General features: G+C 40.7%; 3 protein-coding genes across 3 annotated transcripts; all 3 read right to left on the minus strand.

Moving 5' to 3' along the window:
* Positions 1–17,328: 17,328 nt before the first annotated feature.
* LOC308676333 (uncharacterized protein F54H12.2-like) lies at positions 17,329–18,639 on the minus strand (the record flags this gene model as incomplete). Its single annotated transcript, XM_081342144.1, has 1 exon — positions 17,329–18,639. The coding sequence occupies one exon, from the start codon at positions 18,637–18,639 to the stop codon at positions 17,329–17,331; it is 1,311 nt and encodes a 436-aa protein (XP_081198270.1).
* Positions 18,640–20,889: 2,250 nt separating this feature from the next.
* On the minus strand, positions 20,890–21,991 carry LOC308676334 (uncharacterized protein; the record flags this gene model as incomplete). The annotated part of the gene is made up of 3 exons (XM_081342145.1): positions 21,413–21,991; positions 21,234–21,320; positions 20,890–21,128 (listed from the first exon to the last, which is right to left on the minus strand). The coding sequence occupies exons 1-3, from the start codon at positions 21,618–21,620 to the stop codon at positions 20,890–20,892; spliced, it is 534 nt and encodes a 177-aa protein (XP_081198271.1). The 5' UTR covers positions 21,621–21,991.
* A 3,760-nt stretch (positions 21,992–25,751) lies between these two features.
* On the minus strand, positions 25,752–119,454 carry LOC308676335 (vomeronasal type-2 receptor 26-like; the record flags this gene model as incomplete). The annotated part of the gene is made up of 10 exons (XM_081342146.1): positions 25,752–25,883; positions 27,481–27,600; positions 35,077–35,978; positions 37,445–37,571; positions 74,753–74,980; positions 91,272–91,499; positions 113,627–113,769; positions 117,051–117,120; positions 118,177–118,465; positions 119,300–119,454. The coding sequence occupies 10 exons, from the start codon at positions 119,452–119,454 to the stop codon at positions 25,752–25,754; spliced, it is 2,394 nt and encodes a 797-aa protein (XP_081198272.1).
* Positions 119,455–144,179: the final 24,725 nt, after the last annotated feature.

Here is a 144,179-nt window from a genome sequence, read left to right on the forward strand (position 1 = left end):
TCCTCTCCACCATGTGACAGGGCCGGAGAGGAGAACACAGCACTATATGGTGAATGGGGAGACAGGAGCACAGGGTGTCACAAGCTAAGCATTGGCAGGGGTTGACTCTGGATCATCCTATCTGCTGTGTGAATGGACTAAAGAGGGGAATGCAGCATTCATGATGGATGGGGAGACAGGATCATGTGGCAGCATGAGCCATCTGTGGAGAAGGATGGCCTGAGCAGAGAGGAGGATGGGTGTGAACCTGTCCAGAGGAGAATCCAGGTGCCTGGTTTGTGCTGATGGTCCCTGGGCTGCCTAGAACCCTGGGCAGTGGAGGGCAAGTGCCCAGTCTGACCCTCAAACTCCCAGGGCACTGGAACCCTGCAGCCCAGCCCAACCCCACTTCCCTGAGGGAGCACCCATTTACACTTACCTCCTCCTCAACCTGCTACTGCTGGTGGTACCAGTGCCACTGTGGGACGAGGCAAGGTGACACCATCTGAAACCAGGCAAGGCAAGGCCAGGCAAGGCAATGATGGGCACAATGAGGCAAGGCCAGGAGAGGCCAGGCTAGGAGAGGTGAGGCCGGTTAAGGTGGGGCATGGAGAGGAGAGATGAGGCAAGGTGAGGAGAGGAGAGGCTGGGCAAGGCAAGGCCAGATGTGGTGAGGTGAGGCTGGGCAAGGTGAGGCCAGGTGTAGCGAGGTGAGGCCCATCAAAATGGAGCTAGGTGAGGAGAGGAGAGACCAAGCAACGTGGGGCCAGGAGAGGAGTGGCAAGGCTGGGTGTGGCGAGGTGAGGCCAGTTAAGAAGAGGCAAGGCTGGGCGAGGAGAGGCAAGGCTGGGCAAGGTAGGGCTGGGAGAGAAAAGGTGAGGCGAGACTGGGTGTGGCGAGGCAAGTCCCGGAAAAGTGGAGCCAAGCAAGGAGATGAGGATGCATCATCTAATTTGAATATATAGTGTTGTCATGGGGTTAATTTGCTTTATTTATTTATCTATTCTATTATCTATCTATCTATCTATCTATCTATCTATCTATCTATCTATCTATCTATCTATCTATCTATCTATCTATCATAAATTATAAACCACCCATCTCTCTCAAAGATATCAGAATAGTGTACAATAAAACATCAAAATATAAAACAGTATATAAAAAATAAAATGTTAAAATTAAATTTTTGAGTTAGTTTTTTTTAAGGAGGTAAGAATACTTAACTTTAAAGATTGCTTGATCAAGCAAAGGGAGGGCTTTCATGATACTAACCAAACTCGTGTCTGTGAGTTCCTTTAGGCATCACATACAAGCCCACAGAGCCATGTTTAAACTCCTTTTTGAAAGGCCAGGAGAATGGGATTCTGTTGCAGGTGCTCACCGCCCCACTCGCATGAGCACTCACAGCCCTACTGATGTGAACAATCAACGTTCATACATGTGCATGCGCAGCCACCTGCCTTTAATTCACCCACAAAACCATCCCTTCTTTCCCCCCTCCCCCTGCTCTGGGCCGCTAACCACAAAAGGATGGAAAACTCTGGTATAGAAGGGCCCACCCATAGCTACTCCATCTTACCATGGTTTAGTTAAAATTTATTGTTCTCCAAAAGCCTCCAGGTATCACAAAAGAACTCACTTCACCCAGGACATACATTTTTGTTGTTGTTAGTTGCGAAGTCGTGTCCGACCCATCGCGACGCTATGGACAATGTTCCTCCAGGCTTTCCTGTCCTCTACCATCTTCTGGAGTCCATTTAAGCTCACGCCTACTGCTTCAGTAACTCCATCCAGCCACCTCATTCTCTGTCGTCCCCTTCTTCTATTGCCCTCAATCTTTCCCAGCATTAGGCTCTTCTCCAGTGAGTCCTTCCTCCTCATTAGGTGGCCAAAGTATTTGAGTTTTAGCTTCAGGATCTGGCCTTCTAAAGAGCAGTCAGGGTTGATCTCCTCTAGGACTGACCGGTTTGATCGCCTTGCAGTCCAAGGGACTCGCAGGAGTCTTCTCCAGCACCAGAGTTCAAAGGCCTCAATTCTTTTGCGCTCAGCCTTTCTTATGGTCCAACTTTCACTGCCATACATTGCAACTGGGAAGACCATAGCCTTGACTATACGCACTTTTGTTGACAGGGTGATGTCTCTGCTTTTTAGTGTGCTGTCTAGATTTGACATGGCTTTCCTCCCGAGGAGCAAGCGTCTTTTAATTTCTTGACTACAGTCCCCATCTGCAGTGATCTTGGAGCCCAGGAAAATAAAATCTGTCACTACCTCCATTTCTTCCCCATCTATTTGCCAGAAATTGAGAGGGCCAGATGCCATGGTCTTGGTTTTCTTAATGTTTAGTTTCAACCCAAGTTTTGCACTCTCCTTCACCCGCAACAAGAGACTCTTCAGTTCCTCTTCACTTTCTGCCATTAGAGTGGTATCATCTGCATATCTTAGGTTGTTGATATTTCTTCCAGCAATCTTAATTCCAAATTTGGATTCATCTAGCCCTGCCTTTCTCATGATGTGCTCTGCATATAAGTTAAATAGGCAAGGCGACAGTATACAGCCTTGCCGGACTCCTTTCCCAATTTTGAACCAATCAGTGGTTCCGTGTCCAGTTCTCACTGTTGCTTCTTGGCTCGCATATAGGTTTCTCAAGAGACAAATAAGATGTTCTGGTACTCCCATCTCTTTAAGGACTTGCCAGAGTTTGTTATGATCCACACAATCAAAGGCTTTAGCATAGTCAATGAAGCAGAAGTAGATGTTTTTCTGGAACTCTCTAGCTTTCTCCATGATCCAGTGTATGTTAGCAATTTGATCTCTAGTTCCTCTGCCTCTTCGAAATCCTGCCTGTACTTCTGGTAGTTCTTGATCCACATACTGCTGGAGTCTAGCTTGTAGAATTTTAAGCATAACTTTACTATCATGAGAAATGAGTGCAATGGTGCGATAGTTTGAACATTCTTTGGCACTGCCTTTCTTTGGAATTGGAATGTAAACTGATCTTTTCCAATCCTGTGGCCACTGTTGAGTTTTCCAAATTTGCTGGCAAATTGAGTGTAGCACTTTTACTGCATTGTCTTTTAAGATTTTGAATAGCTCAGCTGGAATACTATCACCTCCACTAGCTTTGTTGTTGCTCAGCTTTTCTAAGGCCCACTTCACTTCACATTCTAGGATGTCTGGCTCAAGGTCAGTGACCACCTCATTGTGATTATCAGGGACGTAAAGCTCATTCTTGTATAGTTCTTCTGTGTAATTTTGCCATCTCTTCTTAATCTCTTCTGCCTCAGTTAGGTCCCTGCCATTTTGGTCCTTTATCATGCCCATTTTTGCATTGAACGTTCCCTTCATCTCTCCAATTCTCTTGAAAAGATCTCTGGTCCTCCCTATTCTATTGTTTTCTTCTATTTCTTTGCACTGTTCATTTAAGAAGACATTCTTATCTCTTCTAGCTATTCTCTGGAATTCTGCATTCAATTGGGCGTATCTTTCTTTTTCTCCCTTGCCTTTCGCTTCCCTCCTTTCCTCAGCTATTTGGAAAGCTTCCTCAGACAGCCATTTTGCTTTCTTGCATTTCTTTTTCTTTGGGATGGTTTTGGTTGCTACCTCTTGTACAATGTTGCGAACCTCTGTCCATAGTTCTTCAGGCACCCTGTCTATCAGATCTAATTCCTTAAATCTATTTGTCACCTCTACTGTATATTCAACAGGGATATGATTTAATTCATACCTGACTGGCCTAGTGCTTTTCCCTACTTTCTTCAGTTTAAGCCTAAACTTTGCAACAAGAAGCTCATGGTCTGAGCCACAGTCAGCTCCTGGTCTTGTTTTTACTGACTGTATAGAGCTTCTCCATCTTTGGCTGAAGAGCATATAGCCAATCTGATTTCTGTGTTGACCGTCTGGTGATGTCCATGTGTAGAGCCGTCTCTTGGGTTGTTGGAAAAGAGTGTTTGCTATCACCATCGTATTCTCTTGACAAAATTCTAACAGCCTGTGCCCTGCTTCATTTTGTACTCCAAGGCCAAACTTGCCTGTTATTCCGGTTATCTTTTGGCTTCCTACTTTAGCATTCCAATCCCCCATGATGATAAGGACATCATTTTTTGGTGTTAGTTCTATAAGGTGCTGTAGGGCTTCATAGAACTGGTCAATTTCATCTTCTTCAGCACCGGTGGTTGGGGCATAGACTTGGACTACTGTAATATTGAATGGTTTGCCTTGGATTCGAACTGAGATCATTCTGTCATTTTGCAGATTGTATCCCAGTATTGCTTTTCCTACTCTTTTATTGACTATGAAGGCTACTCCATTTCTTCTGAGGGATTCTTGCCCGCAGTAGTATACCTGATGGTCATCTGAATTAAGTTCACCCATTCCTGTCCATTTTAGTTCGCTGATACCTAAGATGTCGATGTTCAGTCTTGTCATCTCTTGTTTGACCACGTCCAGCTTTCCTTGATTCATGGATCTTACATTCCAGGTTCCTATGGAGAGAAAATCTTTACAGCATCGGACTTTCCTTTCACCACCAGACATATCCACAGCTGAGCGTCCTTTCGGCTTTGGCCCAGTCGCTTCATTCTTTCTGGCGCTACTAGTACTAGCCCTCTGCTCTTCCTCAGTAGCATATTGGACGCCTTCCGACCTGAGGGGCTCATCTTCCAGCGTCATATCGTTTTGCCTTTTGGTACTGTCCATAGGGTTTTCATGGCAAAGATACTGGAGTGGGTTGCCATTTCCTTCTCCAGTGGATCACGTTTTGTCAGAACTCTCTGCTATGATCTGTCCGTCTTGGGTGGCCCTGCACGGCATAGCTCATAGCTTCATTGAATTACGCAAGCCCCTTCGCCACGACAAGGCAGTAATCCATGAAGGGGAGGACATACATACCTACATGTAAATGTTCAAAAGTTGTGGAGCAAGCCCTAAGCCATGTGGCAGTCCACAAAGAAAGTGCTGTAAGCCGAACCTCTTGTTCTCTATCATCACTGATTTGGCCCAGCCTTGGAGAAAGAAGACGAACAGGCACAACACTGTATCACTCATCTCCAACTCCATAAGCAGTCCAAAAGGACGGATATATTGTGTCCATCTTACTCCCACCAGAGATCAACCATTAGTGTGACCACTGCTGTTTTAGTACCATATCCAGGGAAAAGCGGAATGAAAAGGGTTCAGATAATTCATTTCTTCCAGGATCTTCTGGAGTTGCACCACCACCACCTTCTCAACCATCTTTCCCAAGAGGGGGAGGTGAAAGTTTGGATGAAAATTGTCCAGAATGGTAAGGTCCAGTGATTTTTAGTATACTCTGAGTCACAAAGTATTATATTGTATAAGACAGGTGGGCAAATAAGTTTCTAAAAAAAACCCCACCGTAAAATAAAATAAAGAGATCATAGCATAAAATCAAATGAGAGTTCATATTTGAAAGATTATAATGGATAATTTGATACACAGTTAAAGAAACCAAAATCATTAGCGATGTTTTGATCAATCTCTTGATTGCTTGAATTATTTTTTAAACCAGCTAAATAATTGTTTTATAGAAAGAGTTATACTATAGTCTAAATACATCAATAAACAAATAAATCTTTCCTACTGTGCTATGCAGGCTAAATAGTGGATAGTGCTGTGCTATCCAGGCTAAATTCTGGTGTAAATTTACAATCTTAAGATGAACTATGCTCATTTCACATCTTACCCTTCTGACTTGAAATTTTCTCTTCAGGACATGGAAAACAATCATAACAGCAAAATGGCTTCCACTCTTGCTTTCGTTTGAAATAACCAGGAAGGCAGCTCTCAGTACATACGGAAACAGGTAGGGTCTGCCCAATAAGGAAAGTAAGAAGGAAAATGTTAGCATTTAATTCGAAAAAAAGGGATGAAAAAACATGATTTGATTGATATTTAGCAAATCAAGAATGCAAATTGTAATGATTTTTTTCTCATTCATATTATCATCAAAGCTAATCAAGAATGAATATGTTTCCTGTTCTACTAATATTATAACTATAGGCATAAATATAAATGTATTTTTTTTTCTAAATATGGAAATATTTTGGGTTCAAAAAATAAATCAGTGGCACTCATCAAAACCTAAGTGGTTTTTTTAGTCACTTAACATATTTTATAAGTTTATTTTAAAAAATAAAATGCAATGCAAAGGACTGGGTTATAATAAAAACTTTCTTAAAGAGGCAAGTACATAGGTGAAGATAATAGAGTTAAAAGAGGGTATATTGAAAAGATATCACATACTTTGAAATGTAGTGCAGTGGAAGCCTTTCCCATTAGTGCAACTTCAAAAACAAAGCATCACAACCAAATATGTGGAACAGTGTCTCTGGTCTCAAACAGAATTTTCCATATTATTCTTTCTTTTCCCCCTACACTGAGTTTTCAACTAATGGCAAAATCCAAAACTTGGATGAGTACTTTTCCATGAGAAACATCTGTACTCTTGTCCATCCAGGTCAGGACTGTCCTCTCCGGCCAGGTTAAACATGGAGTTGTTACAGGGCATTGTTATTCATGTAGGGATTATTATTGTAGGACAATCTGGCTGTCATGAACAACAGTCAAAAAGTGAAGCTTCTGAAAAGCTTTTCTCAGGATATTATGATGCTTCAATCCAACTTTAGTTAGAAGTCAAATAGAAGAAAGAGAGAACCAATACTAGAGGCAACCTTATGGGAACAGCCATTGGGTTCATCTCTCCTGCTGACAGACATATACTGGATCTATCGACTCAGGAAGCAATGTACCAAGCCTACATAGACAAGCCAGGAGCATACATCTGTTATATGCACCTTCTTAATTATGGAATAAATAATCATATTTTTAATTACAGGATATATATTTTATTCAGTTTATTAGCAATTGTTTTAATGTGGCTTACTTAAAAATCTTAATTTATATTTTTTGATTATATCCAGTAACATTGATCATTATCAGAATACAAAACTAAAATACAGTATTTACCAATGATCTTATCTTACAAGCGGCTTTGTCAACCATGTTCAACACTGAATTTGGACCAACTCATTTTGGCAGACTGTCAACTCTTTTTTGAATTATTATTATATTTTGTTCTTCTAAACTTTTAATTGTTGTTCAGATAAATCATCAATAACTATTTCCTGTTAAACTTTATTTTAAATATCAATATACTTTATTCCTAAAATATCTCTCTCTGAACATTATTTCTAATAGCTTGTGTCATAACTAAAAACTGTATTTGTTTAAAAAGTCTATAACATTATTTTAATGAAATATTTTCATTAGTTTAATGAAAAGAAGGACTAGTTTGGTTTAATGAGAAGAAGGACTAGGGGTGACATGATAGAAATGTTCCAAGATCTCAGGGGTTGCCATAAAGAAGAGGGAGTCAAGCTATTCTCCAAAACAGCTGAGGGCAGGACAAGAAGCAATGGATGGAAACTAATCAAAGAGAGAAGCAACCTAGAAGTGAGGATAAATTTCTTGACAGTGAGAACAATTAATCAGTGGAACTACCTGGGTCCAGAAGTTGTGAATTCTCCAACACTGGGAGTTTTTAAGAAGAGATTGGACAACCATTTGTCTGAAATGGTATAGGGTTACCTGCCTGAGCAGGGGATTGGAGTAGAATACCTCCAAGGTCCCTTCCAACACTTCTATTCTATTCTATTCTATTCTATTCTATTCTATTCTATTCTATTCTATTCTATTCTATTCTATTCTATTCTATTCTATTCTATTCTATTCTATTCTATTCTATTCTATTCTATTCTATTCTATTCTATTCTATTCATTTCCATGTTAAATGATTTTTTGGTTATTGTCACAGTCATGCAAGCAAAAAATTAAGAACCTACTTAGTTGAAAGTGTTTTCTGTGTTCATTGACATTGAGTTCTTTTTGGACATCATTAATTAAGAACTTACTTGGTTGAAACTGCTGTGCCAGGTGATGGCTTCATCACAAATGGTGAATTTTTCCTCTTCAACCCAGGGATTCAGCTTCCCAACTTTCACTCGATTGAAGGATTGATTTGGGAATGTGACCCAGTTTATAATATCAAATCCAACTATCAATTCCCTCCTCTGATTGAACAGAATCCTATCCCCAGCACTGTTATTAAATGAGACTCTTTTCAGGAATTGGTGAAGCTTAATGTCAATGAAGATCCAAAAATTGGTAAGGAAACAGAATTAGTAATGGATATATATATAATTTTTCATATCAACTGCAAGTAGTAGTATAAGTACATACAAACTTTTAATGGAACTTATCAGTAGTTTTGATCAGTGACGTCATCAAAGTAAACAAAGCCACGTGCTGATTACGTCACCAGGCCATGACCATAAACGGAAGTGACGTTCGCACCCCTCCTCCCCAGAAGTGACGTGCATAATCCACACCCCACCCCTCATGGTACAGGACTCACAAGGCCATAACCCTAGCCGGATATGACGTGTCGGCCCAACCCCATCAAAATAAGCATGGGTAACCCTAACAGATAAGGTGTGATATAAGGTGATAGCCCTATTTCCAGATGGTGCTTGCCGAACCTAATCCCGTCAACAAACATGTGGCTGTCAAGCTTCTGTGTACTTGATTACATTAACCCTAGACTAATTCCATGGACGTGCAAATCCAAAAGAAACACAGAGACCTGTGTTTTTGGGAAACAAAACCCTGCTTTTGGGGGGGTGATAATTAAAAAAAAGCTTTTTATTTCTAATCATTCTAGCCTAATGATGCTTTTAATTTTTGTGGAGTTTTAAAAATCAATACCTCAAAAGCTGGGGGTGGGGGGGGGAAAGGATCACCTAAAAGGCTTCCAGGGTTTGCATTTAAACCAGGCAGTTTTAAAAACATTTTCCCTGAATGTAGGGGGGAAAAACCACAGACCTTTTAAAGCCCACAGCTGGTTTTTTACCTTTGTAAAAATCTAAAGACGTATATTTTGGCATTTGCGACTCCCTCGAATTCATATGTACGCGTAACCGTTCATAGCAGAGATTTAATAAAATTTATTCTAACCTTACAGCAAAAGCGAAGCGTTTCTGACTGGCCAGAACAGATTGAGTTTTAGGTATGTGTATTGTGGGCATGTCTGGACATGTCATTCCCCGTGATTCTGGACAGGCACAAGGCTCAAGGACGTGTCATAGCATGCGTGGGGGGTGTTGTACAGGCAGGTCTGAACAGCTAGCAAATTAATTCCAGCAGTCTTTTGAAGATGGCAAATATTGATGGTGATTTGTTTGATGTAAATTTGACCCCCAAACCTCCCAAGCGTAGACGTAGAATAAGAAAAGGACCTGACCTATGCGGCAACGTAGAAGACAACAAATTTATAAAGCCTTGTTGTTGCAGATTCTGCAAAACATCAAATGATAAGTAAATATAAAAATTAAGAAAACAGTATTTTGATTAGTTGAAACAGCTAGACTAATTCTACCTTATTTCCTGTTTTAGAATCGGTGGAATCTCAAAATGCCAGCATGCCTCAGATTCTGAAAGCGTGTATCATTAAAATATTACACCATTGTTTAATGGGGTGCCTACAATCAGATGAAGACCATACGGATGGAACCAGTGAAACAGAACCTATTAGCAGCATATGCTTTAGACTTTCTATGCCTCATGTTCTCTGGGTCATCATCAGTATTTCTGACAAAGTGAATAACTTATATTTCACCAGAGATTCCCTTGGGGAGCTCAAGAAATTTATATATCGTATAGCTCTTATGCATGATCCGCTGTCATTAATGTCAAAGATTGAAGCCAAATTGCCATTGTCTCTGAAGAGGATCATATGTCAGAATGTAACAGAAATAGATTACAAGAAACTGTTAACGCTATGAAATTTATAATAAAAGGTGTTTTACAAATCACATGAAAGTTGTATTATATTTTTTTCTTGATATGAGGGTGGACTGGTCAAAAGGGGTGAAGAACTCAGCAGAATTAATTACAAGAAACTATTAACACTATGAAGTTTACATTTGCTGGTCTCATGTTTAAGCCTATCAGGTGCTAGACACAGATATATAATCTAATCATTCGGCTGGGGGTTACCTGATTGGTGGGGCGATGTGATTTTTGACATAGCCAGAGTGTACAAAAAGTAGGATTCATACTGACCCTAGACACGTTTGTCAGTTTCTGGCATATTCATACCTCTGGACCCCTGTGATCTGCTAAGAAGACCCTCTTTACAGAATGGATGCTACAAATGTAAGTAATTTTATTGCTAATTTTTGAAACATTGTTCCTCTTAGCTATAAAAAATGTGCTTATAATATTCATGGCCTGTTTGTTTTCTTTTACTAGATGGAATTAACTGATTCTGAATGTGTAAGGGGTGCTGATCTTGTAAGTAGTTTTATTGCTAAAATTTTGAAACACGGCCCCTCTTAGATATAAAAAAAAGAATGTATTTATAATATTCATGGCCTGTTTGTTTTCTTTTACTAGATGGAATTAACTGATTCTGAATGTGTAAGGGGTGCGGATCTTGTAAGTAGTTTTATTGCTAAAATTTTGAAACACTGCCGCTCTTAGATATAAAAAAGAATGTATTTATAATATTCATGGCCTGTTTGTTTTCTTTTACTAGATGGAATTAACTGATTTTGAATGTGTAAGGGGTTCGGATCTTGTAAGTAGTTTTATTGCTAAATTTTGAAACACTGTCCATCTTAGATATAAAAAAAAATGTGATTATAATATTCTTGGCATGTTTGTTTTCTTTTACTAGATGGAACTGACTGATTCCGAATGTCTGAGGTTTTATAATGGTATTTGTTTTTTATTCCTACATACATTCAGATTCTTACAAAAATTTCTGCAACATTTCTGACCATTGGGTTTTTCTTTTCCTTCAGAATGGGAAGATGATCAACCATTTGTGGATCTCACTATACCCACAGAGCAGGAAGGACCCCGGCATGGCATGACCCCTCAACCATGCACAAGCCACACAGCACAAGAGTTAGTAGGTATAACATCTAGCATTTTATCCAACTACAAATCCAATCGTATTATTTTATAATCTAAAAAAGGGGGTGTGTGTTTGTATTACATTATTAGGAATGTAGGTGATAACGTTTTGTTTGTTTGATTAACCAGGGCCGCCCTGCAAAAAAGCAAAAATGCATGGAGGCGAACTCCCCGCACCCTCAGCAGACAGTGATAGTAGTGAACCTACGGCTGAATCTCAACAAGAAGAGGAGATAAATCATTCTATGCCCCAGCTACAAAGCACTAACTCTGCAAACTCTCAGAATACGAACAATGTTTATCTGGATTTGGTGCAAGAGTGGGAGCATCCTATCCGAAATTTCATGGCTGTGGAATACTATCAGTGATATAGATTCGTTAATGTTGACCAAATTCGGTCTTTTGTACATGCTATAGATGCTATTCATAATGCTATACAGCATGTTTTGAATAATGTTGCTAGAGACATAGGTGCAAATGATTTTGTTCAACTCCGGTTGGATGCAGATGGGTTAAATCATCCTCTCTTTTCTCTGAGGAGGAATATGGATGGTTTAAATGCTGATGATTTTCTGACCAGTATTGAAAATCTGCTTCAAAGTAAAGCAGAGATATTGTGGGGGGGAGATTTACAATTAGTGGTTACCATTGTGAGGAACAATGAGGGGGGAGGGCTTAGGAAGTTAAGCACTGTGCTGCTCACCAAAGTACTGGAGAAAAAAAGACGTCACCTAGTAGATTTCAATGTGGAAGGTGCATTTCTGTGTTTTGCTAGCTGCTTGCTCTGGCTCATTGGCGGGGGTGTTAGTAATGAAGAAATTATTACCAGGGCCAGGGAACTTCACATCAGACTGGGTATTTCCACAGAAAACATGGTTAACTTTTCACAGATACACCTCTTTGAAAAAGCTTTAGGGGTTACTATAAAGATCTTGTTTTATCTGCAGGACGGATGGAGGTTTTTTGTTACAGGCCTCCCACAGCAAGAAAAAATAGTGTTTATATTGTTACACGACAATCATTACTATGCCATCAAAAATATAAAGGGTTTCCTGGGTGAACGCTATTTCTGTAAATTTTGCCACACTCACTATCACCATAAATTTAGTCATGGTTGTCAATATATCTGCAGATCATGTCTCAAGCAAGAATGCAAGCAGGTAGAGAAGGAAAAGATGCGCTGCTATAGGTGCAAAGTGGTTTGTCATTCTAAGGTATGTTTTGAAACTCACACACAGCTAGCTACGGAGGGAAAAGTTGACTGTAAGAGTAAAGAATATTGTGAAAAGTGTGGGGTTTACGTCTTTACTCCCCACATGAAATGCAAGGAACCCAAGTGTGGGCAGTGTTCCGAGAAGGTTGAAAGTTTGGAATATCATTTATGTTTTCTAAAAGAGCTGGTCCGGCCACGAATTGGCCAAAGGTACATTATTTATGATTTTGAATGCTGCCAAGAAACTGGCACACATATACCTAATTATGCATGTGCCAGGGATATGTTGAAGGATGATGATGACGAAGATGTTGTGATGTGGGGTTGTTACGGTGTTAGATGTCTGGATCAGTTTGTAAAGACATTTATAAATGATAAGTTTAAAGGATGCACTTTTATCGCTCACAATGCCAAAGGTTATGACGGGTACCTAATACTGAGGCAGTTGATCCGGGAAAAGGTTAGGGTTCAGCTTATAAGCCTGGGAGGGAAACTTCTGTGTATCACCCTGCCGGCTTACAAGATCCGTTTTATTGATAGCCTCTCATTTTTGCCCCTTAAATTAAGTAAATTACCCAAAGCTATGGGGTTTCAAGGCTGCAAAGGATATTTCCCCCATTTGTTCAATACAATGGCCAATCAGGACTACGTTGGTCCGCTCCCTGAAGCCAAGTATTATAGCCCTGAAACCATGATGCCCGGGGAGAGAGAAGAATTCCTGAAATGGCACGCTGCTAATAGAGGTACTGTATTTAAACTAAAGAAGGCTCTGGCTTACTATTGCAGGCAGGATGTTGATATACTAAGAGAAGCATGTATTCGATTTAGGGAACAGGTAATGGAAATGACTGAGTGTGAGTTCGTCAAGAGGGGCGGTGGGGATATTGTTGAGGAGATAGTGATTCGTTGCATTGACCCCTTCCAATATATCACATTGGCTTCTGTCTGTATGGCACAGTACCGGTTCATGTATTTGAACAACAACTCCATTGCTTTGGCTCTTATGGATAATTATCACAAGACACAGAAAAGATATTCAGCACCTGCGATACAATGGTTGATGTACATAGAGCACACTGAGAACGTCAATATCCAGCATGCCCTGAAGGGGGGTGAAAAACAAGTAGGCAAATATTTTTGGATGGTTTTGCTGTCATAAATGACACCCCCACAGCTTTTGAATTTTATGGTTGTTTTTTTCATGGGTGCCCTGTCTGCTACTCTGAAAGAGACTTCAACAACTTACTTGGTTCAACATATGGCACCCTTCACAGCCGTACTAGGATTAAAGAAGAGGCCCTCAGGAGCCAGGGTTATGTTGTGCGCTGCATCTGGGAACACGAATGGAGGGCCTTGGTGGAGGCTGACACCTCTTTGAAGCAGTTTCTGGTTGAGAATAAGCTCCCAATACCTTTGATACCTCGAGATGCTTTTTTTGGTGGTAGAACAAATGCTACATGTCTTTACTACAAACCCAAACCTGGTGAACAAATCTTATATTACGATTTCACCAGTTTGTACCCCTTTGTGAATAAGACCAAGGAGTACCCAATTGGCCATCCACAAATTATCTACCAAGATTTTGGGGACATAAAACAATATTTTGGGTTAGCCAAAGTCAAAGTGTACCCGCCAAGGAATCTCTATTTTCCTGTACTACCCCACAAATCAGGGGGCAAATTAATGTTTAGTTTGTGTGCAACCTGCACAGAAAAACTGCAAACTACCCCCTGTAAACACAGTGATGAGGAAAGAGCTCTGACTGGAACATGGTGTACTGTTGAATTGAATGTAGCTTTAGAAAAAGGTTACAGAATTGTTGAAATCTATGAGATCTGGCATTTTGAAAGTACATCAAAGGGGCTATTTTCAGATTATATTAACGCACATCTCAGACAGAAACAGGAGGCCAGCGGTTACCCTGACTGGTGCAAAACAGAACAGGATAAAGAGCAATATATTCGTGATTATGAAAAGATGGAAGGTGTCCGCTTACGCCGTGAACACATTGAGGTAAATCCTGCTAAAAGGCAGATTGCCAAACTTTTTTTAAACTCGCTGTGGGGCAAGTTTGGTCAGAGCACCAATCACCTGACAACATCTGTTGTGACAAACCCTGAAGAATTATTCAAATACCTTTTTGTGCCCTATTATGATGTTTCCTCCTGTGAGTTTGTGGATAGTGAGACAGCCGTTGTGACGTGGAAAACTGCCAAGAACCATCCCACCAAAGCCTCATGTACTAACGTATTCATTGCCAGCTTTACAACAGCGTATGCACGACTGGAATTATACAGGCTGCTGGATGGGCTGGGCGATAGATGCCTGTATCATGACACCGATTCAGTCATTTTTGTAAGTAGAGAGGGGGCGTGGACTCCACCTTTGGGTGATTATTTAGGACAGCTGACAAGTGAGATTCCTCCAAACACTACGATAACAGAGTTTGTTGCGGCCGGCCCCAAAACGTATGCCTATGCTTTGTCCAACGGTGAAGCGGTGCTAAAGGTGAAGGGAATCACACTAAACTGCGGTAACAGCAAAAAGGTTAATTTTGACAGCTTGAAAGATTTGGTAGATGTTTATTGTCTGTCTGGTGCAGAGAGAAAAAAAGAGATCAGGGTAGAACAGTTGGGGATTGTTAGGGTTAAGAAACAGTGGTCCCTTGAAACGCGGGTCCTCCGAAAAACTCTAAAAGTAGTGTATAATAAAAGGTTATTAAAGAGCGAAGATTACTGTACGCTACCTTACGGTTATTAAGGATGGCAGAAAATATTGCACAATTTGTACACCCTTTCTCGTGTATTATAAGTGGTCTGTCCAATTCTTGCAAATCTTTTTTTATCAAACAAATGTTAGAACATGGTGATGTTGTGTTGTCTCAATTGCCTCAAAATATTGTATGGTTTTATAGCTGTTGGCAACCTCTGTACAAAGAACTGCTTAATAAATTCCCTTATATTAAGTTTATTGAGGGGCTTCCGTCTTCTTTTGAAGATGATGATTTGTTTCCGCCAAATCAAATTACTCTAGCTGTGATAGATGATCTCATGACATCGGCCAGTGAGAACGATCAAATAGAGAAGGCATTTACACAGTATGTTCATCACAGAAACCTGAGCATTATTCTCATACTACAAAACCTGTTTTTTCAAGGCAAGAAAATGAGAACAATAGCTCTGAATTCCAAATATTTGGTTTTATTCAGCAACCCCCGTGATCAGATGCAAATTGTCACACTGGCCAGGCAGATGTACCCCACTAACACAAAGTATTTTTAGAAGTATTCCAAGATGCCACTCGCAAACCACACGGGTACCTTTTGGTAGATTTGGCAGCCACCACTCCAGAATCCTACAGGTTGAGAACAGGTCTCTTTCCACCTGATTGGCCTGCTGTTTACACAATGAAAAAGAAGTGTAAAAAGCAGTAGCCTGACTGCCTTAGCACTAGTTCATTTAAGATGTCAGAGAGGGTACGTAGAAATTGGGGGCTTTTAAAAATCTTAGTAAAGGCCGGACCAAGACAGAGAAAAGCCATCTTATGCAATGCTAATAATGACCTGGTGGGGGCTATAGCAGAAATAGCTTTGAACACCCTAAAAGGAACCCTTCCTCTGAAACCTTCACAATTCCGGTCTCTGAAGAGAAAGAAAGGTGTCATTAAAAAGTTGAGCGATAGAAAGGTCTCACTCAAAAAGAAGAAGCAGGCCATACTTCAGTCGGGTGGTTTTATCGGTCCCTTACTAGGGGCAGCTATTCCGCTGTTGACTAGCCTGTTAGCTGGATAAACCATGGATCATGCCGAGAAAATGTATCTGGTATCGCGTCATCAGATGGAGCAACTACAGGGCAGGCCCACTACTATGGGGGCTACAGCCACTAACCGGTTGGATGCTGAGATGCGTTCCATTCTTCAGAGAGCTGATTTGTCTGAGGATGACAAGATTAAGCTCTACAGTTCTGCATTGCAGAGGTATCTAAGACTAACCAGGCAAAATGAGTCTGAAAAGGACAGACTGAATCTCATTTACCCACCGGAAGAACCTCGGCCACTTCCAACATTACCAGAGCAGCCACCACAGCCATCTCCGCAGGACACAGCGATGGACGAAATCCTAAGCGGTGTGAGCACCCGTTACAGGAAAAATGTGGAACCTTTGCTGAACAAAATGAAACAGCATCAGGACGTCTCAACCTGGGATGATTGCGGTACCTTTTTATACAAAGGGGTCCCTATTCCTGGGACTAATATTTTAGACTTGGTGAAAGGAGCTTCGCAGCACCGAGCCCCTACTGAGAAGCGGAAACCTAAAGGCTGGGATGACTTTATGAATGCTATGGCTGAGGTGAATGTCCCGACATCTGTGTTGGGGTCTACAGCTGTTAAAGAGCAAGTAGAAAAGTTGAAAGATTCTCTGGTTGTTAAGGATGAAACTGCTACTAGCCCCGACTCTGTTATGACAGCCCCTTTTGGGGCTCAGAAGCCTCTGTTTTCCAGTGCCCCTTCTAGCCCTTGGACATTAAACCCTAGAAGTAGGTTCAGGTTTGGTGACTGGCTCAATTTGTAAAATGAATAAAAACACAGTGAAACAAGTAAAAACGTTTAAGTCTTTTTCTTTATTTTACAGTAAGGCAGGCATGTCTGCATGCACTGGTGACGGTTACAGGTTCCAAGCCCCCTTCCCACCTTTATAGTTTTTACAAACAGCTTTACCATTTGATCATTTTTAATATCAACATTGGAGTACATCTTTAAAATATTTTCATAGTCTACTCCTTTAGTCCGGTTCAGTAGAAAAAATGCACAGTGTTGCCCGCAGGTCACAGCGCTGGGGTGCTGCAGTTGGCGTTGGTGAAATGTGTACTTCTCAGCTTGCTGCTCTAAAAACGTCGCTATGGAGCCAGGAAAGTCAGGGCTATCCGGCGGTCTTCCATAAGAATCAAAAAATTCGCCATATCCGGGAGATGGGAAGTAGAGGGCCAGCCAGTGTTCACCAGGCAGAGTGTGAGGGTGGGTATTTACAATTAATCCAAAAGGTCTTTTGGAGATCTGTCTCTGGGGTAACAGGTCACAAGGGTAGACCCCTAGAAAGGCTTTATTTCCAGAGAACAAGTGGCGGAGTTGCAGTGTGTCCATACTCACATATAATCAAAGAGCACATTCCTTGTGTGACTTATTTCAATAAGGTTTTCGAAGATTGCATAGAGAATCATGTTGACGGTGTTGGGGAGGGGTTGCGCAAATCTAATTTCGGCTCTGAGGTTACCGTTCCTGATCAAAGAATAGTGCTCAGAGCACCCCTGATCAGGACTCAAGTCAAAACAATACAAAGTATACCCTCGGTTAAACTCTTCCCTACTGATTAACAGCGGCCTGTCTTTCATGCCTTTGCCTGTGGCCTGCACCATCTGCATGTACTCTCTCACAAAAAGACCGTGCTCATAATCAGGCTGAAGAGGCTTTGCAGGGATCTGCTCGCCATCACAATGCAAGGCGCAAAAATTGACATTGCAGTGTAGAAAATTGAACGGATTTCTTTCATAATCCCCACTAAAAGATGCATTGTCCACAAACCCAATCACTAATTGTTTAGGTAGCTGGCCCAGAAATAGATTTTCCTGATTACACACAAGGCTACCTGCAGGAATGCTGTAAACCTTCATTCCCACTCGATCAATGGGGTATTTGGCATTGGAGGAGAGTAAAGCTTCTGCATGGCCAAGGCGCACTCCCGGGGCTACTTTTACACGTTTTACAAAGAGAGATGCCGCCAAGAGTTGCACTTTGTAATTCTTGTTGCCATCCTTCATCACGCAAAATTCATTTCTGCTTCTTGTGAGTTTGACTTTCACATCAACACCGTTAATTAGCAGTCTGTCTTGAAAAAACAGATCGCTATGCAGAGGCCCTAACAGGTCCCATTTACGGCTACCGGCCGTCTGTCTTGCTCTCGCTTTGAAACCGGAGTTCCCAGCGGCTGTCAGTAGAGTACTCTCCATGAGGTCCGAGTCATCTTTGTAAAAACCACCAGCTGTAAATTGGGTGCCCAGCGCATCACCACCGAAGTTCAGAATCAGTTCAATCATGGCCCGGTAAGAATAGCAATGATGGCTCTGTGTAATGAGCCGATCTCCCAAGGTAACATCCAGCTGATTAAACAGTGATGCTATGGGGTAGTTGGTCAGGGCCACCCTAGCCCCGTCGTCAATATCCGAACCGTCAGCCTTTACAATCTTGCAACTCACATACAGCAGGGTGTTGTTTAAATCCGTGTAATGTTCACCATGCCCCGTGATAAAAAATTCCAGGGGTGCATTGGGTGTCAGCGCTGATAAAGGTGGGATCTCAACATAAGTACTGTTTTCAATACTGGTCTGTGTAGGTGCCAGTTGAAAAAGATCCAGTTCTGATTTAACACATTCCTCTGAAGCAGAATGAATAAATGCCATATCGTATTAGAATATGTCTTCCTTGTCACAGGGCTTCCTCTTCTGTGCACGTCTCCTCTTGGTATGGCGGGTCTTTTTCACAAGTCTTCTCTTTTTAAATGGAATAGGCGGGCCCAATGCGTAATTCTTCTTGGTTATGATCATCCCTGATCCATCCTGCCCCCTCTCAACAACACGAGATACAAGATGACCCGCGACATCTCTGGCAATGTTTTTGGCAGCAGATTTCACATGCGGCTTAATGATTTCTAATCCTCGCCTCAAAAACGGCATTGCTTTTCGAAAAAGCCCACGGAACAGGCCCCCTAAACCTGTCCCGTACATAATGGGGGCTCCTCGAAAGCCTGGAAGGCCCCCGCCAGCTTGTGCCCTGTAGTAAGCCACGTAGTCTTGAGGGTTCCTGTGCTCCTTGATTACAACCATCCTTCACTTTTCCGAGGCCTAAAATGAAGCTTGACAATCACCTTCCCATGATAAAAATGCACATTTTTGTCCTGATCGGTTTTGATTTCTATGGTAATGGTATCGATGTGATGTTTGCTGACCGGTACATAATGCGGGCGGTCATAGGTAATTGTGATGACATCATTGTCTTGCCCTCGCACAGGCACACAGCGCAGTAACGGCACATAGAAGTCGCCCACTATCTGGAGCTCTACAATGTCTGTGTAAACATATAATGTACTGAATCCAGGGAACATCCCTAACAGATGTCCGAGATCTCCGCTAACTAGAATGGTGTGCGGTTCGTCTCCTTTAAGATTAATTTTTCGTCCCACTGAATCATAATGTAGGGTTGTCTTAGGTCCATCCTTGGCGTTTGATATAATCTTGTTCATATTTTCTAACAGGTGACGGATGCTGTTATAGTACCCGCTTCTCAAAGAAAAATGCCGTCTCTTTCTCTCGTTAGCAATTTCAAAATATCCAGGTGAAGTTAATGTGTACCAACTATGCGGATACTGTATCTCTGCTAGCGCTACTTCCCACACTCCTGGAAGATCCAGCGCTCTCGCTAATTGTATGGTAAAATTAGAATTTTTGTTTTGGGGGAAAATTGCTGCTGATGCATTGCTGGGTAGGGTGATGTAAAACTCCTCCATATCAAAGATGTTGTACTTCAGACTCCTTAATCCAACTGTTGAACTTTTCTGGCCAACCCTGCCATTTAACCAGGAATTCTCTTTGTTTACCCCTCCCTCTTTTCCGTAATATTTTTTCAATTCTGTAGACGCGTTCTTGATCACTAGGAATTTTTTGCAGCTCTTCTGGGTAAAAAGACCCATGTACCGGCTCTTCTGCATAATCCATTAATCTATATACATCCCTTTCTCTCCGCCTAACCCTTTCTTTGACGATAAATATTTCATCTGTAAAGGTTTGCTGATATCCCTTTTCAAACTTCCCCTTTAGCCTGGATATCCTAACATGATCCCCCACATTAAAGTTTTCTGCCTTTCTGTCCGATTTTAAAATATTCCCATATAGACGCATCCACACATCTTTTTCATTAGATTGTTTCACCATGTTGGGGGCTGCCCCGATACTGCGATGGTAAGCGCTATTGTAACTCCGCATGAGGGCTGGTAATACATCCACATACCTGTGCGTATTTTTAGCTGTGAAAAATCTCCACAGCTTGTTTTTCAGAGTTCTATTAAACCTCTCTATAACTGCTGCTTTAGTTTCACTATGTGTAACAAAGTGATGTATGCCATAGCGTTCAAAAAGCTTCTTTACAGGCTTGTTTAAAAACTCTTTCCCGGCATCTGACTGCAGCTTTCTGGGCGCCCTTCCTGATTGGAATATACTTTGGAAAGCACCGGCAACCCCTCGTCCAGACTTATCGGTTAAACAGACTGCCCAAGCATATTTGGAAAGTACATCGATTACCGTTAAAATAAATTTTGTGCCGCTGTTTTCAGAGGCAAATCCTGATAAATCCACAAGGTCAGCCTGCCATTGGCAATCTATGCAGGAAACTATTGTAGCGTTCCTGGAGAATTTTATTCTTGCAGGCTTATGCAGGGTATAAGCTTCTTGACCGGAAAGCCATGTCTTGACTTGTCTCAAGGTTAAGTTTTTAAAGCGTTTCCTCCCTGCCTCAAATAGGGGTTTTACTCCACCATAGCTACCTGGACCTTCCGGCGTATAATACAGTTCCTTTAGTACATTTTCACACTTCATTCTGCACCGTTCAAACCTTACAATAAACACACTGCGCTTTAGCACAAACCTTTTATTTGTAATTTAGACACAATTATCATCACGTTCATTTACAGAATAATATCCTTCATCATTACTATCATTACCGGGGTCATCTGTATCATCAGTATCTTCATTCTCTGTAGGCATTGTACATATACAATTCGATGCGCCACAATCACATTCTATATAGCAGTCATTTGGAGTATCTCTTTTGAGATCAATCTGTAGACAGCATGGACAATCAGACAGAGACGGGGCTAGGTAATATCCGGGGTACCCACCTGTTTAAAAACACAAAAATAATCCATTAGTAAACCCCTCTTTAACTCTCCTTTTATTATATAATATTAATGGCGGCATGCATAGTAAAAAGACAATTCATTTACCTAGATCGACCTCTGCATCCTCTTCATCACTTGAGACGTTTGTTATTAAGGAGGTGCCGGCGTTATAGCTATACCCCGGAACAGAACCTGGAAAATGTATTTAGCCATTAGCAATCACATTGTTAACGGTGGGGCTATTGCGCTTTACACATTTGAACACATAACAGGTTTTTACTTACTCGGTATGGCCTCATCTTCACGACACGCCATCTCCCGCACGTTACAACAGGGCAAGCGACATTCAGACAAGGTAGACCAGGAGTAGTCCGGGGTTTCATCACGAACATCACAGCGCATCTTATGGCAATCTTTCCAAAGAGATTGTGTCGCCAACCAAGATGCAGCAGGTTCTACACCCTTTTTATTATTTCCTTCACAAGTTCCCATGACGCTGTTAAAATAGATCTACGCTTTAAAGTTTCCGAGTTGTCTGTGGCCACGCGCATGCTCTATAGCACGAGCTTACAGGTCATGTCCAGACATGCCCACAATACACATACCTAATACATCAATCTGTTCTGGCCAGTCAGAAACGCTTCGCTTTTGCTGTAAGGTTAGAATAAATTTTATTAAATCTCTGCTATGAACGGTTACGCGTACATATGAATTCGAGGGAGTCGCAAATGCCAAAATATACGTCTTTAGATTTTTACAAAGGTAAAAAACCAGCTGTGGGCTTTAAAAGGTCTGTGGTTTTTCCCCCCTACATTCAGGGAAAATGTTTTTAAAACTGCCTGGTTTAAATGCAAACCCTGGAAGCCTTTTAGGTGATCCTTTCCCCCCCCCCACCCCCAGCTTTTGAGGTATTGATTTTTAAAACTCCACAAAAATTAAAAGCATCATTAGGCTAGAATGATTACAAATAAAAAGCTTTTTTTTTAATTATCACCCCCCCCCAAAAGCAGGGTTTTGTTTCCCAAAAACACAGGTCTCTGTGTTTCTTTTGGATTTGCACGTCCATGGAATTAGTCTAGGGTTAATGTAATCAAGTACACAGAAGCTTGACAGCCACATGTTTGTTGACGGGATTAGGTTCGGCAAGCACCATCTGGAAATAGGGCTATCACCTTATATCACACCTTATCTGTTAGGGTTACCCATGCTTATTTTGATGGGGTTGGGCCGACACGTCATATCCGGCTAGGGTTATGGCCTTGTGAGTCCTGTACCATGAGGGGTGGGGTGTGGATTATGCACGTCACTTCCGGGGAGGAGGGGTGCGAACGTCACTTCCGTTTATGGGCATGGCCTGGTGACGTAATCAGCACGTGGCTTTGTTTACTTTGATGACGTCACTGATCAAAACTACTGATAAGTTCCATTAAAAGTTTGTATGTACTTATACTACTACTGCAGATGTTGTACTTTCCTTCAGCATTTGATGCATCTGTTCAGTCCAATTATAGTATATCTAAAATACTCGCTGACAAAACTCCATACTCCTAATTTCCCCATAAAAGCAACACTTTCTTTCTGTGTCATTTTAATAATGTTGTAGTCATAATGTTCTATTGCTAAAAAATACTACCAGCTATAAAATCCCAAGTATAAAATCAATTCAGTTGAGCAGCTGTAAGAAGCATTAGAATATAATTTCCTGCCTATGTGGGGGGAGACATTATTTGAAAACTGAAGAAAAAGCAACCAAATTGTGCTATAGTACTGTATATAGAATTGTACTTGCTTCCTAAAAAATATTAGGTTGCTAACAGTCAGTTTTATTTTATTTTATTTTAATTTAATCATGGCATCCAAAGTTCCAATGGATTTCTCCATTAAGCCATTATTCAATAATTATAGTGGGGAACTGAAGTAAGATTTTTATTTATTTGTAATCTGCTTTTATTATTTAAAAAAATAACTTAAGACAGTAAACCTATCCACCATACTTTTCTCCTCCTATTTTCCCCAAAACAACAAACCTGAAAGGTATGTTAGGTTGAGAGAAAGAGTGACTGTCCCAAATTCACCCTGCTCACTAAGGTGGGACTTGATCAGATGCTCTCCCATTTTCTAAACTAGTGCCTTAAGTGCTAGACTCAGGGATGTCAAAATGGCAGCCCATGGGCCAGATGAGTCATGTGCAGGCCATGCCCACCCCAGCTCTGCAAAGGCAAAAAAGTTGTGACATGTGACATGTATGTGATGTCATCAAGTTTGACACCCATGCACTAGATCAGGGGTGTCAAACTCAATTTCACTGAGGGCCACATCAGCATTGCGGTTGCCCTCGGGGGGCCGGCTGGGTGTGGCCAGGGTGGGTGTGGCCTACTGGATGGGCGTGGCTGGAGTGCGTATGGTCTACTGGGTGGGCATGGCCAGCTCTACATCATTTGTGTCAAGGGTGCCTATGGGGGCCTGGGCAGGAGTGGGACAGATCTGAGGGTCTCTGGCAGAACGAGATGAGACCAGGGAAGTGCCAAGGCATGGTCCACCGGAGGAGCCTCACTGTTCCTCTCAGGCCATGGGCAGGGGGCTGGATGGTGGCGCAGAGGTCAAATGCCTAGCCCAGCCCTCAAGCACCCACAGAACTAAGCCCAGCCCCACTTCCCCAAGGGGATGCCCAGCTGCATTTACCTCCTCTTCAAGGCTGCTGCTGCTGTGCTTGCTCTCCTTAGCCAGGTTGCTCATGATGGGTATGAGGGCAAAATCAAGAGGGAGGCCCATTCCCTCTCCATGTGAGGAGACCTGGCTTTGTATCCAAACCTTCCTTAGCAATATGGAGACCCCCCCAAGATAGGCCAGGAGGAAGGGTCAAGGGGATGGTAAAAGGGCAGCAGGGCAGGACTAAGGTAGGACTTCCCTCAGACCTTCCCTCTCCTTCCTTCTTTGCTTCCAAAGAACAGAGTGGTGGGAAAATATTTGAGATGAGGGAGGGAGAAAAACAGGCAAAAAACACAGCTGGGGAAGTGTCATCCTTTGTGAGGAATGAAGAAATGCACCATCACCTGTAAGTGGCCAGCACATGGCCCTCGCCTACTTCACATATCCGGCATGGTGGGCTCTGGGGGAGGGGATGCAATGAGCAGTGTGAGAGTCAATGTTACCTGCCCAATGCTGCCCAGCCCCCAGCCTGCCCGGTTTTGGCAGACAGCGGGGTGCTGTCCTCACAGTGCTGAGAGGCTGAGCCGGGTGGCATGAATCTGAAGAGAAGCACAATGCTGTCCAACCCCTAGCCTGCCCGAAGTAGGCAGAGCCATGTGCTGGCCACTTCCAGGTGATGGTGCATTTCTTCATTCCTCACAAAGGGTGATACCCCCCCAGCATGTGCAGAGGGGGCAGTGCCAACACGGCACGGGCCAGTCCCTTGCTGTTTCCAGATGGCCTTGTGGAGCTAAGACTGAATGTATTTCAGCATAGATGACCACCACGAAATTGTACATTGGCTCCTGGCCAGCCTGGGCCAGGGCCAAGACAGCGGGGGCCATTCCCTTACTGTTTCCAGGATGGCTTTGCAGGCCACATGAAACCACTTCGCGGGCCGCATCCGGCCCCCGGGCCTTGTGTTTGACATGTATGCACTAGATCAAACTGGCTCCCATTCATAATCCATATTATGAATAACCATAGTTTCCAATGTCTCATGATAAGACAGGAGTAGTTGAATCCATCAAGATTGAAATCAGTAAATTTCTCCACACAATAAGATTGTTAATGTTCTGATTTTCCTGCATTTAACCTCTGTAGTTTATAGCTTACTTTTTCTGGAAGTATACACTTCTATTGACAAGGTGTGTTGGGCTGTATAAACCCAAACTGTCTATTTCTACTCTCTGGATTGAATATCCTGTTTTGAAGGCAATTGGTATAAAATATATCTTCTAATTGTTCTTGTTGTTTATGGAGAGCATTGCAAGATTTTCCATATAAAGGCCATGTCTTTTCCATATCAGCCCAATAAAACAAATAACCTTCCTTTTGATATGATCATGTATCAAAAGTATATGTACTGTATAAAACTTTGTAGGAATACAATGCTGCATTTTTAACTGACTAAGAAGTCTAATTATTTGTAGAGAATATTGGTTAGATTGTAAAATGAAAACAAAGTAATAATCTGAAAATCAACATAACAATGCATGAAGCAGTACATGAACCTGAGTGGAAGCTATGTTAGTTTGAAGGATAGAAAGCTATGAAATGATACAGTTGGTGAAAATCAGATTTACCTATATCCCTGCTTTATATTATATCTCATCCCTTCATTACTTTGGCTCACTATGATTTATAGCAAAAAAGAATCCCTTGTATATGTATGAAGGTGTGTGTATATAGAGAGAAAAAAAAGCAGAATACAAAGACCTACCTGCCATGGCTGTTGCTCTTGAATATTCTGTTTCCTTCCATTCCGCATTTCATTGGATTTTTGTTCAATCTGCATGTCATGTAAAGCTTGAGCTACAATATAAACTGCATTGTATATATTGTAACTATGACCAGTCATGCTCATTTCAAAAAGAGCCCCAGGAAGGTCCTCCAATTTCTCCCTTAGTGTACAAATGTTGCTATCTTTCTCATTCATCGAGGGACTGGGAAAGGAACAGTAAAATGCATGTACCCACACATCTTTGATAAAGCCATCTCCTTTTGATAAGAAAGGGTCTCTTCCCTGAACAAATTGCTGAAATCCTGGAATTTCACTGGAGTAAACTGAAAAGGAGAGGGCACCAAAGATATCTTGAATATCCCAGGTCCTTTGGTAAATTACTGTTGCAAGATCCATTTGGGAGGGAATGACCCACACTTTACCTTTCGGTTCCATAGACAGTGATTCAATTTTAGGAAGATTTAGCAACAATCTCAGATGCAGAAGGGTTGTTTCATAGACTATTACTGCATTGGCTTTACTTTTCATAGTGAGATAAAATGTATCCGCTAGCCACTCCAGGTCCATCAATATGTTTTTCATGTGTAATTGTTTAATTATTTTTAGAAAGGCAATGCAAATACCGTGATGGGGAAATGATGAAAGGATCATCCTCACAAATCTCTCATCATCATCATCCCTCACAAAGATCCCAACCCAGATCCATTTAAAATGCACAAGCAGCTGAAGAAGTCCTTCATATACCATACTTTCACGTGGGACCATATGGTAGAAGGAAAAAGATTCGCTTTGGTCCAGCACCTCTGGGTGGGATCCATATATAAACTACAGGAATAAGAAAACCAATAGGAACTTAGTGAAAGCAAAGAAATGAAATAAATAAAATAATTAATAAAATTAATAAAATGGCAACTGTACCAAAGCTGCTCTAATATGGGAAGTCATTCCAAAGCAAATTTTAGTGTCTGTCAGAATTTATTTTAGCAGCCTTATAAGAATAAAAATATTGCTTTCTAATCTTTGCATGATATACAGTATTTGTGGTACTTCTCATTTTGTGTTATTTATGATACTTTTTTTTTTAGAGACATGCTTGAATTTCAGATTGGTTCACTGGGGTTCTCAGAATAATGGTTTTCCATGAAGTTTTTGAAATACAGTCCTGATTGATGGATGGATGGATGGATGGATGGATTGATCAATCAATCGATCAATTGATAAATTAAAGGTTAGCTTGCCTTCAATTGAAAATCATCTTCAAGAGCAACTCTCAGTAACGTCACTTGCAGAAAAGAAAGTGAGAAGCTTCTTATGGCAAAGCTCCTAAATCAGAATATCACTTTCTAGTTCTCCTTGCCTAAAGGTCATATTTCTTTCAAGATGATTTATAAACTCTCAGTCACCTCACCTGGAGGAAAAAGAATGAATGAATGAATCTTTATTGTCAAAGTACAACTATGTATACATTGAGATTAGCTGAGCCTCCTACAATAAAGCTTAAAGACTCCTGAAAAATACTTTCTAGCTCTCCTTGGATGACGATTGTATTTCTTTCAATGTGATTTATAATTTCCTGTTCATTCAATGCACAGTAAATGTTTCAGTTGAAAATAACTTGGGATGTCAATAAAGTCCCTTGCCAATAAGCAACTGTCCTTTTTTCTGTTTTCATTACAATAGTCTTTTAAACTTCATGATCCTTTCATAAGAGCCTTACAACCAGCCTATTATTTTTATTAATCATTCATTATCTGCATTGTCTCAAGTTCTAATACATTGGCTTTTTAGATGGTTTATTAATTAATGTAAAGTAAGTACATTTGAAGCACACACTATTATGTTTCCAACTTACACAAATGTAAAAAGTTCATTAAAATCCTGATAACATCATAAGGTCTCACAACTCACCACACAACTTACTTGTGGAAGTTTGTAGATCCTCAAGATATCTGCCATGTCAATGGAGATTTCAGGATAAATAGCACCAATGACTGAGACCAAGTTGTTCTGGATGCCACATTTATAATTGGGGATCATTCTCTTCAGAGGTGAAAAAAGTTCCATTGTGGCATGATAAATCCATTTTCTACCATAGCTGTCAAAAATATTGATGCCCAAGGTAACATTGGACAATATCTGAGGGTTTTCATTGATCTCTTTCACAGCAAATATCAAAGCCAAAATATGCTGATAAAATTTAGTCTGGACTCTGCAATAATGATTGTAGGTGATAAAAGGAACATATACCTAACAGAAATCATTGCAACAAATATATAGTCTATCTAATTTTTATGTTTTTGAAATCACTAATCCCCGTGTCATGCATTGTATAACAAGTGTCCATTTGGTTTAGCTATGTATAGTTTTGAAGAAAATACACAAATATCTCTGTATCTTAAATGCTCTTTAATTTTAACAAATAGTTGAAAGTTTTTTTCTAATCTGAAAAAAAATCAGTAAAATGTTACAGAACAGTATTTTATTTCTAAGAACACCTAGTTGTAAGAATAGATTTCTGAATTTATTCAGAAAAAAATCAAATCAATAAACTAAAGAAGGAACTAAAAAGAAAATCATAATTACAATTATGTAAATGACCTAAAACCTCAGTGTACCCAGAAAATATTCCTATATAAATATGGTTTATTTTGAGTTCCTCTTTATTTTTTATCTTGATGAAAGTTGGATAAATGAATAGCAGGATTTCTGTGATACATTGTCAGGATCTTCTAATCTTCAGTTAGCAAAACTAAGTAGTTCCTTCTATTTAAAAAAAAACCCCAAGGGAATTAATCAGGACTAAAAATTTGAACTAGATATTTTTTGTGTGTTTGTGTATGTGTGTGTGTGCGTGCGCACATGTGTGTAGCATTATCACAAATACAAATATAATCTAACAACTCTTACACCTCATAGTCGGGTGGGAAAAACGTACATGACTTCATCAAAAAATGAAATATAGGGATCTTCCATGAAGTTTTCAAGTTCTATAGGAATGAACATAAGAGAAGTAATACCACCAATGATGAGATCACCAGATTGGAAATAGTTGTGAGAAATAGGACGGGGATCACCAATAATACAGTTTCTCATGTCACTTTTCGAAACCATAAGAGATAAAAGCAAGAGGAAAATTATCATGGTTATTGTGCCAAACATACATCTAGAACAGAGCTTGTCTAATAATGGTTAAGAGCCTCCAAAAATAGACTAGTAACATTTGCCTTACAACCCTATCACACTATTCACAATTGTTGTGAAACCTTGAATTTACCTTATCAGGAATTAGCTTGAAAGGACTTCACCTGTATTTAGACTAAGGCTACAGATAAGCATAGCCAGGAAATATTGGTAGCATTCCTAAGGTCTGAGTCCTTGTTGGTTATAGGTTTGCCATAAGGACTTCAGCAATAGGCAGAATTAATAATGGTATTTTTGATAATTACAGATGGTGGAAAGACCTGTTGTTAAGTATCCATTTCACTGTGGTATGTGAAGAATCTATTTTCTCACTTACAGATACACATGTTTGCTAGCAGTTAAGAAATCAACAAAGGGAGTGTCACTTTTGAATGAGCCAATGTTATAGAAACTGAATCCTATCTCCGGTACTATTATTAGAATAGAATGGAATAGAGCTGGAAGGCACCTTAGAGGTCTTTTAGTCCAGCCCCCCACTTAAGCAGAAGAAACTATACCATCTCAGACAAGTAACAGTCCAGTCTCTTCTTAAAAACCTCCAGTGATGGAGCACCCACGATTTCTGAGGGCAAGCTGTTCCACTGGTTAATCGTCCTCACTGTTAGGAACTTTCTCCTTAATTCCAGGTTGCTTTTCTCTTTGATCAGTTTCCAACCATTGTTTCTTGTTCTGCCCTTTGGTGCTTTGGAGAATAATTTGACCCCCTCTTCTTTATGGCAGCCTTTCAAATACTGGAATACTGCAATCAAGTAACCCCTATTTCTTCATTTCTTTAGACTAGCCAAACCCAAGCTCTGCAGCAATACTTCATATGTTTTAGTCTCCAGGGCTTGGATCATCTTAGTTGCTCTTCTCTTTTTCAAAGGTCTCAACATCTTTTTTGTAGTATGGTGACCAAAATTAGTTTCAGTATTCCAGGTGTGGTCTCACTAGGGCAGGGGTGTCAAACTGCAGGCCGGACACGTCATGTGAAAGCTGTACCCACCCCATTGCCGGCAATGGCAAAACAGTCCCGATATGTCGTGTGATGTCACGTGATGTCGCAAGTTTGACATGTCTGTACTAGGGTTTTATAAAGTGATAGTAATATTTCACTTGATCTTGATTCTATGCCTCTGTTTATATAACCCAGGATTGTATTAGCTTTTTTGGTGGCGACTGCACATTGCTGGCTCATAGTTAAGTAATCGTCCACTAGGACTCCAAGGTCCCTCTCACAGTTACTGTTTTTCAGCCAGGTCTCACCTAATCTGTACTTATATCTTTGATTTTTCCTGCCTAAATGTAAAACTTTTCTTTTCTTCACATTACAACTCATTTGTTGGATGGGGCCCATTGTTCCAGTTTGTCAAGATCTTTTTGAATCCTGAGCTTGTCTTCTGGGGTGTTGGCTATTCCTGCCCGTTTAGTGTCATCTGCAAATTTGATGAGTTCCCCTTCTATTCCCTCATTTAAGTCATTGATGAAGATATTGAAGAGACCCTTTTCAGAAATTGGTGGAGCTGAATATCAATGAATATATATACAGGAAGAAAAGGATCAATAATTAATACACTATTTTAATCAACTGCTGCAACAAGTTTTATTTATGTATGTATGTATTTATTATTTTTTCTATTTTCTATTTATAAACAGCCAACTCCCTCAAAAAGGGGCTATAAAAGATATAATAATATAATTGATAAATAAAACAATGTGTAAAATTAGTGTAAAATTCAAATTAAGCTAGGACTAATTTTTTTAAAGTATGGAATAATGACATTAAAAATTTCAAAAGTATAAAAACCCCAAGATGGCCAATTAATGTTCTTTATTACAAATGTGATGGGATACTCTCATGGGACTAGCCAGATCCATGGTTGTGTGGTTGTGTGGTCTTCTGTGCCCCCAAAACAAGGGGGCACAGGATGTTCCATAATGTAGGGGCAGCAGCAGAGAAAACTCTCTTCTTAGACCCTGGCAGTCAAAACTTTTTGACTGATAAGATTTGCAGCATACCTTCCCTTCTTGATCAAGTGAGACAGGCTGATGAGATGGGGTGTATGTAACCTGGGCCTATGCCATGTAGGGCTTTATAGGTGATAATGAAAAAACTTGAATTGCACCCAGAAGTAAACTGGTACAGAAGGCAGTTCACAGAGCAAGGGTGTTATATTGCCCTTCTTTTGCTACCTAGTATGTTCACATGGCTGCACTCTGCACCCCGTGAAGCAGTGGTGGGATTCAGATGGTTTGCACCAGTTCAGCAGAAACAGTAGCTAATTTTTTTGTTGCCCAGACCCAGAATGGACTTTCAGAAGCAGCATCCACACAGAGAACTGGTTGTTCACATATTTCAATCCCACCACTGCCCTGAAGCCTCCATATATTTTTCAGGGATAGCCCTATGTACAGCTCATTGCAATAGTCTGAAATGGCCAGAGCATGAATGACTGAGTATGGAGCTTCCCTACTCAGGAAAGGGCATAATTGGCACACAATATGGAATTGGACAAATGTCCTCCTGGCCACAGCCATCTTCTGTTCTTCGATCAGGAGCCATGAATCCATGGAACCCTCAAGTTATACAACAAGTCTGTCTTCCCATCCAAGATCAAAGATGAAGTGTATACTATTTCCCACAAAGGATGGACATCAGGATGTCTACTTCAACTCTCTAGATTGGAGCTCCTGTATGATAGGCATACAGGTATACACTGCATCTTTTCTTTATTCTTGTTGTCTGCACCCTTTGGCAAACATTACTGGATTCTCCATATGCTTCACTTCCATATCAGTCCAGCAAAAAAATTATCTTTGATCTAAATCAGGGCTTGTCAACTGGTGGTGTGCATACCACCTATGGTACATTAGCTCCTGCCAGGTGGTAACGCGACCATCCGCTTTCCAGCTGATCATCTGTTCGGTGCTTCTTTGGGGTTGTCAGGGCTCAAGCGCCAGTATCAGTGCTGCTTTCCAGCTGATTGGCACTTCTTCAGGGCTGTCAGGGCTCAGCAGACATGCCAGGATAAGCGCCACTTTCCAGCTGATTGGCTCTTCTTTGGGGCTGTCAGGGCTCAGCGGAAGTGCCAGGATCAGTGCCAGGCTCCAGCTGGAGCTCAGTGCTGATCCTGGTGCTTCTGCTGAGCCCCAAAGAAGCACCAAACACCTAGAAAGTGGCACTGATCCCGGCGCATCTGCTGAGCCCCAAAGAAGCACTTATCACCTGGAAAGCAGCATTGATCTCTGCTCACTCACACACAAACACGTGCGAGCAGTTACAGCTGAAGGCATTGGCCCCACTGGCCGGGAAGGCACACCAGAGTCCCAGTTACTGGTAAGGCGATCGGCCCGCTCCTCTGCCATCACCCGCTCTGCCTGGCTTGAGTGTTGGTACTTCAAAAGGTGGTGTCTTCGAGGTCACATGGGCAGCCCTTGGCTGCTCCCCTCCATGCCTCCAAATCGATCCCCGGGCCAGCGTGCCTGACTGAGGAATTCTGGGAGTTGAAGTCCACAAGTCATAAATGGGCCAAGTTTGAAGACCCCCTGCTGTATATCAATTTCACTGCATGTCAAGAGGTGTTACTTCACAAGAGCCTCAACTCTGATCATTGATTGGTTTGCTATCACTTCAGTCAACTCCCTTGTCAACTGACTTTAATTGGGTGATGCCGTTAAACCCTCATGCTGAGCGGGAGGGTGTGCGCCATGGCTCTTGCTGTCCAATAGGCTGCAGGGACCATGGTGTAGGGGAGGGTTATTTTACGATGGGGGTGGGTGAGAGAGAGGGACAGGAGGGGAGATTATGGCGGGAGAGACAAAAAAGGCTTCGGAGTGGTTTCATCATGGCTGCCACCTCCTGTTACAGATTGTGGTTCTTTCAATCCTGGCGCACAGCTCCGGTAAGCAGGCAGGTGAGCACGAGATAGTTCAGGGCATCCCCAGCTGCCCCTTTTCCTCTTGAGCCTCTTCCAGTAATGGAGGCTCAGGATGCCTAAGTGGCCTTATTGTTAGGAAACTATGATGAACTCATCTTGATTTCTTAACTGGAAATCCCTCGTCAGAAAATATTTCTTATTAGGAGCATGTCTTCTTCTGACAGTTTGGGCTATACCAAGTATTAATTTTCCTCAATTTATGTCTGTAAAGTGATTTGAGGGGCGTGTTTGGTTAGATTATGATAGAAGTGTTAAAGTTAAGTGGGCATCAGGTTTCTTGGTAAAAATGGAGAAGGAAGGAAGGAAGGAAGGAAGGAAGGAAGGAAGGAAGGAAGGAAGGAAGGAAGGAAGGAAGGAAGGAAGGAAAAAAGGAAGGAAGGAAGGGAGGAAGGGAGGAAGGAAGGAACAATGACAGGGAGGAAGGGAGAGAAAGAGGAAGGGACAAAGAGGGAAGGAAGGAAGGAAAGGACAATGAGAGGGAGGGAACGACAATGAGAGGGAGGGAGGGAAGGAGGAAGGGTCAAAGAGAGAGGGAAGGAAGAAAGGAAGGAAAGAAGGAAGAAAGGGACAATGGGAGAGAGAGGGAGGGAGAGAGAGAAAGAAAGAGGGAGAGAGAAATAGAGAGAGGGAGAGAAAGAGGGAGAGAGAGAAAGAGAGAGGGAGAGAGAAGGAGAGACAAATAGAGAGAGGGAGAGAGAGAAAGAAAGAGGGAGAGAGATATTAAATTAGTAACATGGTTGTTGAATCTGGTTTCCCAACTAACTTTGCTTGTCAGAAGGTTGCAATAGGTGATCACATGACCCTGGAACAATCATAAATATGAATCGGTTGTTCAAGGTAAGTTAATACTATTAATGTTAACATGCACTGTGTGGCTTTAAATTACAAGAAGCCATTTTATTAATCTTTTGGGACATTTGCCACTGGCATACCCATTTAGTTTAATGAATGGAAATGTCAGCTTTCTATGTGGAATTAAATTGGCCCAATAAAACAAAATTTGATTGCTTTTAAAAGATTGAATTATTTTTAACAAGTTGTCAAACAAGGTGGAAAAGTTTACAATTAGAGTTTAATATGGATATTGACTTGAAACAAATTAAAGTTGAAATGTCCTTCTCATAAATCTTTTATCATCATCATCCCTCACAAGGATTCCAATCCAGGTCCATTTAAAGGACACAAAGAGCGGAATAAATCCTTGGTGTATCTGATTTTCAACTGGAATCATGTCTTTGAATGTGACCCATTCACCCATATATTAACTACAGGAATAAGTAAATTAATAGGAGATTACCAAAAGGAAAGAAAGAAATACTTGCTAAAACAGCAACTGCACCAAATCTGCTGTAATTTAGGAGGCCATGGTCAAATATCTAGTAAATATATGCAACCAAGCAATCCAGCCCTTGAAACCAGCATTAAGAAGATCTCCATAGCCACCAGACATTTTCCATTACTGCTCAGATAAGTTTGAACAAAGGATAGCCAAACACTGAAAAAGGACAATGTACTGAAAGTAATCAGTTTAGCTTCATTAAGAGTGCTAAGCAGCTTTCAGGCTAGAAGAGCCGCTATAAAACTAGCAGATAAAGGAAAGCCCATGTACCCCACCATGCAGTAACATATGAACCGTCATTACATTTACATACAAATTCTTCCATTTATAAAGGCATGTAAACATCTGAAAAAGGAAAAAAAATGACAGCCATACAATAGAAAAGATAATGGAAAAGGGAGCAAAAAAGAACAATGTAGAAGGTCAGTCCTTTTCTCACCCACTTTTGCATTCTGAATCTTGACTTAATGGCCAGAATTGCTGGCTTTCAGACTTCCCATATTCTACAAAAAGCAATAAAAGGTATCAATCAACAAAAAAATATTTTATTGATTTATATTTCATATTTTTATACTACTCATCACTCTCAGAGATTCTACTGGTCTCTGAATAAATTAGCAACTCTGATCAAGCCATGGAATGTGGGATACTAGAACTTCAAATGTAAGAGTAAGTGGCAGAGTATGGAAGGAAGGGAAAGAGAGAAGGATGGAGTCAGTCTTTCAACTCTGTGAAATTGATGCTTCTCTATTATAGGATGTTATTTTTTTAAAAAAGAAACCATAATACTGAATCAATAAACAGCTTGAAAATGGATTGTCCTAAGAACTCAACCTGCAATTTAAATAGAATTGTGTTCTCTTTTTTAAAAAAAAGCTCATTTAGGAAATTTGAGTGTATATATTCTAAGATAGGATGAATCTGGTGAATTTTCAATTTATTTTTCACCTCACAAAAGTATTCATAAGAGATAAATATAAATCATGAAAATAATGAAAATTTTAAAGAAGGGTCAATAAAACAGAAATATTAAAAAGATAACTTTTGTGTGTTACTTACTATTTTTTTTCTCTTAATGAGTTGTTCTCTGTTGTTTAGGTGTGGCCTAACAATTATTATGTAACATTTGGGGAAATATATGCAGCCTAGCAACCCAAACCTAGAGGCCAAAATAGAGAAAACCTCCACAGCCACCATATATTTGCCTTTGGTGCTCAGGTAGGATGGAACAAAAGAAAGCCACACACTGCAGAAGATCAGCATGCTGAATGTGAGACATTTGGCCTCATTGAAACTGCTGGGGAGTTTCCTGGGAAAAAAAGCTACTGTGAAACTAGCAGCTGCCAAAATGCCCATGTAGCCTAGGACACAGTAAAACATGGCAGCTGAGCCTTCATTGCACTGCAGTACAATTTCCTCAATTTCTGAATGGGTGTCAACATCAGGAAAAGGGGGAAACGTGAACAACCACACTGTACAGATGCCTGTTTGAATCAGGGAACCTGAAAGAACAATGGAGTTGGTCAGCCCTCTTCCCACCCATTTCCTCATCCTGGATCCTGGCTTGGTGGCCATGAAAGCCAGAACCACAGTAATGGTTTTTGCTAGCACCGAAGACACAGCCACTGAGAAGATGATGCCAAAGCTAATTTGTCGGAGGAGACATATAATATTTCCAGGTGCAATGAGAAACTCCAGTGAGCAAAGGAAGCAGAGGAGGAGGGAGATGAGTAGAATATAACTGAGATTTTGGTTATTGGCCTTGACAATAGGAGTATGATGATACTTCAAAAATATTGCCAGCACTGCAAGTGTGCAGAAAGAAAAAAAAAGTGCCAGAATGACTAAACTTATTCCCATTGGTTCTTCATAGGACAAGAAAGAAATTTTCTTGGGAAGACATGAATCTTTGTCCTTGCTTGGATGATGGTCTTCTGGACATTTAGAACAAACGTGCATGTCTGGAATTTAAGTACACATTTTTCTATGGTCATTTTCTATAGTTATTTAATTACTAGTTTTATTCATTTATTTATTTTAAAATAATAACAAAAAAAAGAAAAACAGAAAGGTTATCCTGATAGATATAGATACATTATCAACAAAAATCCATAGCAATGCTTTTGTATTATATGATTATTGTATGTATTTATTTTATTTCTTTTAAAATAATAACAGGAACAGAAAAAAGGAACATAACAGAAAGATAATCATGATAGAAATACATACTGTCAGTTGCAAACAACCAAGATTCATTGGATTCTAACGACAGAAGAATTTATTATTGAGACCTGTACAAAAGAATCTAGTCAACTAATGGTCAGTGTAAATTGGTGCTAAATAAGAGTCAACAGAATTTGAAGGGAGCAAGGCTTGGATCTCTTGTGACAATGCGATGACTCCAAACTGATGTTCAGTGCCACCACCCTCCTGTGTGCCTGCTTTTCTCCTACACATACATTATCAACAAATATGTATGACAAATGCTTTTTAAAAAAGTGATAATAATACATCAGAACAGAGTAAAAATGATGATGGTATTATTATGCACTTTCGTGTCAAAGCTCCTATTGTCCAATTCACTTTCTCTTGTTGTATCTATAACTTAGTAAGGAAAGGTTAGAATGTGATTTTCTTTCTTTTAACATACTTTTTCATGTTTTTTATTATATGCTTACATTTTATCTAAGTATTTATTTCTTTTGTTCTCTTTCTGTGTCATGTTTTACATGGGTAGAATTCACTATATGATTTTTCTAGGTAGTTTTATTAAAAATAATATCACTGTTACTAAAAATCAATATTATAGATGGTTTTGCTGTAAGCTCATTTCTTTTGATTTTGTTAATTTTTTTGAGACTTCTTCAGTCACAATTTGGCTAGGATAGAAGTAGGCTCAATTAATGTAATGTAAAGGAGTATATGTGACATTCCATCACATATGTATGGAATATATGTTTGGAATATGTAACGTGGTTCTGGGGTTAGTTTGCTTTATTTATACTGTTTTTATTTAGCATTACTTTGAGCCACAAAGTGTTCTTATATAAGACAGTTGACATATAATTTTATAAATAAATAAAATAGAATAAAATAAAGACGTCCTAGGATAAAATCAAATGAATGTGCAAAGTCACAAGTAAAACAGATGTTATAGTGGATAATTTGATACACAGTTAAGGAAAGGAAAGAAAGAGAAACTGAAACCATTAGTGTTATTTTGATCAAATTCTGTAAATATTTGAATTATGTAAATCAGATCAAGATAATTTTTAATATATAGAAACATTTATATTAAAATCTACATATATCAAGAAATGTTCATTACTATGATATGTACAATACTGTACTCTGTTATATAGGCTACGGTATATACTGTTGTGGTTTCAGCTCCTTAAGATCAAACTCTGCTTATAGTGTTTCTTACCCTTCTGGCTTGAAATTTTTTCTTCAGGACATGGAAGACAATCATAGCAACAAAATGGCTTCCCCTCCTGCTTTTTCTTGAAATAACCAGGGAGGCAGCTCTCAATGCAAACTGAAACAGGTAAGGTCTGCCCAGTAAGTAAAGTAAGAAGGAAATTTTAGCATTCAGTCTGGTATTTAAAAAAAACATACCTTGATTGATTGATAATTGCCAAATTAGGGTGATAATTATTAGAATTTGTTTCTCATCAATTTCATCATTAAAGTTATTAATGAATAGATTGTTTTCCTGTGCCACTAATAGTATAAGTATAGATATAAGTATAAGTAGAGCAGAACAGAATAACACAATTGTAAGGTCCTTGCAGGTCCTTTACTCTGATCCCCCTGGACCACCAGGAGATCCTATACCATTCCAAACAAATGGCTATCCAATGTCTTCTTTTAAGAGCCTCCAGTGACAGAGCCCCCACAACTTCTGAAGCCAAGAGGTTCCACTGGTTAATTGTTCTCACTGTTAAGAAATTTCTCCTTATTTTTAGGTTGCTTCTCTCCTTAATTAGTTTCCATCCATTGTTTCTTGTCTTGCCTTCAAGTGCTTTGGAAAATAGGTTAACCCCCTCTTCTTTGTGGCAGCCCTTTAAATATTGGAACAGTGCTATCATGTCACCCCTAGTTCATTCACTAGACTAGACTGCAACCATTCTTCATTTGTTTTTGTCTCCAGCCCCTAATCATCTCTGTTGCTCTTTTCTGTATTCTTTTTCTGAACTGAGAAATATATTAGGCTCTGACTGTGATGAAGTTAATTCAGTGGAGCTTGAAGTATTTTTTTAGTCACTTAACATATTATATAGGTTTATTATAAAAAATTACAGACTCTAATACAGTAGTCTGAATATGGACACATTTACAAAAGGATGATATGTGTATGAAGATGATAGAGATAAAGGAAGGAATAGTCAAAAGTTATTAGAAACTTTGAATGAAAATTCAACAGCCAGCTGTTGTATGAGCCCAACTTCAAGAAATGAAACATCATAATCAATTACTTTTGGAACAATGTCTCCAAAAGAATTTACTACATTGCAGTTTCTTTTTACACTGCCCTGAGATCTCAACTAATGCAATCCCCCAAATCTGGTGGGGACATCTCCCCCCCCATGCTCATTCAGATCATGAATGTTCTCTCCTGCCAGATTAAAGTTTTAATTGTTACAGAGAAATGAGGGCAGGTACACAGGGCAGGAATAGAAGGGCAAGGATTATTGTTATAGGGAGATCAGGCTTTCATGAGCAGCAGTCAGAAACTAAAGCTTCTGTCACTGATTCTCAGAAAATGATAATACTTCAATGCAACCTTATATAGAAGTTTAATCGTGGAAAGAGAATCAAACTGGTGGCAACCTTATGGGACTAACCACTGGGTTCATCTCTCTTCTCCATAAACATAGATCTACCAACTCAGGAAGCAATATCCCCAACCCATAATTCCTGCAGGCATTCCAAGAGGACACCAGGGTTCCATATATCTCAATTATAAAAGAAATAACCTCATTTTAATTATAGGAGCAAAATGATTTATTACGTTTTTTATTTATTTCACTAGAAATCCTTTATTTAACATGACTTATTAAAAATTCTTAATTTATATTTTTCTTCCTACATTGAATAAAAACAATTTGACACATTCATTACTATCAGAATACAAAACTAAAATATCTACCAGTGATTTAATATTACAAGGTAAAAGTAAAAGTACAGGTTTCCCCAGTCCAGTTACGTCTGACTCTAGGGGTGGTGTTGATTTCAAGGAACACAGAACACTGCTATTTTTCCATTGAAGTGGTATCTATTTATCTAATTGCATTCGCATGCTTTTGAAGTACTAGGTGGGCAGGAGCCAACCTGTCAATATTACAAGGATCTTCATCAAGTATGCTTGACAATGAATCTGGACAAACCTATTTCGGAGTCTATCAACTCTTTTTTAAATTCTTAGTATATTTTGTTCTTCTAAACTTTTAATTTTTTCCCAAATAAATCAAGATTTTTTTTCTTTTAACTGTTTCATTGCTTTATTCTTAAAATACCCCTCTCTGAATGGTATTTCAAATAGCCTGTGTTATAAATAAAAGCTCAGAATCTTATTTGTTAAAATAATTTCTATAATATAATTTATATGTTAAATGACATAGAGTTATTTTTTGGATATCATCCTAGTTATGCAAAAAAGAAAAAAAAATCAGAACCTACTTGGTTGAAAGAACTGTGCCAGGTGATGGCTTCATCATGAATGGTAATTTTTTTTCTTGAACCCAGGGATCCATCTTCCCCACTTTCACTCTATTGAAGGATTGATTAGCGAATGTGACCCAGTTTATAATATCAAATCCAACTATCAATTCCCTCCTCTCATTGAATTGAATCCTATCTCCAGCACTGTTATTAAAAGAGATCTCTTTGAGAAATTGGTGGAGCTGAATGTCAATGAATAACCAAACAGTAAGAAAATAGAATCAGTAATTAATACACTATTTTTACACTAATGCATAATTAACAAAACTTTTGTAGATGTTTTATTTGTCCTTAGCATTTGATGCATTCCTTCAATCCCATTATATAATTTCAGTACTCACTGACAAACTCCATTCAAGGTTCTCTGACAAATCATCCCTGTAGTCTTCCACCTCCAATTGGCTCCATCAATGAAGGTGCATGAAGTCTTTCATTGAGCCTTACTCTCCAAAGATGCCCCCAAGTGTACTAAAATCTAAACACCCCCCTCTATCACCAGCTATAGTGGAGGGAGAGCAAGAAGCAAGGAATTCAGTATTTGATTCATTGGAAAGGCTACCCTGTTCCCAATAGCTCCTGGAAAAATGCATGGTATGTTAATGCCCCTCATTTAGTTCATCAGTTTCACCAGTGTTTCCCTGACAAGCTGTGGACAACCAAGCTCCCAACACCCCTGCCCATATTTATCTAAGGAATCTGTCAAGGAAGAGGTTAACAAGTCCCTCTGGGTTGCTCCAGGAGGAGCCAGGGCATGCACAATAGGCCTTCCACCTCTGGTCTTAAATTCCTGGGCAGAGGAGGGTCCCTTTTACAATGTTTTTCTTTTACAGCATTCACCAGCTCCTTCAAATGAGGGACAGGTAGATTCCTTTGAGGGACGCAGTGGCTCAGTGGGTTAGGACGCTGAGCTTGTCGATCAGATGGTCGGCAGTTTGGCGGGTCGAATCCCGAGTGCCATGTAACAGAGTGAGCGCCTGTTACTCGTCCCAGCTTCTGTCAACCTAGCAGTTCGAAAGCACGTAAAAATGCAAGTAGAAAAATAGGGACCACTACGGTGGGAAGGTAACAGCGTTCTGTGCACCTTTGGCGTCTAGTCATGCCGGCCACATGACCACGGAGACGTCCTCGGACAAGTGCTGGCTCTTCGGCTTTGAAACTGAGATGAGCACCGGCCCCTAGAGTTGGAAACGACTAGCACGCATGTGCGTGGGAACCTTTATCTTTTTAGATTCCTTTGAAACTGCTTCTCTTCTGCACTTACCAAGTTCCTATGAAAACTTGGACTTCAAAGAATTGATTCAGGAGCATCAAAGAACCAATGAAAGAGGAGGAAGGCCAAGATGGGGGAGGGGTTGATACATGAGATGGCCAGGTTGAGCCCAAGTGAAAGGTGAAATGTGTCATCAATCTCAAGTTCTTTCATACCCAGAGGAGATCTACATCCAGCTCACCTTGAATTCCATTGACTTTTATCTACCACTTATGTGTTTTGACAATTAGTAGTTCAGATTCTTGTAGAGAGCTTTAGCATACATTAAACCTATATTCTTTTGAATTGCCTGAACTCCTGATTTCCTGCACTTGACATTTAGATTGTAAAATGTAAACAGACTAGGAATCTGAAAAGTGGTGTGACATAGGCCACAATGCATGCCTTTGACTGGTGAAATGGCACTAAGAATGCTGAATAACTAGAGCAGATGATTAAATTTAGTTCAAAGCATACAAAAATGAAAATTTAACAAAGAAACTGAAAATAAGATGCTATTGGGAAAGCAGAGGATAATGTGTGGTGTTAATATTTATTGAAAGAAACAAAGTGTCTCTGAGTAAGTGCATGGTTGGAATGGGGAGTTAAATGTGTTTGCTAAAATACATTAAAGAGTCAAGAATGAAGGATCCAAATGAACATGGATTAAATATAAATAAAAACATGAAAATAGATATATGTTGAGCAATTGAGAATAAATGAAAATTGAATTACAGAAAATGTTTATTAAGGAGTGAATGGAAAGAGAGAAAAGGGCAGATGAGAAATTCATGAACAGAGGAATACATGGGTGGAAGCTAGGATGGTTTTAAGGACAGAAAGTTATAGAGTAATATAGTGGGTGTAAACTAAATTTACTGTACATGTATCCCCCATTTGTATTATATCTCCATCCCTGCATTATTTTGGTTTACTGTGATTTGTATGAAAAAAATAGTAGCTTGCATATGCATGCTGATTGTATTTAGAGAGAGAAAAGGAAAAATGTTCAGTACCTGCCATGGCTGTTGCTCCTGAATACTCAGTTTCCCAGTATTCAGCATTCCATTCTGTTTTTGTTCAATCTGCATGTCATGTAAAGCATGAGCTACAGCATAAACTGCATTATATATATTGTAACTGTGTCCAGTCATGCTCATTTCAAAAAAAGCACCAGAAACATTCTCCAATTTCTCCCTCAGAGTACAAAGGTCACTATCTTTGTTATTCACCAAGGGACTGGGGAAGGAACAGTCAAATGCATGTACCCACACATCTTTGATAAAGCCATCTTTTTTTGAGGAAAAATGATCTCTTGCCTGAACAAAGTGCTGAAAGCCTGGAATTTCATTGGAATGAGCTGAAAAGGACAGGGCACCATGGATATCTTGAATATCCCAGGTCCTTTGGTAAAATACTGATGCAAGATCCATTTGGGAGGGCATAATCCACACTTTGCCTTTTGGCTCCATAGATAATTCTTCCATTTTAGGAAGATGTAACAACAACCTTAGAAGCATAAGTGTTTTTTCATAGACTATTATTGCATTGGCTTTACTGTTCATAGAAACATAAAATGTTTCTACTAGCCACTCCAGTTCCTTAAATAATGTACTGATATAAAATGGTCTCATTCTTTTAAAAAAGGCAATGCAAATGCCCTGAAAAGGAAAAGTTGAAAAGGCCATCCTAACAAATCTTCCATCATCATCTTCTCTCACAAGGATCCCAACCCAGGTCCACTTGAAATGAGCAAACAACTGAAGAAGTCCTTGGTATATCATATTTTCATCTGGGAGCATCTGGTAGAAGGAAAATGACTCACTTTGATCTGACATCTCTGGGTGTGACCCATATATAAACTACAGGAATAAGAAAATCAATAGGAATATAGAGAAGGGGAAGAAATAAAGAAATGTTTAATAAAACAGTAGCTATACCAAAGCTGCTTTAATTTGGGAGATAATCCTCAAGCATCTAGCAAATTTCAGTTTTTGTCAGAACTTATTTTAGCAGCCTTATAAGAACAAAAATATTGTTATCTAATTTTCATGTAACAAATGTATTATTGATGATATTATGCTTTAGGGACATGCTTGAATTTCAAATTTGTACACTGGAGTTCTCAGAATAATGTTTTCAATGATTTTTTTTAAAAAAATACAGCACTAGATTGATTGATAAATTAAAGTTTAATTTGCTTTCAGCATAATCCTTTCTTATCAGCCTATTATTTTTATTAATAATTCATTATCTGCATTGTATCAAGTTTTTATACATTGGCTTTTTTATACAATTTACTAATTAATGTTAACTAAGTACATGTCAAACATACACTGGTATGTTTACAACTTTGTTGTTGTTGTTAGCTGAGAAGTCGTGTCCGACCCATCACGACCCTATGGACAACGTTCCTCCAGGCCTTCCTGTCCTCTACCATCTTCTGGAGTCCATTTAAGCTCACGCCTACTGCTTCAGTGACTCCATCCAGCCACCTCATTCTCTGTCGTCCCCTTCTTCTATTGCCCTCAATCTTTCCCAGCATTAGGCTCTTCTCCAGTGAGTCCTTCCTTCTCATTAGGTGGCCAAAGTATTTGAGTTTTAGCTTCAGGATCTGGCCTTCTAAAGAGCAGTCAGGGTTGATCTCCTCTAGGACTGACTGGTTTGATCGCCTTGCAGTCCAAGGGACTCGCAGGAGTCTTCTCCAGCACCATAGTTCAAAGGCCTCAATTCTTTGGCACTCAGCCTTTCTTATGGTCCAGCTTTCACTGCCATACATTGCAACTGGGAAGACCATAGCCTTCACTATACGCACTTTTGTTGACAGGGTGATGTCTCTGCTTTTTAGTGTGCTGTCTAGATTTGCCATGGCTTTCCTCCCAAGGAGCAAGCATCTTTTAATTTCTTGGCTACAGTCCCCATCTGCAGTGATCTTGGAGCCCAGGAAAATAAAATCTGTCACTACCTCCATTTCTTCCCCATCTATTTGCCAGGAATTGAGAGGGCCGGATGCCATGATCTTGGTTTTCTTAATGTTAAGTTTCAACCCAAGTTTTGCACTCTCCTTCTTCACACGTAACACGAGGCTCTTTAGCTCTTCTTCACTTTCTGCCATTAGAGTGGTATCATCTGCATATCTTTGGTTGTTGATATTTCTTCCGGCAATCTTAATTCCAACTTTTGATTCATCTAGCCCTGCCTTTCTCATGATGTGCTCTGCATATAAGTTAAATAGGCAGGGTGACAGTATACAGCCTTGCTGGACTCCTTTCCCAATTTTGAACCAATCAGTGGTTCCGTGTCCAGTTCTCACTGTTGTTTCTTGGCCCACATATAGGTTTCTCAAGAGACAAATAAGATGGTCTGGTACTCCCATCCCTTTAAGAACTTGCCACACTTTGTTGTGATCCACACAATCAAAGGCTTTACCATAGTCAATGAAGCAGAAGTAGATGTTTTTCTGGAACTCTCTAGCTTTCTCCATGATCCAGCGTATGTGAGCAATTTGATCTCTAGTTCCTCTGCCTCTTCGAAATCCTGCCTGCACTTCTGGTAGTTCTCGATCCACATACTGCTGAAGTCTAGCTTGTAGGATTTTAAGCATAACTTTACTAGCATGTGAAATGAGTGCAATGGTGCGATAGTTTGAACATTCTTTGGCACTGCCTTTCTTTGGAATTGGAATGTAAACAGACCTTTTCCAATCCTGTGGCCACTGTTGAGTTTTCCAAATTTGCTGGCAAATTGAGTGTAGCACTTTTACTGCATCATCTTTTAAGATTTTGAATAGCTCAGCTGGAATACTGTCACCTCCACTAGCTTTGTTGTTGCTCAGTTTTTCTAAGGCCCACTTCACTTCACATTCTAGGATGTCTGGCTCGATGTCATTGACCACCTCATTGTGATTACCAGGGACGTTAAGCTCATTCTTGTATAGTTCTTCTGTGTAATTTTGCCATCTCTTCTTAATCTCTTCTGCCTCTGTTAGGTCCCTGCCATTTTGGTCCTTTATCATGCCCATTTTTGCAGGAAACGTTCCCTTCATCTCTCCAATTTTCTTGAAAAGATCTCTGGTCCTCCCTATTCTATTGTTTTCTTCTATTTCTTTGCACTGTTCATTTAAGAAGGCATTCTTATCTCTTCTAGCTATTCTCTGGAATTCTTTTATTGACTATGAAGGCTACTCCATTTCTTCTGAGGGATTCTTGCCCACAGCAGTATACCTGATGGTCATCTGAATTAAATTCACCCATTCCTGTCCATTTTAGTTCGCTGATACCTAAGATGTCGATGTTCAGTCTTGTCATCTCTTGTTTGACCACATCCAGCTTTCCTTGATTCATGGATCTTACATTCCAGGTTCCTATGGAGAAAAAATCTTTACAGCATTGGACTTTCCTTTCACCACCAGACACATCCACAGCTGAGCGTCCTTTCGGCTTTGGCCCAGTCGCTTCATTCTTTCTGGCGCTACTAGTACTAGCCCTCTGCTCTTCCCCAGTAGCATATTGGACGTCTTCCGACCTGAAAGGCTCATCTTCCAGCATCATATCGTTTTGCCTTTTGCTACTGTCCATAGGGTTCTCATGGCAAAGATACTGGAGTGGTTTGCCATTTCCTTCTCCAGTGGATCACGTTTTGTCAGAACTCTCTGCTATGACCTTTCCGTCTTGGGTGGCCCTGCACGGCATAGCTCATAGCTTCATTGAATTACGCAAGCCCCTTCGCCACGACAAGGCAGCAATCCATGAAGGGGGTTTCCAACTTACACAGATGTAAAAAGTTCATCAAAATTATAATGACTTCATAAGGTTTCTCAGTTCACCACATAACTTACCTGTGGAAGTTTGTATATCCTCAAGATATCCGCCATATCTATGGAGATTTCAGAATAAATAGCACCAATGACTGAGACCAAGTTGTTCCGAATTCCACACTTATAATTGGGGATCATTCTCTTCAGAGGTGAAAAAAGTTCCATTGTGGCATGATAAATCCATTTTCTACCATAGCTGTCAAAAATATTGATGCCCAAGGTAACATTTGGCAATATCTGAGGGTTTTCATTTATCTCTTTCACAGCAAATATCAGAGCCAAAATATGCTGATAAAACTTAGTTTGGACTCTGTAAAAAGGATTACAGGTTATAAAAGTAACTTGTTACGCTTAACACAAACATTGCAACACATACGTGCTTCATCCAAAAGTTTTGTTTTTGAACCCAATAATCCATGCATGTTTCATATATTATGTACTAGGTTTGGCGTATGGTTTAGCTTTATATATTTTTAATAGAAAATACAGCTTCTGACAATATTTTTTTAGTAATCTGACCTAGTTGTAAGAAGAATGGATTTCTAACTTTATTGAGAAAATGAATATGCATTCTATGAACAAATAAGTGGACTTAAAAAGGAAATCATTATTACAATGTTAAAATCTCAGTATGTTCTAGAAATATTCCTGCAGAAACATGGCTTGTTTGAAGATACTTTTAGTTATTTTTCCCTGCTAAAATTTTGGTTCACTGAACAACCAGATTTCTGTGACATATTGTCATTATCCTCTAATATTCAGTTAGTAAATTGAAGTAGTTCTTTCTAATTCCTTTAAGAATCCCATGGAAATCAAACACAGTGAAACATTTGAACCAGACAAATAATATGTTTTTGTCACTGTAACTAGTTTTGGTCTGTGCAGGATTTTCACAAATACAGATATAATATGGAATCTCTTGCACCGCATGGTGTGATGGGATACTTACATGACTTCATCACTAAATGAAAGATGGGGATCTTCCAAGAAGCTTTCTAGTTCTGTAGGCATGAACATGAGAGAAGTAATGCCACCAATGATGAAATCACCAGGCTGGAAATAGTTGTGAGAAATAGGGAGAGGGTCACTAATAATGCACTTTCTCATGTCACATATCCAAACCATATGAGATAACAGCAAGAGGGAAATGATCATGGTCATTATGCCAAATGTATATCTATAGCAGAATTTGTCTAATAATGCTTAAGACTCTCCAAAAATATACTAGTATTTTTGGAGCCTTATTACCACACCATCACACTATTCACAAATATTCTGAAACCTTGAATTTATCTGGAATAAACCTAATAGGATTTCATCTGTTTTCATCTACAAATGAGGAGGGCCAACTAATACTGATATTTTTCAAAAATTCTTAGTTCTTGTTGGTTATAAGTTTGCCAAAGCAACATTAGCAACAGCGAAATTAATAACAGTAGTTTTGATAATTATAGATTCTGGGAAGAACTGTCATTACATTTCCATTTCTCTGTGATGCCTGAAACATGTTTTCTCACCTGTATGTAGACATCTGCCGGCATCAACTTCCCTCCGCCCTGTGCGCTCCCACAGAGAGGGCCTCCTCAGGGTGCCACCGATCAGAGAATGTCGGTTGGTGGCCCCCAGGGGGAGGTCCTTCTCTGTGGGCACCCCGGAGCTATGGAATCGGTTGCCGGTTGAGCTCCGGATGGCGCCCGACCTTCACTCCTTCCGTCGCGATCTGAAGACACATTTATTTGAACAAGCCGGCTTGGCCTGATGGGGGATGGGTCGGGTTTTTATTGTCATTTTAATATATGTATTTACTGTTTTTAGCCTGGGCATATGTTTAATTCTTTTTAACTTTTGTATTTTTGTATTTTTTATATGTCTGCCCTGTTCACTGCCCTGAGTCCTTCGGGAGAAGGGTGGTATACAAATAAAATTATTATTATTATTATTATTATTATTATTATTATTATTATTATTATTATTATTATTATTATTATTATTATTATTATTATTATTATTATTATTATTATCTTTGATAGCAGCTGAATAGAACAAAAAGTATATCAATTTTAAATGAGCCAATGTGATAGAAATCAATAGAATGCAGGGAGAAAAATCTTTCGAGGAGTGGGGGTGTTAGGAAAGTTTTATTTTCATCTGTGAAGACACAAACTTTCTAAGTAAAAAGCTTGAACCATTGTGATTCCATGCCAGCCTTGGATCCCAGCAGCTGAGTCTAGGGAATCAGAGGAGAAGGAGGAGGAGGGGCCTGGAGAGTCATCAGAGTTGGAGGAAGGCTCTGATGAGCTACAGGACTTACAAAGTGAGGAAAAACCTGACCCCTCCACTCATGATCAAGTTGAGAGCCAGCTGTGCTGGGAGGCTGAGTCAGACTCAGAGGAAGCACAGCTGGAAGACCTCAGAGACACTTGTAAATGCAGACAGATCACACGAGTAGGTCAGAGGGAGGCAATGGGGCAACTCCAGGGGAAGAGGAGAAAGCAGTGAGAAACCACACCTTGGGGGCTGCTGCTAATGGAGGTGCAGAATCTGTGAACAAAATGGTGGAATAATACCTTAGATGCTACATCTCTTACCAACAAACAAACTGGACCGACCTCCTCCTTTTTGCAGAGGTGGCTTACAATAATTCAGTACATAGCAGCACTGGCTACACTCCTTTCCATGTAGCCACAGAGAAAGAATTCAACCCCATACCGGAATACCCTCAGTTACCCTCCGCTTCCCAGACTCTTGATCATTGGGTGAGGGGTTGGGAAGAAGTTTGGAAAAATACAAAGGTGGCCTTAAAAAAGACTTTTGAGACTTACAAAAAGCAAGCTGATAAAAAGAGAGCTCCCCAAAGAACATTCCAAGTTGGGGAAAAGGTCTATTTGTCGACCAAATACTTACGCCTTAAACTACCCAATAAGAAATTGGGACCGAAATTCTTGGGGCCTTTTCCCATTGTGAAAATCATCAACCTAGTCACAGTAAAATTGAAACTACCCACACTTTTGGGAAAAATTCACCCGGTGTTCCATTGTAGCTTGCTGAAACCTTTTCGAACCTCCACTTTAAGACCTCCCCCTAAGAAAGCACCTGGACCCCTCGTGGTAGCAGATCAGACCCATTATGAAGTGAAACATATTCTTGACTCTAGAATCTTTAAGGGAAAATTGCAATACCTAGTACAATGGAAGGGATACCCATTGACTGAACCCATTTGGGTGAAATCTACTGATGTGAAAGCTGACAGACTTATCAAATGTTTTATGAGAAACACCCCAACAAACAAAAAGCCAGTTCCTAACTTGTGTTATGTTTACATTACAGGATCTGTCCTTTTTGTAAGGGGGGGCAGATGTCAATGCTGCTAACATCGAATGTTATTGCTTAACAAGAGATGAAGAAGTAGTTATTTCATATGTTAAACTTGTGTATTGCTTTAAGACTTGTGTATTGTTTTAGTTTAAGGTTAGGAGGGGAGATGAGTAGGATTGCACTTTTCAAGGCCATCTCTAACTAAGAATATAAGGCTTTGGCGGGTCTTCTAACGGAAGGGATTAGGCTAATAAAGGACTTTTAAGGTAAACAATGCCCCAGAGTCACTTGAAAAGCCCATACGTCGGAAACCTGACACTTAACACTATCGTGACTGGATCTATGTTCCAGGAGGGCCACTCAGGGGACTCATCTTTAGCCAGTGTCATGATAATCCAGCGGCGGGGCATTTTGACCTTTCAAGACCCTGAACCTGGTCTCCCATACCTTCTGGTGGCCCTGAGTCTGACACGACATCCAGGCCTACGTGACATCCTGAATCCCATGTAGGCAGGCCAAGTCAGCGATGGGGGCCCCGCCCAGACTACAGCAGCCCTTGCCGATGCCCAAAAGACTATGGGAGGCTGTGTCCATGGACTTCCTGATGGACTTAACCCCATCTTCTGGATTCACAACGGTGTTCATGGTGGTGGACATGCTGACCAAGATGGCGCATTTCTTTTTTTCCCCTTTTTTAATATATTCAATTTTATTTTCCCATTTCTTCCACAAACAAGTCAACAAATATATCGCCATACATAAATACATACACGTAAGTTTGGACGCTGCTCATCCATTTCCCCTTTCACTGTATCCGCCCTCCTTCTCTCTCTTCCCTCTTCTCTACTTTCTCCCTTTCTCCTTTCTTTCCTACTTCCCTCTTCTTCCTCTCCTCTCCTCTTTCCCTCACCACTCCCCTCCCGTTTCTCCCCACTTCTCCCCTCTTTCCCTACAACCTTCCTACTTCCTTCCCCCTTCTCTACTCTCTTCCCTCTCTCCTCTCCTTTCTTCCCTTCCATTCCTCTTCCAATACAATTCAGGGGTGATGTCCGAGCAGCTCCTCTCCTTAGATTTTCAATGTCTATATTAGGTATGATAATATCCTTATCTCCTCATTTTTCTTCCATCTAAATTAGTGTTAGCTGTCTTTTAAGCATATTCTCTTTTTCACACACTCATAAAATTTTCCCCAAATTTCATAATACTCTGACTTTGTCTTATCTTTAATTATCTTTGTTAATCTATTCATTTCCGCACATTCCACTATTTTTCTGATCACCTCTTCTTCTAGAGGAGCTTTCAGTGCCTTCCAGTTTTGTGCAAACACAATCCTAGCTGCAGTGGTTATATGAATAATCAAATATGTGTTCTCTTTGCTATATTTCTCTGGTAAAATACCCAACAGGAATATTTCTGGTCTTAATTCTATACATTGTTGTATCATCTTTTCTATCCATGATTTGATTATGTTCCAATAGGTTTTAGCTTCTGCACACATCCACCACATTTGATAGAAAGAGCCTGGTATTTGATGGCATTTCCAACATTTCATAGATCTGTCCTTAAACATTTTAGCTAGTCTTTCTGGAGACATATGCCATCTGTAGAACATCTTGTACATATTTTCTTTATATGCTGTCGCCATTGTCAGTTTATAGTTTCTTTCCCACAATTGCTGCCATCTATCTAATTCAATCGTATATCCAAAATTTCTTGACCATTTTATCATTGACTCCTTAACTTGCTCCTCCTCTAATTCCCTATATAATAAGTAGCTATACATTTTTAATCCATTTTTCTTCAGTTCCCGTATTTCATCTAACTCTGTTCTCCCCAAATTAAAACCATCTATTTTAGGATCTTTTTCATATCTAGATTGTATTTGCGTTCTCATGTACCAATCCATCTTTATTCCTTGTTCCTCTAATTGTTGTTTGGTTTTCAGCTTCCCCGTGTCTGTTAGTAAGTCTTTATATCTTATAATATTTCCATGTTAAACATATTGGGGTGTATTAACGCTTCCATCATTGAGAGCCAATCTGGAATCCTCAAGTAATACTTCCTCTTTATTTTCTCCCAAACCATCAATAAAGAATTCCTGATATGATGTCTCTGGAAATAGCTATGTACTCTATTTTTCCCATACCATATGAACGCATGCCATCCCAACTGTAAATCATGTCCCTCTAATGTCAATAATCTAGTATTCCTCAGTAAAATCCATTCTCTCATCCATGACATTACTGCAGCCTGGCAATATATTTCCCAATTAGGTAAGCTAAACCCACCTCTGAGTCTTGCATCCTGTAACATTTTTAAATTAATCCTTGCCTTTTCCCCCTGCCAAATATATTTCAAAATTATTTTATTTAGCCCCTCAAAATATTTCTTTTCCAATCTTATTGGTATTGTTGAAAACAAAAACAACAATCGTGGTAATATATTCATTTTGATTATTGCAATCCTGCCCATTAATAATAGTTGTACCTTTTTTCCATTTATCCAAATCTACTTCGATTTGTCTTTTCAATTTGTAATAGTTATCTTCTTTAATTGTTGTACATCTTGCTGTCAGGTGAATCCCCAGATATTTTACCTTCTTTACAATCTGTATCTCTAACTTTCCCATCAATTCTTTCTTTGTTTTTCAGTAATATATTGTAAAAAAATATTACAAGATGGTGCATTTCATCTCGTGCCATGGCTTGCTGTCATCCTGTGCCTCCTGTCATATGTTCATCCAGGATGTGTTCCGGCTGCAGGGCCTCCCTGATAGAGTCGTGTCCAATAGAGGGGCCCAATTCAAAGCTTGTTTCTGGAAGGGGTTGATGAAGGCGTTGGACATCAAGATCTGCCTCTCATCCAGGCATCATCCCCAAATTTACAGAGGGACCGAGAAGGTCATCGGGATCCTCGAGCAATATCTGTGCTGCTATGTAAATCAGCAGCAGATCAATTGGGCAAAGTATCTTGTGGTAGCTGAGTTCGCATTCAACAACTCGCAGCACACCTCCATGCAGATGACCCCATTCTTGGCCAATGTGGGATATCACCCTGGTTTCCCCCTCTTTCACTGCTAGGTCTGCAACTCAAATAAAAAGGGTTGATTTTTCCAGTCTACTGTTAAAAGAGGGGTTGTCTTTGTGAAATAACAAGGATGTACATAGGCTGGGACAGAACAAGAATATCCAAAGGTGTCTATCCACTCAAAATGACATCCAGACAGTTTTGGAGCAAAGGCTAGGCATGTGGAAGCTCATAATGGATGACAGTCCTTTGGGTGTGCATGTGTGCTTAAAAGGAAGTCATCAATTTTACAGAGAGTGAACCTTTCGGGTGGAGGTCACAGAATGGTATCAGCTATTTTACAGAGCAAGGGATGAAGTAATGTATCTTGTTACCCAGTAAAGACTCTGATTTGATGCCTCTACCTGCATGCTTTCATGAACCATAGTGTATTTTTCACTTTCTTATGTATTAGTTTGCTTTCTGAACACTGTTTCTCTTTGTGTATTCTGTAGTTTCATGACTTTTAGAATGTTGACCTAAACTGACCAATAAATATCTAGTTGTGACATTTTCTGAACCTCCTACCTCACCACTCAGGAGCATACCAATATTGAAGGGAAGGGAAGGGAGAAAGCAAACCAACCCTTGAAACCAAAGGACCCAGGCTATTTTACTCTTTATTCCATGCCTTTAACAATCCTGATTTGTGAGTCTCCAATAACAGTTGCAATAAAGAAGCAGTATGGAAGAAAGCAAGAAAATGTATGAAGGAGGCACTGCAGTCCACTACCTACACCACCTCAATCAGCTGTTTTTTGTCAGATTTCACTTGCTCTTTTCTCTAGTCTCTTTGCAGTGATTGGAAAAGTGAGGCTAGACTTTTGTGGGACCCATGCCCACTATCATTGAGCCATGGGGCTTTCCTTTTTTCTTTTTCCTGCCCTCAGTAGCTGAAGCCTAGAAAAGAAGCTCAGTACCTGAGCAATTTGTCTTGGGGCCAGACACTTCTGGCCATCTCTTCTATTCTCTATCAACATCTACTGTATGTCCCAATGTACCCAATTGTTCCACCTGAACAACACAGATGAGATTGACTGCCCTTTTTTCCCCCATCTCGCAAGCTTCCATTGTTAGCCTATCTTACTTCTATTTCCCCAGTAAACCCAACTGCTCTATCTGATGTAATTTTTCAACCTGATTGATTAACATTTTTCCTTCAGTGCCTACTCCCTGCCTATGTGTGCAACAGTACTGGCCCCTCCTGCCTTTGTACCTTACAGTACATCCCTTTCAGGGATGTTACTACAGGATGATATCCCCTCAGAAGAGCAATCTATTATTAACAGATTAATAAGCCTTCCCAAGCCTTGGAAGTTTAAGATGCACTGAAACCTATCACAGGGCATCTTGACGGTGTGCATCTGGGTGACACATATAAGGAAATGGTTGTCAAGAATAACAATAAATGCCAAGCCTTGCAACTTAGAAGGTGAGCAATTTGAGAATGGAAGTTAGGTATTTTCAACGCCTCAGTTTTGGAAATCCTGGACATTATGCCTTCCAAGTCAACTAAAAGATGCTGCCTATCTGCTTTACTGTCAACTTCTGAAATGAACTTGGCTGAAGCCATCTTTATTGTTCTTAGTTGCCACACAGGTTGGGAGGAAGGAGGAAAAGAAACTGAAAGGATTGGTAAACTAAACACAGAGCGATTCCCATGGGAAGCAAGGTCATTTCCACAGGTGCTGGAAGGTGGAGAGAAGAAGTGTCATGGAGCCTGCCAGTTGCCTTCATTGGGTAGTGTGATCAACAGCATAGTAGAGGGAGGGAAATGTTACATTTAATTACATTGAATTCCTGAGGAGAAAGTTAGAGTTAGTTTCACTTTTGATCATGCCTGCAGGCAGTGGTGAGGCAGCAGTGGTGGACTGTGAGGCCTGCAGGTGGTGGCAAGGTAGCAGTGGTGGACTGGGAGGCCTGCAGGCAGTGGTGAGGCAGCACAACAGAGATGGTAGAGCAGCAGAGGACCCGACTGGTAGCCCGAAAGAACGTGGATGAACATCAGAGATGGAGCAATGGCTAGAGGCAACTGAGGGCAACTAGAAAGACTGGCTGAGCACAGAAGGCAGTCAAAAAGCAAGACAGAGAGGATAGAGATAAATAAGGAGCAAATCAAGAAAAGAAAGGATAGGGATGAATTTCTAGTCAGAGAGCAGAAAGCTAAAAGCAAATTCCTTGTTGAGGAGAAAGCAGCCCTTCCCTTCATTAAATAGCCCTATCTTAATATTAACCCTTAACCTCAATATAAACTGCAATTTTTCTTCTCTTAAAACCATGGGCATACTACTACATACCTCATCTACACCAAAATAACAAGGCACAAAAACAAGCACAAACAAGCAGAAAAAAGGATAGAAAAATAGGCATAATTACCCCAAACAGAGAAGCTAGAAACAAAGCTAACAGCAAAGCACATCCACCAACCAAAAAGAGGGATTTTCAAACAACAAACTCACGGAACAGGTGACTGATACTATTGTGGTATGCAATACATGTTCCATGTATGTGCTCATGCCCAAAGAACACCCAAACTATACATGCATTAGATCAAATTATGTGAACTACTACAGGAAAAAGTTAGGAACTTAGAAGCAACTCTAGCCAACCCCAACATACAAAGGAAATCTCCATCCAAACCAAACCAAATAATGAACAAATAACTCCCAGAGGATTTAACCCTACTGATAAACCCTTGGAGGAAGACAAATGGAGGTATGTCACACACAGAAGGAAAGAAAATACTCAAAGAAAGAAACAGCAAACAACAAACTCCCCCTGCCCAATCCTACCCAAACAGAAGCAGCCCCATTAAAACTGAGCAATCAATTTCTCCCCTTAGATGGAAACATGCAGACCCACAACCTCCCCCTCAAAGAAAACATACAGACATCTAGCAAAAAAACAACTTCAAATATCCCTAAAAAGTCACTTCAAATATCCCTTAAAAAGCCACATCAACAAACAAACCTGAGATAAACAGAAAAATACCCCAGACTGCAGGCCCCAAAAAGGAAAGTGAGTGTTGGTAATAGGAGAGTCTATCCTCAAAGAAACAGAACCATTCATCTGCAGACCAGACACACAATCCCGTGAAGGACTCTTGGCAAGGGGTGGGCTGCACCTCATGAAAATAGACAAAAATGTATTTGGAAAAAGACTGGCCCAACTCATCAGGAAGGATTTAAACTAAAACTGAGGGGGGAGTGTGACCAATCTCTAGAATTACTAGAATCCAAGATGAATCACAAATCCCAAGAAAACAAATCAAACAATGAGGTAGGCAGTGATGGGAAAAAAAAGAAAAACTCAGACAACAATCAGGAGATGCAAACATACCCATGGACAGGCTTAAATGTCTTAAATGCTTATATACAAATCTTCAAAGCTTGGGGAACAAACAGAGTGAACTAGAAGCAATAGTACACAAGGGAGGATATGACATAGTTGGTATAATAAAAACCTAGTGGGACAAAACCCTTGAATGGAATGGACTGATGGATGGATACAAGTTGTTTACAGGAAACACGTCTACAAAAAGAGAAGGGGGAATTGCACTATATGTAAGAAAACACTACATATCTACAGAAATGCACATGATCCAACATAAAATCTCTCCAGAATGTATATGGGTAAATATAAAGGAGAAAAAAAAGTGACATTGCCATAGGTGTATATTACAGGCCACCCAACCAATCAGAAGAAATAGATGATCTCTTTGCCAACCAGTTAACAAATGTATTAGGAAGCATACCACAGTAGTAATGGGAGACTTCAACTATCCAGATATCAACTGAGAGACAAACTATTCAGTGAGCAGGAGATAAAACAGATTCCTAACCAGCCTAGCCAACAACTTTGTCACCCAAAAGGTGGAGGAGGGAACTAGACATAAAGCTATACTGGACTTAATCCTTACAAATAGAGAAGAAGTGATAGAAGGAATTCAAATTGCCAGAACCTTGGGTGAAAGTGACCACATCATACTAAAATTTAATATAATGCAAACATTAGCAATAGAAAACAATCCAACCAGTGACTTAAACTTCAAAAGAGCTGACTTTAACAATCTCAGAGAAAACCTAGGAAAGACCCCATGGATGAAAATCCTGAAGGGGAAAACAACCCAAGAAGCATGGGAAACCCTGAAAAATATGATCATAAAAGCCCATACCAGCACAATACCATTGAGAAAGAAAAACAAAAAAATCAAGAAAATAGCATGGCTGCACAAAGATCTCCCTGACAAACTGAAAGACAAAAAGGATAAATACAAAAAATGGAAAGAGGGGCACATAACTAAAGCCAGCAGACAGCCAAAACATGCAAAGATGAAGTCAGGAAAGCAAAGGCCCAGAATGAACAAAGACTCGCAACAGAAATCAAGGATAAAAATAAAAAAAGCTTCTTCCAATATACAGTATTAACAACAAGAAAAAGGTCAAGGAAACTGTAGGCCCACTAAAGAGAGAAGATTGCAAGGAAATAACAGGAGAAATCAGAGCTGGTTGACTCATACTTTGAATCAGTCTTCACACAAAAAGAAACTATAGCCCAACATACCAAAAAACCCACTGCAAAAGATATACTAGAAAAAAAATTAAAATAAGCAAGAAAATGGTAAGAGACATTGACAAATATAAACCACTGGGATCTGACAGATTATATCCTGGAGTTCTGAAAGAGATAGTAGATGTTATCTCAGAACCATTGCACCACATCTTTCATAAATCCTGGAGCACTGGGGAAGTATCTGAGTATTGGAAAAGGGCTGATGTGGTTCCCATCTTCAAGAAAGGGAAGAAAATCAGACCCAGGAAACTACAGACCAATCAATTTAACATCAATACCTGGGAAGATTCTACAAAAGATAATCAAAAACAGATCTGCAAACAACTAGAAGCAAACAAAGCCATAACTAGTAGCCAGCACAGTTTTGTTAAAAACAAATCATGGCAAACCAATCTTATTTCATTCTTCATTAAAGTGACTAAACTAGTAGAGCAGTGAAATAATATGGAAGTAGTATACTTAGATTTCAGTAAGGCATTTGGTAAAGTAGACCACAACCTACTCCTTGGTAAGCTAGAAAAAGGTGGAATAGACAACATCATCTATACCAACCTATGCCATCTGCTGCCCCTCTAGAGGTGAGAGTTCTAGGGAGGTATGCCTTGTTTGGGTTGGTATTCCGTCCGCTCCAAGATGGATTTGAGCCCTCCGTGAGAGGGAGGTGCCCAACCTACTTTGGAAGCTACCTGAAAGGTACCCAGCTCAGTGGCAGGGAGCTGGTGGACTGGACGTTTTCGACCTTCCTTCGTACATCTTCCTGATTGATCTACCTATGGGACTGCCTGACGGGACCTACCCGGAAAATGGTCCGTTTGTTCTACTCTAGCACAGACTTGTTTGCGCTCAGGGGTGCCCCCCCCTCCTGGGCGCGACCCGCCTTTGTTTCCATTGCTCCTCTTGATGACGGGCCCAATTATTGGGACCCAGAGAGATGGTTGGGCAGAGACAGGAGCCTCTATCATAAATTTAATAAGAGGCCTCTAGTGCGCTTTTTAGCAAAGGTTTTTGTGGGGTTAGGGAGGGGGGTGGGTTTACAGGTTGGGTTGGAAACTGGGGGGGTTCCATCAACCGCTACTCAGACCAGGCCTGAGATTGATCGCGCCGTGACGGGGCTTGGGTTGGGTGCCTATGGGGCCCCGGGGCGGGGTGTGGGATTGCCTATTCCCACGGCGGTAGGGAATGGCCGCAGGTGTATGAACAGAGGGCCGTATCAACATCTGGGAGCGCGTCCCCGCTATCTCCAAGCGGTGATGCGCTCCGACCCTCTGATTCCGGCCTGGGGTACCGGGAGTGAGGGTGAGCAGCCACCTGAGCTCAGGCTGGTATATTTTAATGCCAGGTCCGTAGCGAATAAGGCTCCTCTCATTCGTGAGTTGGTTGAGGAGGAGCATGCGGACCTGGCTTGCATTACGGAGACCTGGTTGGGCCCAGAGGGCGGTGTCCCCCTGGTGGATCTTTGCCCATCAGGTTTCCGGGTGCTGCACCAGCCTCGGGCTCATGGTAGGGGCGGTGGAGTGGCAGTGGTGGCGAGGGAGACCTTATGTCCGCGGGAGGCCACCATGGTCCAGATAGTCGGGTGTGAGTCCCTCCTCCTGAGATGTGGCCCTAGAGCTCAGTTGGGCTTGCTGCTGGTGTACGTTTCGCCTAGTCGCGTAGCAGCAGCCCTGCCTGAGCTTCTCGATATCCTCTCAGGGTTGGTGGTTGAGTTCCCCAAACTTATAGTTTTGGGTGACTTCAACCTACCATCCCTGGGGGGATCATCTGAGTTAGCTCGGGAGTTCATGGCTTCCATGACGGCCATGGACCTGATGCAGGTTATTCAGGGCCCAACTCATGGGGGGGGGTCACACACTCGATCTGGTTTTTCTATCCGGACGGTGGTTAGATGATTTCGGGGGGGGTTCTCCAATTATTACACCCCTGTCATGGACCGATCATCATCTCCTGCGGTTGGTCTTCCGTTTTGCCACTCCCCGTCGTGGGGTGGTTGAGCCAATAAGATGGTTCCGTCCTAGGCGCCTGATGGACCCTGAGCAGTTCCAGACAGCGCTGGGGCCCCCACCTGCCTCCTTCGCTCACAGCTCGGTCGATGCCCTAGTGGAAGCCTGGGAAAGGGCAGCCACAGAGGCACTCAACCAAGTTGTACCCATGCGGCCCTTGACCCGGCGCAGATCCCAATGGGCTCCATGGTTCTCCATGGAGCTCCGGGAGATGAAGCGTCGGAGACGGGGCCTAGAGAGCTGTTGGAGATCCAGCCGATCCGAATCCGACCGGTTACGACTAAGGTCGTTTACGAGAACTTATCTCGCGGTGATGAGGGTGGCGAGGTCTAACCACTTCGCCACTCTCATCGCGTCCACAGATAATCGCCCGGCCGCCCTGTTTAGGGTAACTCGCTCTCTCCTTAATCGGGAGGTGAGAGAGGACCCCTTGCAGGGTCGAGCCAAGGAGTTTAGTCGATTTCTGTCGGACAAAATCGCTCAGATCCGGACCGGTCTGGACTCCGACTGGGCAGAGTCTGACGATGAGGATACGGGCGGCCTTGTCGATTTAATCTGGGAAGAGTTTGACCCTGTGACTCCTGAAGAAGTGGACAAGATCATGGGGAAGCTGAGCTCCACCACGTGTTTGTTGGACCCGTGTCCCTCCTGGCTGATTTATGCGGCTCGGGATGGGACACGAGGCTGGTTCCAGGCAGTGATTACTACTTCTTTGAGTGAGGGTAGCTTTCCCACCGCCTTGAAGGAGGCGGTGGTGAGACCCCTCCTCAAGAAGCCTGCCTTGGACCCAGCAATATTAAACAACTTTCGTCCGGTCTCCAACCTTCGCTTCCTGGCAAAGGTTGTTGAGAGCGTGGTGGCGCAACAGCTCCCTTTGTTCTTTGATGAAGCTGATTATCTAGACCCGTTCCAATCGGGTTTCACGTCCGGGTACAGCACGGAGACGGCATTGGTCGCGCTGGTGAATGATCTCTGGCGGGCTCGGGACAGGGGCTGCTCCTCTGTCCTAGTCCTTTTAGACCTCTCAGCGGCTTTTGATACCATCGACCATGGTATCCTGCTGCGACGTCTCAGGGGGTTAGGAGTGGGAGGCACAGTTCTCCAGTGGTTCTCCTCCTACCTCCTGGGACGTTCGCAGTCGGTGTTGGCAGGGGGGCAGAGATCGACCTTGAGACCTCTCACTTGTGGAGTTCCTCAGGGATCGGTTCTCTCGCTTCTCCTGTTCAACATCTACATGAAGCCGCTGGGTGAGATCATTCGTGGTTTTGGAGTTGGGTATCATCAATATGCTGATGATACCCAGCTTTTTATTTCGACCCCAAACCACCCCAGTGATGCCCTCGACGTGATGTCCCGTTGCCTGGAGGCGGTCCGGGTCTGGATGGGGAGGAACAGGCTTCGACTCAACCCTGACAAGACTGAGTGGCTGTTCGTGCCGGCATCCCGGGAAATTCCGATTATTCCATCTCTGGCCATGGGGGGTGAGCTATTACCCCCCGTAGATAGGGCTCGCAACTTGGGGGTCCTTCTAGATTCACAGCTCTCTTTAGAAGAGCATATTGGAGCTGTGACTAGGGGGGGCCTTTGCCCAGGTTCGCCTGGTGCGCCAGTTGTGACCCTATCTAGACCGGGATGCCTTGCGTACAGTCACTCATGCGCTCGTGACCTCTCGTCTAGACTACTGTAATGCTCTCTACATGGGGCTGCCCTTGAGGTCCACCCGGAGACTTCAACTGGTGCAGAATGCAGCCGCGCGAGTTGTCTTGGGGGTTTCCCGATACTCCCATGTTACACCTTTGCTCCGCCGGCTGCATTGGTTACCGGTTGCTCTACGGGTGAAGTTCAAGGTGTTAGTGATGACTTACAAAGCCCTTCATGGCATGGGTCCGGATTACCTACGGCAACACCTGCGGCCGGCGTCAACTTCCCTCCGTCCAGTGCGCTCCCACAGAGAGGGCCTCCTCAGGGTGCTGCCGATCAAAGAATGCCGATTGGTGGCCCCCAGGGGGAGAGCATTCTCTGTGGGCGCGCCAGACCTTTGGAACCGCTTACCGGTTGAGCTCCTGATGGCCCCCGACCTTCGCTCCTTCCAGCGCGATCTCAAAACCTTCTTTTTCGAACAAGCTGGCCTGGTCTGACGGGATGGGGTTGGGTTTTTATAAATAGTTTTAATTTTAATATGTATTAATTTTATGGGCATAATGGTTTAATGGTTTTTTAATTTTTGTATTCTGTTTTTTATTATGTATTGCCCTGTTCACCGCCCTGAGTCCTTCGGGAGAAGGGCGGTATACAAATTAAATTATTAAATTAAATTAAATTAAATTAAATCACCATTAGATGGATCTGTAGCTGGCTGGCAAATCATACTCAACAAGTAGTCCTCAATGACACTATATCCACATGGAGAAAAGTAAGCAGTGGGGTACCACAAGGTTCCATCTAAGGCCCAGTACTCTTCAATATCTTCATCAATGACTTAGAGCAGGGAATTGAAGGGGAACTCATCAAATTTACAGATGACAACAAACTGACAGGAGTACCCAACACCCCAGAAGTCAAACTAAGGATCCAAAAAGATCTTGACAAACTTGAACAATGGGCCCTATCCAACAAAATGAGTTTCAATGTTGAAAAAAGCAAAGTTTTACATTTAGGCAGGGGAAAAAAATCAAAGATATAAGTACAGACTGGGCAAGACCTGGCTTAAAAACAGTAACTTTGAGAGACCTTGGAGTCCTAGTGGACAATCACTTGACTATGAGCCAGCAGTGTGCAGCAGCAACCAAAAAAGCTAATACAGTTCTGGATTGTATAAACAGAGGCATAGAATCAAGATCACACAAAGTATTAGTAACACTTTATAAAACCCTAGTAAGACCACACCTGGAATACTGTAGCCAATTTTGGTCACCATATCACAAAAAAGATGTTGAGAATTTGGAAAAAAATTCAGAGAAGAGCAACTAAGATGATCAAAGGCCTGGAGACTAAAACATATGAAGAACCGCTATGGGACTTGGATTTGGCTAGTCTAAAGAAAAGAAGAAATAAGGGAGACATGATAGCAGTATTCCAATATCTGAGAGGCTGCCATAAGGAATTGGGGGTCACGTTGTTCACCAGAGGGAAGCAACCTGGAATTAAGCAGAAACCTCCTGACAGTGAGGACAATCAACCAGTGGAACAGCTTGCTTCCAGAAATCGTGGGTGCTCCATCACTGGAGATTTTTAAGAAGAGCCTAGACAATCACCTGTCTGAGATGTTCTCCTGCTTGAGCAGTGGGCTGGATTAGAAGACCTCCAAGGTCCCTTCCAGCTCTATTCTATTCAATAGCCAATATTATGTATCCAATAAACATGTTCTTTGAGGAAACTTCAAGCCTCAGAGTTCTGATTTGTTTGGGTCCATTAATCAGAACCATGACATTTACTTTACCTACCTACCAAATGAAGGTATTGATTTCAAAATAACAAGCCAGCCTGGTACTGTGTGAAACCAGGTGTTTAAGCCATTTGAATTATGCCAGCTCTCAAGATTAGAACTGTGCTCAGTCAGTCAGTCAGTCAGTCAGTCAGTGGACATTATTATTATTATTATTATTATTATTGTTATTATTATTGTTATTATTATTATTATTATTATTATTATTATTATTATTATTATTATTATTATTATTATTATTATTATTATTATTAATTAAACATGAACTTCAGTGAACTGAACATTAAAATTGACTGGCCCTGATGGTTGACATGTGTTGCTGCCAGCATCCTAGGTATCAACTAGGTACCTCCTTAAAATGTAAGATGTTCCAAGTAACACAGTTTTTTGTAGCATTGCTGGAGTTATTGCAGGAAGCTGCAGTTTCTTGATGTGTTTTGCAAAGTTTTGGGACATAGTTCCCAGTGCCCCAATGACAATGGGCATCAATGTTACACGTTTCAGCATCGATGGCCAGTTCGTGATATTTTGTAATTTTTTCCAGTTCTTTTTCTTCCACTCTGGCATGTCCTGATACAGCAATATCAATCACATGTATGCTTCAGTTCTCTACAACTGCAATATCTGGCGTGTTGTGTTTCAAATGGCGATCTGTCTGTATTTGAAAGTCCCACAAGATCGTCACCTTCTCATTGTCAACACTTTTTCTACCCTATGTTCCCACGACTTTTCGGACACAGACAAGTTGTATTTTTTACACAATGCCCAGTGGATTAATTTATCAACTCGGTCATGACTAGATTTGTAATCAGTTTGTGTGATTTTGCTGCACTCAAATATTAGATGTGAAACAGTTTCAACTTTGTCATTGCAAAGTCAGCAATTTGGATTGTCAGTGGATTTTTGCATCTTTGCTTTCTTGGCATTAGTTTGTAGTGCTTTGTTTTTAATATTTTGCAGACTTTCCTGATGTATTCCTTTTGCATTGACTGTTTGACTTTTCCATTCAAGATGTTATCTGCTTCCAATATTCCTAGGTATTTGTAACCATCATCCTTTGCTAGTCCTTTCACAATACTTCCATTTCCCAATTCCATTCCTTCTATTTTCCCCATTTTTCCTCGTTGTATGGATAATATAGCACATTTTCCAATTCCAAAGTTCATTCTGATGTCACTGCTAAACAGTTGAACTGCACTGAGTATTGATTCAAGTTCAGTGTGGCTTTTCGCGTACAGTTTTAAATCATCCATGTATAGTAGATGGTTTATTTTGCCATGCTGGCTTGAGATGTTGTATCCCAGTTTTGTGTTTCATAAGGTTATTGTCAATGGAATTAATGCGATGTTGAACAGTAGTGGTGAAAGTGAGTCCCCTTGGAAAATTCCTCATCTGACATTGATTTTACCAATCTTCTCCCCATTTACTGTTAGGACTGTTTTCCATTTTTGTATATTTGCTTTCAAACATGTACAGGTATTTTGGCTGATTCCAAAATTTTCCAAACAAACATTAATCTAACTGTGGGATAATGAGTTGTTGTTGTTGTTGTTGTTGTTGTTGTTGCTGTTGTTAAGAACGTACTGTAATCAGTTTTGAAAGTTTTGATTTTTCACTTCAAATAATATTTTCCACACTACTTTAATCACACTTTAGCTTTAGGTGATTTCTGAACATAGATTTTCATTTGCTAGGTTCCTGTTTAATTCTCACTGCCTATTTTATTTTCCAGAAAAGGGACAGAAACATTTCAAGTAAATATTGTAAAATTCCCTTGAAACTACTATCCATGTTATTTTCGTATCAATCTGTCAAAACAAGGAGAAAGAGGGACAGGAGGAAGCAGTGACAGAAGAAAATACTTTTTGATGTTTTCTCATGATAACCTAGCCTTGAAGCTTTTCTTAGATCTTGAATCTCAATTTGGCTTGAATTATATCTTCGTGATTAATCCTTGAATCATAGATTCAGACTCATTTTGCATAATAGACAGAACTTGGCTAGATGAGCATGCATTCGAGTCAAAAGAAAATTCACAGATATTTTAGACTAATCAGGCAGTTGCCAGAACGCAACAATAACTCAAAAGCACTCAAATAAAAGGAAAAGTAATCTAAATGTTTTGTTTTAAACAATATCTCAACAGATCCCTGCAGAGATCTGCCAAATATTTTATTTTAAATCTTAAACTGAAGGGGCATATTTTTAACAGCAGGGAAAGTGAAAAGGGAGAATTCCATTATTGTTTGTTTAGTCTTTTCTTCTTAATAGTTTCTTTATCTCAAGCCTCAGAATAATGATGAAGGCTTTTTGTAAAAATATACAGTACAACACAACAATTCAGCACTGAAGAACACTCTGCAGGGCTCCTTTCTCTCTGTAATTTTTTCTTTAGCTGCTCCTCTTTCTCTTTCACAGAACAGCTGTATTCATGACTTTGGGCCCATAATATTGTTGACCGAAATGCTTTTGAGTGTGTTCCTAAAGAGTAGAAATATAACTTGAGCAAGTAGCTCTTCTGAGTTTGTGTAGGGAGAACAGGCATAGACAAAACCCAGATCTCAGCTTGCTCAATCTATTAGTAAAAGAGTTGGAAAAATGCTTAGGAAAGGATTTAGACAGGAAATGAGTTTGAAGACTAAAGAAGAAAGTGCTTTGATCTTAGCAATCCCAAAAGAATAAAGAGAAAACATAGGAGAAATTCATAACTTTCTATTCACAAAACACTGTCCCTTCTGATCTGCAATTGAAGTCTCAACCTATTTGACAACTAAGAAAATCATCTGCCATAGCAGTACATTCTGAAGATTAAATTACCTGCCACTCAACATTATCCTATGGTTGTTGTCATGACTTCATAGAATGTAAAGCATGTGCCTCAGCATACAATGCATTATATATACTGTAAATATGACTGGTGATCTTAGGTTTTTTTTAAAAAGCCCAGGAATGCTCTCCAGTTTTGCCTTCCCAGGGCAGACCTCAGTTTACACATTCACAGGTTTGGAAATATATAGACAACACATACACATCTTTGATGAAACCATGTTGATGAGAGAATGAGAAATGTATTTTGTCTGAAGAAATTACTGAAATCCTTTAAGGACAAATTGAATATAATAATAACCAAATCAAACCAAACATGTTGGAGAGGTTGTAACAGAAATGGAACTTATTTATATAACTGTTGGTCTTGCACAAAAATAAACATTTTTTTTAAAAAAATACATTTTAACTGAAATAGTAAAATTATTTAATTGAGGTGTCCTCAGTTCTAATTTAAGCATTAACAGCATTTGTGGATATAAAATTACAGTAACTTTGTTGGTGACTATTAGAAGTGTAACTGATACATTGAAGACAATAATATTTCAATGTCAGGTTAGATTCAATTGTGTTGAGAGGTAGCCCTAGCAATCTAGCAAAAAAAGAAAAAGGGAGCTTTGTATAAATCATAATAATTTTCTAACAGTCTGGGGAATTTATGGCAGTTATGACATCTGGTAATAAACTATAAAACAGTGAGTTTTACTTCTGTCTTAGGCACAAAACCAACTAGGGGATTTTGGACCAGTCACTCTCAGTCGTAAACTGAGATACTTATAAAACAGCATTCTATGGTCATGGTTTTATTCATTGAAATGGTTCTGGGTTTTTTTTTAGTATAGAAAACATATTTAGATAATCTATTGTAAAATAAGAAAATAAGGTAGCAGTATATAACTTTATTTAATGTATTTCTTTTTCAAAAAGGCAAGCAATATTTGTACACACATGTGTGCTTCAAGGCAACCTTTTCCCTTCACATGTTGATTGCAGCATAGGCACAACCATTTTTTTTTTCTTAAAAGAAACCCATCATTCAAAAAACTGATACAAAGCAAGGAATCTTCATGCTTTAACATTACAGGCTATGGGAAGTATGGTTATAGTGTATTTCTTCCTATTTCAGATTCAATCTTAGTCATATAAACAACCTGATTCAAAACAATTTGTTTGCAATGCAATATGCAACCTGTAAACTTAATGAGAATCATTTCTTTTTAATCTCTCAGACTTCACTTAAAACTTATATGACCAGACTTTTCTCCTATACTGAAAACTCACCTAAGAATTTCTACCTCTCCACAATTAGTGACCAAATTATAACAGCTTTCAAATAAAACTGTCAAAAGACAGAAATAATTAAAGAGTTTAGTGGTATATTATTAACTTTTTCTCTTAATTAGTTGTTCTCTATTGTTTAGCTGTGGCAAAATGATGATAATATAACATTTGGGGAAATACATACAGACAAGCAATCCAGCACTAGAAGCCAAAATGGAGAAAACCTCCACAGCCACCATGTATTTGCCTTTGGTGCTCAGGTAGGATGGAACAAAGGAGAGCCACACACTGCAAAAGATCAGCATGCTGAATGTAAGACATTTGGCCTCATTAAAACTGCTGGGGAGATTCCTGGAGAAAAAAGCAAGAGTGAAACTGGCAATTGCCAGAAAGCCCAAATAGCCCAGAACACAGTAGAACATGGTGGCTGAACCTTCATTGCACTGGAGTATTATTTCCTCAATTTCTGAATGGATATTAGTGTCAGGGAAAGGAGGAAATGTGGCCAGCCATATTGTACAGATACCTGCCTGAATCAGGGAACCAGAAAGAACAATGGAGGTGGCCAGCCCTCTTCCCACCCAGTTCCTCATTCTGGATCCTGGCTTGGTGGCCATGAAAGCCAGAACCACAGTGATGGTTTTTGCTAGCACCGAAGACACAGCCACTGAGAAGATGATGCCAAAGCTAGTTTGTCGGAGGAGACATATTATATTGCCAGGTACAACAAGGAACTGCAGTGAGCAAAGGAAGCAGAGGAGGAGGGAAATGAGTAGAATGTAGGTGAGATTTCGGTTATTGGCCTTGACAATAGGAGTATGGTGATACTTCAAAAATATTGTCAGCACCACAATTGTGCAGACAGAAAAGAAAAGTGCCAGAATCAGTAGACATATTCCCATCAGTTCCTCAATGGATAAGAATGATATTCTCTTGGGAAGACATGAATCTTGATCCTTATTTGGATATTGATCTTCTGGACATTTGGAACAGTCATCCATATCTGGAATTTAAATACACATGTATTATATATAAACATACATGCATATGTATATATACTGAAATTTGTGCTTCTGTTTTGTGATTATTCTATGAGTATTATTATGACACATTAAATTGCCTTTCCTAGGAGCAAAATTGGCTCTGACATTATTCATCTGACTTACAAATCTTGTATTTGAATTTTAACAAGGCAATTATCTCCAAAGGATTCTACTTAATATTTGTAATATGATTACTATCTCTTATCAATTATATGCATTTACCTATATATTTATTTGGTTGCACAATTGCATCTTGTCTTTACTGAATGCAATCTGCTACAATATCTTTTAACAGTTTTATTTTAAATAATGTAAATAAAACTAAACATAATAGGAATGTGCTTCAACAACAACTTTATTGATTAGCCCTTGGGCCATATCAAAGTGCAAAGTTCCAGCAACAAACCATCACCAAAACTTGATAAAAGCAATCCAAAATGGAATTTGATAAAATACAATTTAAAATGGAATTACAATAAAATACAATTTAAGATGAAATAGTAATAAAATACAAATTTAAGATATAGATAAAATATGATAACATTATATTTCGGAGTCGCCCTTGCAATCTACCCCAATCAGTCCCACATATGCAGATCTTAACCGGATCATTTTGTTTAAATACTGTGCTACGTTAAATGTTATTTTCAAGTTCTGACCGGACATAAGATAAGTTATTTTGATATGGGGATCCCAATGGGTCATTTGTTTGGTATATAGACCAAGTTACCTGTCTCTCACCCTCTTATACAGACAACAGTCAAATAGGATGTGAGCCAGGTCCTCTACCTCTGCTGCTCCGCAAATGCAGAGACGCTCATTGTACAGTATAGCATGAAATCTCCCATATCTGACCATTGTCTCAAGCTGTTCGAATCTCGCTCTCATAAATATCTCCCTAAGATGTTTTGGGAGCTGTAACTTCAAATAACTGTCCACTTAAAAAGTACATTTGTATTTACTCAGCCATTTCAAGCTACCCACCTTACTAAGGATAGCTATATCAGTTTGTGCTTCTATATCCTTAATTCTTTGGGCAGCTCTTTTTTTAGATTGTTCTCCTGTTACGCAAGAAACAGGAAGGCCACAGCTTCTTACAAAATTTGTTAGTTTGGTGATCCAGGAGATTTGTGATTGTAGTTTTATTTGCTCTAGTAGACAGTCCTTCGGGAGATAGGGCGGGATATAAATCCCATTAATAAATAAAATAAATAAATAATTTGGGGAGTCTATCAGTCTCCATTTCATTAACTTTGCACCAGTAGTTATAAGCTCTAATTTTAGATAATGCATGAATTGTATGAATTCCCAATTCAGCTCTAACTGCTGCAGCAGATGTTCTTGGATCTACACCCAAAATACATCTCAGATGCTGGGACTGTGTTTGTTCTAAAACTGTGGTTGAGTAAAGACCCCAAATTTCTGCTCCATACAAGAGCATTGTCGTAACCTTAGCCTTATAAACCTTGAGTAATGGAGCTAGGGACCCTGGGTAACTATGTTTCTTTAGTTTGAGCAATAAATTCAAACGGGCTTTTGCTCTAAATGTACTCCGTTGATGATGGCAGGCCCAAGATCCAGTCTTGGAAAAAGTTACTCCCAAATATACAAAGGTATTAACCTGCTCAATTGGTTCACCATCTAATTGCCACTTATGTCTCTGATGGTTTCTTCCAAACACCATTATTTTCGATTTAGATTTGCTAATGATTAGGGAGTTATCCTGGCAATAAGAGCTGAATCTTCTTAATAGCCTATGTAATCCTACTTGTGAGTATGATAATAAAATCATATCATCAGCATAAAGCAAGCTGTTACAGTAAGTATTTAGGATCATCGGCATGTGTACCATGGTATCCTTCATTAACCCTGGCAAGTCATTGATGTATAAATTAAATAATAATGGGGCCAGGATACACCCTTGCCTTATCCCTTTATTTGTGTGAATCCTGTTAGTCAGGGCCCCATTAACCCCATACCGCACCCTCAAACAGGTACTTGTGTAAAGGGCTTTAATCAAAGCCAGGAGACTGGGTTCTATTTTAAGAGATTTCAATTTACTCCATAGTACGTCTCTATTTACCATATCAAATGCTGCTGTAAGGTCTATAAAAGCAGCAAACAGGGGTCTCCTCTTATAGGCATATTTGGCAATTAGATGGTTCAAGACAAAGCAGTTATCAATAGTAGATCTGTTTTGTCTAAAACCTGCTTGTTCTTCTGTGAGGATGTTGTTTTCCTCTACCCAGATTTCAATTCTGTTCAAAAGGTACCTAGCATATATTTTTGCTACAATGTCAATCAGGCTGATGGGCCTATAATTACTAGGATCCTTTTTATTCCCTTTTTTATATATGGGGACAACTATTGCCATCTTCCACCCATCTGGTATATGGCAGGTGTTATTTATGTGTGTAAAAAGACCTGCTAATACAGGGCCCCACCAGTTGGGAAATTTCTTAAATAATTCTGCTGGTAAAAAATCCTCGCCTGAGGCTTTATTGCTCTTAATGATGGACTGTATCTCCTTTTCTGAGACTGGTGGCCAAGGGGGGATTAAAACTGGACAATGTGCTTCTATCACTTCATCTCTGCTGAATTTATTTTGCAGGTTAAAATGTGTGTTCATATCCATAAATACAAATATGCTCAAGTAAAAGAGCTAAGATTTTACATACTGTATATCATCAACACATTTCCATCTCACTCATGTGATACAGATTTTATGGGAGACAAAACAATACAGAATTATAGAAATGAGAGGGTAATTCCAGTGTAAGGAAAAATGGGAATTTCAATATTATTTTAATTACTCAGTTAATTTTTTGTTTCTTTTTGTTTGTTTGTTGAACCAGAGCCATAGCTAAATGCTTGACTCTTTGCCTTAAGTCTTCCTTTCAGTTGGTAAAGCAATCTTTCCTTCTGAGGACAACATAATATGACAACAAGCAAAAAAATATAACTCAGCTTTTTGTAGAGCCATAATACAACTTGGCTTATGATTCCTCTGACCCTTCTGGCTTGACATTTTCTCTTTGGGACATGGATGATAATCATAGCAGCAAAACGGCTTCGCATCCTGCTTTCTTCTGAAATTACCAGGACCGCAGCTCTCAGTACACACTGACCTAGGCAGTGTCTACCGAATAATAAGAAAAATAAGAAGGGAAATATTAGTGTTCACTCTGGTACTTTAAAAGAAGATTTTAAAAACTCATGATTGTTTAATATTTATTTATATGCCACCCATTTCATCGATAAAGTGACTAAGTGGTTTACAAAAAGTAAATGGCAAATATAAAATCTGTTAAAAATTTTATATATATATATATATATATATATATATATATATATATATATATATATATATATATATATATATATATATATATATATATATATATATTTGTGTAAATTACTAACAAAGAATTAGTAATTTACACAAATATATGAACTGTCCGGTGTGACTACAGCCTGTTCGATGGCCTTCAAGATAGGCTGAAAACAGGAAATAAAGATTTGCCCCATGTTTGGGGCCTAGCAAGGTAATCTAAATAGTTAACATTTGAAACACACACACACACACACACACACACACACATATATATATATATATATATATATATATATATATATATATATATATATATATATATATATATATATACGCGGTGGCTCAGTGGGTTAGGATGCTGAGCTTGTCGATCAAAAGGTCGGCAGTTTGGCGGGTCGAATCCCGAGTGCTGCGTAACAGAGTGAGCGCCTGTTACTCGTCCCAGCTTCTGCCCACCTAGCAGTTCGAAAGCACGTAAAAATGCAAGTAGAAAAATAGGGACCACTACGGTGGGAAGGTAACAGCGTTCCGTGCGCCTTTGGCGTCTAGTCATGCCGGCCACATGACCACGGAGACGTCCTCGGACAAACGCTGGCTCTTCGGCTATGAAACGGAGATGAGCACCGGCCCCTAGAGTCGGAAACGACTAGCACGCATGTGCGGGGGAACCTTTACCTTTACCTTTACATATATATATATCTATATATATAAGGTAAAGGTTCCCCTGCACATGCGTGCTAGTCGTTTCCGACTCTAGGGGCCGGTGCTCATCTCCGTTTTTATATATATATAAACTGATATATATATATAAACTGAAACGAAAAAAATGGAAGGCAGAATGAGGAGATCTTCTTACTCCATCAACCATCTCCAGCAGTGAGCACCCTTCCTGGGGCCCCAGGAAAACCAGCAGAATCAAGGTCTGATATTCATCCAGAAGACCAAAAGGGTGGGATCAGTTCCTATCTTTGGTGATAGAGCAGTCCACATTGTCATGGTCCTAGATGAAAAAGCTCTTCTCCTTGATCCTATCTGCCAAATTCCTTAGCAGATGGGATCCACAGCAGATCCCTTCTGCTGGAGCAATTTGGGTTGGTTAGTCTCATTGGGTTCCTCAGATATCCTGGAACAATGCTACATAGGACTTTAAAGGTAAAAACCAACAACTTTTATTGGACCCAGAAGCAAACTGGTAACAAATGCAGCTTGCACAACAATGGTGTTATGTATGCCTCCCTAGGACCTTCCAGAACTGTGAGCATTACTGCATTTTGCACCAATCTTAGATTCTGAGTACTCTTCAAGGATAGCATTATGCAGAGCATTTTGTAGTAATCCAAATGAGAGATGACTAGGGCATGAGTGAATATGTACAGGGCCTCACAATCCTCACAACTAATGCACAACATTAAGTAGCCACGACTGTCACCTGCTTTTTGTGACTCTGTGAGAATCTCAAGTTTATGCATCAGGTGCATCTAAGGTAGTGCAATTCAATCCATAAATAAAGTTGCTAACAATCTTGAGGTCCACAACTACTTCATCTTATGAGGGTTCAACTGAAGCCCTATCCAGACCCTTACAGCCTCCAGGCATTCCTAAAGGCCAACTATTACATTATTTCAATAACCAGGGATAGTGTTCTGTACCAGCCTGCTACCGGCCCTGCAGAAAAGGCAGGGACAACCCCTTTTACAAGAAGGCAAGAGGCTGGAATTACGCCTGCCAAATTTATTACTACAAAAACAAACGGAACAAGACAAACCAAGAAACAGGAGCTTAAAGAAACAGGAACTATCCAAGCGGTTGCCTTCAGCAAACCAGCCCTCCCACACATTCCCCTTATATAGTGTTCAGGGCGTGGCTTCTCTCTGCCTCCTTCCGAGGAGCCCCATTGCCTTCCTCTGTTTACTCCTAATTGACTGCCTCCTGCGTCGGGCGTCCTTGAACAGGGCCAGCTGTGGGTCATCTTCATCCACACTGTCAGGCTCACACAGCTGGGTCTCCGTGGTGACCAAGTGGGAGGGGCCTGGCTGAGGGCTCTCATCGGCAAGATCTTCAACCCCCTCAGCAAGGTCTTCAACACCCCCCTCCTCCTCCTCTGAGTCGTCCGACCCAACTGCCGAACCCACAGGCTGACCCTGAATCACAACAGATAGAGATATAAAGTGGAGTATCTTCGGCATACTATGATATGTAATCCCATCAGTGGCGTAGCGTGGGTTGTCAGCACCCGGGGCGGGGCAAGGCAACCGGAAGCGGAAATAGAGGGGCGGGCGGGCGGTGACGTCACGGCACTGCTGAAAAGACGCGCCCCGCAGCGGCGTAGACTTTCCAAGAAGAGTCGCGCGCATGCGGGATGCTTCCGGGTCCCTCTCGAGGGCGGCTGGGCGGGGCTCCAACCTGCAAGAGCCGCTGCATTCAAGCTCGCACGTGAGCCCCGCTAAATAAAGCCACGCATGCGCACGAAGCTAGGCCGGCCGGCCAGCGGGTCCGTCTTCGCTCGGCCAAACCTGCCAGGGCGCCTGCGGGGCGCTTGCGGTTGGCCTGAGCCTGGGCGGAGAGTTGGCCGCTTCTATTTATTTTATTCAGTTTATGTGGCCGCCCATCTCACCTGCCGGACTCATTTCGCTTTGCAAGAAAGAGCAGCTCGAGAGCGGAGCCAAGCCAACTCTGTGCAGCCCTTGGGGCTCCCTGAGCACTGCGTTCAGCAACGAACCCACGTTTCGGACTCTTTCCCGCCCCCTTTGCGGAGCTTTGCATCTAGAACTCCTTCTCGGTCCCTGACGAGCCTTTTTCACTGATTTCTCGCCACAGGTAGTCCGCGCAGAGTCCCGCGGCGCTCTCCAAGCAGGAAGCGCAGGCGTGAGACCGTGTGCACTTGTTCACTTCGGGTTTTGGGTTTGGACCAGATATTTTCCATCGCCGGCTATCACGGAGCCAAACCGGGCGACTTTTAAGGAAGGCTCTTATTCTGGAGCAGTCCGGTGCGTTGACAAAGAAGGGACCCCAGTTTCTTCCTTCGCGGAACTGGAATCCAAAGTCACCCTGCCGCCGCCCTCCCGCACGCCCGTCCGTCTGTCCACTACCCTTTCTGGCTCGCTCTCCCGGAGCGGATGAAGGAGACACGGGAGGGGGCGGGGGCCGGGAGAGGGGGAGGGCCTCTGCAGCAGGGGGCCTCTCCTGGTTGGGCCCGCGTGCGCCGCCTGTCACTGGGCGGCGTGTATGTCGGCGGCCTGGCCCCGCCCCGCCTCTTCGCAGCCCGTGGCGCGGACAGAAATGACACAGAGCCTCGGTGGCTACCGAGCAGCTCAGTGCGAGCGCGCCCCCCCCAGATGTTGCGCCCGGTGCGGCCGGCCCCCCTGCACCCCCCACGCTACGCCACTGAATCCCATGGTGCCAGATGATCTCATTCAGTGGTTTTATGCAGATGTTAAAAAGGACTGAGCCCTATGCCGCCTTGCAAAGGAATGGTTATGGACTGGACCACTTGCTCCACATTAACACTGACTAGAAATGACCTCAGAGAAAGAAGCCAAACCAGTGCAATACTGCACCACTAAATGCCAAATTCTGCAATTGGCCCAAAAGAATGCCATAGTCAGTATATAAAAAGCCACTGTGAGATCAAAGAGACCAAGGATAGATGCACTATCCCTATCCCACTCTCACCAGAGATCATCCACAAGCTTAAATAGGGTAGCTGGCAAGAAGTCATATTGCACTCATGCAACATCCCACTTAATGACAACGGGCAATTACCGGTAAGCTAATGATCACAGCTAGAACCAATAGTGCAAATTAGTGCAGTAACATGATGATTCATTTTATGACTTAGCAATAAAGTTGCTGGCCCCAATTATGGTTAGTAATAAAGCATCATCCCAGACATCCAAACGAAATCATCTACATCAGACATGTCAAACTCATAATGTCATGTGACATCACACAACATATCAGAGCTTTTTCCCCATTGCCAGCAATGGGGTGGGCGTGGTTTCCCAATGACGTGTCCGGCCCATGGGCCTGCAGTTTAACAGCCCTGATCTACATTCAGAACTTACTTGGTTGAAACTGCTGGGCCAGGTGATGGCTTCCTCATGAATGGTGAACATTTGGTCTTTAGCAGCACAGGGATCCAGCTTCCCAACTTTCACTCGATGTAAGGACTGGTTGGGGAATGTGACCCAATTCTCAATATCCAGTCCTGTAACCAGTTCTCCTTTTTCATCAAAGGAAATTTCAACCCCAGCACTGTTGTTAAAAGCAATTCTTTTCAAAAAGAAGTGAAGCTGAATATAAAAAAAAACAATTGAACATATTTGTGAAAGGAAAAGAGAAGATAGTGTGAACAAGGGTAAGATACAGAATTATGTGACAGATCAAAACAATGAGGGGGATACTTCCTAATGTGCAATGGTCTGGTGGTCTACCAGATACATTTGGTTATATGGCATTATTGATCAAAAATGATTTTATCATACTCTTCAACTATTTAATAATAAAGAAATTTAATGCACACATCCCACCCTAATCAAAGTAACCATACATCTAGGAGAATGTAATTCTCAAAAGTTTACCTGGTTGGTTAGGCAGATGTTATTTATTACATAAATTTGTACTATTATTTTGCAAGGACTAAGTAGAAATATTCTTCCCAGCTATTATTAGAGACGTGCAAATCAGGGAAGATTTATATAGAAAATTTTAGATATACAAATAATATAACAGATATAATTATTGCAGCTGTCATTGTAGGTTAGCATCTGTCATGTTTGGATGTCTAAAAAAATCCAGCCAGTCACTTGCTGGCAACAGAGAGATACAGAAATGACTTTTTGCTGCTATCTAGTGTCGTCTGAGTTTTTACAAATATAGCAACCCTAAAAGAAAAAAAAAGTATCTAGTTCTCTGTGACATTCTGAGTTGGGTTTAGACAAAGGCTGGGTTTGAGAGGCATTAATATTAGTGAAGGTTACACTAGTGAAGAGTCCTTCCCTATTTTGTTACTCTTTTTCTTTTTTCTTTTAAAGTTATATTCTCCTCTTTTTGTTTTTATTTTTTGTTTTTTTGTTTGTGATGTGCCAGAATGAAGTTGAGTCATTGTATATGGCTGCCCAAAAGAGTTTTTTTTTATGGCTGTCTTTTTCTTGCATGCCAGCAGATGTTCATACTATCTTTTCTGGTGGTGGAGATTCAGTACAGCAGATAGTTAAAATTGGTAAGTGGTAGCAAGAGGTGTTTTGATGTTAACAAACATCTTGTGAAACCGTAGCTTGGGCTGGTGCGATAGTTGCCTCAAAGTGCACTATTATTGTGGGCTACATGCTGGTGGAGGTCTTGGGTAAGGATGTTGTAATTTTTCAAGGGTGCATCGGGAGATTCAACTGATGTCAGAGCAGACTGAAGGTACTGTAGGAGATCTGAGGAAGCTCAGTTATCATTTGATTTAAATGGGGCTTCACTTGGCTTTGCAGAAAAGTTTTCCTCTATGTGTGTCTCTTAAATGAGGCATTTTAATTGGAGCAGAATTGGAAAGTGATTTCTGTTATACTTCTAGAATCTTGGAAAAAAGTAGAAGTTCTCTAGAGTTTATTATATAATTAATAGCATGCATTCTGAAGCCAGATAGGTAGCTGAATTCAACTGGATGGTCAACTTCAAGGCCACCATTTAAAATGTGGAGATTCAATCTGAAGGCTGTTTGAACCAGGCACAAACTTTGATTTCTGATCTTTTGATCAATTGGTGAGAAAGTATCCTTCAGCCTCAGTGCTGAAAAGGGGATACAGTACTTATTTGGTGCATAGAAAACATGGTCATCTTCGACATTATGGAAGCACAAGCAATATTATACAGCCAAACTAGAGTCTTGGACTTTAAAAGAGCTAATTTCAATAAACTTAGAGAGACCTTGGGAAGAATTCCATGGATGAGAATCCTAAAGGGGAAAACAACTCAAGAAGCTTGGGAAATTTTGAAAAGTGAGATAATAAAGGCCCAGTCTAGCACAATACCAACAAAGAAGAAAAATAATAGCTTTCAAAAGAAACCAGCATGGCTGCATAAAGAACTCTCTGATAAACTGAAAGATAAAAAGGACAAGTATAAGAAGTGGAAAGAGGGGCACATAACTAAGGCAGAATATCAGCAAACAGCCCGTGCCTGCAAAGATGAAGTGAGGGAAGCTAAGGCTCAAAATGAACTAAGGCTTGCGACCAAAGTCAAAAATAACAAAAAAAGCTTCTTTCAACATATAAGAAACAAGAAAAAAGTTAAGGAAATGATTGGCCCATTAGTGGGGGAAAGTGGCAAGAAGGTGATAAGCAACAGGGAGAAAGCAGAACTATTTAACTCATTTTTTGCTTCTGTCTTTACACAAAGGGAAAAAAACAGTCCAACCTACCCAAACCAGTGCCATAAAAAACAGAATAGAAACGCAAGTTAAGATAGGCAAGAAAATGGTAAGTGAGCACCTGTCCAGCCTAGACGAGTTCAAATCACCAGGACCAGATGGATTACACCCCAAGGTTCTCAAGGAACTGGCAGACGTGATCTCAGAACCACTGAACTATATATTTCAAAGATCCTGGAGCACTGGGGAACTACCAGAGGACTGGAAAAGAACAGATGTAGTTCCCATTTTTTTTTTTTAAAAAAAAAGGGGGGGGAATGGTTCCAGGAAACTACAGACCTATCAGCCTGACCTCAATACCTGGGAAGATTCTGGAAAAGATAATCAAACAACAAATCAGCGAACACCTTGATGCGAACAAAGTTATCACTAAAAGCCAACATGGGTTTGTCAAAAACAGATCACGCCAGACAAATCTTATTGCATTCTTCGACCAAGTGACAAAACTAGTGGACCAGAGGAATGCTGTAGATATAATTTACTTGGACTTCAGTAAGGCATTTGATAAAGTAGATCACAACCTACTACTTGATAAGATAGAAAAAAATGTGGGTTAGATAGCATCACCACCAGATGGATTCGTAGCTGGCTGACAGGCCGTACTCAGCGTGTGGTCCTCAATGGAACTGCATCTACATGGAAGGAAGTGGGGTGCCCCAGGGCTCTGTTCTGGGCCCAGTGCTCTTCAACATCTTCATCAATGATTTGGATGAGGGGATAAATGGGGAACTCATCAAATTTGCAGACAACACCAATCTGGCAGGAATAGCCAATACTCCAGAAGATAGGCTTAAGATACAGAAGGATCTGGACAGACTCGAACACTGGGCACTATCTAACAAAATGAAATTCAATGGTGAAAAAAGTAAGGTTCTACATTTCGGCAGGAAAAATCAAATGCAGAGGTATAGTATAGGTGGTACCTTGCTCAATAGTAGTAACTGTGAGAGAGATCTCGGAGTCCTAGTGGACAATCACTTAAATATGAGCCAGCAGTGTGCTGCAGCTGCCAAAAAAGCCAACACAGTACTAGGCTGCATTAATAGAGGAATAGAATCAAGATCACGTGAAGTACTAATACCACTTTACAATGCCTTGGTAAGGCCACACCTGGAATACTGTATCCAGTTTTGGTCACCATGATGTAAAAAAGATGTCGAGACTCTAGAACGAGTACAGAGAAGAGCAACAAAGATGATTGGGGGACTGGAGGCTAAAACATATAGGGAATAGTTGCTGGAATTGGGTATGTGTAGTTTAATGAAGAGAATGGTGAGGGGTGACATGATAGCAATGTTCCAATATCTCAGGGGCTGCCACAAAGAAGAGGGAGTCAAGCTATTCTCCAAAGCACCTGAAAGCAGGACAAGAAGCAATGGATGGAAACTAGTCAAGGAGAGAAGCAACCTAGAACTAAGGAGAAACTTCCTGACAGTTAGAACAACTAACCAGTGGAACAACCTGCCTCCAGAAGTGGTGAATGCTCCAACACTGGAAGTTTCTAAGAAGAGACTGGCCAGCCATTTGTCTGAAATGGTATAGGGTTTCCTGCCTGAGCAGGGGGTTGGACTAGATGACCTCCAAGGTCCCTTCCAACTTTTATTATTATTATTATTATTATTATTATTATTATTATTATTATTATTATTATTATTATTATTATTATTATTATTATTATTATTATTATTATTATTATTATTATTATTATTATTTGAGATTCCTTCCCAGGACTATCAATTCAATAGCATAATGAAAGTAGCATTAGTTTCCAGATCATTCCACTAGCATCTGATTTGGAGTTTCTTTCTCAATGGCAGTACAGAGGCATTTATCATCAATAGGGCATCATAAAACTTGAATGAGAGGAATGGCATTGACACAGCTTATAGAATAGTGGATACTAGTGCTTTAGTTCTGGTTACCTCCCAACTAAAAATAAAATTGTAATGAACTAAATAGCAGTTTTTAACAATTTCTCAGCAGTCCAGGTTTCTTCACTAACCTGGTTTCCAGGTTACAAGTGTGCTTTATGCTGGTTATTTGGATGTGAAGTAATTGCCCTCCAAACCATGCCTGGGAGGGTAATTTTTGCAGGGGTGGTAGCTTCTTATTAGCTGATGAATGGGTTGGTTTTAATTGTGTCTAGCTCTGGAGGGGGGGAAGGTAGGGTACCAGAATGTTATTTGCATCCAAAGAATGGGAGTGGAATGGAGTGGAATCGATCAGACATTAGAATAAAGTTTATCAGGTGAGTGATGGTGAAGGAGCAGCACTGGAAAATTGGTTTCCATAAGAAAATCAAGATGAAGTTTTGATCTTTTCTTATTAGAGAATCTCCTCTATTTAAGTTTGAGCCTATACTAAGGAAAGTGTCAATATCTGTCCATATCCACTGGCAAGACTTTCTTAGTTAACTTTGCCCATTATTATCTCATCCCTCCTGTGGGTCTTAGAGGTGTTTTCTAAACCTTGGTTGGTAAATATATTTTGTTATCTCATAGTTATACAACATCTATTTCTTAACACATAAATCTTGTACACAAGCCCTATATAATTTGTTGACATTTTCCGTTGAACCAGTTCAACCACCGCAAGTAACCATAACAGAGTCAACTGTCATCAAAACAAAAACTCTCGACAACCTCAACACTGTAAATTTTGTTCCTTCCTTTTTATTAAGCCAAATGGAAAGGTTAATGAGGATGATAAGTGTGGAGATTCCAGTCGGACTGGTGGTGATGTACGAAGGTAAAAGACATCGTCTGGTTACTGTGGCCCAGGCACATGATTTTTACAGCAATGTGTTAAAAGCAACCCCCCTACCACTTCTGGAAGCTGCAAAAGGATATGGCGAGGGAAAGCCTCAAGATGTTGCAGATAGACAGACAGAGGAGAATGGTGATGGAGGGGATCAAGTTACAGTCTCATCGGCTGCTGCTGGAGAGCAGAGGATGTCGCGTGCCGCCCTAAGACGAGCGAGACGAGAGCAAGACCAGCAGAAAGTTATGGAACTTCTAAAGTGTACTTACAGTGAAGCTGTGGGAGGGGCGCGGTCCAAAGAAGTTACAGGGGCCATTTCAGACGTGCTCCAAAAGCTTTGGGGCGTCAAGATTGGTGACTAAATTTCTAATTTAGAATGTCGGTGGATTAAATTCATCATAGAGGAGAAAGAAAGTCTTTCAATATTTAAAACAATTTAAGACTGATGTTTTTGGTTACAAGAAACGCATATTAGGGTTATGGATCAAAAGTATTTACTGAATTTAAGATTGGGTACGCAAGCTCCTAATTAACAACAAGTTGACTTTTCTTAACTTACTACACATAAAGGGTACTTAAATGGATTATAAATTTTTTTAATTTTTTTTTATTTTTATTTTTTCATTGGAGATTGGAATGGTGTCCTAGACATATAGATGGATAAAGCGGGTTTTTTTTTTTAAGCGTGTCATGAGTCATGCTAGATTGCCTAAATTTCCTTTTTATTTGAACTCAAGGATGATCTGGAATTGTGAGACATTTGGTGTGATATATGCAAGAACTATTTTTGATCATAGTTCAGTTTGGTGGGAGATTAATAAGGTTAATAGAGATAGGCGCTTTTGGCGCGTAATTGAGATTTTAGAAATTAGAGGTAAATAGTAGAAGTTTTTTTTTTAAATTAATATGATAATATGGGACTAAGAAATTTCATTTAGCATTTGAGTAAAGCTCCTTTTTCTGTTTTTCTTCTTTTTTTTATCTGTAATATTAATATTGTTTGTAATCATTTTACATGAGCTAGAGGGTGATAGAATTAATAGTTTATTGTAGATAGCATATGGATGCTTATGTTTGTTTTTCGTTTTTATACCCTGTATTTAGCTCTGGGAAGTCGGGGGGGGAGGGGGGAATGGGGGAGAGGGATAGGGATAGGGAGGGTTAGATAGGGGTGGGGGAGGGGGGATTGATAAAGTTAAAATGTACTGTAAAACTTTTTAAATAAAAAAAAGTGTGCTTTATGCTGGTTATTTGGATGTGAAGTAATTGCCCTCCAAACCATGCCTGGGAGGGTAATTTTTGCAGGGGTGGTAGCTTCTTATTAGCTGATGAATGGGTTGGTTTTAATTGTGTCTAGCTCTGGAGGGGGGGGAAGGTAGGGTACCAGAATGTTATTTGCATCCAAAGAATGGGAGTGGAATGGAGTGGAATCGATCAGACATTAGAATAAAGTTTATCAGGTGAGTGATGGTGAAGGAGCAGCACTGGAAAATTGGTTTCCATAAGAAAATCAAGATGAAGTTTTGATCTTTTCTTATTAGAGAATCTCCTCTATTTAAGTTTGAGCCTATACTAAGGAAAGTGTCAATATCTGTCCATATCCACTGGCAAGACTTTCTTAGTTAACTTTGCCCATTATTATCTCATCCCTCCTGTGGGTCTTAGAGGTGTTTTCTAAACCTTGGAAAGGTTAATGAGGATGATAAGTGTGGAAGCACTGAAAATCCTACATAATAACTATTCACCTCAGAGAATTCCTTCCTCTTATTCTGCACCTAATCTTTCTCTTTTAATCAGTCCCTTGTTCAACCTCTCCTTATATCCTTTTGCTTCTCCACTAATTGAAGTTTTAATGCAGGCACTACAGTCTTAAAACTTACTGGTAGTACGTTTGGAAGCCAGAAATGATTACAACTTTCCTGTTGCCTTTCTGAAAGTTGTGTCCTTTCTTTTTGTAATCTTTAGTTCAACTGCTGTTTAATTTTTCCTCCTCCTCTTTCACATAACAGCTGTATTCATGACTTCACTTCCATAATGTTTTTAACAGAAATTATTTTGAGTGTATGCCTGAAGAATAGAAATCTAAGGAGCAAATTGCTCAGATAAGGATTTAGAGAAGTGAGTTTGAAAGACTAAGGCAGAAACAAACTACTCTGAGATTAGCAACCCCCTCAAGAATTAAAAAAAGACTAAAGAAAGAACACAAGAAACATTCCTAACTTTCTATGCAAAGAACAATGTCACTTCTAATATGAAACTCACATCTCATTTTTCTCATTATTGGACTCTTGAGAAGATTACCTGCCATGGTTTTACATCCTGAAGATTAGGTTTCTTGCCACTCAACATTCTCCTATGTGATTGTTGAGCAACCTGTATGGCATATAATGCATGTACCACAGCATATACTGAATTATATATACTGTAACTAGGACTGGTCATCTTCATTTCAAAAAAAGTCCCAGGAAGGCTCTCCAGTTTCTCCTTCCCAGTGCAGATACCCTCAGATTCCTGATTCACAGATGGGTCTGGAAGTACACAGCCAAATGCATGTTCCCATACATCTTTAATGAAACCATCTTGATGAGAGTATAAGAAATGGTTTCTTGTCTGAAGAAAATGCTGGAATCCTTCAACTTCATTTGAATAAGCTGAAAAGGACAGAGCACCTTGGAGGACTTGGATGTCCCAGCTCTTCTGATAAAAGAATGATGCAATACCCATTTGGGAAGCCACAATCCATACTGTACCTTTTGGTTTTACAGAAACTATTTCCATTTCAGGTAGATATAACAACCATCTTAAATGTAAAACATATTTATCTTTGATTATCACAACATTAGCTTTGCTGTTAGTAAAAATATGAAATGTCTTCACAAACCATTTCAGGCCATCATCCACATTACTGATATAAATTGTCCCGAGCTGCTCTAAGAAGGCAATACAGATACCATGGAGAGAAAACCATGAAAATATCAGTTGTTCAAATTTTGCTCCAATTTCATCTTTCACAAGAACCCCAACCCAGGTCCATCTGAAGTGGACAAGTATCTGAAGAATCCCCCTAAAATGTAAGTCATCTTAATTAGTTGTTCTCTATTGTTTAGCTGTGGCAAAATGATGATAATATAACATTTGGGGAAATACATACAGACAAGCAATCCAGCACTAGAAGCCAAAATGGAGAAAACCTCCACAGCCACCATGTATTTGCCTTTGGTGCTCAGGTAGGATGGAACAAAGGAGAGCCACACACTGCAAAAGATCAGCATGCTGAATGTAAGACATTTGGCCTCATTAAAACTGCTGGGGAGATTCCTGGAGAAAAAAGCAAGAGTGAAACTGGCAATTGCCAGAAAGCCCAAATAGCCCAGAACACAGTAGAACATGGTGGCTGAACCTTCATTGCACTGGAGTATTATTTCCTCAATTTCTGAATGGATATTAGTGTCAGGGAAAGGAGGAAATGTGGCCAGCCATATTGTACAGATACCTGCCTGAATCAGGGAACCAGAAAGAACAATGGAGGTGGCCAGCCCTCTTCCCACCCAGTTCCTCATTCTGGATCCTGGCTTGGTGGCCATGAAAGCCAGAACCACAGTGATGGTTTTTGCTAGCACCGAAGACACAGCCACTGAGAAGATGATGCCAAAGCTAGTTTGTCGGAGGAGACATATTATATTGCCAGGTACAACAAGGAACTGCAGTGAGCAAAGGAAGCAGAGGAGGAGGGAAATGAGTAGAATGTAGGTGAGATTTCGGTTATTGGCCTTGACAATAGGAGTATGGTGATACTTCAAAAATATTGTCAGCACCACAATTGTGCAGACAGAAAAGAAAAGTGCCAGAATCAGTAGACATATTCCCATCAGTTCCTCAATGGATAAGAATGATATTCTCTTGGGAAGACATGAATCTTGATCCTTATTTGGATATTGATCTTCTGGACATTTGGAACAGTCATCCATATCTGGAATTTAAATACACATGTATTATATATAAACATACATGCATATGTATATATACTGAAATTTGTGCTTCTGTTTTGTGATTATTCTATGAGTATTATTATGACACATTAAATTGCCTTTCCTAGGAGCAAAATTGGCTCTGACATTATTCATCTGACTTACAAATCTTGTATTTGAATTTTAACAAGGCAATTATCTCCAAAGGATTCTACTTAATATTTGTAATATGATTACTATCTCTTATCAATTATATGCATTTACCTATATATTTATTTGGTTGCACAATTGCATCTTGTCTTTACTGAATGCAATCTGCTACAATATCTTTTAACAGTTTTATTTTAAATAATGTAAATAAAACTAAACATAATAGGAATGTGCTTCAACAACAACTTTATTGATTAGCCCTTGGGCCATATCAAAGTGCAAAGTTCCAGCAACAAACCATCACCAAAACTTGATAAAAGCAATCCAAAATGGAATTTGATAAAATACAATTTAAAATGGAATTACAATAAAATACAATTTAAGATGAAATAGTAATAAAATACAAATTTAAGATATAGATAAAATATGATAACATTATATTTCGGAGTCGCCCTTGCAATCTACCCCAATCAGTCCCACATATGCAGATCTTAACCGGATCATTTTGTTTAAATACTGTGCTACGTTAAATGTTATTTTCAAGTTCTGACCGGACATAAGATAAGTTATTTTGATATGGGGATCCCAATGGGTCATTTGTTTGGTATATAGACCAAGTTACCTGTCTCTCACCCTCTTATACAGACAACAGTCAAATAGGATGTGAGCCAGGTCCTCTACCTCTGCTGCTCCGCAAATGCAGAGACGCTCATTGTACAGTATAGCATGAAATCTCCCATATCTGACCATTGTCTCAAGCTGTTCGAATCTCGCTCTCATAAATATCTCCCTAAGATGTTTTGGGAGCTGTAACTTCAAATAACTGTCCACTTAAAAAGTACATTTGTATTTACTCAGCCATTTCAAGCTACCCACCTTACTAAGGATAGCTATATCAGTTTGTGCTTCTATATCCTTAATTCTTTGGGCAGCTCTTTTTTTAGATTGTTCTCCTGTTACGCAAGAAACAGGAAGGCCACAGCTTCTTACAAAATTTGTTAGTTTGGTGATCCAGGAGATTTGTGATTGTAGTTTTATTTGCTCTAGTAGACAGTCCTTCGGGAGATAGGGCGGGATATAAATCCCATTAATAAATAAAATAAATAAATAATTTGGGGAGTCTATCAGTCTCCATTTCATTAACTTTGCACCAGTAGTTATAAGCTCTAATTTTAGATAATGCATGAATTGTATGAATTCCCAATTCAGCTCTAACTGCTGCAGCAGATGTTCTTGGATCTACACCCAAAATACATCTCAGATGCTGGGACTGTGTTTGTTCTAAAACTGTGGTTGAGTAAAGACCCCAAATTTCTGCTCCATACAAGAGCATTGTCGTAACCTTAGCCTTATAAACCTTGAGTAATGGAGCTAGGGACCCTGGGTAACTATGTTTCTTTAGTTTGAGCAATAAATTCAAACGGGCTTTTGCTCTAAATGTACTCCGTTGATGATGGCAGGCCCAAGATCCAGTCTTGGAAAAAGTTACTCCCAAATATACAAAGGTATTAACCTGCTCAATTGGTTCACCATCTAATTGCCACTTATGTCTCTGATGGTTTCTTCCAAACACCATTATTTTCGATTTAGATTTGCTAATGATTAGGGAGTTATCCTGGCAATAAGAGCTGAATCTTCTTAATAGCCTATGTAATCCTACTTGTGAGTATGATAATAAAATCATATCATCAGCATAAAGCAAGCTGTTACAGTAAGTATTTAGGATCATCGGCATGTGTACCATGGTATCCTTCATTAACCCTGGCAAGTCATTGATGTATAAATTAAATAATAATGGGGCCAGGATACACCCTTGCCTTATCCCTTTATTTGTGTGAATCCTGTTAGTCAGGGCCCCATTAACCCCATACCGCACCCTCAAACAGGTACTTGTGTAAAGGGCTTTAATCAAAGCCAGGAGACTGGGTTCTATTTTAAGAGATTTCAATTTACTCCATAGTACGTCTCTATTTACCATATCAAATGCTGCTGTAAGGTCTATAAAAGCAGCAAACAGGGGTCTCCTCTTATAGGCATATTTGGCAATTAGATGGTTCAAGACAAAGCAGTTATCAATAGTAGATCTGTTTTGTCTAAAACCTGCTTGTTCTTCTGTGAGGATGTTGTTTTCCTCTACCCAGATTTCAATTCTGTTCAAAAGGTACCTAGCATATATTTTTGCTACAATGTCAATCAGGCTGATGGGCCTATAATTACTAGGATCCTTTTTATTCCCTTTTTTATATATGGGGACAACTATTGCCATCTTCCACCCATCTGGTATATGGCAGGTGTTATTTATGTGTGTAAAAAGACCTGCTAATACAGGGCCCCACCAGTTGGGAAATTTCTTAAATAATTCTGCTGGTAAAAAATCCTCGCCTGAGGCTTTATTGCTCTTAATGATGGACTGTATCTCCTTTTCTGAGACTGGTGGCCAAGGGGGGATTAAAACTGGACAATGTGCTTCTATCACTTCATCTCTGCTGAATTTATTTTGCAGGTTAAAATGTGTGTTCATATCCATAAATACAAATATGCTCAAGTAAAAGAGCTAAGATTTTACATACTGTATATCATCAACACATTTCCATCTCACTCATGTGATACAGATTTTATGGGAGACAAAACAATACAGAATTATAGAAATGAGAGGGTAATTCCAGTGTAAGGAAAAATGGGAATTTCAATATTATTTTAATTACTCAGTTAATTTTTTGTTTCTTTTTGTTTGTTTGTTGAACCAGAGCCATAGCTAAATGCTTGACTCTTTGCCTTAAGTCTTCCTTTCAGTTGGTAAAGCAATCTTTCCTTCTGAGGACAACATAATATGACAACAAGCAAAAAAATATAACTCAGCTTTTTGTAGAGCCATAATACAACTTGGCTTATGATTCCTCTGACCCTTCTGGCTTGACATTTTCTCTTTGGGACATGGATGATAATCATAGCAGCAAAACGGCTTCGCATCCTGCTTTCTTCTGAAATTACCAGGACCGCAGCTCTCAGTACACACTGACCTAGGCAGTGTCTACCGAATAATAAGAAAAATAAGAAGGGAAATATTAGTGTTCACTCTGGTACTTTAAAAGAAGATTTTAAAAACTCATGATTGTTTAATATTTATTTATATGCCACCCATTTCATCGATAAAGTGACTAAGTGGTTTACAAAAAGTAAATGGCAAATATAAAATCTGTTAAAAATTTTATATATATATATATATATATATATATATATATATATATATATATATATATATATATATATATATATATATATATATATATATATATATTTGTGTAAATTACTAACAAAGAATTAGTAATTTACACAAATATATGAACTGTCCGGTGTGACTACAGCCTGTTCGATGGCCTTCAAGATAGGCTGAAAACAGGAAATAAAGATTTGCCCCATGTTTGGGGCCTAGCAAGGTAATCTAAATAGTTAACATTTGAAACACACACACACACACACACACACACACACATATATATATATATATATATATATATATATATATATATATATATATATATATATATATATATATATACGCGGTGGCTCAGTGGGTTAGGATGCTGAGCTTGTCGATCAAAAGGTCGGCAGTTTGGCGGGTCGAATCCCGAGTGCTGCGTAACAGAGTGAGCGCCTGTTACTCGTCCCAGCTTCTGCCCACCTAGCAGTTCGAAAGCACGTAAAAATGCAAGTAGAAAAATAGGGACCACTACGGTGGGAAGGTAACAGCGTTCCGTGCGCCTTTGGCGTCTAGTCATGCCGGCCACATGACCACGGAGACGTCCTCGGACAAACGCTGGCTCTTCGGCTATGAAACGGAGATGAGCACCGGCCCCTAGAGTCGGAAACGACTAGCACGCATGTGCGGGGGAACCTTTACCTTTACCTTTACATATATATATATCTATATATATAAGGTAAAGGTTCCCCTGCACATGCGTGCTAGTCGTTTCCGACTCTAGGGGCCGGTGCTCATCTCCGTTTTTATATATATATAAACTGATATATATATATAAACTGAAACGAAAAAAATGGAAGGCAGAATGAGGAGATCTTCTTACTCCATCAACCATCTCCAGCAGTGAGCACCCTTCCTGGGGCCCCAGGAAAACCAGCAGAATCAAGGTCTGATATTCATCCAGAAGACCAAAAGGGTGGGATCAGTTCCTATCTTTGGTGATAGAGCAGTCCACATTGTCATGGTCCTAGATGAAAAAGCTCTTCTCCTTGATCCTATCTGCCAAATTCCTTAGCAGATGGGATCCACAGCAGATCCCTTCTGCTGGAGCAATTTGGGTTGGTTAGTCTCATTGGGTTCCTCAGATATCCTGGAACAATGCTACATAGGACTTTAAAGGTAAAAACCAACAACTTTTATTGGACCCAGAAGCAAACTGGTAACAAATGCAGCTTGCACAACAATGGTGTTATGTATGCCTCCCTAGGACCTTCCAGAACTGTGAGCATTACTGCATTTTGCACCAATCTTAGATTCTGAGTACTCTTCAAGGATAGCATTATGCAGAGCATTTTGTAGTAATCCAAATGAGAGATGACTAGGGCATGAGTGAATATGTACAGGGCCTCACAATCCTCACAACTAATGCACAACATTAAGTAGCCACGACTGTCACCTGCTTTTTGTGACTCTGTGAGAATCTCAAGTTTATGCATCAGGTGCATCTAAGGTAGTGCAATTCAATCCATAAATAAAGTTGCTAACAATCTTGAGGTCCACAACTACTTCATCTTATGAGGGTTCAACTGAAGCCCTATCCAGACCCTTACAGCCTCCAGGCATTCCTAAAGGCCAACTATTACATTATTTCAATAACCAGGGATAGTGTTCTGTACCAGCCTGCTACCGGCCCTGCAGAAAAGGCAGGGACAACCCCTTTTACAAGAAGGCAAGAGGCTGGAATTACGCCTGCCAAATTTATTACTACAAAAACAAACGGAACAAGACAAACCAAGAAACAGGAGCTTAAAGAAACAGGAACTATCCAAGCGGTTGCCTTCAGCAAACCAGCCCTCCCACACATTCCCCTTATATAGTGTTCAGGGCGTGGCTTCTCTCTGCCTCCTTCCGAGGAGCCCCATTGCCTTCCTCTGTTTACTCCTAATTGACTGCCTCCTGCGTCGGGCGTCCTTGAACAGGGCCAGCTGTGGGTCATCTTCATCCACACTGTCAGGCTCACACAGCTGGGTCTCCGTGGTGACCAAGTGGGAGGGGCCTGGCTGAGGGCTCTCATCGGCAAGATCTTCAACCCCCTCAGCAAGGTCTTCAACACCCCCCTCCTCCTCCTCTGAGTCGTCCGACCCAACTGCCGAACCCACAGGCTGACCCTGAATCACAACAGATAGAGATATAAAGTGGAGTATCTTCGGCATACTATGATATGTAATCCCATCAGTGGCGTAGCGTGGGTTGTCAGCACCCGGGGCGGGGCAAGGCAACCGGAAGCGGAAATAGAGGGGCGGGCGGGCGGTGACGTCACGGCACTGCTGAAAAGACGCGCCCCGCAGCGGCGTAGACTTTCCAAGAAGAGTCGCGCGCATGCGGGATGCTTCCGGGTCCCTCTCGAGGGCGGCTGGGCGGGGCTCCAACCTGCAAGAGCCGCTGCATTCAAGCTCGCACGTGAGCCCCGCTAAATAAAGCCACGCATGCGCACGAAGCTAGGCCGGCCGGCCAGCGGGTCCGTCTTCGCTCGGCCAAACCTGCCAGGGCGCCTGCGGGGCGCTTGCGGTTGGCCTGAGCCTGGGCGGAGAGTTGGCCGCTTCTATTTATTTTATTCAGTTTATGTGGCCGCCCATCTCACCTGCCGGACTCATTTCGCTTTGCAAGAAAGAGCAGCTCGAGAGCGGAGCCAAGCCAACTCTGTGCAGCCCTTGGGGCTCCCTGAGCACTGCGTTCAGCAACGAACCCACGTTTCGGACTCTTTCCCGCCCCCTTTGCGGAGCTTTGCATCTAGAACTCCTTCTCGGTCCCTGACGAGCCTTTTTCACTGATTTCTCGCCACAGGTAGTCCGCGCAGAGTCCCGCGGCGCTCTCCAAGCAGGAAGCGCAGGCGTGAGACCGTGTGCACTTGTTCACTTCGGGTTTTGGGTTTGGACCAGATATTTTCCATCGCCGGCTATCACGGAGCCAAACCGGGCGACTTTTAAGGAAGGCTCTTATTCTGGAGCAGTCCGGTGCGTTGACAAAGAAGGGACCCCAGTTTCTTCCTTCGCGGAACTGGAATCCAAAGTCACCCTGCCGCCGCCCTCCCGCACGCCCGTCCGTCTGTCCACTACCCTTTCTGGCTCGCTCTCCCGGAGCGGATGAAGGAGACACGGGAGGGGGCGGGGGCCGGGAGAGGGGGAGGGCCTCTGCAGCAGGGGGCCTCTCCTGGTTGGGCCCGCGTGCGCCGCCTGTCACTGGGCGGCGTGTATGTCGGCGGCCTGGCCCCGCCCCGCCTCTTCGCAGCCCGTGGCGCGGACAGAAATGACACAGAGCCTCGGTGGCTACCGAGCAGCTCAGTGCGAGCGCGCCCCCCCCAGATGTTGCGCCCGGTGCGGCCGGCCCCCCTGCACCCCCCACGCTACGCCACTGAATCCCATGGTGCCAGATGATCTCATTCAGTGGTTTTATGCAGATGTTAAAAAGGACTGAGCCCTATGCCGCCTTGCAAAGGAATGGTTATGGACTGGACCACTTGCTCCACATTAACACTGACTAGAAATGACCTCAGAGAAAGAAGCCAAACCAGTGCAATACTGCACCACTAAATGCCAAATTCTGCAATTGGCCCAAAAGAATGCCATAGTCAGTATATAAAAAGCCACTGTGAGATCAAAGAGACCAAGGATAGATGCACTATCCCTATCCCACTCTCACCAGAGATCATCCACAAGCTTAAATAGGGTAGCTGGCAAGAAGTCATATTGCACTCATGCAACATCCCACTTAATGACAACGGGCAATTACCGGTAAGCTAATGATCACAGCTAGAACCAATAGTGCAAATTAGTGCAGTAACATGATGATTCATTTTATGACTTAGCAATAAAGTTGCTGGCCCCAATTATGGTTAGTAATAAAGCATCATCCCAGACATCCAAACGAAATCATCTACATCAGACATGTCAAACTCATAATGTCATGTGACATCACACAACATATCAGAGCTTTTTCCCCATTGCCAGCAATGGGGTGGGCGTGGTTTCCCAATGACGTGTCCGGCCCATGGGCCTGCAGTTTAACAGCCCTGATCTACATTCAGAACTTACTTGGTTGAAACTGCTGGGCCAGGTGATGGCTTCCTCATGAATGGTGAACATTTGGTCTTTAGCAGCACAGGGATCCAGCTTCCCAACTTTCACTCGATGTAAGGACTGGTTGGGGAATGTGACCCAATTCTCAATATCCAGTCCTGTAACCAGTTCTCCTTTTTCATCAAAGGAAATTTCAACCCCAGCACTGTTGTTAAAAGCAATTCTTTTCAAAAAGAAGTGAAGCTGAATATAAAAAAAAACAATTGAACATATTTGTGAAAGGAAAAGAGAAGATAGTGTGAACAAGGGTAAGATACAGAATTATGTGACAGATCAAAACAATGAGGGGGATACTTCCTAATGTGCAATGGTCTGGTGGTCTACCAGATACATTTGGTTATATGGCATTATTGATCAAAAATGATTTTATCATACTCTTCAACTATTTAATAATAAAGAAATTTAATGCACACATCCCACCCTAATCAAAGTAACCATACATCTAGGAGAATGTAATTCTCAAAAGTTTACCTGGTTGGTTAGGCAGATGTTATTTATTACATAAATTTGTACTATTATTTTGCAAGGACTAAGTAGAAATATTCTTCCCAGCTATTATTAGAGACGTGCAAATCAGGGAAGATTTATATAGAAAATTTTAGATATACAAATAATATAACAGATATAATTATTGCAGCTGTCATTGTAGGTTAGCATCTGTCATGTTTGGATGTCTAAAAAAATCCAGCCAGTCACTTGCTGGCAACAGAGAGATACAGAAATGACTTTTTGCTGCTATCTAGTGTCGTCTGAGTTTTTACAAATATAGCAACCCTAAAAGAAAAAAAAAGTATCTAGTTCTCTGTGACATTCTGAGTTGGGTTTAGACAAAGGCTGGGTTTGAGAGGCATTAATATTAGTGAAGGTTACACTAGTGAAGAGTCCTTCCCTATTTTGTTACTCTTTTTCTTTTTTCTTTTAAAGTTATATTCTCCTCTTTTTGTTTTTATTTTTTGTTTTTTTGTTTGTGATGTGCCAGAATGAAGTTGAGTCATTGTATATGGCTGCCCAAAAGAGTTTTTTTTTATGGCTGTCTTTTTCTTGCATGCCAGCAGATGTTCATACTATCTTTTCTGGTGGTGGAGATTCAGTACAGCAGATAGTTAAAATTGGTAAGTGGTAGCAAGAGGTGTTTTGATGTTAACAAACATCTTGTGAAACCGTAGCTTGGGCTGGTGCGATAGTTGCCTCAAAGTGCACTATTATTGTGGGCTACATGCTGGTGGAGGTCTTGGGTAAGGATGTTGTAATTTTTCAAGGGTGCATCGGGAGATTCAACTGATGTCAGAGCAGACTGAAGGTACTGTAGGAGATCTGAGGAAGCTCAGTTATCATTTGATTTAAATGGGGCTTCACTTGGCTTTGCAGAAAAGTTTTCCTCTATGTGTGTCTCTTAAATGAGGCATTTTAATTGGAGCAGAATTGGAAAGTGATTTCTGTTATACTTCTAGAATCTTGGAAAAAAGTAGAAGTTCTCTAGAGTTTATTATATAATTAATAGCATGCATTCTGAAGCCAGATAGGTAGCTGAATTCAACTGGATGGTCAACTTCAAGGCCACCATTTAAAATGTGGAGATTCAATCTGAAGGCTGTTTGAACCAGGCACAAACTTTGATTTCTGATCTTTTGATCAATTGGTGAGAAAGTATCCTTCAGCCTCAGTGCTGAAAAGGGGATACAGTACTTATTTGGTGCATAGAAAACATGGTCATCTTCGACATTATGGAAGCACAAGCAATATTATACAGCCAAACTAGAGTCTTGGACTTTAAAAGAGCTAATTTCAATAAACTTAGAGAGACCTTGGGAAGAATTCCATGGATGAGAATCCTAAAGGGGAAAACAACTCAAGAAGCTTGGGAAATTTTGAAAAGTGAGATAATAAAGGCCCAGTCTAGCACAATACCAACAAAGAAGAAAAATAATAGCTTTCAAAAGAAACCAGCATGGCTGCATAAAGAACTCTCTGATAAACTGAAAGATAAAAAGGACAAGTATAAGAAGTGGAAAGAGGGGCACATAACTAAGGCAGAATATCAGCAAACAGCCCGTGCCTGCAAAGATGAAGTGAGGGAAGCTAAGGCTCAAAATGAACTAAGGCTTGCGACCAAAGTCAAAAATAACAAAAAAAGCTTCTTTCAACATATAAGAAACAAGAAAAAAGTTAAGGAAATGATTGGCCCATTAGTGGGGGAAAGTGGCAAGAAGGTGATAAGCAACAGGGAGAAAGCAGAACTATTTAACTCATTTTTTGCTTCTGTCTTTACACAAAGGGAAAAAAACAGTCCAACCTACCCAAACCAGTGCCATAAAAAACAGAATAGAAACGCAAGTTAAGATAGGCAAGAAAATGGTAAGTGAGCACCTGTCCAGCCTAGACGAGTTCAAATCACCAGGACCAGATGGATTACACCCCAAGGTTCTCAAGGAACTGGCAGACGTGATCTCAGAACCACTGAACTATATATTTCAAAGATCCTGGAGCACTGGGGAACTACCAGAGGACTGGAAAAGAACAGATGTAGTTCCCATTTTTTTTTTTTAAAAAAAAAGGGGGGGGAATGGTTCCAGGAAACTACAGACCTATCAGCCTGACCTCAATACCTGGGAAGATTCTGGAAAAGATAATCAAACAACAAATCAGCGAACACCTTGATGCGAACAAAGTTATCACTAAAAGCCAACATGGGTTTGTCAAAAACAGATCACGCCAGACAAATCTTATTGCATTCTTCGACCAAGTGACAAAACTAGTGGACCAGAGGAATGCTGTAGATATAATTTACTTGGACTTCAGTAAGGCATTTGATAAAGTAGATCACAACCTACTACTTGATAAGATAGAAAAAAATGTGGGTTAGATAGCATCACCACCAGATGGATTCGTAGCTGGCTGACAGGCCGTACTCAGCGTGTGGTCCTCAATGGAACTGCATCTACATGGAAGGAAGTGGGGTGCCCCAGGGCTCTGTTCTGGGCCCAGTGCTCTTCAACATCTTCATCAATGATTTGGATGAGGGGATAAATGGGGAACTCATCAAATTTGCAGACAACACCAATCTGGCAGGAATAGCCAATACTCCAGAAGATAGGCTTAAGATACAGAAGGATCTGGACAGACTCGAACACTGGGCACTATCTAACAAAATGAAATTCAATGGTGAAAAAAGTAAGGTTCTACATTTCGGCAGGAAAAATCAAATGCAGAGGTATAGTATAGGTGGTACCTTGCTCAATAGTAGTAACTGTGAGAGAGATCTCGGAGTCCTAGTGGACAATCACTTAAATATGAGCCAGCAGTGTGCTGCAGCTGCCAAAAAAGCCAACACAGTACTAGGCTGCATTAATAGAGGAATAGAATCAAGATCACGTGAAGTACTAATACCACTTTACAATGCCTTGGTAAGGCCACACCTGGAATACTGTATCCAGTTTTGGTCACCATGATGTAAAAAAGATGTCGAGACTCTAGAACGAGTACAGAGAAGAGCAACAAAGATGATTGGGGGACTGGAGGCTAAAACATATAGGGAATAGTTGCTGGAATTGGGTATGTGTAGTTTAATGAAGAGAATGGTGAGGGGTGACATGATAGCAATGTTCCAATATCTCAGGGGCTGCCACAAAGAAGAGGGAGTCAAGCTATTCTCCAAAGCACCTGAAAGCAGGACAAGAAGCAATGGATGGAAACTAGTCAAGGAGAGAAGCAACCTAGAACTAAGGAGAAACTTCCTGACAGTTAGAACAACTAACCAGTGGAACAACCTGCCTCCAGAAGTGGTGAATGCTCCAACACTGGAAGTTTCTAAGAAGAGACTGGCCAGCCATTTGTCTGAAATGGTATAGGGTTTCCTGCCTGAGCAGGGGGTTGGACTAGATGACCTCCAAGGTCCCTTCCAACTTTTATTATTATTATTATTATTATTATTATTATTATTATTATTATTATTATTATTATTATTATTATTATTATTATTATTATTATTATTATTATTATTATTATTATTATTATTATTATTATTTGAGATTCCTTCCCAGGACTATCAATTCAATAGCATAATGAAAGTAGCATTAGTTTCCAGATCATTCCACTAGCATCTGATTTGGAGTTTCTTTCTCAATGGCAGTACAGAGGCATTTATCATCAATAGGGCATCATAAAACTTGAATGAGAGGAATGGCATTGACACAGCTTATAGAATAGTGGATACTAGTGCTTTAGTTCTGGTTACCTCCCAACTAAAAATAAAATTGTAATGAACTAAATAGCAGTTTTTAACAATTTCTCAGCAGTCCAGGTTTCTTCACTAACCTGGTTTCCAGGTTACAAGTGTGCTTTATGCTGGTTATTTGGATGTGAAGTAATTGCCCTCCAAACCATGCCTGGGAGGGTAATTTTTGCAGGGGTGGTAGCTTCTTATTAGCTGATGAATGGGTTGGTTTTAATTGTGTCTAGCTCTGGAGGGGGGGAAGGTAGGGTACCAGAATGTTATTTGCATCCAAAGAATGGGAGTGGAATGGAGTGGAATCGATCAGACATTAGAATAAAGTTTATCAGGTGAGTGATGGTGAAGGAGCAGCACTGGAAAATTGGTTTCCATAAGAAAATCAAGATGAAGTTTTGATCTTTTCTTATTAGAGAATCTCCTCTATTTAAGTTTGAGCCTATACTAAGGAAAGTGTCAATATCTGTCCATATCCACTGGCAAGACTTTCTTAGTTAACTTTGCCCATTATTATCTCATCCCTCCTGTGGGTCTTAGAGGTGTTTTCTAAACCTTGGTTGGTAAATATATTTTGTTATCTCATAGTTATACAACATCTATTTCTTAACACATAAATCTTGTACACAAGCCCTATATAATTTGTTGACATTTTCCGTTGAACCAGTTCAACCACCGCAAGTAACCATAACAGAGTCAACTGTCATCAAAACAAAAACTCTCGACAACCTCAACACTGTAAATTTTGTTCCTTCCTTTTTATTAAGCCAAATGGAAAGGTTAATGAGGATGATAAGTGTGGAGATTCCAGTCGGACTGGTGGTGATGTACGAAGGTAAAAGACATCGTCTGGTTACTGTGGCCCAGGCACATGATTTTTACAGCAATGTGTTAAAAGCAACCCCCCTACCACTTCTGGAAGCTGCAAAAGGATATGGCGAGGGAAAGCCTCAAGATGTTGCAGATAGACAGACAGAGGAGAATGGTGATGGAGGGGATCAAGTTACAGTCTCATCGGCTGCTGCTGGAGAGCAGAGGATGTCGCGTGCCGCCCTAAGACGAGCGAGACGAGAGCAAGACCAGCAGAAAGTTATGGAACTTCTAAAGTGTACTTACAGTGAAGCTGTGGGAGGGGCGCGGTCCAAAGAAGTTACAGGGGCCATTTCAGACGTGCTCCAAAAGCTTTGGGGCGTCAAGATTGGTGACTAAATTTCTAATTTAGAATGTCGGTGGATTAAATTCATCATAGAGGAGAAAGAAAGTCTTTCAATATTTAAAACAATTTAAGACTGATGTTTTTGGTTACAAGAAACGCATATTAGGGTTATGGATCAAAAGTATTTACTGAATTTAAGATTGGGTACGCAAGCTCCTAATTAACAACAAGTTGACTTTTCTTAACTTACTACACATAAAGGGTACTTAAATGGATTATAAATTTTTTTAATTTTTTTTTATTTTTATTTTTTCATTGGAGATTGGAATGGTGTCCTAGACATATAGATGGATAAAGCGGGTTTTTTTTTTTAAGCGTGTCATGAGTCATGCTAGATTGCCTAAATTTCCTTTTTATTTGAACTCAAGGATGATCTGGAATTGTGAGACATTTGGTGTGATATATGCAAGAACTATTTTTGATCATAGTTCAGTTTGGTGGGAGATTAATAAGGTTAATAGAGATAGGCGCTTTTGGCGCGTAATTGAGATTTTGTTTAGAAATTAGAGGTAAATAGTAGAAGTTTTTTTTTTAAATTAATATGATAATATGGGACTAAGAAATTTCATTTAGCATTTGAGTAAAGCTCCTTTTTCTGTTTTTCTTCTTTTTTTTATCTGTAATATTAATATTGTTTGTAATCATTTTACATGAGCTAGAGGGTGATAGAATTAATAGTTTATTGTAGATAGCATATGGATGCTTATGTTTGTTTTTCGTTTTTATACCCTGTATTTAGCTCTGGGAAGTCGGGGGGGGAGGGGGGAATGGGGGAGAGGGATAGGGATAGGGAGGGTTAGATAGGGGTGGGGGAGGGGGGATTGATAAAGTTAAAATGTACTGTAAAACTTTTTAAATAAAAAAAAGTGTGCTTTATGCTGGTTATTTGGATGTGAAGTAATTGCCCTCCAAACCATGCCTGGGAGGGTAATTTTTGCAGGGGTGGTAGCTTCTTATTAGCTGATGAATGGGTTGGTTTTAATTGTGTCTAGCTCTGGAGGGGGGGGAAGGTAGGGTACCAGAATGTTATTTGCATCCAAAGAATGGGAGTGGAATGGAGTGGAATCGATCAGACATTAGAATAAAGTTTATCAGGTGAGTGATGGTGAAGGAGCAGCACTGGAAAATTGGTTTCCATAAGAAAATCAAGATGAAGTTTTGATCTTTTCTTATTAGAGAATCTCCTCTATTTAAGTTTGAGCCTATACTAAGGAAAGTGTCAATATCTGTCCATATCCACTGGCAAGACTTTCTTAGTTAACTTTGCCCATTATTATCTCATCCCTCCTGTGGGTCTTAGAGGTGTTTTCTAAACCTTGGTTGGTAAATATATTTTGTTATCTCATAGTTATACAACATCTATTTCTTAACCCATAAATCTTGTACACAAGCCCTATATAATTTGTTGACATTTTCCGTTGAACCAGTTCAACCACCGCAAGCAACCATAACAGAGTCAACTGTCATCAAAACAAAAACTCTCGACAACCTCAACACTGTAAATTTTGTTCCTTCCTTTTTATTAAGCCAAATGGAAAGGTTAATGAGGATGATAAGTGTGGAAGCACTGAAAATCCTACATAATAACTATTCACCTCAGAGAATTCCTTCCTCTTATTCTGCACCTAATCTTTCTCTTTTAATCAGTCCCTTGTTCAACCTCTCCTTATATCCTTTTGCTTCTCCACTAATTGAAGTTTTAATGCAGGCACTACAGTCTTAAAACTTACTGGTAGTACGTTTGGAAGCCAGAAATGATTACAACTTTCCTGTTGCCTTTCTGAAAGTTGTGTCCTTTCTTTTTGTAATCTTTAGTTCAACTGCTGTTTAATTTTTCCTCCTCCTCTTTCACATAACAGCTGTATTCATGACTTCACTTCCATAATGTTTTTAACAGAAATTATTTTGAGTGTATGCCTGAAGAATAGAAATCTAAGGAGCAAATTGCTCAGATAAGGATTTAGAGAAGTGAGTTTGAAAGACTAAGGCAGAAACAAACTACTCTGAGATTAGCAACCCCCTCAAGAATTAAAAAAAGACTAAAGAAAGAACACAAGAAACATTCCTAACTTTCTATGCAAAGAACAATGTCACTTCTAATATGAAACTCACATCTCATTTTTCTCATTATTGGACTCTTGAGAAGATTACCTGCCATGGTTTTACATCCTGAAGATTAGGTTTCTTGCCACTCAACATTCTCCTATGTGATTGTTGAGCAACCTGTATGGCATATAATGCATGTACCACAGCATATACTGAATTATATATACTGTAACTAGGACTGGTCATCTTCATTTCAAAAAAAGTCCCAGGAAGGCTCTCCAGTTTCTCCTTCCCAGTGCAGATACCCTCAGATTCCTGATTCACAGATGGGTCTGGAAGTACACAGCCAAATGCATGTTCCCATACATCTTTAATGAAACCATCTTGATGAGAGTATAAGAAATGGTTTCTTGTCTGAAGAAAATGCTGGAATCCTTCAACTTCATTTGAATAAGCTGAAAAGGACAGAGCACCTTGGAGGACTTGGATGTCCCAGCTCTTCTGATAAAAGAATGATGCAATACCCATTTGGGAAGCCACAATCCATACTGTACCTTTTGGTTTTACAGAAACTATTTCCATTTCAGGTAGATATAACAACCATCTTAAATGTAAAACATATTTATCTTTGATTATCACAACATTAGCTTTGCTGTTAGTAAAAATATGAAATGTCTTCACAAACCATTTCAGGCCATCATCCACATTACTGATATAAATTGTCCCGAGCTGCTCTAAGAAGGCAATACAGATACCATGGAGAGAAAACCATGAAAATATCAGTTGTTCAAATTTTGCTCCAATTTCATCTTTCACAAGAACCCCAACCCAGGTCCATCTGAAGTGGACAAGTATCTGAAGAATCCCCCTAAAATGTAAGTCATCCCCTGGAACCATGTGATAATAGAAAGGGGTATCAGTTCTACCATTCATACTTGGAGGAGGGCCATATAGGAACTAGATAGGAACAAAAAAAATAGACAGAAAAATGATTGGCAAAACTGATATGTATCTTCTGCAAATAAAGAGTGTGAAATCTTTCAGGATACACTTTCACACTATGTGTATGAAATATTTGTGAGAGTAGGTTTGCAGTAAATGATTGCTGAGTTCCTTTTCATCTGCCCAACCAAATGATTCTTTCTATCCTCTTTCTACTGAACTTGCAGATTACTTCTTCAACAATAAAAATAATTTTGTCCTTGAATGTGGTTCATATTGCTGTAGAACCATAGAGCATATTTAAGCGTTTTCTGTTGTGTAGGAGTTTTGGATTTCCTCCCAAGGAATTTGCTATTGTGATGAACAACAACAAAATATGCAAGATGCATTCAGATGTTCATGGAGTTACACCACACACACACACACACACACACACACACACGCGTGTGTGTGTGTGTGTGTGTGTGTGTGTGTGTGTGTGTGTGTGTCAAATTATTCAAATTCTACCATGATGAGCCTTGCTTCAAAAAATACAGTGATTAAAGGGAGGATGAGGAGTGGAAGGACCCAAGTTCAAATCTACCTCAGTCAAGGAAAGAATAAAAGAAAGATAGGATAGTGATTATGGGCAGATGAAATATTGGGAGACCTTGTTAAAGTCTACTCTCAGATAAAGGAGCTCACTGTGTAACTTGGGCACCTCACAGACTTTCACACTGGTAGTTGGAGAAAAATATAGGAGAAGAAACACTAAGTGTAACTTCATGAACATCTAAATGCATCTAAATCTAACAATATAAATAAACACAATGCAGAAACCTTACATCTTTTTTTTTGGTCATCACAATAGCAAATTCCTTGGGAGGAAATCCAAAGCTCCTACACAACAGGAAATGGTTATTAATGGTTATTAATGGTTAATTTTTAAAATTGACCTATCATATCAAATTCTGAAATTAAATTCACTTTCCTTTCTCCTTTGATAAAACATTAAATATACTTTGTAGATAAATGTATACTAAATTAAATAAATATTAATGTCTTACAATTAGCCCATCTGAAAATACAAAGCAATGTATGGACAAGTTACAATGAATGAGTCTTACCTGTGGAACCTTATAAATACCTAAAATGTCTGCAATAGTAAAAGAATATTCAGGATCAAGAGTTCCAACAACAGATATGAGATTGTTCAGGAAGCCACACTTGTAGTTAGGAATAAATGGGTTCTCACTGGAGAAAAGTTCCATTGTGGCCTGATATGTGTACTCTCCACCATAACTATCATATATTCTGAAGCCCAAGGTGATGTTAGGTAACAGCTGAAGAACTTCATTGATCTTCTTCACAGCAAATATCAAGCTCAAAATATGCTGATAAAACTTGATCAGAACTCTGCATTGGGAATTAGATGCTGTATCAAATAAAGTTCTGTATCTAAAAAGGGCAGTGAAACTGAGTTCCATAAGAATAATGTTAACTGATTAATTAGTTACCATTCAGTTTTCAGTAGAATCATTCCTGACTTTTCATGAGTGTATTTGTTAAACAATTTTGATTATAAGACACTGAGCAAAAATAATAATAATAATAACACAGATTTTGGCTTTTCTTAATCCTGTTCCAGAATCTACAAAAAATATTATTCTCTTAGCAGCAACTCATTATTCAATAGGAAATAGATTGTAACTCGTTATATCTATAGCAAGTAATTTAATAAGCACTTAAATAGTAATAATTACAAAAGGCAGCTTTATTCAGAACAAATTGCATCCTGCAACAATGCTTCTAACACCACCAAACATCCACATCTATCTATCCCAGGTTCTTGAGAAGGACTTGATCGGCATACAAAAATGCCAAATCCAGTCTGAACATTTGACTGACTTGTGTGACAAGGCACTACCAAGATAGTAATGTCTTACAGAGATGCACCAACTGTAGAATTCTTGGGAACCTCCTCAAAGCTTTCTACAACTCTACTTATGAAGATGAATGAAGTAATACCACCAATGATGAGGTCACCTGCTTCAAAATATTTATGAACAATTGGGATAGCTGCTTGGATTTTGCATATTGTTTGAGGTTTGCAAGACATATGTGGCAATAATAAGAGAAGAATTAAGCTTTCTATCATTTCCATGTAATGCTTAAGAGCTTCCAAGAATAGGCAATAAATAATTTTTCTGTTCCTCACATAACTTCCATTAGCTTCTGAACTTTAAATAAAAATCATTCTGAGACATCATTCCAATAACGATCTTATCTGCCCCTAAATTCTAAAAACAGGTTTTTTAAAACATATGAAAACATCTTTAAGCACTTTAAGGAGCAACAAGGTTAATAATAATCTTTTTGATAATTATAAGAGGGTGAAATTGCCATTACTCTATAGAATTAAGAATATGCTTCTCTATTCTGAACACAGTATTAGTAATTCCACCCATTAATCATACAACAGGGCTGAGATGTGACAACAGTCCTTAAATATTAAACAATGTGTTTGTGAGATGAAAAATGAGGGACAGAAATTACCAATGCATGTGTGCTTGATTCTACTTGTAACTGTCAGGACCCACCTCAAACTGACATCTTAAGAAAGCAGAACTCTTGGAAGTGATTTCTTCCAATAGGAACTTTTATTAAGAGCAGTTGCTAGCAGGCATAATAGACAGAAACTGAGATTTCCTGTGCAGAACGATAGGTTAAAGTATCCCCAAGCAAGACCCCACTCCATAGTTCATCTGGCCAGTGTGGGACAGCCAATCCCCAGGTGTTAGGCCCATCATGGGAAAAGGGGAGATAATATCAACCCGTCTCCAGTTGACACAGCAATGGTCAGGCAGCTCTTCACACCTTCCTCTTAGAGCATAGAAATAAACCAGGCACGGAGGTTACATTCCTTATTCCCTTCCTTGTTCTAGCTTACAGTTTAGTGAGAGAAAGTCCAGAGACAGATATACCTCAGTAAAGCAAAATGTTACATTGTAGCAGATAGAGGAAACAGAGGCAATAAACCTGCAGGCACATCCCCCCTCCCCCTTGGGAGTATGGCAGAACCCATGGAGAGGTGAGATTTGATTCTAGGTCAGAGGGGGTAGATACAAATGAAATAGGAATGGGTTCTGACAGTAACTTTCACATTCATTTTCTAAAAATTTTTTTTTGTCTTGATGCTGACCTCATGGAGTAGTAGCAGTATCTGATATTATTTCATTTCAGTACCAGACTTCTCAAGATATCTCACAGGACAGTCTTAACACCTTAGGACCATGAATGTCTAACTGAAAGGCCTCTCAATTCAAGAAAGGATGCAATTGGTAAAACAGATGGAACACACAACTCCTACCCCCAGCCACACTTACCACCTGCTCCTTGAGCAATAGTTTGAATAGAAGAGGATCCCCATTTTGTACATCAATCTTGAATTGAGAAATGCAGCATAATCCAAGATTATGGATGAAAATTTCTCAGATGTAGAGGATAAAGGCTGTTCAGTGTCCACAGCCATGAGTCAGAGTCTCATTAGCTTTGAGTCAGGGTTTATTCCTCCCCAGTCAGGCCCATAGAGCCTCCAAGCATTGGAACTTGACCTCAAAGTTAGAAGAATATAATACTGTATTGATGCTATGCTATGGTCCTCATTAAGAATACATTACATATGAGCCAGATAGCTTGACATCCTATCTCCAACCTTCCCTTTCTGAGGAAGCTTGTTCAGGAGATAACGGTGCTGCAACTCCAGGATGAATTATCTGTACCCTTTTAAATTGGAATTCAGACTAAATATAGGACACTCAGCCCTGCCATGTAGGATCTCAGTGCTTTTTCCCTGCTGTAAAATATCCACAAGAATCCATTGTGTGAGATATCACCTATGGGGTGAGATATCATCTGTATGCTGATTGTCTTCTACTGTACATCTCTGCCCATGTGTGTTAAGCCCTGTCGTAACTATCCTTTCTTGGTGACTAGAGGCATTTGAGGCCTGGATGGGGAGCAAATGTAAAACTGAATCCTAACAAGATAGAGTGAAGTCACCTCTGGCCTCCTTTCTGGCCATCAGCAGCCCAGAAAAGGTCAGAATGGGCCTCTGGAGGCACGCAGAAGCCTCCCCTGGCTTCCATTCCATTCACTGTTGCAAAGAACAGAGTCCTAACCTACCATGAGATCACGTGAGATCACGTGAGATCACGTGAGATCTTGCACCACTGATCTCATGTAATCTTGTGTTACTTTAGGCCTCTATTCTCTGCAAATGCATCAAAGTCCTGGAGCAGCCAAGAAAACAAAGGATCTCTCAATCTTTTCAATGTGAGTATCCATAGGCCTAGTGCCTAGGGAGGCCTGGGGTGGGTTGGGGGGGGGAGGGAATACCCAGGGTGAATGTTGCAGTGCCACTGCGATCATTTGAAAGGGTGAACAACTGCCATGGTGTGGCAACGTTCATAATTTCAGGAGTTTTTTTATAAATACTAGGGGCGCTTATTGTGTAATTTCAAACATTCATTAAGGTAATGCTCATAACTCAGGGATTACTGAGTTATATCTGTAGTGCTCACATTCTACGAGTTGAGTTATACTGATCATAACCCTTCAAAGAATTAAGGTGTGCAATCCAGTACTACGGACTTTCTTATTTTAAAATTTTAGGGGGGGAGGGGAATGAAAACTTGAGTATCCAATGGCTCAGAGTAATTTCATAAACATTTCTATAGTTGTCTATGTTATGTGGCATAATCCTAGGTAGCACACAAATATTGGCAAAAATAATAAACAAAATAAAAAATAATCAATAAAGAATCTCCTGGTGCCACAAAAGCAACATAACCCCACACAATCAAAATGAACTTCAGAACTTCACAGAACTGCAGTTTCACTCCATGTCTTTTTTTATTCTTAGTAATAGTTTTTTATTGGTTCATCAAAATATAAAATACAAAGAGAAATTCAAAAATGTAATAGAAAACTAGGAGGAGGGGGAGGGAAACAAAAAAAATAGTGTAAAGAGAGAAAAGAAAAAGGCACCAAATTCCAACTCTCTTTAGCACAGTAGAAGATAACAACATTACAACTTCAACTTTTTACTTTTACACAACAGAATGTATAAACTATTTCTATAACAATAAACCTATCTAATTAGCAAAAACAAAATAATAGTTTATTTATTTATTTCAAGCACAAAATCTGGAAGCAATTTCAAAATTGCTACCCCAAAAATAATCCCTAGTGTAAGGAAGAGGAGCATGCCTAAAATCAAGCTAGGATGGGGGTGGGGTTGGAGCTACTCCATGCACCCCGCACCTGCTTACCACTGCAGCTAGGCCTCCCATGCCCTGATACCTGCCTCGCCTCACCTGCCCAGTTCCTCTGCAGCTGCTTATTATCACTCTTATGTGCACATCATCCCCAGCCTCCATTTTGCCATCAGAGTCCTTCAAGAAAAACCAGAGCTTGGTTCTCAGCTGCAGAGGCCTTTCCAGAAGGCTTCGGATGACAAAATGGCCGGCTGGGGGGAGCTCCATTCTCAGCTGCAGAGATATTTCCTGAAGGCTCTTGATGATGAAATGGATGCTGGGGCAACATATGGATGAGGAGGCAGAAGAAATGGGCCAGTTGGGTGGGGCTTTCAGTGCCACTGCCACAAGGTGAGACCATGGAAAAGACATCCTCCAAAAATAAGACCTTGGTGCCTCCTTGCTCGTTGCCCATAGAGTGAATTTCTACCCCCTCCAGGGGTCCCCAGCGAAGGCTAATTAGACATGGAAGAAGGAGCTCACCTTCCAAGAGGCTGCAGTGGCCGCGGTGGCAAACCTGAAGTTGCCTGTAATACTGCATTCTAACCAATGCACCACTACTACTCATTTCCTACCACTGCTTTTTTTACTAACATTTTTACTAACATTTTCATGCTTTCCCATTATAGAATAAGAATAAACCAGTTACTCTTAAAATAACAATAACAATAACAATAACAATAACAATAATAACAACAACAACAACAACAACAACTTGAATAATTTTCTCAAAATTTCTCTTAATAGGTCACTTTTTACATTTTAATAAATGAAGGCTTCACTAGGCTTTATTTCTATGATGAAGACTCACCAAATAATTTCTAATTAAAATTAAAATTGGGATTAGTAGGGTGCTACATTTGTTGAATACAATGACATTTCATTTCAGGTCAAATTGGTGATGTCTTAGACATCATTCCTAGTACAACTGGTTAATGCTTCAAATATATTTCTTAATATTGAAGCTCTTGATGTGGAATCTGGCAGGGTTAATATTTGAAGTTATTAAAGGTTATTCAGCTTTTTTTCTTTTTTAAAAAATCCCATCATTTCAAAAATAATGCAAAGCTAGGCATTTTCATACTTTCCCATTTTAGGCTATGGAAAATATATGTAAAATTTGTTGGATTGTGTGTCTCTCTGTGTGTGTGTATGCTTTCACATTAAATCTTAATTATTTCAATAGCATCAATCAAATCCATTGGTCCTCAAATTCTAATCAGTAAACTTAAAGTGAATCATGGCCTCTTAATATCTCAGATTTTTAGTTAAAACTAAATGAGAAATAATTTGACTGGGTTTTTCTTCTACATTGGAAACTCACCCAAACATTTTCATCTCTTCAAAATAAATGTTGAATTTCCTAGAGCTTTAAACGAATGTCTTTTAATATAGAGAAATAATTATAGGAGAGTTAGGTTCATATTTTATCACTTTTTCTCTTAATGAGTTTCTCCCTGTTGTTTAGCTCTGGTCTAAAAATAATTATGAAACATTTGGGGAAATATATGCACACCAACAATCCAGCAGTGGAGGCCAAAATGGAGAAAACCTCCACAGCCACCATGTATTTGCCTTTGGTGCTCAGGTAGGATGGAACAAAGGAGAGCCACACACTGCAAAAGATCACCATGCTGAATGTGAGACATTTAGCTTCATTGAAACTACTGGGGAGTTTCCTAGAGAGAAACGCTACTGTAAAACTGGCAGATGCCAGAAAGCCCATGTAGCCCAGGACACAGTAGAACATGGTAGCTGAGCCTTCATTGCATTGCAGTATGATTTCCTCAGTTTCCGAATGTGTGTCAATGTCAGGGAAAGAGGGAAATGTGAATAGCCACACTGTACAGATACCTACTTGAATCAGGGAACCAGAAAGAACAATGTAGGTGGCCAGTCCTCTTCCCATCCAGTTCCTCATCCTGGATCCTGGCTTGGTGGCCACAAATGCCAGAACCACAGTGATGGTTTTTGCCAGCACAGAAGACACAGCCACTGAGAAGATGATGCCAAAGCTAATTTGTCGCAAGAGACATATTATATTGTACGGTGCAACAAGGAATTGCAGTGAGCAAAGGAAACATAGGAGGAGGGAGATGAGTAGAACATAGGTGAGGTTTCGGTTATTGGCCTTGACGATGGGAGTATGATGATATTTTAAAAATGTTGCCAGCACTACAGTTGTGCAGAGAGAAAAGAAGAGCGCCAGAATGACTAGACTTATTCCCATTGGTTCGTCATAGGATAAGAATGATATTCTTTTGGGAAGACAAGAATCATGGTCCTTATTTGGATATTGTTCTTCTGGGCATTTGGAACAGTCATCCATGTCTGAAATTTAAATATATATGTATTAAATATATACACAAGTATACAGTATGTGTCCAAATTTAATTTGTTGTTTGATTATGTGATCATTTTATGAATATTATTATATCACATTTATTTGATTTGCTTTTCTTCAGAGAAAGATTGGCACTGAAGTTTTCAATCTGATTTTTTAGTGTTTGGATTTTAACATGGCAATTCTCCATTAAGGGTTTCTATTTAGTATTTGTAATTTCTTACTGTTCAATTATGTGCATTTTACTATATTTCTCTGTTTTAAGAGTTGCACTGTGTTTTTTAGGGAATGCAGTCATCAACACTTTTTCCACCTATTCATTGACACAGATATTATGGGATATAGAATTGTACATAGAAATGAGAAGTTTATGCCAATGTAAGAAAAAATGGGACTTTAATATTTTAATCAATTAGGTATTATTATTATTATTATTATTATTATTATTATTATTATTATTATTATTATTATTATTATTATTATTATTTATGTCAAAGCAGAGCTGATTTTAAACTCTTAATTCTTTGTCTGAAGTCTTCCAATTGGAAAGACTTCTTCTTTTTGGGAGAGCACAATCTCCCAAGAGATGAAAGAATAAAACTGCAACAAATACAACTCAGCTTCCTGTAGAGTCATAATGTAACTTGATTCATGAAGTTTCTTACCTTTCTGGCTTGACATTTTGTCTTTCGGACAAGAATGACAATCATAACAGCAAAATGGCTTTCCCTCTTGCTTTCTTTTGAAATATCCAGGGAGGCAGCTCGCAGTACATACTGAAATAGGTAGCATCTATCCAATAAATGAAATAAAAAGGAAAATGTTAGTATTCTCTCAGCAAAAAAAAGAAAGAAAGAAAGAAAGAAAGAAAAGAAATGTCATGGCATTTTATTATTTGGTAAATAATGAATGCTAATTCTACCTTCAATTATTTTTCTTTATCATCATCATCATCACAAAAATCAATTTTCAGTCTTTTTTATTTTATTTATTACATAAATTGTTTCTTCTAAAATGGGAAATATTTTAGGCTCATAGTATGTTCCAGTGCTGAATTATTTACATGGTACTCAGCTTAATTGAACTCTTCCTTCTGGACATGTAATCTTTCACAGTTAGACAATTCAATGTTTTAAATACATGTAATCCTCAATTTTCTACAGGTCACTTAGTATCCATACTATTTTTAAAGAAATTAGTAGTGTACATGGACAGATTGCTTATCTGGAGTCTATAGTCTGTGCTCTTCAAACAGAAATTAGGTGTCCAACTTAGCCATTCTGCTCTATAGAGCTGCTGTACTATCAGCCCCTCTACCACAAAGATCCTGCAGGAGAAGGGGAGTATAGACAACCATGGGATTTGGCAGGATGAGGGCTGTGAACCATAAACACAAAGCTTTTGCTGTGTCCCTGCATAACAGATATAGTGCCTTTGCTGACCTTAATAGGGATACTAAGGTGGCAGATCAAGGTAGTTGTGATGATGATAACTCAAATAAGCAGAGGATCATGATCTGAGACAAAGAACTTGTTTTGGATAGGGGAAAGTGTGAATCAGGTAATACACAGTAGTCATGCAAGAAGAGGAAGGCATCCAAAAAGAGAAGCCACCTTCTGGTTGATGATTCAATCACAGTAAAAAAACAAATCAAATAGTTCTGCTTTCTCCCTGTTGCTTGTCACCTTCTTGCCACTTTCCCCCACTAATGGACCAATCATTTCTTTAACTTTTTTCTTGTTTTTCACATGTTGAAAGAAGCTTTTTTTTGTTATTTTTGACTTTGGTCACAAGACTTTTTTCATTTGAGCCTTAGCTTTCCTCACTTCATCTTTCCAGGCTCAGACTATTTGCTGATATTCTGCTTTAGTTATGTGCCCCTCTTTCCACTTTTTATACTTGTTCTTTTTATCTTTCAATTTATCAGAGACTTCTTTATGCAGCCATGCTGGTTTCTTTTGAGAGATGTTATTTTTCTTCTTTGTTGGTATTGTGCTCGAATGGGCTTTTATTATCTCACTTTTCAAAATTTCCCAAGCTTCTTCAGTTGTTTTCTCCTTGAGGATTCTCACCTATGGAATCCTTCCCAAGCTCTCTCAAAGTTTATTGAAATTAGTTCTCTTGAAGTCCAAGACTCTAGTTTGACTGCTTTCAAACTGCTAGGTTGGCAGAAGCTGGGACGAGTAACAGGCGATATATATATATATATATATATATATATATATATATATATATATATATATATATATATATATATATATATATATATATATATATATATATATATAGAGAGAGAGAGAGAGAGAGAGAGAGAGAGAGAGAGAGAGAGAGAGAGAGAGAGGTCTTGGCATATTCGGTGTCTTTTCCTGTGTAAGATTGAGAGTGTCTTGGCAACGTTTTTGATGAGGATCTTGTCAAAATGTCACCAAGACACTCTCAATCTTACACAGGAAAAGACCCGAATACGCCAAGACCTACATACCTGTACCCGTGAAAATCTACGAATATATATATATATATGTGTGTGTGTGTGTGTGTGTGTGTTTTCTGAGGTTTTCGCGGGTGTTTGTATGTGGATCTTTGGTCATTCGGGTTTTTTTCCCACGTAGAATTGAAGGTGTAGGAGCAACGTTTCGACGGAATCCCATCCGTCATCCTCAGGCTGGTGGCTTCAGCTTCCTTCTTCTGGGAGAAGCATGCATATGTGTGTGTGTGTGTGTGTGTGTGTAATTTTTTTGGATTGCTAACAAAGAATTAAAGGGAGGCTGATATGGCCATTTCAAACTCATTTGTTCTCATCAATCAGCCATACCCTTCTGACATTCGAACCTGGGCCAACTGCATCTTAAGCAGTTGTTTTAACCCCTAGGCCACAGGCTCTCTCTCTATCTTTGTTAGCTGAGAAGCAAGGGAGATATGTGTTAAATGTTTGTTAAGTATTTAGAATGCACTTGCTTAGGTCCCAAACACGAGACAAATCTTATTTCCTCTTTCAGCCTAACCCAAGGCCATCTACAGGCAGTAGCCACAGCAGTGGCAGCTCATATTTGTGTAAATTTTTTGGCTTGCTAACAAAGAATAAAGGGAGACAGATATGATCATTTCAAACTTATTTGTTCTCATCAGTCAGCCATACCCTTCCTTAGATTCTAAATACTTAACAAACATTTGGTCCCCTGTCATGGTCAGATCATTACCTCCTGTGGCTGGTCTTCCGTTATGCCACCCCCTGCCGCTGGGCTGCGGAACCGACCAGGTGGTTCTGCCCCAGGCGCCTAATGGACCCGGAACGGTTCCAGAGGGCGCTTGGGCCTATACCCATCACCCTTACCCACAGCCCAATCGATGTCCTGGTGGATGCCTGGGAAAGGGCGGCCACCGGGGCACTTGACTGTGTTGTACCCTTGCGACCTCTGACCTGGCGCAGATCCCGTTGGGCTCCATGGTTCTCTGCGGAGCTCCGGGAGATGAAGCGTCGGAGATGGGGTCTAGAGAGCGGTTGGAGGTCCAGGTGATCCGAATCTGACCGATTGCAGCTAAGAACTTTTATAAGGTCTTATCTTGCGGCGATAAGGACGGCGAAGTCTAACTACTTTGCTGCCCTTATCGCATCCGCAGATAATCGCCCGGCCGCCCTGTTTAGGGTAACTCGCTCCCTCCTTAATCAGGAGGTGAGGGAGGATCCCTTACGGGGACGAGCCGAGGAGTTTAGTCATCATCTGGCGGACAAAATCGCTCAGATCCGGACCGGTCTGGACTCTGACTGGGCAGAGTCTGACGTGGAGGAATCGGACGGTCGTGAGCATGTTATCTGGACTGAGTTCGATCCTGTTTCCCCTGATGATGTGGACAGGATCATGGGGAGGCTGAGCACCACCACCTGTTTGTTGGATCCGTGCCCCTCCTGGCTAGCTTATGCGGCCTGGGAGGAGAGACGAGGCTGGTTCCACGCAGTAATAACTGCTTCTTTGAAGGAGGGTGTCTTCCCTGCCACCTTGAAGTAGGCGGTGGTGAGACCGCTCCTCAAGAAGCCTGCCCTGGACCCGGCTGTTTTAAATAACTATCGTCCAGTCTCCAACCTTCGCTTTTTGGCAAAGGTTGTTGAGAGTGTGGTGGCGCATCAGCTTCCTCTGTTCCTGGAGGAAACTGATTATCTGGACCCGTACCAATTGGGTTTCAGGCCCGGGTACAGCACGGAGACGGCATTGGTCGCGCTGGTGAATGATCTCTGGCGGGCTCGGAACAGGGGTTGTTCCTCTGTCCTGGTCCTATTAGATCTCTCAGCGGCTTTTGATACCATCAACCATGGTATCCTACTGCGGCGTCTCAGGGGGTTGGGAGTGGGAGGCACCGTTTTACGGTGGTTCTCCTCCTATCTCCTGGGCCGTTCGCAGTCGGTGTTGACGGGAGGACAGAGATCCGCCCCGAGGCCTCTCATTTGTGGAGTTCCTCAGGGGTCGGTTCTCTCGCCCCTCCTGTTCAACATCTATATGAAGCCGCTGGGTGAGATCATTCGTGGTTTCGGGGTGGGGTATCATCAGTACGCTGATGATACCATACTTTTTCTTTCCACCCCGAACCAACCCAGCGATGCCCTCGCCGTGATGTCCCGGTGCCTGGAGGCGGTCCAGGTCTGGATGGGGAGAAACAGGCTTCATCTCAATCCCGCCAAGACTGAGTGGCTGTGCATATCGGCATCTCGGGTCAACCAGACTATTCCATCTCTAACGATGGGGGGTGAGGTGTTACCCCCCGTTGATAGGGCTCGCAACTTGGGCGTCCTCCTGGATTCACGACTCAATTTTGAAGACCATATAGGAGCCGTGACCAGGGGGGCTTTTGCCCAGGTTCGCCTGGTGCGCCAGTTGCGACCCTATCTGGACCGAGATGCCCTACGCACAGTCACTCATGCGCTCGTGACCTCCCGTTTAGACTACTGCAATGCTCTCTACATGGGGCTGTCCTTGAGGACCACTCGGAGGCTTCAGCTGGTGCAGAATGCGGCCGCGCGAGTTGTGATGGGGGTTTCCTGATACTCCCATGTAACACCTCTACTCCGCGAGCTGCATTGGCTTCCAGTTGCCCTCCGGGTGAGATTCAAGGTGCTGGTGATGACCTATAAAGCCCTAAATGGCTTGGGTCCGGGATATCTGAGGGAACACCTGCTGCCGGCATCAAGTTCCCTTTGTCCAGTGCGGTCCCACAGGGAGGGTCTTCTCAGGGTGCCACCAGTAAGAGATTGCCGGCGGGTAACACCCAGGGATAGGGCCTTCTCAGTGGGGGCGCCTGCCCTTTGGAACCAGCTGCCAGTGGAGCTGAGGACTGCCCCCGACCTCCGTTCATTCCGCCGGGGCCTGAAGACCTGGCTCTTCGAGCTCTCTGGCCCAGGCTGAGGATTAATCTTATTTTAACTGGGGTTTTATTTAGGCAGGGACACATATAATTTTTTAAAAAAATTGTTTTAAACTTTTGTATTTTGGTTTTTTAATCACCCTGTAAACCACCCTGAGTCCTTCGGGAAAGGGCGGTATATAAATGTAATAAAATAAATAAATAAATAAATAAATAAATTTAACACACACACATGATATATATATATATCAACTCCACCTCCTTTTATTTGGTCTGTTTCTTTTAAATAATTTAAATCCCTCTAGCTGTGTGTTCCATTTATGGGTTTCATCCCACCATGTTTCCGTAATGGCAACAATATCATATCTGCCCTCATTTACCTGAATTTCTAGTTCACCCTGTTTACTGTTCATACGCTGTGCATTGGTGTATAGACATTTGAGTCCTTTATGATTTATCACCTCATGTTCTGTGCTAACTTTGCACTGTAAATATTGAACATTAATATTGCTTGTAATAAATATCTGTCAGCTAAAGTGACCCTGAGGGGGTTCACAGAGATAAATTAGACTCAGAAAGGACCATGAGCAAAAAACATTTAAAAAATGGGAATAATTTATCAATAATGAATGTATTAGAATAATGTATGAATAAATGCTTTCTCTATATCGCCAATGACTTTTAAATTTTACTGCAACATATGCATGGAAACTCAATAATATTTTGTGTAATGGATGACATACTACTGGTTTTAAAAAACATGTAATTCTTATCCTTATAATTCTTCCCATTCTAGACAGATCTATTTCAAGTGAAATAAGTCTTTTTTCCTTCTTTCTATGTTAAAAGATATAGAGCTGTCATTTAGATACAGATAATCAAACCTACTTGATTGAAAGTGGTGGGCCAAGTGATGGCTTCCTCATAAATGGTGAACATTTGATCTTTAGCAACCCAGGGATCCAGCTTCCCAACTTTCACTCGATGAATTGACTGGTTGGGGAATGTGACCCAGTTCTCAATATCCAGTCCTGTAACAAATTCTCCATTGTCATGAAAAGAAATTTCATTCCCAACATTGTTGTTAAATGCAATTCTTTTCAGAAAGAAGTGAAGCTGAATTGAGAAATAATTCAATATATTTGTGAAAAAACAAAACAAAACAGAGTTATCATAGTTAATATGTGGAATTGTGTAACAGCCCAAAACAGTTTACACATTAAGAAAGGACTTGTCAAACCATAGCTTGTAGTTATCACTGTTACTGCCTCAAGGATGCATTGTTATTATAGTTACATGCTGGTGGAGCTTTTGAGTAAGGAAGTCATAATTCTCCAAGAGTACATCAGGAGACACAGCAGATGTCAGAGCACACTGATTTGTAATCGTCCTTGGTATCTTAAATGAAGCATTTTAACTGGAGCTGGATTGGGAAGTGATTGCTATCCCTCTAAGCATAAATTCTAGGGTCTTGGAGTAAGAGAATAGGCCCCTAGAGGCTATTGTGTACTCATTCTGGAGCCAGAAATACAGTTGAATTCAGCTGGATAGTCACTTTCAAGGACATGATTTAAAATGTGGAGGTTTAGCCAGATGGCTATTTGAGGCAGCAAAAGCCTGTAAAGTTTGGTTGCTGATCTTTTGAACAAGGATTGGGAAGGGGACATTTGTGTTGTATATAGAGAGTGTGGTCACTGTAGTGTCATGTACCACTGAAGTCCCATCACAGAACTATAAATATATTGGAATAGTATAAGGACAGCAGCATAAGTTTCCAGTTCATCTGTCAGGACCCACCCCAAACCACGTCTTAGGAAGACAAAAACTCAGTCAGTTCTAGTCCAAAAGGAATCTTTACTAGGACATGCTTGGTTGTGGGAATACAAGACAGGACTTAGTATTGTTTTACGAACTGAAATTTTATAAAGGGTACCCAGTTCAACCCCCCTTCCCTCAATCCCATTTGGTCAGCTCCCATCCTTCTACTTCGTGTCAACCCTTTCGTGGGGAAAAAAGGAACTTTTTTTGGTTTATAGTTATTGCCTTCTTCCTCTCCCCCTCCCTTTTGATCCCCCTAGTTCAAAAGGTTTCCTTGGTCTTTGAAATGACCTAAGGCAGGCTGAATCCACATATGCTCCTCCTTCCTCGGGAGATGGCAGAATCCATAGGGGGGGGATAATGTTTTAAACCAGGGGTGTCAAACTCAATTCCATTGAGGGCCGCATCAGCATTGTGGTTGCCCTCAGGGGGCCAGGTGGGTATGGCCAGGGTGGGCGTGGCCTACTGGGTGGGCGTGGCTAGGGTGCATATGGCCTACTGGGTGGGCGTGGCCAGCTCTACATCGTTCGCATCAAGGGTGCCTATGGGGGCCTGGGCAGGAGTGGGACAGATCTGAGGGTCTCTGGCAGAAGGAGGGTCTCTGGGCCAGGGCCAAGGCAGTGGGGGCTGTTCCCTCACTGTTTCCAGGATGGCTTCGCGGGCCACATGAAACCACTTCGCGGGCCGGATCCGGCCCCCGGGCCTTGTGTTTGATATGTCTGTTTTAAACATACATTTATGAATGTGATATAAATGGATTCTGACATCATCCCACAATCATCTGATCTGGGGTTTCTGCTTCATTGGGGACATAGAAACATTTATTACAAACATCAAGTGGTGACTGAATTGATTAACAAGTCATGGCATATTATTTGAATGGTGGTATTGTTGTGGCATGTATAATAGTGAAGACTAAGACCCCAGGCTGCTTTTCACTTTTCAGTGCCCCAATGGGAAATGAATGGAATTCATTAAATAGCATTTCATATTTCCTGGATCAATGTGATGTCATGGTGAATGAGGAGGTCAGTAAAATAGGGATTTCTTGCAAATGCAAATCAAATTCCAGGTTAGAAGGATGACTTTATCCTGGTCACCTGGGTGTCAAGCAGTTTCCTTTCAAATCAGAGCCTGGGAATTTTTCAGAGGTGGTAGCTTTCTATGATCGGGGTGTTTATAATTATGTCTCACTTTGTGAGGAGCAAGGTGGAGTATCAGGGTATTATTAGCAACCGAAGAAAGTGAGTGAGTAGAGTGGATAGATATGTAGCAGCCATTTATTCTAATTTGCAGTATATAAGGTGATTGAGCAGCACTGGACATTTGGACTCTATAATAAAATCAAAAGAAAGTGTTGAGACTTCCTACATAAGATTTCTAGTAATCTATTTAATTCTGAGACTGTACTAAGGACACTGTAAATGTTTGTCCATATCCACAGGTAAGGCTTTCTTGGCTAACTTTGCCCATCACAGAAAGGGGAGGCATAGGCAAAAGCTAAACCTCAGGTAGCTGCAGCCTATCTGAAAGTTAGAGAACAGGTCATTTTAGAAGACTAAAGCAGGAAGTGAGTATCTTCAAGATTAGTGATCCCACAAGAAAAAAAAAGGATAAAGAGAAAACACACAAGAAATTCCTAACTTTTTATTTGCACCCCACTGACTCTTCTGATCTGCAATTCATGTCTCACTTCCAATATATTTGACTACTGAGATTACCTGCCATGGCTGTACATCCTGAAGATTAGGTTTCCTGCCACTCTTATGTGGTTGTTGAGCCACCTGTATGGCATGTAAAGCATGTGCTGCAGCATACACTGCATTATATATATTGTAACTGTGACTGGTCATCCTCATTTCAAAAACAGCCCCAGGAAGGCTCTCCAGGTTCTCCTTCCCAGTGCAGATATTCTCAGTTTCCTCGTTCACAGATTGGTTTGGAAATTCACAGCCAAATGCTTGCTCCCACGTATCTTTTATAAAGCCATCTTGATGAGAGAATAAGAAATGCTTTCTTGTCCGAAGAAAATGCTGGAATCCTTCAACTTCATTTGAATAAGCCGCAAAAGACAGTGCACCATGTAGGACTTGGATGTCCCAGCTTTTCTGATAAAAGAATGATGCAAGAGTCATTTGGGAAACCATGATCCACACCTTGCCTTTTGGCTTTATGGAAACCATTTCCATTTCAGGTAGATATAACAACCATCTCAAATGTAAAACATGTTTATCATTGATTATTACAACATTAGCTTTGCTGTTAGTAAAAATATGAAATGTTTCCACAAAGCATTTCAGGCCGTCATCCATATTGTTGATATAAATTGTTCTGAGCTGCTCTAAGAAGGCAATACAGATACCATGGAGAGAAAACCATGAAAATATCAGTTTTTCAAATTTTGCTCCACCATCTCCTTTCACAAGAATCCCAACCCAGGTCCACCTGAAGTGGACAAGTAGCTGAAGAATCCCCCTAAAATATAAGTCTTCACCTGGAATCATGTGGTAATAGAAGGGGATATCGGTTTTACCATGCATGCTTGGAGGAGGGCCGTACAGGAACTATAGAAAAAAAAACACAGGAAAATGATTGACAAAAGCAATATGTATCTTCTCCAAATATAGAATTCTAAAATATCTCAGAATATACTCTCACACTACAGTATTTATGTGCATGAAATATTTGTGAGACAAGATAATACATGATTGTTGTTTTGTATTCCAAAAGTGCAGAGTTGTATGACTCTATAAATTTTCATCCTCTTTCTCCTTAACTTATATATTCTTGCTGTTTCTTCATAAATATAAATAATTTTGTCTATGAAGGTTGTTCATACTATATGGTAGAACCACAGACCATTTGTAAATTCCTTGTTCTACAGACAGAAATAGATTGATGAAAAAAGTATCCAACCTCTGTTCTTAAATATATCTCAATGTTATGCTTTAAGATTCTTCCCTTGCATAAGTTATTTATGAGTCTGTGGTTATGAATCTTGTGTTGTATACCAATATATAGCACACTTATAATCTCTCTTTTCTTGTTATAGACAGTATGGTTCTAATTTAAAAATGTATTTTCTCAATTTATTGGAGAATTTTAATTGCACCACTGAATATTTCCTTACAAAATGTCATGTATCAGGATGAAATATAATTTTTTGTATACTATATCCATTAAAAAACTGCTTCTATAAATTCCTTTAATATGTCATTCTTTAATTAGTTAGCCAGATATATAGCCACAATATTTCAGTTTCCCAGTCCCAGTGGATTCTGAGCAACATAAAACACAGAATAAAATATAATATAAATAAATAAAATCCAGAAACTATATATTATTTATTGTTCATCATTATATCAACTTGCATGGGAGGACTACAGAAGTCCAAAGCTTCTGCCCAATAGGAAATTTATTATTGGTTATTTTTTGAATCTTACCTAACATATCAAATTCTGAAAATGAATTCTCATTGTTTTATGCTTTAATAAATACATTTTCTTAAATATACTTTATAGATAAATATATGTGAAGTTCAAATATCTTAATGAATTACAATTTCCTCTACCCAAAAATACAAAGCAAAGTGTGAAGATCTTATCATTAAGAAATCTTACCTGTGGAACCTTGTAAATGCTTAAAATATCTGCCATATCAAAAGAAATTGCAGGATCAAGAGTCCCAACAACTGATACGAGGTTGTTCAGGATGCCACATTTGTAGTTGGGAATGAATAGGTTGTGACTGGAGAAAAGTTCCATTGTGGCATGATAGGTGTACTCTCCACCATAAGTATCATATAGCCTGAAGCCTAAAGTGATATTAGGTAAGACTTGGAGGTCTTCATTTATCTTCTTCACAGCAAATATCAAGCTCAAAATATGCTGGTAATACTTGATCAGGACTCTGCAATGGGAATTAGATGCTACATCAAATGAAATTATCTAAAAAGGGCAGTGAAATTAAGCTCCATAAAATTATGTTAATTGATTAATGGTAACCATTCAGTTTTCAATGAAATCATTGCTAGCATTTCTTAAAAGTGCTTGTTAATCAATTTTCATTATATTAAAGTTATAGTTCTCTATGTTAACTTGATAAGCAATTCAAAAATCGCAAGACATGCCAAAGCCAATTTAATCTTAAGCAAGATTTAAGGTTCTTCTATCATAAGAACAATAGTAGCAAAAGTTTGCATTAATGCTTTCATTATTTTAGCTATAAGAAATTGATATATTAGTAAAACAATCTTTTTAATTAAATTAAATTAAATAAAAAGCAGAATAATACTTTTACTAATTAAATCACCCTGAGGACATATATTTCTTTTCTCCCTGCTCCAAAAGATTTCAGCATATCAACACAGGGATACATTTATTTATTGAAGTAAAGCATACTGCATTTTTTACTTAATAGTATTATTCATATGGTTAAATATAACTGACCTTTCATTTGAGAAGCAGTTTTAGAAGCTAATGCTATAATCCCCAATATTGTATAGAATCTTAGAATAACAAAATACTAGTTATTTTGATTTTCCCCCTTTCTGTATGGAACACAGAATTTCACTACTGGTTTTCTTTAGAAAGCATAATGAAAACATATTTAACTTGAAAAATATTACTTTAGTTTTATATTTATATTTTAAAATTTATATGTGCAATACTGGAATAAACAATAGATTGATAAAATATTTTTGTTTAGATTGATGCAATGCTACCAATAAAGAAAATATCTTACTGAGGTTCACCAATATCAGAATGCTTGGGAACTTCCTCAAAGTTTTCTACATTTCTACTTATGAAGACAAAGGATGTAATGCCACCAACAATGAAGTCACCTGCTTGAAAATATTGATGAAAAATTTGGATGGTATCTTGAATCTTGCAGGTCATTGGTTGTGCATTACTAGACATATGTGGCAATAATAGGAGAAGAATCAATATCATCATGAGCCAGCTGTCAAGGTTTCTATCATTCCATGTAATCTTTATGAGTCTCCAAGTATAGTCAAGATTGGAATAAATACTCTCTGTTCCTCCCATTTTGTTCTGAACTTTAAAATAAAAAGTCATTCTCAGATGTCACTCCTATAATGATTTTACCTGCTCATGAACTCTAAGAGCAGGTTTGTCAAAACATATGAAGGATTTATACTGACCATCAGCAATTGTTGCTCATTCTTCCAAGTAAACATAAGTTGTTCATAAGGGCTTTGAGAAACAGCAAAATTAATAATAATCTTTTTGATAATTATAAAGGAGGGGAAAAGAAAAGTGCAATCTTTAATTTTCCATTTCTCTGTGGAACTAAGGATATGCTTCTCAATTCTGAACACAGTATTAGCAATTCAACACACGAATGGAATGATAAGGCTGAAAAGAGATAATCATCATCAAATATTGAAGGATATATTCTTGAGATGAAAAGTGAGGCATAGAAAATAGTAATGAGTCTGTGCTGGATCCTAAAATCAGGGCAAACATGTAACTTTCACCTTCATTTTAAAAATACTTTCTTTTCTTGAGGGTGACCTCAAAGAGTAATAACAGTTGCTGGTGTTACTTCATTTCTATAGCAAACTACCGTAACTAAAGAGCCCTGGTTGCACAGTGGTTACAAAGCAGTACTGCAGGCTACTTCTGCTGACTGCTGGCTGACAACAGTTTGGCAGTTCGAGTCTCACTAGCTTAAGATTGACTCAGCCTTCCATTCTTCCGAGGTCAGTAAAATGAGTTGGGGCCAATATGTTGGCTCTGCAAACTGCTTAGAGAGGGCTGTAAAGCACTGTGAAGCAGTATATAAGTCTAAGTGCTATTGCTAAAAGTTTCAGGGTCGTTTACAGGATAACTTTGAAATCTTAAGAGTATGAAACAAGGGCCCCTTGTTTCAAAAAAGAGTGCAACTGTCATACCATATGGAGCAAAGTAAAACTCCCCCCTTTTGGCCACAGGAGCCACCTATTCTTTCAGCAGTAGTTATGAGTCCAAAATGACCCCTTGTTTGCACATCCTCATCTGACAGTATGAATGGAAAGTCCTCAGACCCAGGGTGAAGTAGAGTTCCAACATACACGAACATGAGTCAGAGCCTCATTAGTCTTGTGTCAAAGTTGGTTCCTTCCCAACCAGGCCCACTCAGCCTCCAGGCATTTAAACAGGACCTCAACAGCCACACTTGGCCAATAGAAGTTCAAAATTGTACAATATTGATGATTGATGATACAAACTGCCAAACTGGTAGATTAACTCCAGCGATTCATGTGATTATTAAACAGTGGAGGAGACAAACCCTGTAGCATCTCACATAACAGGGGCTTAGGTGATGAATTAACTCCCCTTCACTAACTGGAAGAAAGCATAAAGAAAAGACAAGGACCACTATAAATGCTGACCTCAATTCCAAAGTCCTGCTGCCAATTCAGAAGGATACTATGGTTGGCAGTATCAAAGGCCACTGAGAGATCAAGGACCACTATGACAGATGCATCCTCTCCATTCCAACTCTATCACAGATCATGAACAAGTGGAACCAAGAAATTCCCAAAGAGGAGACTGTTGTTCACTCCCTTCTTAAGAAGCCATTGCTGAATTCTACCCTAATGGACAATTTGTTGCCTGTCTTCAACCTTCCCTTTCTGGAGAAGGCTCTTGAGAAAGTGGCCACACTACAGTTTCAGAGGATCTTAGATAAAATGTAACATTTTGTGCAAATTGAGCAAAACAGCAACAAAATAAAGAAAGATGGTCAAAATCAGCAAACTTGATTTGCACAAGGAAAGAAATGCAAGTCTGTGTAGCTCACACAGTAACTATGTAACATAGGCAAAACATGTGATACACAAAGTTGTTCATGCTGCTACATTTTGGACCAGTTGAAATATTTGTTTGGTCTCCAAGGGCTGCCCCATATAGTGCATGGTTGAGATAATCTAGAGTCACCCCAAACAAAAAGATTGGAAGTATATTAAATAAATAAATAAATAAATAAATAAATAAATAAATAAATAAATAAATAAATAAATAAATAAATAAATAAATAAATAAATACATACATACATACATACATACATACATACATACTGTCATCGTCCCAAAAATAAAAAGCCATTTCACCAATAGAGCTCCCATTAACTATATCATATGTCTGGGGAGACAGCCAGGTTTTAAGAGCCTTATAAATGGCTAATGGAATTCATCCTAAAAGGGTGTCATAGAGTTTCTAATGGGCACGGAAAAAAGAGTAAAACAAAGTGATCAAAAATTAGAGAACGTTTATTTAATTTGTTATATAACTATATTTTTTTCAATAATGAAGCAAGATGAGGAGGAGAAAAGAGAGGAGGAGAGTGAAATAAACAGATAGCTAGATAAAAGCTAGTGTCACATGTGCAGCCATTTGTGCACCTAATAACTATTTGCAAGATCCTTACTATAGCACAGCCTTAAAAAAAAGGAGGATCACTTCAGAAAAGCAGGAACTATTAGAGTGCTTTCTGTAATATTTCAATGCAAATTAAATTAATATCTCTAATACAGTCTAATGATGCTCTATTATCCCACTTGCCTGCTATGTCTGCTTAATATTTCAAATATGTTTTCATTGAGACCAAACTTATAAAGAATCATGACCACTTAATACATCAGGCTTTCCATTAAAACTGAATAATAGCAAATTTGACCAGGCTTAGCATCCACAATGAAAATTCACCCAAAAATTTATATTTCCAAAATCAAAGACTAAACTACTATAGCTTTAAATAAAGGCTGTTAATTGACAGAAATAATTAAAGAAAGATTTAGTTTCATATTATTAACTTTTTCTCTTAATGAGCTGTTCCCTATTATTTAGCTCTGGCCTAAGAATGATTATGTAGCATTTGGGAAAATATATGCAGACTAGCAAGCCAGCACTGGATGCAATAATGGAGAAAATCTCCACAGCCTCCACGTATTTTCCTTTAGTGCTCAGATAGGAAGGAACAAAGGAGATCCACACACTACAGAAGATCAACATGCTAAATGTGAGACATTTAGCCTCATTGAAACTGCTGGGGAGTTTCCTGGAAAAAAAAGCAACAGTGAAACTGGCAGATGCCAGAAAGCCCATGTAGCCCAGGACACAGTAGAATATGGTAGACGAGCCTTCATTGCAATGCAATATAATCTCCTCAATTTCTGAATGGGTGTCAATATCAGGGAAAGGAGGAAATGTGACTAGCCAAACCATACAGATGGCTCCTTGAATCAGGGAACAAGAAAGAACAATGGAGGTGGCCAGTCCTCTTCCCACCCAGTTCCTCATCCTGGATCCTGGCTTGGTGGCCATGAAAGGCAGAACCACAATTATGGTTTTTGCCAGCACAGAAGACACAGCCACTGAGAAAATGATGCCAAAACTAATTTGTCGTAAGAGACATATTATATTGCCTGGTGCAACAAGGAACTGAAGTGAGCAAAGGAAACACAGGAGGAGGGAGATGAGTAGAATGTAGGTGAGATTTCGGTTATTGGCCTTGACAATAGGAGTATGATGATATTTTAAAAACGTTGCCAGCACTACAGTTGTGCAGAGAGAAAAGAACAGTGCCAGTATGATTATACTTATTCCCATTGATTCCTCATAGGATAAAAATGAAATTCTCTTGGGAAGACATGAATCTTGGTTCTTATTTGGATATTGACCTTCCGGACATTTGGAACAGTCATCCATGTCTGAAATTGAAATATACATGTATTATATCTGTAGGTATTTAAATTTGTGTTTGGTTCTATTATTATTCTATGAATATTATCATGACACAAGTCTTTAAATTACTTTTCTTAACAGCAAAATTAAAATGTAACAACGTTACCCATCTGATTTTCCAGTCTTTTAATTAGATTTTAACAAGCAATTATCTCTTAAAGTTTCTACTTACTATTACTAATACTATTACTATCTTCTATCAATTGTGTGCATTTAGCTATACATTTGTCTTATTTCATAGCTGCATCTTGACTTTATGGAATGCAGTTTTCTACAATATAGAAAATAATGTAAAAATGTGCTCCTATCACTTCATCTATATTGAATTTTATTCATTTTGTATATTTCTGCTGGATAAAAATTTAACCATCAATGCAAGTAAGGCTCAAGGAAAAGAGCTAAGGATTTGGCTTTTCTCTATCATCAGCTCATGTCAATCTCACTCATGTGATATAGATTTTATGGGAGACCAAATAATATACAATTATAGAAACGAGAAGGTAATCCCAGTGTTAGAGAAATTGGGAGTTTCAATATTATTTTAATTTGTTGTTAGCTGCGAAGTCGTGTCCGACCCATCGCGACCCTATGGACAACATTCTTCCAGGCCTTCCTGTCCTCTACCATCTTCTGGAGTCCATTTAAGCTCACGCCTACTGCTTTAGTGACTCCATCCAGCCACCTCAATCTCTGTCATCCCCTTCTTCTTTTGCCCTCAATCTTTCCCAGCATTAGGCTCTTCTCCAGTAAGTCCCTTCTTCTCATTAGGTGGCCAAAGTATTTGAGTTTCAACTTCAGGTTCTGGCCTAAAGAGCAAATTATTTTAATGAACTCTATTAATTGTTTGATTCTTTTCGTTTGTTTGTTAAACCAGAGCCATAGATGAATGCTGAACTCTTTGCCTTAAGTCTTCCTTTAAGTTGATAAGGGAATCCTTTCTTCTGAGGGCAGCATAATCTGTCAACAAACAAAATAATATGACTCAACTTTTTGTAGATCCATAATGAAACTTGATTCATGATGCCTCTTACCTTTCTGGCTGGATATTTTCTCCTTGGGACATGGATGACAGTCATAGCAGCAAAACGGCTTCGCCTCCTGCTTTTGTTTGAAATTACCAGTGGGGCAGCTCTCAGTACACAGAGAAATAGGCAGTGTCTACCCAATAAATGAAATAAGAAGGGGAAAATTAGTGCTCACTCTGATACTTGAAAAGATTTTAAAAATCATGATTGTTTAATTTTTATTTATTCATTCATTTAATTTATATGCCACCTATCTCCTTGATAAGGTGACTCAGGGGGCTTACAAAGAACAAAAGATAAATATAACACTAATTAAATGTTTAAAAATTATATAAAAACTGGAACCGAGTAGACGGTTGGCATGAGGATGAGATCTTCTTACCCTGTTAATTATCTCCACCCTCAAGAGCCCCTTTTGGGGCCCAAGGACAACTAGCATAACCAAATTTTTATAACCATCCAGGAGGCCAAAAGGATGGGAACAGTTTTCCCCTTTAGTGGTAGAGTGATCCATATGGCCATGGCCCCAGAGGAAAAGCCTTTTCTCCTTAACCTTGCCTGCTAAAATTCCTTAGCAGGTGGGCTCCACAGCAGGCCCACTCTGTTGGAGCACATGGGGTGGACTAGTCCCATTGTGTTGAGATGGTTTCTCAGATATCCTGAACCCATGTCATATAGGGCTTTAAAGATAATAATCAATATCTTGAATTGGACCAGTAAACAAACTGGCAATCAATGCAGCTTATACAACAGCGGCGTTATGTGGCCATCCTAGGGACCCCCAGAACTTTACTTGTCACTGCATTCTACACCAGCTATAGATTCCATTATTCTTCAAGGGTAGCCCCATGTAGAGCAGATTGCAATCATCCAACAGAGAGATGATCAGGGCAGGAGTGGCTATGCGTGATAGAGATAATAGAAAACTAAAATATTTATCAAAACATTAGTACAGGCTTGGCAATATTTTATAAAGCAAGCATGCTTGAAACTGGAATTAATTTAAGCAGTACATGGACATAAAAACAAACAGAAACAAATACAAATATATTCTGAATTGGTCCAGATCCCCCACACTCTAAGTAGTAAATAGCAATATAAACAAACATTTAGAAGGCAATTTTAGTCAGAATTGTTCTCCATCCATCTCTCAATAGATAACACACTCTAAGCAAAAGTTCCTACTTCATTCCCTTCTGAAGTTGACTGATGATGGGAAAATGTTTTGGTCTTTTTCTTTTTCTTTTTTGGCTTGTTGATTGTCTCTTTTGCACAGTATGATCTGTCAGCTAACAATGACTTTGAGGGTTTTCACAGAGGTAAATTGGGCTAAGAAAGGGGTCAGAGCCATAAAAGAAAAAGTTTGGGAAACACTGTGTTAAAATAATGTATGAATAAATGCTTTTTGTATACCTCCAATGACTTTACTCCAACTTTACCATAATGTATGCATGGAAACTGAATAATATTTTTAACAGATTAGATAACACTGCTTTTCAGATATATGTAATTCTTATACTGCTTAACATTCTTCCCAATGTTAGACATTTGTAACAACAGAAAGAATAAGACTTTTATCTGTTTTCTATGTTAAATGATATAGAGATGTACTTTAGACACAGGTAGTGCTCACTTTCAACCTCTTATTCAATGATTATTCAAAATTATGATGGTGCTGAAGTGACTTTTGACTAGTCTTTAAATTTGCAGCTATCACAGTGTCTCTGCAATCAATTGACACCAATTGTGATTTTATACCTGGTTTTTGACAAGGAAAGTCAAAAAGGAATCTGGCAGGAAGTTTCATTTGCAGTATTGTAACAAACTGCTTAATGACCATGGGTGATTTACTAACAATTGCATCTGGAATCAATGCTTTAAGTTACTGTAATCATGCTTTGTTTCACTTTATAAATGTGTATCCTTGCAATAGACTTGCTGGTCCCAATTATGATTGGTGAGAAATTACTACCTGTATCATTCCAGTCATCCAAACAAAATCATCTACATTCAAAACCTACTTGGTTGAAAATGCTGGGCCAAGTGATGGCTTCCTCACAAATGGTGAACATTTGGCCTTCAGCAGCCCATGGATCCAGCTTTCCAACTTTCACTCGATGGAATGACTGGTTGGGGAATGTGACCCAGTTCTCAAGATCCAATCCTGTAACCAGTTCTCCTTTCTCATCAAAAGAAATTTCATCACCAACACTGTTGTTAAATGCAATTCTTTTCAAAAAGAAGTGAAGCTGAATAGAGAAACAATTGAACATATTTATAAAAAGAAGAGTAGAGAGAAAGAGAGAGCATGGTTAAGGTAAGAATTGCATGACAGCTCAAAATAGATTACAGATATGGAGGATACTTCTTAATGTACAATGTTCTAGTGGTCCTCCAGGTGGAAGGTAGGCCACCAGGGTATTATTTGAACCCAAAGGATGGGAGTGAAATGGAGGGGAAAGGATCAGACAATAGAATAAAGTTTATCAACTGAGTGATGGTGAAGGAGCAGCATTGGATAATTAGTTTCCATAAGAAAATCAAAAGGAAGCCTTGGTCTTTTCATATGAACTTTCTATACTATACTAAGGGGACTGTGAATGTCTGTCTGTATCCACTGACAAGACTTTCTTTCCTAACTTTTGTTCTGTACCAGCCTGCTACCGGCCCTGCAGAAAAGGCAGGGACAACCCCTTTACAAACGGCAAGAGGCTGGAATTAAGCCTGCCAAATTTATTAAGATAAAACAGAGCAAAACAAGACACCAACCATGAAACAGGAGCTATGAAACAGGAACTAATCAAGCGGTTTCCTTCAGCAAACCAGCCCTCCCACGCATTCCCCTTTTATACAGTTCAGGGCGTGGCTTCTCTCTGCCTCCTTCCGAGGTGCCCCATTGCCTTCCTCTGTTTACTCCTGATTGACTGCCTCCTGCGTCGGGCGTCCTTGAACAGGGCCAGCTGTGGGTCATCTTCATCCACGCTGTCAGGCTCACACAGCTGGGTCTCCATCATGACCAGGTGGGAGGGGCCTGGCTGAGGGCTCTCATCAGCAAGATCTTCAACCCCCTCAGCAAGCTCTTCAACACCCCCCTCCTCCTCTGAGTCGTCCGACCCAACTGCCGAACCCACAGGCTGACCCTGAATCACAACAACTTTGCCCATTACACTCACTCTCTCTCTCCCTCCCTCCCTCCCTCCCTTCTCTCTCTCCTTAGAGGTGTTTCCTAAATCTTGGTTGGTAACTACAGGTGAAACTCGAAAAATTAGAATATCGTGCAAAAGTTCATTTATTTCAGTAATGAAACTTAAAAGGGGAAACTAATATATGAGATAGACTCATTACATGCAAAGCAAAATAGTTCAAGCCGTGATTAATTAATTAATTAATTAATTAATTAATTAATTAATTTATTATGGGACTTATATGCCGCCCTATCTCCCAGAGGACTCAGGGCGGCTAACAACAATAAAAAATCAACAGTACAAAAGTTAAGAAAAAATTAAATAACAGCCCCAAATATTAATTACACAGTTAAAAATTAAAACTTTTAAAAACCCATCATCAATCCAGGTCAGCCTGATGGAAAAGGAACGTTTTGAGGTCACGGCGAAAGGACCGGAGGTCCGGGGCCATCCGAAGCTCAAGGGGGAGTTGATTCCAAAGGGCTGGCGCTCCCACAGAGAAGGCCCTCCCCCTGGGGGTCGCCAGCCGACATTGTCTGGCCGACGGCACCCTGAGGAGGCCCTCTCTGTGTGAGCGCACTGGGCGATGGGAAGTCGTCCCCGGCAGCAGACGGTCCTGCAGATATCCCGGGCCTAAGCCATGTAGGGCTTTAAAGGTAAGTACCAGCACCTTAAATCTCGCCCGGAAGACAACCGGTAGCCAATGCAGCTCACGCAGGAGGGGTGTAATATGGGAGTATCGGGATGCTCCCATCACTACCCGCACGGCCACATTCTGCACCAGCTGGAGCCTCCGGGTGGTCTTCAAGGGCAGCCCCATGTAGAGAGCATTGCAGTAATCTATCCGAGAGGTAACGAGTGCATGAATGACCATATGTAGGGCATCTCGGTCCAGATAGGGGCGCAACTGGCGCACCAGGCGAACCTGGGCGAATGCCCTCCTGGCCACGACTCCAATATGATCTTCAAAACTGAGTCGTGAATCCAGGAGGACGCCTAAATTGCGTGCCGTATCAACGGGAGGCAACACCTCTCCCCCCATAACCAAAGATGGAACCTCTTGGACAAGACAAGATGCCGGTACGTAAAGCCACTCAGTCTTGGCCGGGTTGAGCTGGAGCCTGTTCTTCCCCATCCAAATCCGTACCGCTTCCAGGCAACGGGACATCACATCGAGGGCATCACTGGCTTGGTTCGGGGTGGAGATAAAGAGCTGGGTATCATCGGCATATTGATGATACCTCACCCCGAAACCACGGATGATCTCACCCAGCGGCTTCATAAAGATGTTGAACAGGAGAGGCTAGAGTACCGACCCCTGAGGCACCCCACAACTAAGGGGCCTAGGGGCTGACCTCTGCCCTCCTGTCAACACCGTCTGCGAATGGCCCGAGAGGTAGGAGGAGAACCACCGTAAAACGGTGCCTCCCACTCCCAACCCCACCAGACGTCGCAGCAAGATACCATGGTCGATGGTATCAAAAGCCGCTGAGAGATCTAAAAGGACCAGGACAGAGGAATAAACCCTGTCTCGGGCCTGCCAGAGATCATCCACCAGTGCGACCAATGCCGTCTCCGTGCTGTACCCGGGCCTGAAACCCGATTGGTATGGATCCAGATACTCAGTTTCCTCCAGGACCAAAGAGAGCTGCCGTGCCACCACACTCTGAACAACCTTCGCAAGAAAGCGAAGGTTGGAGACAGGACGAAAGTTGTTTAGAATAGCTGGATCCAAGGCAGGTTTCTTGAGGAGGGGCCTCACCACCGCCTCCTTCAAGGCGGCAGGGAAGCACCCTGTCATAATTGTGATTATTATGGCTTACAGCTCATGAAAACCCCAAATCCACAATCTCAGAAAATTAGAATATTGTGAAAAGGTGCAATATTCTAGGCTCAAAGTGTCCCACTCTAATCAGCTAATTAAGCCATAACACCTGCAAAGGGTTCCTGAGCCTTTAAATGGTCTCTCAGTCTAGTTCAGTAGGAATCACAATCATGAGGAAGACTGATAACCTGACAGTTGTGCAGAAAACCATCATTGACACCCTCCATAAGGAGGGAAAGCCTCAAAAGGTAATTGCAAAAGAAGGTGGATGTTCCCAAAGTGCAGTATCAAAGCACATCAATAGAAAGTTATGTGGAAGGGGAAAGTGTGGAAGAAAAAGGTGCACAAGCAGCAGGGATGACCGCAGCCTGGAGAGGATTGTCAGGAAAAGGCCATTCAAAAGTGTTGGGGACTATCACAAGGAGTGGACTGAGGCTGCAGTCAGTGCATCAAGAGCCACCACACACAGATGGATCCTGGGCTTCAAATGTCGTATTCCTCTTGTCAAGCCGCTCCTGAACAACAAACAACATCAGAAGCATCTTACCTGGGCTAAAGAAAAACAGACCTGGTCTGTTGCTCAGTGGTCCAAATTCCTCTTTTCTGATGAGAGCAATTTTTGCATCTCATTTGGAAACCAAGGACCCAGAGTCTGGAGGAAGAATGGAGAGGCACACACTGCAAGATGCTTGAAGTCCAGTGTGAAGTTTCCACAGTCTGTGTTGATTTGGGGAGCCATGTCATCTGCTGGTGTTGGTCCACTGTGCTTCAAGAAGTCCAGGGTCAACACAGCCGTCTACCAGGAGATTTTGAAGCACTTCATGCTTCCTTCCGCAGACGAGCTTTATGGGGATGCTGACTTCATTTTCCAGCAGGACTTGGCACTTGCCCACACTGCCAAAAGCACCAAAACCTGGTTCAATGACCGTGGGATTACTGTGCTTGATTGGCCAGCAAACTCGCCTGACCTGAACCCCATAGAGAATCTATGGGGCATTGCCAAGAGAAAGATGAGAGACATGAGACCGAACAATGCAGAAGAGCTGAAGGCCGCTATTGAAGCATCTTCCATAACACCTCAGCAGTGCCACAGGCTGATAGCTTCCATGCCACGCTGCATTGAGGCAGTAATTGCTGCAAAAGGGGCCCAAACCAAGTACTGAGTACATATGCATGCTTATACTTTTCAGAGGTCTGATATTGTTCTATGTACACTCCTTGTTTTATTGATTGTATGTAATATTCTAATTTTCTGAGATTGTGGATTTGGGGTTTTCATGAGCTGTACGCCATAATCATTACAATTATGACAAATCACGGCTTGAACTATCTTGCTTTACATATAATGAGTCTATCTCATGTATTAGTTTCCCCTTTAAAGTTGCATTAGTGAAATAAATGAACTTTTGCACGATATTATAATTTTTTGAGTTTCACCAGGCTGCGGTCATCCCTGCTGCTTGTGCACCTTTTTCTTCCACACTTTTCCCTTCCACATAACTTTCTATTCATGTGCTTTGATACAGCACTTTGGGAACATCCAACTTCTTTTGCAATTACCTTTTGAGGCTTTCCCTCCTTATGGAGGGTGTCAATGATGGTTTTCTGCACAACTGTCAGGTTATCAGTCTTCCCCATGATTGTGATTCCTACTGAACTAGACTGAGAGACCATTTAAAGGCTCAGGAACCCTTTGCAGGTGTTATGGCTTAATTAGCTGATTAGAGTGGGACACTTTGAGCCTAGAATATTGCACCTTTTCACAATATTCTAATTTCTGAGATTGTGGATTTGGGGTTTTCATGAGCTGTAAGCCATAATCATCACAATTATGACAAATCACGGCTTGAGCTATTTTGCTTTGCATGTAATGAGTCTATCTCATATATTAGTTTCCCCTTTTAAGTTTCATTACTGAAATAAATGAACTTTTGCACGATATTCTAATTTTTTGAGTTTTGTAAATCTGAAGCATTTGAGCATCCTACATCCTGAGCAATTCATCTCAAGGAATTCCTTCTTTTCTTCTGCATCTTTGCTTTCTCTTTTTAATCAGTCCCTTGTGCAACTTCTCTCCATAACCTCTTCTTTCTCTCTACTGCTTATTCTTATTTTTTCTTCATCATTCTGCTTCTCCACTAATTGATGTTCTAATGCACATACTATAGTCTTAAAACTCACTGGCAGTTCATTTAGAAGCGAGAACATGAATATTTTTGTTTATATTCCTGCATCCTATCTTATAAGATGTCTTCTCATTCTTCAGAAACATTTTCATCTAGAAAAACCAAATAAGAACTTCTTTCACCTTCTACACTGATTACAGCTTTCTTGTTGCCTTTCTGCAAGTAGTCTTCTTTCTCTTTATAATTTATAGTTCAGCTGCTCAGCTTAATTTAGCCTCCTTCTCTTTCAAAGAATAGCTGTATTCATGACTTTGGGCTCATAATTTATGTTATGTATGGGGTGGGAGCAGCAGCTCTGCAGGTACCACCAGGTGGCGCTGTGCTGTGGCTGGATTGGCTGAAGGGTTTTCGGCGGGAGATACAGATGGATGGATTGGCCAGAGTGATACCTGGCTAGGTATATAAGGGGTCCAAGGTAACCCCCTTTGTTCAGTACGTGCCTACCACTAATAAAGAGCTGACATGCGATACTCATCTGTTCCTTCCTTGCCATGTGGTCCAGAACCCACTACACAATAATTTATTTTGGCAGAAATGATTTTGACTGTGTTCTAGAAGATTAGGAATTTAACTTGAACAAATTGCTCAGGAAAGGATTTAGAGAGGACAAGAGTTTGGATGATTAAGGCAGGAAGAAACTACCTTGAGATTAGCAATCCCCCAAGAATAAAAAAGGGATAAAGAAAAAACATAAGAAAAATTCCCAACTTTCTATTCACAGAACACTATCACTTCTGATCTGCAATTGATGTCTCATTCTTAGCATATTTGATTACTGTGCTTACAGAATTACCTGCCATGGCTCTACATCCTGAGGTTTAGGTTTTCTGCCACCCAGTCTTCTTGTATATGATTGTTGACCCATCTGTGCCACAGCATGTGCCACAGCATATACTGCATTATATATACTGTAACTATGGCTAGTCATCATCATTTCAAAAAAGGCCCCAGGAAGGCTTTCCAGTTTTTCCTTCCCAGTGCAGATACCCTCAGGATCCTCATTCACAGATGGGTCTCGAAATACACAGCCAAATGCATGTTCCCATACATCTTTAATGAAACCATCTTGGGGAAAGAATGAGAAATGGTTTCTTGTCTCAAGAAAATGCTGGAATCCTTTAACTTCATTTGAGTAAGCTGCAAAGAACAATGCACCATGGAGGACTTGGATATCCCAGCTCTTCTGATAAAAGAATGATGCAAGACCCATTTGGCAAGCCACAATCCACACTTTTCCTTTTGCCTTTATAGAAACAATTTCCATTTCAGGTAGATATAACAACCATCTCAATTCTAAAACGTATTTATCTTTGATTATCATAACATTAGCTTTGCTGTTAGTAAAAATAAGAAATATCTTCGCAAACCATTTCAGGCCATCATCCACATTGCTGATATAAATTGTCCTGAGCTGCTCTAAGAAAGCAATGCAGATACCATGGAGAGAAAACCATGAAAATATCAGTTTTTCAAATTTTGCTCCACCATCTCCTTTCACAAGAATCCCAACCCAGGTCCACCTGAAGTGGACAAGTAGCTGAAGAATCCCCCTAAAATATAAGTCTTCACCTGGAATCATGTGGTAATAGAAGGGGATATCAGTTTTACCATTCATATTTGGAGGAGGGCCATATAGGAGCTATACAAATAAAAAATAAACAGAAAAATGATTGACAAAACCAATGTGCACTTTCTGCAAATAAAGAATTCTAAAATGTCTCAGAATATGCTCTCACGCTATTTATGTGCATGAAATATTTGTGGAAGTACATTTGAGATAAAAGATTGCTGAGTTCACCTTCATCCGCATAATTCAATGATTCTCTGAATTTCCTTCTTCTTTGTATATTACTTCTTTTATTCCAAATGTGGTATTAACACTTCAAGTGATCTTGATTCTATCCCTCTGTTAATGCAGCCTAGCACTGGGTTGGGTTTTTTGGCAGCTGAAGCACACTGCTGGCTCATATTTAAGTGATTGTCCACTAGGACTCCAAGAACCCTCTCGCAGTTACTAATATTGAGCAAGGTACCACCTATACTATACCTGTGCATTTGTTTTTTCTTGCCTAAATGTAGAACCTTACTTTTTTCACCACTGAATTTCATTTTGTTAGGTAGCACCCAATGTTCAAATCTGTCAAGATCCTTCTGTATCTTAAGCCTGTACATGCAGTTCCATTGAGGACAACATGCTGAGTATGGCTGGTCAGCCAGCTATGAATCCATCTGGTGGTGATGCTGTCTAACCCACATTTTTCTACCTTATCAAGTAGTAGGTTGTGGTCTACTTTATCAAATGTCTTACTGAAGTCCAAGTAAATTATATCTGCAACATTCCTCTGGTCCACTAATTTTGTGTCCTGGTCAGAATATAATACAATAAGATTTGTCTGACATGATCTGTTTTTCACAAACCCATGTTGGCTTTTGGTAATGACTTTGTTTCCCTCTAGGTGTTCTCTGATTCATTTCTTGATTAGCTTTTCCAAGATCTTCCCAGGTATTGAGGTCAGGCTGATAGGTCTGTAGTTTCCTGGAACCATTCCCCCCCCCCTTTTTCTAAAAAAAAAAATGGGAACTCCATCTGTTCTTTTCCAGTCCTCTGGTAGTTCCTCAGTGCTCCAGGATCTTTGAAATATATAGTTCAGTGGTTCTGAGATCACATCTGCCAGTTTCTTCAGAACCTTGGGGTGTAGTCTATCTGGTCCTAGTGATTTGAATTCATCTAGGATGGACAGGTGCTCACTTACCATTTTCTTGCCTATCTTAACTTGTGTTTCTAATCTGTTTTTATGGTACTGTTTTTGATAGGTTGGACTGTTGTTTTTTTTCCCCTTTATGTAAATACGGATGCAAAAAACAAGTTGAGTAGTTCTGTTTTCTCCCTGTTGCTTGTCACCTTCTTGGCACTTTCTCCCACTCAAATCAAATCATATGATCCCAATCATATCAAATTCTGAAGTTAGATTCACATTGCTTTATCCTTTGACAAATATACTTTCTTAAATATACTTAAATATACAGTATATGAAATTAAATATATCTTAACGTCTTGCATTTCCTTCTATCTGAAAAATAAAGCAAAATAGCAATTTACAATTAATGCATATTACCTGTGGAACCTTGTAAACACCTAAAATGTCTGCCATATCAATAGAAATTTTAGGATCAAGAGTCCCAATAACTGATTTGAGGTTGTTCAGGATGCTACACTGGTAGTTGGGAATGAATTGGTTCTGACTGGAAAAAAGTTCCATTGTGGCTTGATATGTGTTCTCTCCACCATAACTTTCATAGATTCTAAAGCCCAAGGTGATGTTAGGTAAGAGCTGGAGGTCTTCATTGATCTTCATCATAGCAAATATCATAGTCAAAATATGTTGATAATACTTGATTAGAACTCTGCAATGGGAATTAGATGCTGAGTCAGATAAATTCTGCATCTGAAATGGGCAGTCAAACTAAACTTTACAATAATAATATTAACTGATTAATTGGATACCATTCACTTTTCAGTGAAATAATTACTGGCTTTTCATGAGTGTTTTTGTTAAACAATTTTGATTATATGATACTGAGCAAAGTATTTGCCCTACATGTAAAATACACATTAAATTTAATTAAACTTTAAACTGTAGAATTTGATCCCTGTATCTTTTGGTGGAGAAGATTTGTTGTAATTTAAGGGACTTAAAAGAAATAGCATGGATTTTGATTTTGGTTAGTTTTAAATTTTCTTAGAGTTGTATCTAAGTTCTTTTCCAGAACTGACAAATATTATCTTAACAGCACTCCATTATTGGGTAGCAAATGGGTTGTAGCTCTTTAAATTGTACCTATAATAAGTTAATTAATAAGCACTTCAAATATCCCATAATGTGCCAAAGCCAGTTAAGCAAAATCCATCAATTTTTCTACCATAAAAATAAAAGTAGCAAAATGTGAGTTTGGCGCAATGCCTTTATTAGGTTAAATGTACGAACTTCATATACTTGTGAAATCAGAATTTCTAAAAAAAAATTACAAAAGCAGAATAAGATTTTAATAATTAAATTACCCTAAAGACATGTATTTCTCCTCTCCCCACTCCAAAAATATTAATATATCATCATGTGGCCATATTTATTTATTGGTGTTTTATTTATTAATATAAAATATGCTCCATCTCTGACTTAATAGTATTATTGTAATAGTTAAATACAATTTTACTTTTTTGAGATTTAGTCTTAGAAGCTGATGCTGTAATCCCAGAAATATATAAAATCTGTTAATCACCAAGGACTGAATTATTATTTTGATTTTCCTCTTTTTTAAGGAACACAGAATCTTGCTATTGCTTTGCTTTAGAAAGTAGAATGAAAACATATATAAGTTGAAATTATTATTTCATTTTGATTTTAAAATTTATTTGAGCAGTTTTGGAATTAAGTATAATTCAGAGACAGTGTATAAAAGAATTTTAGGTACAGTAGATTGGTATAGTAATAGAAAGAAAATAATAATAAAGTCTTACAGTGGTTCATCAAGAGTAGAATTCTTGGGAATTTCCTCAAAGCGTTCTAGAATTCTGCTTATGAAGACTAATGAAGTAATACCACCAATAATGAGATCACCTGGTTGAAAATATTTATGAACAATCGGGATAGTGTCTTGGATTCTGCACATTATTGGTTGAGCATTGCAAGACGAATGTGGCAATAACAGCAGAAGAATCAATATCATCTTATTAGCTTTTTATCATTTCCATGTAATGTTGATAAATCTCCAAGAATAGGTAACCTTGAAATAAATTTCTCTATTCCTCATATAATTCCAGCTGGGTTTTGATCTTCAGAATAAAAATTATTTTGAGATATCATTCCAATAATTATCTTACTTGCCCCAAAATCTAAAAACAGGTTATTCAAAACATATACTGTAAAGGATTTAAACTGCCCATCATCTCTTATGGCTCATTCTTCGAAGTAAACATCAATTGTTTATTAGGATTTTGAGAACCAACAAGGTTAATAATAATCTTTTTGATAATTATAGGGGGGAATGCAACTTTAAATTGCCATTACTCTGTAGATTTAAGAATGTTTCTCAATTTTGAACACATTATTAGCAATTCCACCCATTAATCAAACAACAGAACTGAAATCTGACAACAGTCCTCAAATATTAAACGATATGTTTATGAGATGAAAAGCAAGGGACAGAAATTACCAATGAATGTGTGCTCAATTCTAAAGCCAGGCCCAACTTGTAACTTTCACATTCATTTAAAAAATACTTCTACATCTTAGTAAAAGATACAAAAGTATTTTTATACATATACTGTAAATATTTGATGTACAGATGTGAATTCAAGAGGACTCCCAATGCATCAATCTTGCAGCCTAATCCAAGAGTATGGAAAGAAAGTCTTCAGATGCAGGGGATGAGGTCTGTCCAATGTCCACAGTCATGAGTCAGAGCCTCCTTAGCCTTGAGTCAGTTTTTGTTCCTCCCCAGCCAGGCCCATAGAGCCTAGAGTGCCTCCCAATTAAGTACCACCCAAACTTTTTCTGAGTCCATTTCTACCCCTTTGTGGCAGTTCTGGTAGATTTAGTCTGGCAAAACTCTCATTTGGAAAGTGTAGTGTGTGCTCTTAAAGCATACACGGAATGTCAGCACAGCAGGGGGCTGGACAGCTCCAGGCTATAATCGCTTTTGGCGGGAAAGCCTGAATAAAGCGAGTCATTGACAGCCCCAGGGCATGGTCAGCTGTGGCAGGAAGCCAGGGTTTAAATCCATTGGCCACCTGCACTGGCGGGAAGCCCAGGTTTGAATCTATTGGCTGTGATTCACCTGGGCAGGTATAAAGAGACGCCAGGTAACCCCTTTGCCTCAGCTTCATTCCTGATCAAATAAAGAAGTACTACCCAGCTCAAGTGTCCGTCTCTCTGTGCGACCATGTGACATTGCACTGGCGACGAAGGTGGGATCCTGCACCGGACAACGCTAGCTGTGGACGGAATCCAATCGGCAGCCCCGGACCAAGACGCAGGACGACCGAGACGGCGGAATGGCACAACTGGGTCAGTATCCCCTTTTCAATAGCAACCACCCAGAGGAGTGGGAAGCCTTCGTGGGGCAGCTCGAGTGCTATCTAAGGGCAAACGGGGTGAAAGATGACCGGCAGAGAGCGGTGGCGCTACTCTGCAGCTGCGGCACGGAAACGTACCAGCTGGCGGTCGGTCTCTGCGCACCCGACGACATCCACACCCTCAGGTACAATGAGTTGCTGGCGAAGCTGACCAAGCACTTCAAGCCCGAGACGTCCGAGATCGCCTGGCGGTATCGCTTCGAGAAACGGGACCAGCGGCTGGGTGAGTCTGCCAAGCAATACATGGCAGCCCTGAGGCAGGCAGCTCGCCTCTGTAACTTTGAAAATTTAGAGATCCAGCTGTGGGATCGGATCATCTGTGGGTTGAGGGACAGGAAGCTGTGCCAGAAAATCTTCACAAACCAGAAGTTGACCCTGAGGGATGTCCAAGAGGAATTCCTAGCCTGGGACGCGGCCGAAGAGTCCGACGCGAGAGAGGGCGGATCCATCCACCAGTTGAGCGGTTGCAGCGACGTGGACAGGGCAGAGTCGGAGGTGGACGCCATCCACCGACAACAGCGACCCGTCACCTCCAACCAAGACAACGTGAGGGAGCCAAGACCAGCCGCGGTGGACCCAAGGTGCCAGGAGTGCAGGTGTGGAGCGAACGGTCCCCGGTCTACCCAACTCCACGGCTACAGCGCGAATCGGCCCCGGTCTACCCAGCATTGTGGTTGCGGCCCCCGGTCTACCCAGCACAGCGGCTGCGGACAACCCCGGTCTACCCAGTTCTCTGGCTGCGGTACGAACAGCTCCTGGTCTACCCATTGCGCCAGCTGCGAAGGACAGCATCCCCGGTCTACCTGCCGTTTCAAGTCGGCCAAGTGTCAGGCATGCGGGAAAACCGGGCACATCGCGGCGGTCTGCAGGAGCAAGCAGCGGGATAGCCTGCACGAAGTGGAGGTGGAGTTCCAGTTTGCTACAGGTACCAGGGAGTGGTTGCCGGGACTGACGGTCAGCCACACGGCGGGACGGCCGGATGTTTGTCTAACGGGGGCCCCTGCAGCACTAACCCCGAAAATAAAATTGAGGGTGAAGCTGCAAGGGGTCCCCTGCACAATGGAGCTGGACTCCAGGTCAGCCATGTCCATCATCTCCGCCAGAACGTTTAAGGAGATTTGCAAGTGGAGCGGCCAACGGGTTCCCTTGAGGCCATCCAGACTGACCCTCTCTGACTTTCAAAATTCACCCATTAACGTCCGGGGGGAGGCGTTGGTGAGGGTTCAGTACAAAGGGTTCGAGGGCAAATTAAGTGTACTGGTCGTCGAAGGGCAGCGGACCAGCCTCGTGGGGTTAGGGTGGTTCAATGCGCAGGGCATCGGAATCACGGGGATTCACCAGACGCGGAGCTGCCTTTCCCTTGAAGCTGTCTGCAAGGATTTTGCGGACGTGTTCGACGGGCAGCTGGGAAGGTACACAGGTCCCCCAATCTCATTTAAATTAAACCCCCAGGTGCAACCCATAAGGATGAAGGCCAGGAGAGTTCCGTTTGCACTAAAACATAAGATAGAGCGGGAATTGGATAAGCTGGTAGACCAGGGGGTGCTAACGCCAGTCAATGGAGCGGAATGGGAAACCCCCATCGTAACACCGCTCAAGGCAAACGGCAAAATTAGAATTTGCACCGACTATAAGGGGACAATCAACTGGGCTCTGAGCGCTCATTCATACCCAGTTCTTGCGGTAAGCAGCATTCTTGCGTCCCTGCAAGGCGGGTCGGTGTTCGCTAAACTGGATCTGGCCCAAGCTTACCAGCAGCTACCGGTTGACCCGGAGGCGGCAGAAGCGCAAACGATCGTAACACACAAGGGGGCGTTCCGGGTAGACCGGCTGCAGTTCGGGGTTAGCGTCGCTCCTGGAATTTTTCAGGAGGTGATGGAAAGAACCCTCAAGGGAATACCTGGGGTTTGCCCCTATTTTGACAACGTCCTAATTGCGGGTAGCTCGGAGGATGTCTTGGCAGACCGATTGAAAGCTGTGCTACAGAGGTTTAGGGCTACAGGTCTGAAACTGAAAAGGGAAAAATGCAAGATTGGGGTGAAGGAGACAGAGTTCCTGGGGTTCAGAATCGATGCTCGGGACATCCACCCAGCTGCATCCAAGGTCAGGGCAATCAAGGAAGCCCCAATTCCCCAAAACAAGTCTGAGTTGCAGGCATTCCTGGGCCTCCTCAACTTTTATCATGCATTCCTGCCACACAAGGCAACCATTGCAGAACCGTTACACAGGCTGCTGGACAAGCAGGCACACTGGGACTGGTCGCACGCACACACAAACGCGTTCAACTCACTGAAGGACTTGTTAGCAGGCAATGCTACAGTCACACATTTCAGAGAGGACAAACCAATCTGCATTGCGTGCGATGCATCCCCTTATGGGATTGGGGCAGTCCTCAGCCATTTAGAGGAGGATGGAACCCAGGCCCCCATCGCATACTACTCCCGGACCCTGTCAGCTGCAGAGAGAAATTATGCGCAGATAGACAAGGAGGCACTGGCAGTGGTTGCAGGAGTAAAGAAATTTCATGACTACCTTTATGGTAGGGAATTTCTAATATATACTGACCATAAGTCATTGTTAGGGTTATTTACAACAGAGAAGCAGACACCACAGATCCTGTCACCCCGGATGTTACGCTGGTCCATATTCCTGTCTGCATATTCATGCAGGCTGGTACACAGGCCGGGCAAAGAGATGGGGCACGCAGATGGCCTCAGCAGACTCCCACTAAGGGATATGGAGCCGGACCCAGCACCGGCTGCCCAAATACTGGCAATACAGGAACTGCCAGAATGCCCCCTCAACGCAAGGGACATAGCCACAGAGACCCCCAAGGACAAGGTTCTGAGCAGGGTACAATCATGGGTGAGCAGTGGGTGGCAGGACAAATCACCAGGGCAAGAGTTCATTGCATACTTCTCCAGAAGGCATGAACTATCCACACACAAGGGATGTCTCTTGTGGGGGAGTAGAGTCATCATCCCCACAAGGCTTAGAGAAAGAGTTCTCCAGTCGTTACACGAGGGCCACCCAGGGATAGTAAAAATGAAGGCCCTGGCAAGGAGCAACCTGTGGTGGCCAGGGTTGGACAAGGAGATAGAAGAATTAGTAGCAGGGTGTTACACATGCCAGAGGTCATGGCCAGAACAGCCACATGCACCAGTTCACAAGTGGGAGGAAACACACACCCCATGGTCCAGGGTACACATAGACTATGCGGGACCATTCCAAGGACACACATTTCTGGTTGCAGTAGACAGCCATTCTAAATGGCTGGAGGTGGTGCCTGTGGGCAACATGACCTCAGCAGGAACCATTCAAGCATTGAGGGGGATGTTTGCTACACATGGTCTGCCTGATGTGATCGTGTCAGATAATGGAACACAATTTACCTCCTCGGATTTCCAGGTGTTCCTGAGGACCTTGGGGATTAGGCACGCCACCTCGGCTCCTTTCCACCCTGCCAGTAATGGGTTGGCAGAACGATTCGTGCGGACAACAAAGGATGCCCTCAAGCGCATAGTACAGGGAAATTGGAAGCAAAGACTAGCCACATTCCTCCTACACCAACATGCAACACCCTGCACCGCCACAGGCAAAAGTCCAGCGGAACTCAGATGGGGCAGACGCCTCATAACAACACTGGACAGGCTTCAACCAGACAGGGTAGCAGCAGACGCCGGGACCCCCAACATCAAAACAAGTTTCCACACGGGTTACCCCGTCTGGGCCAGGAACTATAGCACAGGTTACCCATGGGTGCCAGGGGAGATACTAGAGCAAACAGGACCCCTTTCCTACAAAGTAAGGGTGGAGGGGGGACTCCTTTGGAAGAGGCACCTGGACCAGCTGAGGAAAAGGGCCCCTGAAAGGGTTGTTGAGGACACACTGGGGGCTGAGGAGGAAGAGCCAACACAAACACAAACACAAACACCCAGGAGGGCTACCAGAGGGGCACAGTGGCAACCCCACCCCAGGCAGGAGACTGACAGAGAAACCAGGCAGTCACCAGAACCCAGCAGAACACAAAACCCGGGCACCACAACACACACACACACACACACACACCACAATCCACCACAACAATCATAACAAGGAAGAGAGTCTATACACAGCACCACACCACCAGGAGAACCAATCCCAAGAAGATCAAGCAGGCCGCACAAGGCTCCAAGCTACCTCGTGGACTATGTGCGCTCTTAGGGGGGGTGGAGAAGCAACCAAGGGATAACAATTGTAAATTTTGTGTATAGTGTAAATAAGTGTATATAGTTATGGGAGACGGAATGACAGAGGGTAATTCCTCACTATGGGGGAAGGGGTGTAGTGTATGCTCTTAAAGCATACATGGAATGTCAGCACAGCAGGGGGCTGGACAGCTCCAGGCTATAACCGCTTTTGGCGGGAAAGCCTGAATAGAGTGAGTCGTTGACAGCCCCAGGGCATGGTCAGCTCTGGCGGGAAGCCAGGGTTTAAATCCATTGGCCACCTGCACTGGCGGGAAGCCCAGGTTTGAATCTATTGGCTGCGATTCACCTGGGCAGGTATAAAGAGATGCCAGGTAACCCCTTTGCCTCAGCTTCATTCCTGATCAAATAAAGAATTACTACTCAGCTCAAGTGTCCGTCTCTCTGTGCGACTACGCGACATTGCAGAAAGTTCCATATATAGCGGGGCAGCTAGAAACTCTTCTAGGACAGCTTTCACTAGTTTCACATATTTGTCCATGGATTCAGTGTAAATTAGAATGTCATCTAGGCATACTAGAACTCCCTGGAACAGGTGCTCATTAGCTGCATGAACATGGTGGGTGCCACTTGAACACCAAACAGGAGGACCTGGAATTGAAAACAACCTAGCAGGTAATTGAAAGCAGTTTTCCATTCATCACCTTCTTTGACTCACACTTCTCTTAGGCCAAGGTTGGTGAAAATTTTGCCTTTGGCCTTCCTTCATCAAATAAATATCTAGAAAATATCCTTAATAGTCCACACACAACCTTAGAGAACCATCTTTTTTCCCCAGAATAAAACTGGGAAACTGTGATTTTGCCAGTTTGGTGAATCCCCTAGCTAGGTTTTTCTGAATGAATTACCTGAGTGCATCTAATTCCCTTGGTGTCATTGAATACAATTTGGGTTTGGCTAACTTGGTTCCAGGCAAAATCTGTATGATGTAGTCTGTAGGGCAATGAGAGAGGAATACTTCTGATTCCTGCTCACTGAACACTTTCTTAAGGCACCAATATTCCTTTGGAATGCAGGGGTCCTCCTTGCCTCTTCTGTGGTATGGCAGAGTACCAACTCCCTCCTCTCTTTTGATGATGGTTGGCAAGTTTTCACAGCTTCACTGTCACTGAAGGCATTTCAAGGGGAATTTTAAAACCTTCTTTGCCCAATAATACTGTGGGATTACATTTTTCCAGCCAAGCAAGGCCCAAGATCATAGGTCTGCCCAAGCTAGGAACTACAATAAATATAATGTGGGTTCTATGTGGGTTTCAATCCTCATTTCCACAGGCTCAGTCATGAACTTACTGGGGGCCCATATGAAGCCATCTAACTAGCACCTTCAATTCTCAAAGTGTATGTGAAGCATCTCTCAAGAGAGATCGATGGGTCGTTAAGGTGCTTCCAAGTAAAAAAGGCAGGATGCAGAGATGCAGTCATTATGAAGCTTTATTCATTGATAGATTATATAGAAAGAGCTATATGGCATGGAAGCATCCATGCTTGTATGATAGAGAATGCATGCAAGAGAGAAAGTAGAGAATGAGAAGCAGAACAAAGAAGCAGCCCCTGGGCAGAGGTATTTATGGGGGGTCTCGGCCCCTCCCTAGCCATAAAACTCTCTCGCCAATGGGGCTGCTGCAGGGGAGCAAAGAAGCCTCTTTGCTCCATCTGATGACGTATTTGGGGAACTGCCATGGCTGGCACAAAACATGTAACAATTCCCCTTCTTGCCAGCCAATGACAGGGACCAGTGAATGTGTGTGAGGGGGCGAGCAGGTGTCATAGACATGTATAAAAACGTTCAGAAGACCAAACACAAACGCTTACACAGAAGGTTGTGCCGGTCAATGGGGACAGGTTTGGTGAACAGATCAGCTATCTGGTCGGCTGTATTACAATGCTCTACACGTATGAAACCCTCTTTGGCAAGCTACCTGACATTTTTATAGCGTATGTCTATGTGGCGAGATCTAGAGCCTACTGCATAAGCCTCCGAGATTGCAATGGCGGCCGTGTTGTCCTCTAGAATTTGGATGGGCAGAGGAGGAGATGCCCAGATGCTCGTTATCAGATCATTGAACCAAATCAAATCATTGGCCGTGTCTGACAGGCTGGCATATTCAGCCAAATTTTTGCTGCCTAACATGCCAATGTATTGGGCAGCCATTTAGCAATATGAGGAAACCAGAGGTGCTCCGTCTACTTTTGGTGTCGCCAGCCCAGTCTGCGTCTGAGTAAGCAGAGAGCTGGGCCGTCTCCCCCTTCTCTGGTTCCAGCACAAGGAGG

Source organism: Vipera berus (assembly GCF_964194415.1).
Source record: "Vipera berus genome assembly, chromosome: W".
NCBI lineage: Eukaryota > Metazoa > Chordata > Lepidosauria > Squamata > Viperidae > Vipera > Vipera berus.